The sequence below is a fragment of the Panthera pardus genome, unplaced genomic scaffold (assembly GCF_024362965.1).
Source record: "Panthera pardus isolate Hobbes unplaced genomic scaffold, ASM2436296v1 HiC_scaffold_17, whole genome shotgun sequence".
Classification (NCBI taxonomy): Eukaryota; Metazoa; Chordata; class Mammalia; order Carnivora; family Felidae; genus Panthera; species Panthera pardus.
This window is the reverse complement of record NW_026526732.1, coordinates 147,769,064-147,882,954: the sequence shown is the minus strand read 5'-3', so window position 1 is coordinate 147,882,954 and position 113,891 is coordinate 147,769,064. Positions and strand designations below refer to the sequence as shown.

Here is a 113,891-nt window from a genome sequence, read left to right as displayed (position 1 = left end):
ATTCATCCATTCATTCATTCAGAGAGAAGGAGAGAGAGAGAGTGTGTGCATACAAGTTGGGGAGGGGCAGAGAGAAGGAGACAGAGGATCTGAAGCAGGCTCTGTGCTAACAGCAGAGAGCTGATTCGAGACTTGAACTCACAAACCATGAGATCATGACCTGAACTGAAGTCGGTCGCTCAACTGACTGAGCCACCCAGCCTCCCCTCAAATCCATTTTTACTCAAATAAACGCTTTGAATTTTTAATATGCCTCAGTTTATCTATTACCTGTTTGTGAGTGTCATCTTGAGGAAGTCACTGGACTTTTTTTATAAAACTGAGAAATCTCTTGCTTCACAAAATTGTTATAAGGGACAAATAAAATAAGGGGTTTGTTTTGTTTTTGTTTGTAAATTGTGAAGTGCTATATTAATATAACATATTAATTTCTGATACCCTCACTTATGTCTCAGACAAGTTTACAATAAGTCTACACAAACACCTTTTCTTTTTCAAATTTAAATTTAAATTCTAGTTAGTTAATATTATAGCACAATATTGGACTCAGAAGTAGAATTCAGTAATTCATCGCTTACATACAACACCCAGTGCTCATCATAACAAGTGCCCTCCTTAATACCCATCACCCATTTAGCCCATCAGCCTCCCTCCATCAACCCTCAGTTTGTTATCTATTGTTAAGAGTCGCTTGGGGCACATGGGTGGCTCAATTGTTTGAGCATCCAACCCTTGCTTTTGGCTCAGGTCATGATCCCAGAGTCGTGGGATCCAGCTCCACATCAGGCTCCACACCTGTGGAGCCTATTTGGAATTCTCTCTCTCTCTCTCTCTCTCCTCTGCCCCTCTCCCCCACTCTCTCTCTAAAATAAAAAATTAAAACAAATATTCTCTCTATCCCTCTGCCCCTCTCCCTCACTCACAGCCTCTCTGTCTCACACTAAAAAACAAAACAAAACAAAAAAACAAAAAAACAATCTCTTATGGTTTGCTTCCTCTCTCTTTTTCCCCCTTCCCTATGTTCATCTGTTTTGTTTCTTAAATTCCACATATGAGTGGAATCATATGGTATTTGTCCTTCTCTGACTTATTTTGCTTAACATAATACACTCTAGCTTCATCCGTCATTGCAAATGGCAAGAGTTCATTCTTTTTGATGACTGAGGAATATTCCATCATATATATACCACATCTTCTTTATCCATTCATCAGTTGATGGACATTTGGGCTGTTTCCATAGTTTGGCTATTGTTGGGGGGCCTGGGTGGCTCAGTCAGTTAAGCGTCTTTTTGATTTCAACTCAGGTCATGATCTCACATTCATGAGATCCAGCCTGGAGTTGGGCTCTGTGTTAACAGCTCAGAGCCTGCTTGGGATTCTCTTTCTCCCTCTCTCTCTGTCCCTCCCCCTCATGCTCATGCTCTCTCTCTCACTCTCTCAAAATAAAGAAAGAAAGAAACATTAAAAAAAAACATTGTACACAGTTTTGCTATTGTTGATTATGGTGCTATAAACATCAGGGTACATGTACTGCTTCAAATTTGTATTTTTGTATCATAGGGTAGTTCTATTTTTAACATTTTGAGGAATGAACCTCCATACTGTTTTCTGGAGTGGCTGCACCAGTTTTCATTCCCACCGACAGTGTAAGAGGGTTCCCCTTTCTCCACATCTGCACCAACATCTGTTGTTTCCTGTGTTGTTAATTTTACCCATCGTGATGGGTGTGAGGTGGTATCTCACCATGGTTTTGATTTGTATTTCCCTGATGATGAGGCTATACAAACACCTTTATCTTTCCTTCTACGTGATAGGTTATAGCACCAAGGTCTTGTGTAATATATAAACCCAGCACCTCAATGGATTTTTTTTAAATTTTGAAATAATTTCAAATTTACAGAAAACATTTAAGAATGGTATCAAGAAGGGGCACCTGGGTGGCTCAGTTGGTTAAACATCTGACTCTTAATCTCAGCTCAGGTCTTAATCTCAGATTATGAGTTCTAGCCCCACTTTGGGCTCTGTGCTGGGCATGAAGCCTACTTAAAAAAAAAAAAAAAGAATGGTATCAAAAACTCTGGTATCTTTTTCACCCTAATTCCCCCATTCTACATGTGGATATATGTGCTTATTTCTCTCAACCCCAATATAACTATCTGTTAGGGGTTGCATTTTGACACATAAAATTCATATATTGAAGTCCTAATCCTCAGTGTCTTAAGAATGTGACCTTATTGGGCAAAAGACGTGACTAGACACTTCTCCAAAGAAGACATCCAGATGGCCAGCCGACACATGAAAAAATGCTCAACAACACTCATCGTCAGGGAAATACAAATCAAAACCACACTGAGATACCACCTCACACCTGTCAGAATGGCAAACATTAACAACTCAGGCAACAACAGCTGTTGGCGAGGATGTGGAAAGAGAGGATCTCTTTTGCATTGTTGGTGGGAATGCAAGCTGGTGCAGCCACTCTGGAAAACAGTACAGAGGTTCCTCAAAAAATTAAAAATAGAACTACCTTACGACCCAGCAATTGCACTACTAGGCATTTATCCAAGGGATACAGATATGCTGTTTCAAAGGGGCATATGCACCCCAATGTTTATAGCAGCACTGTCAACAATAGCCAAAGTATGGAAAGAGCCCAAATGTCCATCGATGGATGAATGGATAAAGAAGATGTGGTGTATATATACAATGGAGTATTACTCGGCAATCAAAAAGAATGAAATCTTGCCATTTGCAACTATGTGGATGGAACTGGAGGGTATTATGCTAAGTGAAATCAGTCAGTCAGAGAAATACAAAAATCATATGACTTCACTCATATGAGGACTTTAAGACACAGAACAGATGAACACAAGGGAAGGGAAGGAAAAATAATATAAGAACAGGGAGGGGGATAAAACATAAGAGACTCTTAAATATGGAAAACAAAGAGGTTTACTGGAGGGGTTGTGGGGGGGGAGGGGCTAAATGGGTAAGGGACATTAAGGAATCTACTCCTGAAATCATTGTTGCACTAGATGCTAACTAGCTTGCATGTAAATTAAAAAAATTAAATTTAATAAAAAAAAGAATGTGACCTTATTTGGCAATGAGGTCATTGCAGATGTAATTGGATTAATTAAAATGAGGCCATATTGCAGTAAAGTGTACTCCTAATCCAATATGACTAATGTCATTACAAAAAGGGGAAATTTGGACCCAGATCTGCGTACAATGAGAATACCATGTGTACATGGAGGCAGAGATACAGTTGATGTGTCTACAAGCCAAGGAATGCCAAAGATTGCCAGCAAACCACCAGAATCTAGGGGAGAGGCATGGAATAGACTTTTCTCTCATATCATCATTCAGAAAGAACCAAGCCTGCCAACACTATGACTTTGGACTTCTGCCTTCAGAACTGTGAGACAATAAATTTCTATTGTTTAAGCCACAGTCTGCTAAAACAGTCCTAGCAAACTAATACACTATTCTAAACAACAAATCGACACCACTATTAAAATCACAGATACCTTTCCAATTTCACCAACAATATATCTGCCCTTTTTGATCCAGGATTACATATTGCATTTGGTTGTCACATATCTACAGTCTCCTTTAATCTGGGTAGTTCCTTTGTCTTGCCTTGGCTTTCAGGAATCAGTTTTATTTATTTATTTATTTTTAACGTTTTTTATTTATTTTTGGGACAGAGAGAGACAGAGCATGAATGGGGGAGGGGCAGAGAGAGAGGGAGACACAGAATCGGAAACAGGCTCCAGGCTCCGAGCCATCAGCCCAGAGCCTGACGCGGGGCTCGAACTCACGGACCGCGAGATCGTGACCTGGCTGAAGTCGGACGCTTAACCGACTGCGCCACCCAGGCGCCCCAGGAATCAGTTTTAAAGAGCACAAGCTTTTTACTTTCTGCAAGATGTCCTTCAACCTAAGTGCACGTAAAGGCAAAAGGAAAATGATGTTGTGTCCTTTCAAGTGCATGACATTAGGAAGTGCAGGAGGTGAACCCATATACAGTTCGGCAGGTTTCTCCTCCATAAAGTCAGCACTTGTCCCTTTGTAATTCTTAAGTCTCTGCTACGTCATCAAATCTCCATCTATTTGCCTTAGCATCGATTGATAACCTCCCTTGGAATAACCACCATGATAATGTTTGATTTTAATTAATTGATAATTAATTAATTGATTAATTAATTAACTAATTATTAATTAATCAATAATATTGATTTTTAATTCCACCATTCCTTCTTCAGCTTTTAGTCAACAATCTACTATAAGAGAGAACATTACCTTCTCCCTCATTTATTCATTTATTTATATCATATGGACTCATGGATTTCTTTTACTCAATGAACTGTAATGCATTACTATCATATTTATTGTCTGGACTTGTGGGTTTCTATTTTACTTAATGAATTATAATCAGTTACTATAATTATTATTTTGATGCACAAAGGATCCCAAATTTGGTAAATGAAATATCCTTTCAAGCTGGATCCTGTGTCCTTTTGAGATGTTCTCAACATTATTTGAGAATTTCCTTCCTTTCTTTTTTTGCTTTTTAAACAATTTTTTAATGTTTATTTATTTTTGAGAGAGAGAGAGAGAGACAGAGCATGAGTGGGGGAGGAGCAGAGAGAGAGGGAGAGAGAGAGGGAGAATCTGAAGCAGGCTCCACTCTCCAAGCTGTCAGCACAAATCCTAATGTGGGGCTCAAACCCACAAACCATGAGATCATGACCTGAGCCCAAGTCCGACACTTAACCAACTGAGACACCCAGGCACCCTGAGCACTTCCTTACTTTCTGGTACAAGAGGTGATCCAGGCTGAATTTGTACTTTTCCTGCCTCCGCCCAGGAATCAACTGTTTCTTCTGGCTTCTTCTAACAGGATGGTATTTGGAAACCAAGATCTGGGTTCTAGATATACTCATTACTACAGGGATGCCATTGTTTCTAGCCCCTGACAGCAAACCAAGCTAGGAAATATATGAACATATATATATGTACACACACACACACACACACACACACACACACACTGTTCCAGTTACTGTTGCTGCCTAACATAACTAAAACTTAGTGGTGTAAAACAACCATTTTATTATGCTTATGGAATGATATCAATAATTCAGGAAGGACACAGTAAAGACAGCTTATCTTTGCTCAACAGTGTCTGGATCCTCAGTTGGGAAGATTTGAAGGCTGGAGATGACTTACTGCTAAGGTGGAATCATCTGGAGGCATCTTCTAGCAGTTGATGTTAGCTGTCAGCTAGATCTCTGGAGCCGGTGGCCAGAGCACCTACACATGTCCTCTCCATGTAGCGTGGGCTGCTTCACAGCATGGTAACCTCTGGGTAGTTAAAATTCTTACTTGGTGTTCATGGCTCAAAGGCGAATGTTGCAGTGAAAAGGGCAGAAGGTACATCACCTTTCAGATCTAACCTCAGAAATCATGCAGCATGACTTCATTGCTTTTTATTGGCTACAAGAGAGCCACAAGCCTGTTCAGATTTATAAGGAAGAGATATGGACCTCATAAATCCACCTCTTGATGGAAGAAATGGAGAGAATTCAAGAGAGTGTGGTAGGTGAATAAGAGGAGAGCAAGAACACAGCCAGCGCTTTCCAAGAATGTTGCCCTGAAAGGAAAGAGAAAGATGCAGCATAATGTAGAAGGAAACATGGGATCAAGAGGAAGGATTTTTTTAAAGATTTTATTTATTTTTTAAGTAAACTCTACACCCAACAAGGAGCTCAAACTCATGACCCCAAGATCAAGAGTTGCATGCTCCTCTGACTTAGCCAGCCTGGCACCCTAAGAGGAAGAATATTTTTAATAGTATATTCTGATATTTTGATATGCTTATAGGAATGACTAAGTAGGGAGAGAGGAGACTAGGGAGTAAAGTGGCAACTGTAGGAATGGTATCCTTGAGTGAGTGGGTCTGGGATTCAATGGCCACAAGTAAAAGAGGTGGCCTTAGATAGACTATTACATTTATGGTGTCTGGAGGGAAGACAAAGTCTAAGGGCAAAAGTGTAGATAGGTGGGGAGGTGTAATGGGAGGTGGAGAAAGTTCTCCACCTTTCAGTGAACTAGGAAGTAACACAATCAGAAGGGCACCAGGAGGTTAATTTGAGGAAAGGTGTAGACATTTGCAGGATCCCAGTGCAAGAGTAAAAATGGATGCTTACATATCATAGGTCTAATTTTTTTGAACTCACTAACCAAGCTAATGAACTGTTAAGTATGTTCTTTATTCATACCTTGAGAAATCTACCTTCATAACAAAATAAAAAAATATGTGCAAAGCAACACAACTGGAAGAACATCAAAATGACTATATTTAATCATTTAATCATTATCACATGTATCTAAGTATTCTATTGGTGGATAAGATATGGTTGGATGAGTAATAAAGATATGCATTATTTAAAAATTAATAAAATATTAATTTTATAAATGACTTTTATTTATCTTTATTTTAGCAAAGTTGCTATGTTGTTATAATAAAGATTTTCAAATAATCTGTGTTCTATTGATGGTAATGGGCTAAAGAATTTAAAAGTCAATGCAACTCAGGGCACCTGGGTGGCTCAGTTGGTTAAGCATCTAACTTCGGCTTAGGTCATGATCTCACAGTTTGTGGGTTTGAGCCCTGCATCAGGCTCTGCACTGACAGTGCAGAAGCTGCTTGGGATTCTCTCTCTCCCTCTCTCTCTCTCTCTCTCTCATTTCCCCTACCCGACTTGTTTTCTCTTCTCTCTCTCTGCCTCCCTCTCAAAAATACACAAATAAACTTTTAAAAAAAGTCAAATGCAACTGTACTCAAACTTCACATAATTTGAATATATTTGCATACAGTATTTGCATACAGATGTAAAATGAAGTTAACCTAAAATTAAAATTATACTCATGCTTTCAAATATTATTTGTCTAAGTTTAAATCATCTATTAAAACTAAAGTTTAAAATGCAAGTTATACTAAATATTTTGTTTTATTATTTTTTTAATGTTTATTTTTGAGAGAGAGAGAGACTGAGCATGAGCAGGGGAGGGGCAGAGAGAGGGAGACACAGAATCCAAAGCAGGCTCCAGGCTCTGAGCTGTTAGCATAGAGCCCAATGTGGTGCTCCAACCCACCAACCTTGAGATCATGACCTGAGCCAAAGTCGGATGCTTAACCAACTGAGCCACCCAGACACCCCCTAAATAAATATTTTAAATTATTATAAAAAGGTGGTGCTTTATTTATTTATTTGAGAGAGAGAGAGTGCACAAGCTGGGGAGAGGGGCAGAGGAAGAGAGAGAGAGAGAGAGAGAGAGAGAGAGAGAGAGAGAATGTTAAGCAGGCTCCACACTCAGCACAGAACCCGATGCAGGGCTCGATCCCACAAGCCTGGCATCATGGCCTGAGCTGAAATTAAGGGTCGGATGCTCAGCCAACTGAGCCAACCAGGCACCCCAGAAAGATGGTATTTTAAATTTTAACTTTTTGAGATTATAGTTAAACCTTCTTAAATATTTTTATAAAAATAAAGCTATATGTAATTCAGGTGTTGGCTATTGATTTAGTTGCCAGTATAACTTCATATGTCATGCTTGTTATACATAAATATATTCACAAATCTAAGAGTAATATAAATTGTTTAGGACAGGAAAATGTTCCTCAGCCACCATGGTACAACTGTGGCCCTACCTACCGGGAAATGAGACATCATTATGTAAGAAAGCATTGCTTTCATAACTGACTGGGAGAGAATATTTGACAAATTGATTAATTTGTCTTTTCTATTACCTAATCACTATCACTGCTAAATTGTCCCTGCATTCTAACCAAGGGTCCATTTCTAGAGTCGGCAATGGCACAGCCCATAAATCTTCACAGCATTTGGTTACCATCACCTTTTGTTTCAATGATAGAAGATAAGAGGTATGGAAACACATTTCCTTGGGACCTGATTAGTGTTTGGTTTTGGTTTTGTTTTTTTGGAGAGAGAGAGCACGAGCAGGGTAGAGGGGCAGAAGGAGAGAGAGAGAGAGACAGAGAGAGAGAGAGAGAGAGAGAGAGAATCTCAACCAGGCTCCACACTCTGCACAAAGCCCCACATACAGCTCAATCCCATGACCCTGGAATCAAGATCTGAGCTGAGGGGACCCTGGGTGACTCAGTCAGTTAAGCATCAGACTTCAGCTCAGGTCATGATCTCACAGTTTGTGAGTTCGAGCCCTGCGTCAGGCTCAGTGCTGACAGCTCGGAACCTGGACCCTGCTCTGGATTCTGTGTCTCCCTCTCTGCCCCTCTGCAGCTCGCTGTCTGTCTCTCTCTCACTCTCTCAAAAATAAAAAAAACATTGAAAAAATTTTCTTAAAGATGTGAGCTGAAATCAAGAGCCAGGACTGCTCAACTGACTGAGCCATCCAAGTGCCCCAGGACCTGAATAGTGTAAATTATAAAGAAAGATGTTTAGACTTCTGGTCACGCTGTGTATAGTAGGCAGCCTTCTACAATGGCTCCAGGTGATTTCCACCTCCTGATATTCATGTCTTTGTGCAATCTCCTCCCCTTGAGTGTGGACTACATCTAATGGCTTGCTTGTAAGGGATTGAATATGGCAAAAGTGATGGGATGTTACTTCCTTTTCTTCTTTTTCTTTTTCTTCTTCTTCTTTTTACAATGAACTAACTATGGCCACTTTTATTAATGGTAAATTACTACATATGCCCTTTCCCACCTCCCACCTTCACCCTGCCCAACCCTCCCAAATTAACAAGAAAAAGAGCAAATATTCAGTAGTGTACCGACAGCAGCAGTATTTCTCTTTTCGAAGAGATCATGTGCCAATAGTTTCAAAGGGCCACAATATACTCCAGATTTTGTTGACAAGTATTTCTGGATTGCATGATAAGCCTTTCCACCATTTGTGGGGCCTGAATGGAATATTATCTTCCACCGTATGGCTCTGGCTTCTTAGGATCATGTGGATTCTAAAGTCACCGATCTTATCTAGATCACCCCAGGATCCAACACAGGAAATATCTGCTTCTCACATCTCAAGAAAAATGGAAATAAATCATCCACATGAGCTGCACTGAAGCAAATATCTTTCAACATAATCCGAATGGCCACATCCAGGGAATGAGACTGCATGATCAAATTTCTTTTTTTTTATTTGAAATTTATTTATTTCTTTTAATTCAAATTAGTTAACACACAGTATAGTATTGGTTTCCAGAGTAGAACCCAGTGATTCATCCCCTGTATATAACACCCAGTGCTCATCCCAACAAGTGTCTTCCTTAATGCCCGTCACCCATTTAGCCCGTCCTCCCACCCAACACCCCTCCAGCAACCTTCAGTTTGCTCTCTGTACTTAAGAGTCTCTCATGGTTTGCCATGGTTTATAATTTCTAAAACTTAGGAAAGCTTGGTGGAAGAGATGAGCATCAAGTCCATAATCAGCACCCAGTTTCTGAATTTCGTCCCTCTTGTAAAACTTGTATAAGACTTTCTTTATATCATTCTTGTCCAAAGGGGGGTTTAGCTCAGCCCGACATCACCATCTGTGCCATCTGCGCGCTGGGACCCTCAGGTTTCACGCTGACTGCCACCAACAAGGATGTGGTCTGGGCCGTGGAGCCTCCTGAGGCAGGGGAGGAGGCCCAGACAACAGCAGATAGGTGCCCCAGAGCCCCAGGAAGGGGTTCAATGCGGGCATGAAGGGCAGAGCAGTCCTCTGCCCAGTGGCCAGACAGGAGCCTCGCTGGGAGTAGATCCCATAAGGGGCACACGTGGGGAAGGACATCCAGGCCGCAGGCCTTAAAGGAGGCTGGCTGAAGCAGCCTGGGGCTGGGCCTGAGGTGTCACTTCTAAGATTAATTTCTTAAAAAAAACCATGACTTTCATCTTGCTGACACTCTCCCTGTTGCTGGCTTTGATGAAGCAAGCTGCCATGTTGGGGGGGCTCACATGGCAAGAAACTGCCCTCCTCTGGGCAACAGCCAACACGAAACTGATATCTCAAGTCCAATAACCTTTAAGGAACTAAATCCTGCCAACAACTGTCGGGGTGAGCTTAGAAAGAGATCCTTCCCTAGATGAACCTTTAGACGAGATCATTGGCAACACCTTGATTGCAGCTTTGTGAGAGACCCTGAAACAGAGCTGAAGCTAAGCTTCTCCCAGATTTCTGACCTCCAGAAGCCATGAGTAAATATGTGTGCTGTTTTGGGTCACTAGGTTTTGGGGTAATTTCTTTTTTAAGTTTATTTACTTATTTTGAGAGAGAAAGAGCAGGGTAGGGGGGAGAGAGAGAGAGAGAGAGAGAAAGAGAGAATCCCAAGTAGGCTCGGCACTGTCAGTGTAGAGCCTGATGCAGAGCTCGATCCTGCAACAGTGAGATCATGACTTGAGCCGATATCAAGAGTCCTGTGCTTAACCGACTGAGCCACCCAGGTGTCCTGGGGTAATGTCTCATACAGTAATAGATAACTAATATGCTGTGCCAGAACTAAGTGTCAGATCCTTAATAACAGAGAAACCCATATATTTTTTCCAAACTTATTCCTTTTGTGTTATGACTCGTGGGGACCTCTTGAATGTGGATCTCAAGCCAGAGTCCCTTCTTGCATGGGTAAAAAACAGTAGTAGGATTAGTCTATCAGTCTTCAAATTTTTTTGCTTGCCTGTTTCCTAAAAACATTTTGGAAAACTATGTAACCTCTTCCATATTTTTTACCTTATATCTAATTGTTTTCCCTGTGAATTTATTAAAAAAATTTTTTTTAATGTTTATTTATATTTGAGAGAGACAGACAGAGCACGAGCAGGAAAGGGAAGAGACAGGAGACACAGAATCTGAAGCAGGCTCCAGGCTCTGAGCTGTCAGCACAGAGCCCGATGCAGGGCTTGAACTCACAAGCCGTGAGATCATGACCAGAGCCAAAGTTGAATGCTTAACTGAATGAGCCACCCAAGCGCCCTTCCCTGTGAATTTAAATAACTACAAAGAGTATAAAAATTCTGATGTCTTATAAATGTTGACATTGTAAAACAAAGTTGTTTATATTACTCTTTTAAATGTATAATAGAATTTAAATCCCATCATTATTTGATATTCAACGTCAGCCTTTTAGAAAAAGTACAAATAGGGGGGCACCTGGTTGGCTCAGGCGGTTAAGGGTCACACTCTTTTTTTTTTTTTATGTTTATTCATTCCTGAGAGGGAGAGACAGAGCACAAGCAGGGAAAGGGCGGAAAGAAAGGGAGACACAGAACCTGAAGCAGATTCGAGGCTCTGAGCTGTCAGCACAGAGCCCAACGCAGCGGTTGAACTCAGGGACTGTGAGATCGTGACCTGAGCCAAAGTCGGATGCTTAACTGACTGAGCCACCCAGGCACCCCATTAAGCATCCCACTCTTGATTTGGACCATGATCTCAGCTCAGGTCATGATCTCACTAATGTGAGATGGAGCCCCATGTCAGGCTCCCTGCTGGGTGTGGAGCCTACTTGGGATTCTCTCTCTGTCTCTCTCTCTCTCTCTCTCTCTCTCTCTGTCTCCCTCCCTAACCCTCCCCCCATTTCAAAAAAATTAAAATTAAATTAAATTTAAAAAGATATGAATGGAACACCTGGCTGGCTTAGCAGGTAGAGATGTGGCTCTTGATCTTGGGGTCATGAGTGCAAGCCCCATGTTGGGTATGGAACCTATTTTTATTTTTTATTTAAAAATTTTTTAAGTTTATTTATTTTGAGAGAGAGCACATGAAAGCATGAGCAGGGGAGGGGCAGAGAGAGAGAGGGATAGAGAGAGAATCCCAAGCAGGTCCCGCACTGCCATCGATGAGCCCAACACAGGGCTTGAACTCACGAACCGTGAGATCATGACTTGAGTCGAAATCAAGAGTCAGACACTTAACCGACTGAGCCACCAGAGAGCCCCAGGAGCCTACTTTTTAAAAAATGTTTTTAAAAATGAAAGGAATAAACTCTCTTTCCACAGTTGGATATTTTACATAATTTTTTCTCCTTGAATTCATATTTCATTCCCTTTCACCACAGAATTTTATCTTAATTTAATGGATTTTATATCTGAGAGTCTCTCTATATTTCTCTGCAACAAAAAATTGTTTTTTAAGATTAGTTCCTTTTAGGGGCGCCTGGGTGGCTTAGTCGGTTAAGCGGCCGACTTCGGCTCAGGTCATGATCTCACGGTCTGTGGGTTCGAGCCCCGCGTCAGGCTCTGTGCTGAAAGCTCAGAACCTGGAGCCTGTTTCAGATTCTGTGTCTCCCTCTCTCTGACCCTCCCCCATTCATGCTCTGTCTCTCTCTGTCTCAAAAATAAATAAATGTTAAAAAAAAAAATTTAAAAAAAAAATTAGTTCCTTTTAATTTCTTTTAACCATAATACTGTTAATGTTTCAATTTTTCTTCTGGATTGAACTATTAGCAGTAGCACAAACTGATGAAAAACACATAAGTATATTATAAAACTTGATAATTATTAAATATTAATCTAAAATGTTATCCAAAATGCATCTATTAATGAGTTTTCAATGAGTTCATGTATCACTGAATCACATTGCTGGAATGAGGCAGCACTAATTATCAATTCTTTTTCTATTTTTTTCTTTTGTTATTAGAGTAAGGGCTGAGAGTCCTTATTTACATAAATAAGTAAAAGGGAATGGAAATCCTTTTATTATAGCAATAACACTCACTTCTTTGAACTCCTTCTGAATTATATGCCAAAAATCACATAATGAGCTATCATTAAAAGTATTTTTAATGATATTCCAGCTGACAACTCAATTACATTCTATTTTAATTCTGTTGAAAGCAAAGAATTGGAAACCACCTGAATTGTTAAAGGGTTCATTACTCAATCATTAAAGTCATTTACGTTCAAAAACAAGATTTCAAATACTCCAAATTGTACTTTTGTTTGACAACCCAGATGTTTTCACACTTCCCTACCTTGAGAGAATGGTATAGAGGCAATGATAAAAGAGGAAGAAGAGGGAAAAGAGAATCTGCAGAACAGTTCTCAGGCAAGCCAGTTTTAGGTAAGAGAACATAGGGAATGCAAAAATGGATGCCTTCTTAAGTGGCGTTGCCCTCATACCCCTTGTAAGGTCTTTGTGTACTCCTTGGAGTCCAAATACTCTAGGGTGAAGACCACTGGACTGGGGAAGCACAATATGATTATCAACCAGCACTGAGGTCTATTGGAGGCTTGTGATAAATTCAAAGTGAGATCAGCCAGCAAAGTTGTGTGGTTTTCATTCCCTTTGGAAATGTTCAGCCACATGAGTACAATGGCAGCGTTGGTAGAGTTAGGGCTTTGCCAAAAATGCTGGGAAAAAATAAAGTAGAAAAGGAATTGAGGCCATATCCAAAGGGAACATCAGTATTATTGGTGGAGGCCAGACGGGAAAGTGAGTGCTAAAATTTCTATGTTGTTTTTTTTTTTTTAAACCAAACTCTATACCTTCAACGTGGGGCTGGAGCTCATGATCCCAAGATCAATAATTGCATGCTCTATGGATGGAGCCAGCCAGATGCTCCTAAAATTTTCAGTTCTTAAGGATGGGCTGTCCTAGGATTGTAAAGTGAGAAGAGAATCCAAGACCAAGTTTTGGACAGCTCCAGTATTCAATGTCAAGATAAAGAAGGCAATGGTGACCAAAGACAATCAGAGAGGTGAGAGGGGGATTAAAAATATGTTGGGTCATGTAGGACAAGGGACAAGTGTCCCAATAAAGTAGAAGTCCATTTGCCATCTGCTGTTGGAAACCGAGTACAAGGAGGTCTGGAAAGTCCACTGGGTTTGGTTATATGGAAGGCATTGGGGAATTTAGAGTAAGAGGCAGAAGCCCAGCTGGAGTAGGTTGTGGGAAACGAGTGGGAGATGGGGGATGGAAGCAGTCAACACTAACAACTCTTGCTGGGATGTGAAAAAGAGGACAATGGGGTTTTCTTTCTCTTTGTCTTTTATTTGTTTCTATTATAATATTTATTTGTTGGTTTTTCTCTCCTTTATCTGTGTCCTTTCTCAAAACTGGAATCTAAGCTTTGTGAGGGCAGGAACCAACCCTGTCATGTCCAGTCTGGGCAGTATACAGGATGCTTGGAAATATCTTTTAATGGATTAATGAATGAACCAATGGCAAATAAAAGGTTTAAAAATGTAATCCTTTCCCAAACAAAGGCATATCTTGATCCAAGGACAAATTCTAGCTTCATTTCTTTGACTACAAAGGCAATTTTAAGCTCATTTGGTTAAATCTTGAGAATCGGATGTTCAAGTTTCTCTCTCCTCATGCCCCAAACTTTCCTGAAGGAAAGGAATGAAAAAGACAAAGGCTTATAGGGACAAAGAAGATAGGAGAAGCCAACTTTTTAGAAATCAGAAAGCTGATAAGAGCTGAAAGAGGGGTGATAATTGATTTTGCCAACCTGGGAAAGCAAAACCCTGAGGTAAGAGCAGTAGATCTGGATAACATGAAACAAGCTGATTCCTGAGACAGAACTTCAGGAAGACCCAGGAATTGAGGCCCCAGTTCCCTTTGAAAGCAGACATACAATGGGAAGATGGATTAAAAGTTTTTGATGAAGCAGAGTTAGTTCTCCCCACAGTTCGGAATCAGACAACCCCCCAGGCCAGCACATCATGCTGGGAAAAGATTGGGGAAAGTCAAACTGGACAGATTCTGGTCTTGGGGGCACCAGGCTCTGCTGAGAGCAGAGATGAGGCTCCACACTTCTGAAGTCTGTATCCTAAGCAGTAAACCCTTCAGCTCCCTCTTCCCAGATGCTTCCCAGAAGGTTGGCAACTTTTACCCCACAGGAGTCTGAATCTCTAAGGAAACTGACACCCTCAAGAAAAAAATACCTACAGATATTAACATTTAGGGGTTATTCAAATTTTTTACAAATCTGGGTTCTCTCTCAACTGCCCTATAGTGAAGGCTACTAGTTCCCACCGAGGTAGCAGGGTGGCCTAGTGACTTGGTGGCTCTATCTTAAGTGAGTGTTCAGTTAAGGAACACAGGATATTCGAGGAAGACTCTGAACAAAAACAACAAACCAAAATAAAAAGTAAAAATAACATAAGGGAAACAGACAGAAGAGGAAAACGTCACATAAACTATAATAAACTTACTCATAGATAAGACTGCATATATATGAAAAAAAGAACAGGATGCTATAAAAAAAAAACAACAACCCAGCAAATTGCCATAAGAAGATCAATAGTATGTAAGAAATAACAGTATGTGAGAAAAACTTAAGGCCAATTTTAAGATCCAAATTTTATTTTGTTTTTAACTAGGCTTCACACCCAGCATAGAGCCCACTGTGAGGCTTGAACTCATGACCTTGAGATTAAGACCTGAGCTGAGATCAAGAGTCTGATGCTTAACCAACTGAGCCACCCAGGCACCCCTGGATTTTACTTTTTATGGCAGGAAGAAGCTACTAGCATTTAAAAAGTAACAGTTGTGGGGCACCTGTCTGGATCAGTTGGTAGAGTGCTCAATTCTTGGTCTCAGAGTTGTGAGTTTGAGCCCCATGTGGGGTGTAGAGATTACTTTAAAAATAAAATCTTTAGGGGTACCTGGGTGACTCAGTAGGTTAAGCCACTTTTGAATTTGGCTGAGGTCATGATCTCACGGCTCATGGATTCAAACCCCACATCAAACCTAGGTGGCTCAGTCGGTTAAGCATCCAACTCTTGGTTTTGGCTCAGCTCATGATCTCCATGGTTTGTGGGTTCAAGCCCCGCATCAGGCTCCATGCAGATAGCACAGAGCCTGCATGGGATTCTCTCTCTCCCTCTCTCTTTCTGCCCCTCCCCTGCGCATGCTCTCTCCCTCAAAACAAATAAATTAACTTAAATAAAATAAAATCTTCTAAAAAATTAACTAATTTAAAAATGTTGCCCCATGTTGGGCTCTGTGCTGACAGTGTGAAGCCTGCTTGGGGTTCTCTCGCTCCTTCTCTCTCCTCTCTCTGCCTCTCCCCTGCATGAGCACACTCTCTCTTTCTCAAAATAAATAAATAAATATTAAAAAAAAAATAAGGGGCGCCTGGTTGGCTCAGTTGGTTAAGTGTCTGATTTCGGCTCAGGTCATGATCTCACCGTTTGTGAGTTCAAGCCCCGCATCAGGCTCTGTGCTGACAGCTCAGAGCCTGGAGCCCGCTTCAGATTCTATGTCTTCCTCTCTCTCTGCCCCTCTCCCACTCATACTCTGTGCCTTGCTCTCAAAAATAAATAAAAACATTTAAAAAACATTTTTCGATATATAAAATAACAGTTGTCCTCATTGTATTTAGCTCAAACAACAAACAAACGGTATTTATCCTCTTTTTTTTCCTCTTGAAAATGAGAGTCTCTAAAGAAAAGAATGCATATTTCTCTTGAAAAATGACTGTCCTGTTTGTCCTGGCTATTTTTAGGTATTATACTCATTTGACATTGCAGTTAATTAACAAAAGAATCTTTCCTGTTGGATAGGTATCACGTGTGCAAAATCCCAAAGGAAGAAAGGTGCATCTCCTGTTTTCCCCAGTCCCACGACCACCCAGGTCACCTCCCGGGAACCAAACTGTTATACTGGTTTCTCCTACCTCTTTCCAGATAAGGCAGTCAATTTACTGTGAAGTCAATGATGCTTTGGCATCAGAGATCCTTATTGCTCAGGACCCTTCCCAGGTCCTGAACCCAATTTTGATTTGTACTTTTTGTATTCATTTTCTTTTTTAAGTTTATTTATTTTGAGAGCGAGAGAAATGGAGAGAGAGTACAAGAAGGTGAGGGGCAGAGAGAGAGAGGGAGGGAGAGAATCCCAAGCAGGCCCCATGCTGTTAGCATGGAGCCCGTTATGGGGCTCGAAGCCACAAACCATTAGATCACGATCCGAGCTGAAACCAAGAGTCAGACACTGAACCGAGGCAGCCACCCAGGCGCCCCTATATTCATTTGCTAAAAAGGGCCACCAGAATTGTACAAGTTTCAGGACTTCCCAACCCTGGATCTGCCAGAGATAGTGTCTTCATATACAAACATGTAGTCATACATACCCTTTAAAACATGTAAATGGGGGCCACCTGGATGGCTCAGTTGGCTAAGCGTCCAACTCTGTATGTACCTCAGCTTAGGGTCATGAGTTCAAGCCTGGTGTTGGGCTCCACCAACTTAAAAAAATAAACAAACAAAAAAACACACATAAATGGTAGTATACCACACCCATTCTCTGCCTTGCTTTTTATACTTAATATCTTGATATCAATATTTACAGAGCTTCCTCCTTTTTAACTATTGTGTTGCATTCTATTGTAGGGTTAAATGATACTTTTATTTAACCATTAATTTACTGATGAATAATTGAGTTATTTCCAATATTTTACCAATACGCACAATGCTGCAATGAATATCCTTGCACATAATTCATGGTCAGGGTGCCTCTCCATGCAGATGTCCAGGTGAGTCCTTGTTTTGTAAGAGTGCTCCCTATGATTCTCAAAAATGTCCAGTGGAGTTATATGGTGTTGAAGCAGAATTGCTAACTCAAAAAATGTATAAATATTTAATTCAGATAGATATTGTAAAATTGCTGTCTGGAAGGTTGCACCAGCGTACCCTCCCATCAACACTGTGACAATGCCAATTCCCTTCTCCCACTCCTGCCACCTGAGAATGCTATCAAATCTCTCTCTCTCTCTTTTGCTATCAAACTTTTTTTATCTTTGTCTATCTGGTGGGCAAAATATAGTATGCCATTTGTTATTTTAATTTACATTTCATCAGTATGACTGAAATTGAGCACGCTTCAATTTCAATCAAATGGTTGAAAAACCAGTTGAATTTCCTTTCCAAAAATAGTTTATACGCTCTGCCCATTTTCAATTGTTGTCAGTATTTTTCTTATTGATTTGAAAGAGCTTTTTATATATTGGGAAATGGTGCCTATTCTTTAGAAATAATAGAAAAGCTGGAGGTAACAATATAGAGATGCCTTATTTTAAACCCATGTTCCTCAAACTGGTTTACATACATCCCAGGAAATACTTGTCACCGTGGCAGGAAACAGATAGATCGTGTTTAATAGCATCAATTCCGGAGCCAGGCTACCTGGGTTCACATCCTGGCTCTGCCTCTTGCTAGCTGAATGACTTTGCACAAATCTTTTAAAGCTCTTTGACTCAATTAGCTATCTATAAAACTAGGATAATAATAATCTCTTCCTCATAAGGTGGAGTGAAAGAGCCTATGCCAAGGAAAGATAGTTTAGAAGACCAAAACAAATAATAATACTTGTCCTATTATTTGGCTTTTTAATAACAATCCTAAGGACCCAAACAAGGCTAAAGAAAAGTCACATGGGGTGCCTGGCTGGCTCAGTTGGTAGAACATGTGACTCTTGATTTGGGGGTTGTGACTTCAAGCCCCCGTTGGGGGTAGAGATTACTTAAAAATAAAGTCTTTAAAAAATAAAGAAAAGTCATGCAAATTATGAACCAGAATCCAGCTGGCACAGATAAAACTCCTTGTTTGTTGTTGTTGTTGTTGCTTCAGTTGTTGTTTATTGACACACTGGTAGGCTCTATAGCAACAGGCCTGGAGGCGGCTGCAATAGTAGGGAAAATAAAAGGTGGAGGGTGGAGTGTAGGAACAGAGACTCATGGTGCACAACAAGGTAGGAGTGGGGGAGGCTGAGGAGGGTGGAGAAGCAAATAAGGGTCTGGACCAGTCTCCTTAAACTGGAACCGCTGCCCCGTGCTGCTACTCTTGCTGTCTGCCTCTCAACCCAGTACAGACAACTTCTTTTTAAAAAAAAAAAAAAAAATTTTAGCGTTTTATTTATTTTTTTGAGAGATAGAGACAGAGCATGGGTGGGGAAGGGGCAGAGAGCTAGGGAGACACAGAATCAGAAACAGGCTCCAGGCTCTGAGCTGTCCACACAGAGCCTGATGCGGGGCTCGAACTTGTGAGCTGCGAGATCATGACCTGAGCCGAAGCTGGACGCTTAACTGAGCCACCCGGGCACCCCTACAACTTCTTAACAGACTGTATCAGTTAGTTAATTGCTGTGTATCAAAGTACCCCCAAAGTTTTTGTTTTAAAACAACACCCACTTGGGGCAGCTGGGTGGCTCAGTTGGTCAAGCGTCCAACTTCGGCTCCAGTGGTGACCTTGCAGTTGGTGAGTTCGAGCCCCACGTGCTGTGCTGACAGCTCAGAGCCTGGAGCCTTCTTCAGATTCTGTGTCTCCCTCTCTCTCTGTTCCTTCCCCACTCATACTCTGTCTCTCCCTCTCTCAAAAATAAATAAAGATTAAAAAAAAAAAAAAAGCCCACCCACTTAATTAGCTCACAGTTCTGTGGGTGGGCAGTATGTGTTGGTCTCCTGCATGCAATTCTTTTAATATCAGCAAGGTTCATTCATGTGTTTGTAATCAGATGTTGGTCAGACAGCATTACTTCTGGAGGTTGGCTGTGTGTTTCTAGAGTGACAAGAGGTGCCTGGGTCCCATGTCTTGTCATCTAGAAGCCTAGCTTGAGCTTGTTTGTTACCAGGGTTCCAAGATTGGAGAAAAGTATACAAGGCTTCCTGAGGCCTACGCTCACAGCTGACACAAGATTGATTCCACCTTGTTCTATTGACCAAAGCAAGTCATAAGGCTGATCCAGAGTCAAGGGGTGTGAAAATAAAATTCAAGGTTTGGGATAGAGACTGTAGGTGAGAGACAGCCAGCGACTGGGGGATATACAGAGCCACAAACATCCCCCAAGAGCAAGAGTCGATATGAACATCTGCCTCGGCCAGAGGAAACCAAAACCACTTCTGGTCTGTCTGTGCTGGTTAAGGAATGCATTTTCTCCCCTTACCTCCCTGCATCTGGCTTCGGTGGGAAGGGTGGACACTGAGGGAGCCTAGAAAGGAATGCATGAAGAAGCCAGCCACACCGTGTCTGTTTCCCACCACAGGTTTCCACGTCAAGCCAGTCTTAGCTGGCCCAGAGAAGAAAGTTTAAAATGAAGTTTGGAGGACTTTTTATACCAGAGGCTGAGCAGATATGGTCTGTGGCCTTCCTGAGTATTGTTCCAGGGGGCAGGGGGGTGGAAGAACTAGCCCAGTAAGGCAGATTCCAAAGGGCAGTAGGAGAAGAGGGTAAAGCTATTACCTGATTACAATCTGCAAGTCCACAGACTCAGTGTATTGTTCAAAAGTAAAGTTACAGATTGTAGTAAGTCATATGAGGGAAATAAACAGCGTGAGGGAGGGTTAGAGATATAGAGAGTGTGAAGATATTTAGTTACTTGACAGAGTGCCCAGGAAAGGTCTTCCTAAGGTGACTTCAAACAGGAGAATGAACGAGTCTTAGCCTTCCAGGCAGAGGAAGTGGCTAGTGTATAAAATTCCAAGGCAGGAAAGACTTTGGCATATTCTAGGGTGATAGTTTCTTTCCTTCTTTTTTTTTTAAAAAAACCACAATATATGGGCAAAACAAACAAACAAACACATTTTATCTGCAATCCAGAGCACAGTCACATCTAAAACAAAAGTATCGTGAAACTCTCCTTTTCCCTAAAGCGCTAAAATGGATTCTGATATTTATTTCTTTTTTTTTTTCAACATTTTTTTTTTTTTTAATTTTTGGGACAGAGAGAGACAGAGCATGAACGGGGGAGGGGCAGAGAGAGAGGGAGACACAGAATCGGAAACAGGCTCCAGGCTCCGAGCCATCAGCCCAGAGCCTGACTCGGGGCTCGAACTCACGGACCGCGAGATCGTGACCTGGCTGAAGTCGGACGCTTAACCGACTGCGCCACCCAGGCGCCCCGGATTCTGATATTTAATCAGGTTCATTGAGATGTCATTTACATACAGTGAAATTCACTCTGTTTAGATTCAATGTGTTTTGATAAATGTATACAATCGCTTACATCACCACAGTCAAGTTGTAGAACGTTTCCATCTCCCTCAAAATTCCCTACTGATGCTTTGTGATCAACCCCTCCCCCCAACGTGGAGCTACTGGCAAGCACTGATCTGATTTCTGCCAATACAGATTTTGTTAAATTGTTTTTCTTGATGTGTGTCTAGATGTTTATTGATTTTAACGATCTTTTCTAAAAACCTGCTTTGGGTTTCATTACTTTTTGTTCTCAATTTTTATTGATTTCTGCTCTTTCTCATTTCCTTCCTTGTTCGCTTTGGATTTAATTTGCTTTTTTTTTTTTCCTGGATTTTTAAGGTGGATTAGAGTACCGATTTGAAATTTTTCTTGTTTTCTAGTTTGATGTTTAAATTTCCATGTAAGCACTGCTTTGGTGGTATCCGCAAATTTTGATAATATTGTGTTTTTATTTCTATTCAATTCAAAATATTTTCTGGTTTCCCCTGTGACTTCCTCTTTGACCCATGGGTTATTTAGAAGTACACTGTTTAATTTACAAATATTTGGGAGATTTTCCAAATATCGTTCTGTTATTGGTTTCTAATTTAGTTCAGTTGCGGTGAAAGAACATACTTTTTATAATTTCAATTAGATTAAATTTGGTAAGTCTTGTTTTATGGCCCAGAATGTGATCCATCTTGGTAAAGGCCCCATGCATCCTTGAAAAGAACGTTGTTTTTCTGTCGTTGGGTGGAATGTTCCATAAACGTCAATTAGGTCCAATTTGTTGATGGTGGGTTCAGGTATTTACATCTTTGCTAATTTTCTGTCTGGTTGTCTTATCAATTACTGAGACAGGAATGTTGAAGTCTCCAACTGTAACTGTGGATTTATCTATTTTGTTTTTCACTTCTAGAAGTTTTGCTATATGTGTTTTGAGGCTGTGTTCAATGCATGAAATTTTAGGACTGTTATGAATTGATTCCTTTATTGTTAGGTCCCTCTTTATCCGTGGTAATATTCCTTACTGTGAAGTCTAATTTGTCTGGTATTAATATAGTCCCTCTTCTTTCTTTTGATTAGTGTTTGCATGTATATCTTTTTGCATACTTTTATTTTTAACTCAGATATGGATTTATATTTGATGTGTTTCTTGTAGGGGGCATATAATTCGGATCTTGCTTTTATTTGTGCAACATAGTTCAAAAAGAAAATAGGTAACCAATAGAGTGAGAGAAAATATTCATAATACATACAGGCAACAGAAGACCAATATGAAAATAGATGAAGAATTTCTACAAATCAGTTGGAAAAAGACAGAAATACACAATACAAAACTGAGCAAACAACTTGGAGAGACATTTCATGAAAGCTGATATTCAATGGCCAATAAACTTATGAAAAAGTACTCAACTTCATTAGTTGTCAGAGAAATTCTAATTAAAGCCACAACATGATGCCACGACATATCCCCAGAAGGACTCAAATGAAAAAGATTAATGACAGCAAGTGTTGGCAAGGATGTGGAGCAACTGGGACACTCACACACTATTGATGTAAAGGTAAAATCGGTACAACTACTTTGGAAAATTGTCAGGCGGTATCCAAAAATACCGCCCACAAGAGTGTGTATACAATGTCTACCAAAAACATTTACTAAAATGTTCATAGTAGCACTCCTCGTAGTAGCTCCATATTCGAAACTAGACAGATGCCATTAACAGTAGAATGGATAAATTGTGTTATATTGTCACAAAGGGACAGGGGAGTGAACTACAGGGCCACGCAACAACGCAGATGAATCTCATCGACGTAATGTTGAATGAGAGAAATCAAACACAAAAGGTGACATACTGTATGACTCCATTTATATAAAATACAAAACGGTCAACATGAATCTACACGTTAGAAACGGAAAAGGATTACCCTTGTGGGTAGCGATCGGAAGGGGGTAGATGAAGCCATCCCATGAGGGAATATTCTGGAATCTTCCATGTCTTTCTCTGGAAGGTAGTTACAAGGCTGTGTTCATTTTTGTGAAAAATATCAAGTTGTATGTTTATGATATGTACCCTTTGGGTACGCAAGTTACATGCTTCCATAAAAAGTTTTCAATGAAGATGCTGAAAAACAAAAAGTCGAATAATTTTATGAGACTTTTTACAAAGAACAGGCCACTGATCCCTGCTTTCATCTCCTTTCCTGTTTAGAGTTCCTGTCTTTATTTATGTATATTTTGGTATTAATTTCATAATATTATTATATTTTATCAAAGTCATTCATGCACACAGTTTAAATACTTCAACAGGGCTTGTTATCGAAAATGACACCCACCCCCTACTGGGCCTTATCTGCCCATTTCTCATCCCCGGGTCAGTCCAACATAGTTCATTTTGGTTAAATGGATATTCACTGTTAACCTATTACCACTGCACAAACATTACTTGCTGCATAACCTCTCATTTCCCCTTGACCTAATAATTGCCTTTTTGTGAATTATTTCTACCTTCTTACCATGAATTCAATGTTCAAATATCCCCCAGTGCATATTTCTTCTCAATTTCTTCAAATACGTTAAGGAGTCTATCCTTCTTCTGAATGAAATTCCCTTTTTAAAAAAAAAAATTTAAACATTTACTTATTTATTTTTTGAGACACAGAGACAGAGCACAAGTGGGGGAGGGGCAGAGAGAGAGGGAGACAGAATCAGAAACAGGCTCCAGGCTCTGAGCTGTCAGCACAGAGCCCAACATGGGCTTGAACTCACAAACTGTGAGATCATGACCTGAGTCGAGCCAAAGTTGGACGCTTAACCGACTGAGCCGCCCAGGCACCCCAATCCTCCCATTTTAGAATGACACCCTCGCCATCTGGTGTCCTCCAGTCTAGAAACTCTTTAATTGGTACCTTCTGGGATATAAATGCTCAGACTTCTGCTAGTTTGGGAGGAGAAGTCATATACCTGCTGTCAGAGGAGGGGTATTTGGGGTTCAGCTGCTTCTTAAGTAGACTTCCAGCTAAACGTTCTGTTTTCAGCCCCATACTCACCTCCAGAGGTGATTTGTGTCACTAATTCCTTTTGCAGCTTCTTTGATGTAAATGTGGTTGCTGCTCGGTTTTCCCCAGCTTTCTCTAATCTACTAAATTAGTTACCATTTGCCTTGCAGCTTTCCAATTTCCAACATTTTGTTGCTTCTGTCTCCTTTTCTATTCTCCTCACTGTGTGATTTCGGTCATTAAAAAGAATGCCTTACCAGAATTCCTTCTGTGTCCTTTTATAACCTGCTATTTTATCACAGACAATGTGACATTTTACTTCTAATCAACTGGGAAAACTCCACATTGGTAACTTCTCAGAAAGAGATTGTCACAAAGTTATTTGAGTGACAGGGCATCTTGCCTGGCTGGTGAAGACAGTCTTCCCCTTCAACTTTCTGCCTTTATTGCTTTAGAAGCTTGAGAGCATTGATTGGCTTTTTGCTTTGTATCTACGAGAAAGAGAAAAGGAGGATGTGATGTCTGCTCACCACCACCCTGGGCCCTAGTACAAGTGTGAGTGCCAGTGGTTAATAGATCCAGGCTCATCAGTAGAAGGAGCTGTTTCCTGAGAGATATCGGGGACTCCAGACACAAGTCCTACTGCTGTGGGGCCTATTGTCCCAGTTTGTCACACGTTAATGTGGTAATCTGAGGACTGGCTGATGGCTTCTTCTGTAGGATATCAGTTCCGGTAACAGCAAAGCTTCCTTAAGCAGCTTTGAGAACTATGAGTGTTGAATCAGAATAGGAGAGGAGGAACACGGCAGATACTTCATGAAGGCTACAGCTGATATTTACAAACACATGTAAGGCCTCTTGTGGGCTCATCTAGAAAAAAAACCAAACAAACAAACAGGGAAGAGGGGCGCCTGGGTGGCTCAGTCAGTTAAGCATCTACCTCTTGGTTTCGGCTCAGGTCATGATCTCACAGTTTGTGATTTCAAGCCCCTCCTTGGGCTCCGCCCTGAGAGCTCGGAGACTGCTTGGGATTCTCTCTCCCTCTATCTCTGCCCTCCTGGCTTGCACTCTCTCTCTCTCTCTTTCTCAAAAATTAATAATAAAAATAAATAAACTTTAAAAAAATTAAAACAAAACAAATAGGGAAGAGAACTTTCTGCAGGACTGGCTGATATAGGTTGAGACCTATGGTGGTCTGCTGTATCGGTGACCCCTAATGGATGCCTCGCAGTATTCACAACCTTGTGTAGCCAATAGGCTACAGTGGATGGGACTATGAGCCAGTTCTGAGCCTAAGCCTAAAGAAACCCTGGTAGTTTTCATTTTTGCTCTCCTGGGAACTTTGAGTCTCCAGGTAAGAAGTCTTTCTACCCTGCTGGAGTGACTGTGTGGAAAGGCCACACAGAGAGGGAGAGGACCTGAGATTTCACAACAAAGAACTGAGGAAGCCAGCAACAATGAGAACTGAGGCTTCAGATGTATGACACCAGTTGAGCAATTGCAGTCATCCCCTGGCCACTTGAGCCTTGCCAGCTGAGGCTCAAGACCTGTGAGTGAAGAAGCCCTCGGGGCCATTCCAGCGCCAGCGGGCATCACATGAATCAGAAGCCAGCTACGACCTGCCAGAATTCCTGACCCATGTGTTGTGAGAAACAGTAAAGCGGCGACTGTTTTAAGACATCGAGTTTTGGTGCAGTTTGTTATGCGTCGATAGGTCACCAGACTGAACCAGAAGAACTTCGGGTTCTTGATGTTTGAGGGACTGCCTCTACCCATCAAGATGTCATGACATGGAGACTGTGCTCAAAAAGAGCTAAAGAAAATGGCAAAAAGAGTTAAAGAAAAAGCATATACTGGTCTGGAAGAAAAATATGCATTTTAGAATTTTTTTAAGTTTCTTTATTTTTAGAGTAGGGGGGGAGGGAGGGAGGAGCAGAGAGAGAAGGCGAGTGAGAATCCCAAGCAGGTTCTGCACTGTCAGCACATTGCCCGACATGAGGCTTGAGATCATGACTTGAGCCGAAATCAAGAGTCGGATGCTCAATTGACTGAGCCACCCAGGTGTCCTTGGAATTTTTATAAAATCTCTAAAAAAGATTTGAGCTTAGGCATTTTCTCCTTTACTCACCGTTGGTTTCAAAAACCTAAACTTAAAGACAAGAGTGGGAAATGCCCCCAAACACTACCTTCAGATTGGGTGGCTTTTTACGGATCCCAGTATGAGCTCCCTTTAACCCATGGCAAGGGAGCTGGGGCCTCTTCCACTTGTGATATTTTTTGGCAGTGGCTTAAATCTGATGCCTGTATTTTATTTATTTACTTACTTACTTATATTTTATTTTTTAAGTTTATTTATTCTGAGAGAGAGAGAGAGAGAGCTTGCATATGTGATTGGGGGAAGGGCAGAGAGAGGCGGGCAGAGAGAGAATCCCAAGCAGGCTCACGGGGGGTCAGCGCAGAGCCAGATCTCACAAACCATGAGATCATGACTTGAGACAAAGGCAGATGCTTAATTGACTGAGCCACCCAGGTGCCCTTATTTATTTTTATTTTAGAGAGAGAGAACTCAAGCAGGGAAGAAGGGCAGAGGAAGAGACAGAGAATCTTAAGCAGTCTCTACATTCAGTGTGGAGCCAACTTGGGCCTCGATCCCATGACCCCAGGATCATGACCTGAGCCAAAATCAAGAGTCAGGTGCTCAACTGACTAAGCCACTCAGGCGCCCCGATCTGATGCCTTTGGTTTATTTTTTCTTAATGTTTATTTATTTTTGAGAGAGAGAGAGAGAGAGAGAGAGAGAGAGAGCGCATGAGTGGGGGAGGGGAAGAGAGAGGGAGACACAGAATCCAAAGCAGTCTCCAGGCTCTGAGCTGTCAGCACAGAACCTGACTGGGGCTCGAACTCATGAGTAGTGAGACCACGACCTGAGCTGAAGTCGGACGCTCAACCAAGTGAGCCATCCAGGCACCCCTGATGCCTTTAAAGCCAGGTTGGGGTGCCTGGGTGGCTCAGTCGGTTAAGCGTCTGACTTCAGCTCAGGTCATGATCTCCCAGTTCGTGGGTTTGAGCCCCACGTTGGGTTCTGTGCTGACAACTCAGAACCTGGAGCCTGCTTCGATTCTGTGTCTCCCTCTCCCTCTGTCCCTCGCCTGCTTGGGCTCTGTCTCAAAAATAAATAAATATCAAAAAAAATTTTTAATAAATAAATGAAGCCAACATAAGTTTTTTGGGTTTTTTTTTTCTCATTAAAATTTTGTTTTAATGGGTCTCAAAATTCTGTGACAGATTTTTGGTCAAGTTGTTTCCATTAAAAAGTACTGACTTTAAAAATGAGTAACTTAAAACTGCCACACACACACACACACACACACACACACACACACAAATGGTCCATAAAACCTCCTTTCCTTCTGAAGGTTTTATGATTCATTGTTATCATTAACCAGTCTTTTACTTTAAACTTAAATGGCAAATTGATACAAACAGTTCTGAGACTGTTCTACCACCATAAAGCCAGGTTACATTTTAAAAATAAACTCCTGCAAGAAAGAAAAACATTTTAAAAATAAACTCCTGCAAGAAGGAAAATACTCATCTTTACAGAATCCTCCTCATGTGGTGCTGGTACATTCTCTCAAGAAGTACCTTAATATAAGGAAAGGAGGTGAGATTAGTAACCATAGCAGACAGGGCTTGAATCCCACCTCTTTCATGGTTTAGCTGTGGGGCTTTGGAGAAGTTATTCAACCTCTTTCAGTCTGTGCTCCCTCATCATTGAAAAGCGAGAATGTTAATACCTATCCTGAAGGATTGCCTTGAGAATAAAAGAGGTAATGTATATGAAAGTACATAACATACTGCTGGGCATATGGTTAAGGCTCAAAAATATCTTGGCTTCATTTTGCTGCATTCGTAAGTTATTGGAGCCAGAGTTATGACTCAAGGAGGTCGAAGAAAAGCGAAAGGGCTAGACAGCTCAGTGGTAGTTGGTCAGGACCATCACTGCCCTCTCTTCTCTCCATTGCCATTGACTTAGATCCTAGAGATACTAGACTTTTAAAATAGTAACCTATTACCCTATATTTTCTGTAATCCCCATCCCTATGCTCATCACAGAAAACAAGGGTTCTGGTTTTATCTCAAGAAAGAATGATAATACAACACCGATTACAAATGAGTCAAATTTTTTCTTTGGGGCTTTAAAAGCCAACGACTCATGACATAAGAAAACCTCTTTAAAAGAATAATTGAAGACCTGATTTTTCTCAACATTGTCACGCATATGCACACATACTCACACACATGCATACACACACTGACACGTGTGCATGACCACAAAGGACTAGCCAAAAATTCCCTGGACTTCAGAGTAGGGAGAATTCCAGCTCTAGTTTTGCCATTGACTTAGATCCTTAGAAACTATTAATGTGTTTTTCCCTTTGCACTTAGCAAGGAAATGACCTCCTTCTTATTTGGTTATGGCATCAATCTGTTTGTGAGGAGATTAAGATTGTTTCAGGAGGAATACTAAGAAGAAAAGAGCTAATATGCATTATTGAAATTCAAAATAGTTTTTTTCCAGCAAAACAATAGGCTTGAAAACTGGACTCTGTGAGAGAAATAATTTTCTATATTCACTTAGCTCCCATTTAACAAGATCAAGATACAAAACTAGATTCAAATCTCCACCAAAGTAGGGGTAATTTAGTCTATTGTCTCTGATTTCCCCATCTACTCATGACGATGATGATAACACCTATATCAAAGGATTGTTTCCAGAATGAACTTCTGTCTTCTGAAGTGGGACTTAGGAAGTGGGCCAGGAAGCCAAGGATATGATATCAAAGGAATAAAAGAGAAGCCTGCCCTTTCCTTTCTTGGACATTGAAGAAGATAGCTAGAAGGTGAGAGTGAGATAAGAATCAAAGAGGCTTAACTTGCTTTTGTGGGAATGGCTTCAGAAATATCCAGAAAAGAGAAGAAATCATTGAAGTTGGCACAAACTTGTGCCCAATGTAGATAAATGGACAAATCAGGGTAAACTGTCAGAGAGATAGGGTCTAGTTTGTACTTCTAGTCCTCCAGTGATGAGTATTCAGTTGAGAGCCATGGGCATGCCATGGAGAATGGTATGGCAGGAAGATCCAAACAGGAAACAGAGGCATGTAGTTTGGGTCAGAGCCTGGATGGAGGACATGTCAAAATTCAAGGGGTCCACTGGGCTTTGCAGAGCTATGGGGAGGTTGAAGTCAGACCTAGTCAAGAAAGCCATGTGAGGGGGCACTTGGGTGGCTCAGCCCATTAAGTGTCTGACCCCTGATTTCGGCTCAGGTCATGATCTGGCAGTTCATGAGTTTGAGCCCCACATTGGGCTCTGTGCTGACAGCACAGAGCCTGCTTGGGATTCTCTGTCTCCTCTCTCTTTGCTCCTCCTCCACTCATGCTCTCTCTCTTTCAAAAATAAATAAACTTAAAAAAAAAAAAAGAAAGAAAGACATGTGAGATACTGTAAGTGCTGACTTTAGCCAAAGGCCAGCAGGGGGAGAATGACCAAGTGCATATTGGCCAATAAACCAGAGGAGCCAAAGGACACATTGAGAGCACAAGGACCCCAATTCTCCTCATACACCCATTCCCGACGAGATCACTTAAGCCTCTTCTCTCTCTCCAAGCACTCTCACAGCTACTTGGAAAAAAGCCTGGGAAGAGGCAAGACCTCTGAGAAATCTGAGACTCTGAGCATTTTTACCTAGATAGATTTAAAAATATCTGAACAGCCTGTTTATTCTGTGGTATTGCACTGGAACAACTACAGCTTTTAATGCCACCCAGTGGATGAAGTTTGTAAGAAAGACCACATTGCTTATAGATAAACTATTTCTCCTCACATTCTGAGTTGTAATATAAGATAATTGATCCTATTAAGGAGGTTAGACATTGGTGGGACCCTCAAAATGGACTGCAATAGTCAGTTTTTGTTGTGTAACAAACAACTCCAAGATCTCAATGGCTTATAACAAAAACCACCTATTTTCATGCTTTTGGTGGTAGAAGTTGGCTATGGTTTGACTTATCCAAGTTGGGCTTGACAGGGAGTAGTAGGGCTTCAGACTTCTGGTTATGTTCAGTTATTTAATCTGGGACCCAAGCTGGAGGGGCAGTGCATGTCTGGAATTTGCTCTTCTCTTAACACATCACAGGAGTGTAAGAAGAAAAGTCAAATCACAAAAGCACATTTAAAGTATATGTTTGTATCATGTTCTATGGCATTCTATTGGCCCAAGGAAAGTCACATAGCAAAAGGCATGGAAGTATACTTAAATAAAGGGGAGGCAGAGAATTGGGAATAACAATCGAAACTGCCAGAGGACCACTGTTCCCTGCCCACCCCTCACTCCCAAGCAGTAATATTTCCAAAATGATGTGTGAATTCTAGGAGCAAAGTTTCCCGTGTGCAAAGAGAATCAGTGGAGAATCACAGAGGGCCCAAGGAGCCAGCATACCAAGCATGATGGAGCAGGATGAGGAAAGCCTAGGTCTTGGATGACACAGTTTAAGGTGTTTACCAGCCACGTACCTCCAGACCTTTTTTTAATATGAAATGAGTTAATATCTATACTGTTAGTTGAGTTTTCTGTCAGTTGCAGCTGAGTGTATCCTAACCAAAACTGGTTAGACTCTTATTAACTCTATTTTTCCTTGAGGCCTAGAGAAGTAAATGCTGGAGGTTGGATTTGAACCCAAGCTTTGTCTACAGAGCACATGCTTTTACTTTACTATGATACCTTGCCCTCCAAGTCTTGTGTGAGGCTGAAGTCTCTTAGATACATGTCAGCTGATTCAACGGGTAATGGAGTTAAATGCTTCCATGGTGAAAAAGCAGAAAGTCTGGGCATAGCAGTTAAAAATACCAACATGGCTTTGATCTGGCCCTGTAGCCACACAACTCAGAGAAGAGTCAGGGCCAGGCACCAGAGGATACTCAGATGTAGGGCTAGTCCTGAGGTTTCTCTGAGTTTTATGCAGGAAGAGATGTTAGGTGATGGTGACCTCACTCAACAATTTAATCAACCTACACACTTAAAATAAGCCCCCTCAAGCACCTGCTCCCTTCATCCCCCTCTTCTGCTTTGAAACAATGAAAAGGAAATTTGGCAAATAGCAAGTCTAAGCCATCAGTCTTCAAATCTATTCTATAGATCAAAATTTCTGGGCCACATGGAAATACCTCTCTAGGTAGATACCAGGAACTGACCCAACAATTGTATCCCACACAGTAGGTGTTCATGAAGGTTTACTGAATGAATGAACAAACCACAATATAGGATCAGCCACAATATAGGATCAGGGCCTGATGAACCTCCCTGCAAGCCCAAAGATCTGTTGGCCAGTGTATTTAGAGTTATTGAAGCTCAAAGGTCTACCTGATATTAGTCAAAGTCATGTGAGACAGATCAGCTAGAATACCCATGATATCATGTCTTTCCAGTGAGTAGATTTCTCATACCTCTGTCCAAGGAACTTCTTACTGCTGAGGTACAGATGCAGAATAAACATGATAGTCACTGAGCATGAGTCAGAGGGGTGAGGACGTGTTAGGCAAGTTTCCCTAGGGCCCCACAGAAGCCATTGAAACATGCCTGTCTTGACAGGATTTGGTAATTCTGAAAGTATAATTTAATTTCTCAGGCCTGGATACAATTTTGTCACACAGTACAAGATAGATAGATCAGTTATCAGATATATATATACGTATATATATATGTGCGTGTGTGTGTGTGTGTGTGTGAATATATATATATATATATCAGATATCTGATCTATCTATATCTATATATATATCAGTTTAAATTATATATATATATATACACATATATATATATCAGTGTAAATTATATATATAATATATATAACTTATATATATAATATATATATATATAACTTATAAGTTTTATATATATTATATATATATAATTTAAACTGATATTTTGAGGGACTCCTCCTCCTATTAAGAGAAGTCTAGCCCTGTCCAAGCCCCAGCTTCTTGTCTGTGAGAGTACCTCCAGGGTCTTCCCCATAACCCTACATAGCACTTGGCTCTCAGGTGGCACAATGAATGCCCAGGATTCTAACAGAACTCCAGTGATAATGCGGTCCCTGGTGCTGACACATCTCTGTCCCCATCACTTTTTTTATACTGGGCTTCTGCACAGAGGGACCAGGGTGGGGCATCCACCTCCTTCCATAGGCCTCTGCTTCCATAGCTGGTGCCGTGGTGTTTCTTAGTTCTTTTACTTGTTCTGAAGCAGAAGGCCTTCGCAGGGAGCTCAAATTTGCCCATATCCAAGAATAACTTGATTCAAGTCCCATTTTGAGGCTATTTCTTTTACTCATTCACTTAATCACTCAACAAATATTGATGGTCAACTTTGTGCCATCAGTGTGCGAAGCACAGGGTCCCTGCCTTCAAGCAGCTTGTGGCCCAGCTGAAAATATTAACATTTAGTGAAACATTACAATGAAATGTGAAGTGAGTTATGATAGAACAAATAAAATGTGCTATGAGGGATATGGAACAGGGACAGCTAATCTCATGTGACGCAGTAAAGAGCTTCCTGAGGATATGAAGTTCACGGTGAAAACTGAAGGATGAATAGAAATTAGCCCAGTAAAAGAGTGAGGAGACTTAAAATTTTTTTTAATGTTTATTTATTTTGAGAGAGAGAGTGTGTGTGTGAGAGTGGGGGAGGGGCAGAGAGAAAGAAGGATTGACAGAGAGAGAGAGAGAGAGAGAGAGAATGAATCTCAAGCAGGCTCCACACTCAGCGTGGAGCCTGACTCGGGGCTTGATCCCACGACTGTGAGCTCATGACCTGAAGTGAAATCAAGAGTCTGACGGTTAATTAACTGAGCCAACCAGGCGCCCTGGGCCTTAAAAATATTTTTTTTTAATTAGGGCGCCTAGCTAGCTCAGCGGGTAGAGCATGTGACTCTTGATCTCTGACTAACGAGTTCAAGCCCCACCTTGGGCATAGAGATTATTAAAAAAGAAAAAAAAATTAAAGAGTGTGGGGCCAAGGGGCTCACTGTTTTGTACAAATTATTTGAAGGTAGAAAAAACACTCCATGAGATTATTACTTGGATACAGGGTTATAACCGACATTAAAACAAAAACAGCATACACTTTCCCAGGGAAGAGAAAAAAGAGAGTACATTTTCAAATTATTTTATAATGCTCAATATAACTTTGTTAACATTAGACAAAGACAGTATAAGATAGGAAAACTATAGGCTAATCTCACTAACATAGTTGGGAAAATCCTAAACAAGATTTTTGTAAATCTAGCCCAGCTGTGTGTGTGTGTGTGTGTGTGTGTGTGTGTGTAAATCTAACCCAGCTGTGTGTGTACTGCTAACCTGACAATTAAAAAGGGGGGAAACCCCATAAATATTATTGTATTATTTATAGGGATTTTATTGTCTACATAGAAAACCCAACACACTATTAGAATTGATAGGAAACCTTAGAAATGTTACTGGATATGAGATTAATAAGCAAAAAAACTGGTTTTCTTTATACAAGTGGCAGATTAGTAAGAAAATATAATTTTATAAAAGCCCTTTACAATACAATAAAGATTTGAAAGTAACTAGGGATAAATCAAACAAAAATGTTCAAGAAATTTCTGAGAAAAATTATATCATTTTATTGAAATGTGCTAAAGCAGACCTAAATAAACAGAAAGTCATACCATGTTTTTGGATGAGAAGACTTAATATTACAATAGTGTCAACTTTCCCCAAAGTAATCTGTAAATCTAATGCAATTCTAATAAAAATCCCTAGTAATAGTTTTTCTGGATGTCACAAGCTGATTCCAAAATTTATATGGATGAACAAAGAGCCAAGAACAACTAGATATCACAAGATATGTGCCTTACCATATATCAAGAATTATGGCGGGGCGCCTGGGTGGCGTAGTTCGTTAAGCATGGGATTCTTGATTTCAGCTCAGGTCACGATCTCTGGTTGTGAGATCAAGTCCCGCATCAGGCTCTGTGCTGATGGCACAGAGCCTGGTTGGGATTCTCTCTCCCTCCCTTTCTCTGTACCTCTTCAGCTCTCTCTCTCTCAAACTAAATTAATAAATTTTAAAAATAAATAAATAATAAATAAACACTAAAAAAGAATTATGGCAATTATTTAGTAATTAAAATAGTTGGGTACTGATACAGGGATAAACTCATAGGGCAATGGAGCAGAAAAGAAAGCTTAACAATAATTATGCATATGTATGGACATCTAATACTGACATAGGTAAGTTGTCCTTGTTCTGGGATGGGATTGAGTATTCGATAAAATGCACTGAGACAATTGGTTTTCCATATAAAAAAATAAAATAAAGGGGCACCTAGGTGGCTCAGTCAGTTAAGCATCTGACTTCAGCTCAGGTCATGATCTCACGGTTCATGAGTTCAAGTCCCGCATCGGGTGAGCATGAACCCCACTTTGAGTGAACCCTGCTTCTCTCTCTTTCTCTCTCTCTCTCTCTCTGCCCCTCACTCACTTATGCACTCTTTCTTAAAATAAAATAAAATAAAATAAAATAAAATAAAATAAAATAAAACTAGATTTCTATCTCATTTCATACAGAGAAAGGAGGCCCAACTGGATTAAAGTCCTAAATGCATAAAGCAAAAATTTTAAACTTTCAGAGAAAAATGTAGGGCAGTAGAATATTGGGATAAGATGGAATTTCTGCATAAGATACTTGAAAAGCACAAGTCCAAAGGGAAAAAATTGATAAATTTGTCTATGTTAAAATTTAAAACTTCTGGGGCGCCTGGCTGGCTCAGTTGAAAGAGCATGTGACTCCTGATCTTGGGGTTGTTAGTTCAAGCCCCACGTTGGGTGTAGAGATCACTTAAAAATAAATCTTTAAAAAAAAAGAAATAAAAGTCATTATACGTGGAGTTTTGAAAAACAAATTAACAACAAAACATTGGTTACCTCTGAGAAGGGTTTACAGAGTAGCCAAGCAATAGGATAATGAGGGAGACTTTTTATTGGTTACTTTTTTTTAAAAAGTGAAATTCAAATAGCATACAGTTAATCATTTTCAAGTGTACAGTTTAGTGGTATTTAGTATATTCACAATGTTAATGTAACCACTACCTTTCTCTAATTTCAAAGATTTTTCATCACCCCATAAACACGCTTCCTGTCCATTAAGTAATCACATTCCCCTTGACTTCATCACCCTGTAACCTCTACTCTGTTTTTTGTTTTAAGTTTATTTATTTATTTTGAGAGAGAGAGAGAAAGAGAGAGAGAGCACGCACATGCACACACGAGTAAGGGAGAGGCAGAGAGAGCTGTCAGCACATAGCCCTACACAGTGCTTTTGGATCTTGCAAACCCTGAGATTGTGACCTGAGCCAAAATCAAGAGCCAGACATTCGACTGACTGAGACAGCCAGAGGGCACCCCTCCACCACCTTTTGTAAGTTTATTTTGCATTCTGTCTCTATGGATTTGCCTATATATATATATCGTATAAAAAGGAATCACACAATTTGACCTTTTGTATCTGGTTTCTTAGACTTAGCATAATTCAGCGTTCATCAAAGTAGCATGTATCTGTACTACATTCCTTTTTTTATGGCTGAATACTTACTATTCCATTCTATGTATGTATCATAACGTGCTTATCCATTCATCAGTTGATGGACACTTGGGCTGTTTCCACCTTTTTGGCTATTAGAAAAATCGCTGCTATAAACATTCTTGTACAGCTTTCTGTGTGTACATATGCTTTTATTTCTTGGGTAAAATTGCTGGCTCATATCAAGAATAAACAAAGCTGGGCGCTACTTAAAGTGGTAAGGACAGATTTTAGTCAGTAAGATACTACTGCAGTAGAGAAAAGAGTCCCACATGCATGAAACTCAACTTTGATTCGTACAGAGGTAACTGGGCATTTTAAAGGGAGAATGAGGGAATAGGGAGGGGGGTGAGGGGCAACTTTGTAGAGTCAGGGAAGTGAAAAATTACAAAAAGCAGGAAGTGGGGGAGTTGGTCCCTGTGAAATCCATTTGGGTTTATTAACTGGTGCTTATCCAGGTTAGGCTTCTACCCCCCCAAAGAGGCTGAGAGACAGGGGCCCTACCTTCAGGCATCGGCTGGAACAAACAGTAAATTCTTCTGCAGCCTTAAGTTTTCTCAGGCAGGTGCTTTAAGGGGGTCAAGGGTCATTGTAAGGATGTGGTCTTGAGCTGTTAGAAACGATGTTAGCATTTGTTTAAGTCTTTATAGGTCTAGATTGAAAGGGTTTAGAGACACCTGGCTAGAGTTTGGTCAAGGAGAGAATCTTTTTTAGTCATATGGTAATTCTATATTTAACTTTTTGAAGAACCCTGGTTATCTTTGTGTGCCTTTTGAAATACATGTGAATATATTTCTATTCCAAAAATTAATAATAAAAGGTGCATTAATGTAGACGTCATATATAGGCATATAACCAAGAAGAATTACTATCTAGAATTTATAGAGAGCTTCCACAAATCAATATGAAAAAGACAATAAACCCCACAGGAAAAGTGAAGACAGGACAAAAGACAATTCCTCAAAGAAGAAGAAACAAAAACTGCCAATGAAAATAACAAGATAACACTTCACATCCATCAGATTGGCAAAGATAAGTCTGGTAATATCAAATGTGAGACTATGGGGCAATAAGGACCCTCTTACATTGGGTCAGAGAGTAAACTGGAAAAACCAATGTGGAGACCATTTGGCAATTTCTAGTGGAGGTGATAACACAATATCATTTATACACTTTTAAAAAAATGTTTATTTACTTTTGAGAGAGAGAGACAGAGCTCGAGCAGAGGAGGGGCAGAGAGAGAGACACACAGAATCCAAAGCAGGCTGCAGGCTCTGAGCCATCAGCACAGAGCTCGAACTCACAAACCATGAGATCATGAACTGAGCTGCAGTTGGACACTTAGTGGACTGAGCCACCAGGTGCCCCTCCACTTATAGACTTACACCCAAATTCTCCCACATTTGCACAAGAAGTTATACAGAAGTATGTTTATTGCAGCATTATTTTATATAGCAATAAGGTGGAAATTATTTTTTGTAATAAATGTCTGATAGGTCTACATGGTTTATGCCATTTTTTTAAAGTTTATTTATTTTTGAGAGAGAGAGAGAGAGAGCGCGCGCGCATGAGTGGGGGAGGGGCAGAGAGAGGGAGACACAGAATCCGGAGCAGGCTCCAGGCTCTGAGCTGTCAGCACAGAGCCCAATGCAGGGCTCAAACTCACGGATCGTGAGATCGTGACCTGAGCCAAAGTCGAACGCTCAACTGACTGAGCCACTCAGGCGCCCCAATAAGGTGGAAATAACTTTAATATCCATAAGCGAAACAATGATACATGGTCTGTGATATATTTGTAAAATTGAATATTATACTGCTGTGCTGTTCAATATGGTAGCCACAAGCCACATGGGACTCTTTACATTTAAATTTAAAAATTATAGGGGCGCCTGGGTGGCTCAGTCGGTTGGGCAACCGACTTCGGCTCAGGTCGTGATCTCGCGGTCTGTGAGTTTGAGCCCCACATCGGGCTCTGTGCTGACAGCTCAGAGCCTGGAGCCTGTTTCAGATTCTGTGTCTCCCTCTCTCTCTGACCTTCCCCCATTCATGCTGTGTCTCTCTCTGTCTCTAAAATGAGTAAACATTAAAAAAAAATTAAAAAAAATAATAAAGTTTTAAATTTAAAAATTATAAATTTAAATTGATTCAAATGAATTCTATGTTTTAAATTTCAAAGTTTGAATTCAGTTCCTCAATCACATTAGCTGCATTCGGATGCTTCAAGTGCTCAGTAGTGGTACCATATTGGACAGTGCAGATATAGAACATTTCCATCATTGCAGAAAGTTCTACTGGACAGCACTGTTATGGAACAGATAAAATGAGTCATCTGGGTCGACATGTTTCAAAATATATAAATCTCAAAAATATAAGGTTGATAGGAAAAAGCAGGCAAGCTGCACCGGGACACCTAGAGTGTCCCATTTAAATGTCCTCCCATTTAATACACACTCCCACTTAAATAGTTTGGAAATTAAAAACATTCATTGCCTTCAGAGATGGGAAGTGTGTGGTGAGGGATGAAGTGGTTGGTAGACTTTTAACATACATCCTTTGCCTCTCTTAAATTTTGAATCATGCAATTATATCATCTATTCAAATATAGCAAAATAAATTCTGGCCCCAACCAGTTCAAGAAAAATGCTCAAGGCACGTACAGCCTGTTTGGACTTTGGCAAAACCATATTTATGGGTTTCTTGTTGAAACCTATCCACCAGATTATCTTAAAAAAGAAACTTGTGTTTCCTTTCTGTGATATTTTACAATTGCCACAGAATGCAAAAAAAAAAAATATTTGCACTGAAACGTCTCCAGCAAGACCTTGCTCAATCCTCTGTTATGTTTCACGTGAAAATGAAAACCTGTGATCAAAAAAGTTTTGAAATCACTTGTACATAAAATGTGATGTGAAGATGAAACTAAACTGTAATGTGTTAGCAACTAAGTAAATGCAGTTTGAACACGTTAAAATGCTGTATGTTCTCACAGACCCATAAAAATACAGTAATGGTACAAAATAATTTGCGGGCCTGGCAATCATCACATTCAGGCTAGAGGTTACCTCTGAGGAGAGAGGAGGGCTGTCTGGAAGGAGTACACAGGGGCATCAACTGAGTCTGTAGTATTTTACTTATAAAAAAAAAAACAAAAACAACAGGACAAATAGTTAGTGTTGAATAAGGGGGTGGTGATTCCGTGAGGTTCACTATGGCTGTGCTATGTGGTTTTCTACTTATTTCTTGGTTTTTTTTTTAAATTTTTTTTCAATGTTCATTTATTTTTTGAGAGAGAGAGAGACAGACAGAGTGTGAGCAGGGGAGGGGCAGAGAGAGAGGGACACACGGAATCCGAAGCAGGTTCCAGGTTCTGAGCTATCAGCACAAAGCCTGACGCAGGGCTCGAACTCACAAACTGTGAGATCATGACCTGAGCTAAAGTCAGACGCTCAACCGACTAAGCCACCCAGGCGTCCCCTCCCCCCGCCTTTTTAAACACTATAAACGCTTTATTAATCGCAAACCACCCTTGTGGGCCAAGTGGTCCTCCCAGACATCCAGGACCCAGCCACAAGTTCAGCGCAGCCTCTCGCTCAGACAGGGTGAGCACTTGGCCCTCGCGCCCAAGGCCTCTCACCTTGTGGAGGGTGGAACTGCTCCTGCGATCCGTGACCTCCACGCGCACCTGCGTGCACTGTCCCCGGGAGCCGGTGCCACCCAGCACGTTGCCGAGCCTGGCCAGCTCGATAGGCTGAGCGGGGCTGGCCTCCGGGGTGGCGGCGCGGCGGCTGTCAGACGGAGAGCTCCTCATTTTGAAAGAGGAAGGAAGGGAAGGGAGAAAAAAATCATTTTAAGCTTTAAATGGGAAGGCCCGGATGTGAGGGAGCACATTGCACTTCTGAGAAATTAAAAAACGCTTTGTAGCCGGATTTGCCCTGGAGACGTCTGGCCACGCGGGCATGGGCAGCACACTGGACCATTTAAGCCGTGGTGGCAGAAAAACATAGGGAAGGGCTTCTTTATAAAGCAAATATAAGATCAGATATGAATTTTTCTTTGAAGAAGGGAAGCCTCTTTTTAATTAGCCAAGGGCTCACTAGATTTGGAAAACATCAAAAAGCTAAATACAATTCTCAAGGTGAATGCATTTTACATTGCACTTACTGCTCTCAAGATTCCGGCATCCAAAGGGAAGAAAATGCGTACCATTGTACATGCTGTGCTGAGTATATCACATCTGTGATCTCTTAATTTTTGTCATTGCCTCTCTTATCTGCTGGTCTATCTGTACTCCTCACTGGGGTGAGTACTTCAAAAAAGGCAGGGACCATGTCTGTCCTGTTCACTGCTGTGTGCCCAGCGTCCCACACAGGGCCCCTGGCTCCATGCTGTAAAAAAGTATTCTCTTGGGGCGCCTGGGTGGCTCAGTCGGTTAAGCGGCAGACTTCGGCTCAGGTCATGATCTCACAGTCCCTGAGTTCGAGCCCCGCGTCGGGCTCTGTGCTGACAGCTCAGAGCCTGGAGCCTGTTTCACATTCTGTGTCTCCCTCTCTGACCCTCCCCCATTCATGCTCTGTCTCTCTCTGTCTCAAATAAATAAACGTTAAAAAATTTTTTTAAAAAAGTATTCTCTTTTTGTTTTGTTTTGTTTTAGTTGTTGAGTCAACATCTTTCTTCTTGGTCATTTGTTTTAAACTTATTAAATAAACCAAAAGAACTGTTCAGTGTGTTATACAAACACGTGTACAGGCATGTATGACTGAAATCAACCATCTAACAATAAAAAATGTCAATGTTCGGAGCCCATCAATGCTTGGGGATTCTGGGCCGTTTTCCCATATGGAAAACAGGCTTAGCATCTCCATCTCCAACAGACGCATGTTGTCTCCTGTGATAAGTAAGGAGTGAAATGGTCCTTCCAAGTTCATAGCGCATGTTTGCTGCAAGTGCTGGCTGCAATTTTCTGGTCCTTAGCTCCAACCCTGGCTAAGCTAACACAGTGTCTCCTTGGTGGCTGCTGATTCTTCTCATATTCTTTGATTCTGAACAATCTCCGGAAGTTGCTGGGCTGCTTGATTTTCATTCATACACCAAGGAGGTTTGTAAGTCTTCCTTCGATTAGATGTTCCAAAGACTACTCCTTTATTTCAATATCTAGTAAGCACGACGCATGTGTGCCATTTTGTCTGTTCTTCACTTTGTCAAAAAAGCTTTCCAGTGTCCAAGTGCCTGTCCGGGAAACGATAGAACCTGGCTCTCCCAATTTATACAACTGTAAACCTAACTACAAAACAGCAGCCTAAGCATCTATTATGAGAGCATTTTGAATAACTTGATGAGAGATTCCCAGTTTTGTTGCTCTCAGAATGAGATCACTGTGTGTTGTAGCCCCAAATGGATCATCAACCACAGGGAATCGCTGATCTCAGCATCCTTCAAAATATTATCTGCTTCTTGTTCCACTTCTTCTCTATAAGCAAGAATCAATTTTCTTCCATAAAACTCTTCCAGGGCCTTTCTTCCCTACTGTCAGGACTCAGGCATAGGCTTCCAGATACACTCAGCTGCAGCGTCTTACAACTTCCAGGCCCTTGGGTGTTGATGATTCTTGGCATCTCCCAGGCCCAAGCTAATCAGTTAACACATTTCAAAATCCAGGGGGAGGGAGACCACTAACTGTTGCCTTTCCAAAGAAGCAGTTACTGATGGGAGCGCTTCTTACACTGAATTTGTATTCTAGATAAAAAATGAAGCAAAATGTTATTAAGGGTAGTAGCACCTTTTTTTTTTTTTTCTTTTATGACTAATTTTTTCTGAGGAGCACTGACCAAAGAAAAGAAGATGATTCCTTAGATCTAAAGGGTGTATCTTCCCTGGATCGTTGACATTGCTTTTCAGTGTGATAATGGACCTTACTCAGGGAGTGGCTGTCTCTTGGGAGGCTTACCCCTGCAGATGGAGGGTGAGTGATGCCTCTTTGGCAATGGGGACTGGAGACTGGAGAGGGAGGTCTTCGTATCTCCAGGGAGGGATTGTATGCATTCACTCCCTTTTTATTGACCAACTTGCATTTCCCATCAAAGAAATGACAGTAAAATATAGAAAGCCACATTTCTTTCATCTAACCCAACCTCTGGCCTACTTAAGTGACCAGTTATTTCCCAGTCTGGATATGAAAATTTCCTTTATGAGAAACTCTCTAGAACGTTCATTGAATACGGTTTATAGTAGTGGAATTCTGTGATCCGGACACATGGTTAAAAAGAACATTCCCGTAGCAGTGTGAGGTGAAACCTGGATGATGCCTGGCCTCTGAAGATTCCCTCATGCCCAATGTCCCGTGGGCATTCTCATCCCCAATCTCATTTCCCCTCCTCTTCCAAACCTGTGCTGTTAGCTGTGTTTGGATAGTCTGGGAGAGTAGGGAGAAAGATGAGATGGCCAGAGAGAATCCAGCCATCTGTTTGTAGTTAATGTCAGGAGCTCTCTTATCTTTTTGAGAACTGGAAAGTCACCGGAGAAATAGTTACCACGTGGACTAAAAATCTCTATTAGTTTTTGGGTAGAAAAATGCAAACAGGAATTTTCCAATGTTCCCCATCCAATCTTTGTGTCCACAGAAACATCTCAACATTTCAGTGGATCCTTGGGGGGCCTGGGGGGCAGATTTAATTCTCAGTCTCAGGGAAATCTTTTTAAAAGAATTTTTCATACCTAGGTATTATAGCCATGTTACATGACATTTGAAAATGTAGTGAAAAGTTTTGCATTTTGATTATTTTTCCTCACTCTTTTTCTTATGCATCCTCTTTTTTCCAAAACGCAATTTTGAATGTAGTGTATATACAAGTCCCCCCAGGGGAGGCAGACTTCTTCACTCACCTTAAATCATAAATGCTCTCCTTTGTGGAGGATCCAGATGAAGTGATGTGTTTCTGAAAGCAAATGTGCTATAATACCTTTTTTTTTTTTACTTGAATAACTAACAAGGAGGGATACTCTAGATTTGGAATCTAACTTGGCAAGATAATATGCAGATTTGATTAATTGTAACAAAATCAGCAAGGTCTCAAACAGGAGGCTATCAATATAAGGTGAATGTACAAATGTAATTTCACATAACAAATATAGTTTCAACATGAAGTAAACGAACACAATTTGCTATAACAAATAGTCTTGACAAATGCAATTTCCTTTCATAAAAAGCCTATCATCAAAGCCTTCAATTGTAGGTTATAATTTCTGGAGTTAGAAATAGCCTATCCCAGAGGCTGCCTGATTTTATCCCACTTTTTAAAATGAAACGGAAAAGTAAATAAATAAATAATAAAATGAGGGGTGCCTGGGTGGCTTAGTTGGTTGAGTGTCAGACTCTTGATTTCAGCTCAGGTCATGATCTCACGGTTCATGAATCAAGCCCCACATCGGGCTCTGGCTGACAGTGCGGAGCCTGCTTGGGATTCTCTCTCTCTCTCTCTCTCTCTCTCTCTCTCTCTCTGCCCCTCTCCTCTCTCAAAAATACATAAACTTTAAAAAATAAATTAAAAACATAAAATAAAATGGTAGTTACACTTTAACTAGAAACAGAGCATGCCAAAAATAATTTTGGAAAAGCTTCTTCCCCTTGGCCAAATGTTGGCCCATTGTACTTGATAGTACTTGATACATACTGTCTGTACCTATATCTGTACCTGTACCCATACTTGTACCTGTACCTATAACCTGTACCTAAGCTGCACTGAAAGACTTCATGTCAATGAAATTCTTTTCTTGCAACACTTCCCGTAAGATATCACTGTCACTTGTAACAGTGACAAGTGATCTGAACCAAGGTTGAAGGTCTTTTAAAATGTATCATTTATTTTTTTAATTTTTTTAATTTTATTTTTTATTTTCTAAAATTTACGTCCAAATTAGTTAGCATCTAGTGCAACAATGATTTCAGGAGTAGATTCCTTAGTGCCCCTGACCCATTTAGCCCATCCCCCCTCCCACAACCCCTCTCGTAACCCTCAGTTTGTTCTCCATATTTATGAGTCTCTTCTGTTTTGTCCCCCTCCCTGTTTTTTATATTATTTTATTTCCCTTCCCTTATGTTCATCTGTTTTGTCTCTTAAAGTCCTCATATGAGTGAAGTCATATGATTTTTGTCTTTCTTTGACTAATTTCACTTAGCATAATACCCTCCAGTTCCATTCACGCAGTTGCAAATGGCAAGATTTCATTCTTTTTCATTCCTGAGTCATACTCCATTGTGTGTGTGTGTGTGTGTGTGTGTGTGTGTGTGTATCACATTTTATTTATCCATTCATCCATCGATGGATATTTGGGCTCTTTCCATACTTTGCCTATTGTTGAAAGTGCTGCTATCAACATGGGGGTGCATGTGTCCCTTCAAAACAGCCCACCTCTATCCTGTGGATAAATGCCTAGTAGTAAAATTGCAGGGTCGTAGGGTAGTTCTATTTTTAGTTTTTTTGAGGAACCTCCATACTGTTTTCCGGAGTGGCTGCACCAGCTTGCATTCCCAAAAATGTATCATTTGTTTTTATGCCACACTTGTTACTGTAGAGTCTCCAGAATCACTACTCGCAGTGGCTGCATGATGTTCCACATGTTCTCAAATGCTTTTCTTCCTTAGAGTTCATCTCATTTTACAGTTGTACACTGAATGGTATGGCTGTGTGTTTAAGGTGAGTCTCTTCAATTGACTCTAAGTTCCCTGAGGGCAGGGCTAGGTGAGTTAGGGCTCAGGATTGAATCACCAGCAGCAGCACACATAGAAGGCACACTGTCCCTGATAAGTATACTATATGTATGTGTGTGTGTGTGTGTGTGTGTGTGTGTGTGTGTATACATACATACACACACACATATATATGTATATATGTGTTATTATCAATATTTGTAAATTAAATTTGCATCATAGTTTTGTCATCTTCTGTTTAGTAATTATCCACTAGTGGAAACTTTGGTTGTTTACAGCACTTTACTTTTGTAAATTTTTGTGCGCATTTTTTATTATTTCCTTAAACCAAATTCTTAAATTGGAATATTACTTTAAGAGGTGTCAGTACTGGGGCACCTGGTGGCTCGGTCGGTTAAGCGTCCAACTTCGGCTCAGGTCATGATCTCACGGTTTGTGGGTTCGAGCCCCGCATCGGACTCTGTGCTTACAGCTCGGAGCCTGGAGCCTGCTTCGGATTCTGTGTCTCCCCCACTCCTCAAAAATAAATAAACATTAAGAAAAACAAAAAGAGATGTTGGCACTTTCAAGTTTCCTAAACTTCTAGAAAAGAAGTACCAATAATGTATGGGAGTACCAATCTGACAGGGAGGCATATTTCGTTTTTCTCATTTTCTTTTCATCTTATTGTGTAATGCATTCGTGCGGTACAAAATGTGAAAGTACGCCCCGTGCCCTGGCACACCTTGAATTGCCCGGTCTTCATGCCATCTTGGGCTTCACTTCCTACACAGCCTCGACAATATTAGTGGTTTTTCTCCTGCTCCAAATACTTCTTTCCCTGGGGAACAAAAGGCTGATAGTGCACCTCAGACCTAATGGTAGTTATGTTCTTCTCCCGTGGGCTACTCAAATCTTGGTGCCTGAAGAAACACCCATGACTGTCACTTGTGGATTTGGGGCAAGTGGCCTGGAATAGGGCTCCTCTTCTGCTGTGTTCCCGGAAGGTGAGCTTGTGGAGGCCCCTGGAGAGCTTCTCTGCACCCTTTCCCCTAGAGGCTGTAGACGAGGATCTGGGAGTCACCGCAGTGCCGGGACACTGTGGGAAAAACTGGAGCCCTCCTTCTCCAGAATAGACCACAGGCCTACTCCTTGCCATGACTTACTCTGTGGTGATGAGTGGGTCTCTACCTCACAGGACCGGTATCTATCTATGCCTTGGTTGTGTTACCAAATAAAACCCTGGGATAAAGGGAGAATAACTTTAGGGGAAATCAATCACCTCTGGCTGGGTCCTCTCAGACCCACAAAGCTCGACCCATCCTTTGGGACCTCAGCTCCTGGCCTGTAACCACAACTCCACTCCTTCGAGATGGAAGCTACTTTTTCTGCGTGCTTATTTTATCTCGCTGCTCACACAGCTGAGATGAGAGCTTCCCCTGGAAATCTTTCTCCAACTCCTCACTTCTGAGAAAGGTGATCCAACAGCACTTGTCTTCCTTCTACCATATGCTAATATTTTGTTGTCTGTCTCCCCTTTACTCCCCAACTTGTAGCTCTGATAGGAAAGAGACTGTGTGTGTCTCCTTCTTCAAAGCCTAGCAGAGTATACATGGTATGAGTGGGCACTTCAAAAATGTTGAATGAATTGTACTTGAAAGCCGAATGGCCTATTAAAGCTTTTCATAATAGTTTGGAGAAATAAAATTCACCTTTTAAAATGTACAAATCAGGGGTGCCTAGGTGGCTCAGCCAATTAAGCGTCCGACTTAGGCTCAGTTCATGATCTCACAGTTTGTGAGTTCCAGCCCCGCGTCGGGCTCTGTGCTGACAGCTCAGAGCCTGGAACCTGCTTCAGATTCTGTGTCTCCCTCTCTCTCTGCCCCTCCTCCACTTGCACTATGTTTGTCTGTCTGTCTCTCTCTAAAAAAATGAATAAACATTAACAAAATTAAAACGTACAAACCAGTGGTTTTTAGTATAGTCACAGAACTGCTGGATTGTCACCCTACTCTGAGACCAAGGGGGCTGAGGACCAAAGCAGTGACAACAAATTTTGTGGGAGAGGGTAACAGAGGCAGAATACGTGCAAGGGTGAGGGGCTAAGTAACACACCTTCCAGGAAGGCGAACACAAGAATTTGCTGGGGTAGGATGGGGGGTGTGTGAAGGGTTGACATCTTTTAGACATAATCAAGGTTAACTTTACAGCCCACCTTGCCATCTGTGGAGAGATCTGCAAAGGGTGAGACAAGCCAGAAAGGGAAGCAGGGGGAGAAAGGGATGAGGGATTCAGGAATGTGATTTGCAAGGTAAGAAAAACTCCTCAGCTTGCAGGAGGAAATCTCTGGGGAGGAGTAAAGGCCCACCAAGGGCTGTCCCACTCAGTCTGCTCCTGAGATGGGCAGATGGGTGAGACTGTACCAGGACTGGGCATAGAGGACTCTTATCATCCCCCTTGGCCCCACACTGAGGTCATGGAGAGAACGGACATCTTTACAATATCAGGTCGTTCTTCTAAGTGCACAGTATCTCTCTCCATTAATTTCGATTTTCTTTAATATCTTTCAGTAAAGCCTTATCATTTTATCTACAAAGGGCCTGTACACCTATTGTTAAATTTATTCTCAAGTACTTTATATTTCGGTTGCTATTGCAAATCATATATTTTTATTAAAATTTTTATTGCAACCTATACACTGAATCTATAAACTATAGAAAGCTTATGAAAAAAATTGAAGAAGACACAAAAAAAATGGAAAAAGATTCTATGATCCTTGGATAGAACAAATATTGTTAAAATGTCAATACTCCCCAAAGCAATCTACATATTCAATGCAATCCCTACTAAAATAACACCAGCATTCTTCACAGAGCTAGAACAAACAATACTAAAATTTGTATGGAATCAGGAAAGACCCTGAATAGCCAAAGCAATCTTGAAAAAGAAGACCAAAGCAGGAGGCATCACAATCCCGGACTTCAAGCTGTATTACAAACCTGTAATCATCAAGGCAGTATGGTATTGGCACAAGAACAGACACTCAGATCAATGGAACAGAATAGAGAACCCAGAAAATGGACCCGCAAATATATGGCCAACTAATCTTTGACAAAGCAGGAAAGAATATCCAATGGAATAAAGACAGTCTCTTCAGCAAGTGGTGCTGGGAAAACTAGACAGCGACATGCAGAAAAATGAACCTGGACCACTTTCTTTTTTTAATTTTTTTAAATGTTTATTTATTTTTGAGAGAAAGAGACAGAACGTGAGGGGGAGAGGGACAGAGAGAGGGAGACACAGAATTGGAAGCAGGCTCCAGGCTCTCAGCTGTCAGAACAGAACCCGATGTGGGGCTCGAACTCACAGACAGCGAGATCATGACCTGAGCTGAAGTCGGACACTCAACTGACTGACCCACCCAGGCACCCCAATGTTTATTTATTTTTGACAGAGAGAGACAAACAGAGCATGAGTCAAGGAGGGGCAGAGAGAGAGGGAGACACAGAATCTGAAGTAGGTTCCAGGCTCTGAGCTGTCCGCACAGAGCTTGACGGGGGCTTGAACTCACAGACAGCAAGATCATGACCTGAGCTGAAGTCAGACACTCAACAGACTGAGCCACCCAGACGCCCCAAACCTGGACCACTTTCTTACACCATACACAAAAATAAACTCAAAATGGATGAAAGACCTAAATGTAAGATAGGAAGGCATCAAAATCCTTGAGGAGAAAGCAGGCAAAAACCTCTTTGACTTGGGCCACAGCAACTTCTTACTCAACATGTCTCCAGAGGCAAGGGAAACAATAGCAAAAATGAACTATTGGGACCTCATCAACATAAAAAGCTTCTGCACAGCGAAGGAAACAATCAGCAAAACTAAAAGGCAACCGACAGAATGGGAGAAGATACTTGCAAAGAAATATCAGATAAAGGGTTAGTATCCCAAATCTATAAAGAACTTATCAACACCCAAAAAATAATTCTGTGAAGAAATGGGCAAAAGACATGAATAGACACTTCTCCAAAGAAGACATCCAGATGGCCAACTGACACATGAAAAAATGCTCAACATCGCTCATCATCAAGGAAATACAAATCAAAACCACAATGACATACCACCTCACACCTGTCAGAATGGCGAACATTAACAACTCAGGCAACAACAGATGTTGGCAAGGATGCAGAGAAAGAGGATCTCTTTTGCATTGTTGGTGGGAATGCAAACTGGTGCAGCTACTCTGGAAAACAGTTTGGAGGTTCCTCAAAAAACTAAAAATAGAACTACCCTATGACCCAGCAATTGCACTACTAGGCATTTCTCCAAGGGATATAGGTATGCTGTTTCGAAGGGGCACACGCTTCCCAATGTTTATCTCAGCACTATCAACAATAGCCCATGTATGGAGAGAGCCCAAATGTCCATCGAGGGATAAATGGATAAAGAAGATGTGGTATATCTATACAATGGAGTATTACTTGACAATCAAAAAGAATGAAATCTTGCCATTTGCAGCTATATGGATGGAACTAGAAGGTATTATGCTAAGTGAAAGTAGTCAGTCAGAGAAAGACAAATATATGATTTCATTCATATGAGGATTTTAAGACACAGATTAACACAAGGGAAGGGAAGCAAAAATAATGTAAAAACAGGGAGGGGGACAAAATATAAGAGACTCTTAAATATGGAGAACAAACAGAGGGTTTCTGGAGGGGTTGTGGGAGGGGGGATGGGCTAAATGGGTAAGGGACATTAAGGAATCTACTCCTGAAATCATTGTTGCACTAGATGCTAACTAACTTGCATGTAAATTAAAAAACAACAACAACAACAATTACTCATAAAAACTTTTGAGACAAAAAAATAAAATTTTTATTGCAACCAAACATAAAGTGAATAGGGGCACCTGGGTGGCTTGGTTGGTTAAGCGTCCGACTTTGGCTCAGGTCTCACGGTCCGTGAGTTCGAGCCCCGTGTCGGGCTCTGTGCTGACAGCTCAGAGCCTGGAGCCCGTTTCAGATTCTGTGTCTCCCTCTCTCTCTGCCCCTCCCCTGTTCATGCTCTGTCTCTCTCTGTCTCAAAAATAAACGTTAAAAAAAGTTTTTTTAAGAAACAAACATAAAGTGAATAAATAAAGTGTACAGCTTGACTTATATATGTATGTGTTCATGTAACCAAATGGCATATTTTTATTGAAAAAATATTTTTCTGTGCAATATCTAAGTAATTTCTGAAAGTCACTAGAGAAATGGGCATTGTGAGTAAAGTGTTGTTTTGAATGTAATTTTTTTTAAGTTTATTCATTTATTTTGAAGGGGGTGCAGAGAGAAAGGGAGAGAGAGAATCCTAGGCGGAGATTTGACGTGTGGGCTCAACCTCAGGAACAGTGAGATCATGACTTGAGCTGGATGAAAAAGGAGGCTGATGCCTAACTAACTGAGCCACCCTGGTGTTTCTCACCTTAGCAGAAATGCTTTCAACATTGCATCATTACTGTGATGTGTGCTGTAGGGTTTTTGAAGATATCCTTCATCAGGTTATGGGGTGTTCTTTTGTATCAATAGATGCTGAATGTTTTGAGTAGTTTTTATGCATCAATTGACACGAATAAACTGCTTCCCCTTTAAAGTATGCGTCCATATTTCTCCTAGTCTAACATTAATTTTTGAGAAATGCCTTTTGCTGTATGTTTCTTCTCAATTCTCCTTCTTTACCCATCCATTACATGTTGGTGTCCTTGGGGCCCCTGGGTGGCTCAGTCAGTTGAGTGGCTGACTTTGGCTCAGGTCATGATCCTCTGTCCCCTTCTCTCTCTGGCCCTCCCCCACTTGTGCACTCTCTCTCAAAAATAAACATTAAAAAAATAAAAAGTCTTGGTCTCCTTGTTTCCTCCATCACCCCTCTCTCTTTTCAAGCTCCTGCTTTTTGTAGGTTTCCTAGGCTGTTAAAGATTGGGGGATGACAACAGGGTTTTCAGACATTTTGTCTCCTCACAGTCTGCTCTCTCCACAAGCAGGTTGAATTCAAGTTAAAACAGTGCCTTAGAAGATAGGTGGCTTATGTTCCAGTTCTCTTGATTCCCCAAAATGCACCAAGACAGATTTCCCTGTGCCTTTCAGTCTCATCAAATTTCCTGTCCTGCCTATCTCCAGGTTCGTTGGGAACTCAGATGAATACACGCTGTAGAATCACTCTGCAAATTACTCACAGGTAAGGTTTGGTTGTTCTCGACACAAAGGTTGTTAGAGGTAGTGTGAGGTAACGGATAGCTTGGACTTTGAAGCTAAAGGAATCCAGATCCACTCCTAATCAGCAGTATGACCTTGAACTTGTTACTTAACCTTCCTAAGCCTCGTCTCCTTTGTCCAGCTTGCAGATAAGAGATGCAAAAACGGTTGACACATAGTAAGAGCTCAATGAATTTAGCGATTAAGAGACAATGCACGTGCAGACAGCCTGAAAAGCATAAAATACTCCATAATGTAAGCAGTATGCCCTCTGTGGGTTCGAGGCTCCTAAGCCAGCTCCAGTATTAGCGCCCAGGTACCGAGGAGGTAGGGTGAAGAGGGGGACTGCAGAGAAAACTACTCTGAACCTCGAATCCCCACCGTCGGGCTCCCATGGAGCGCCAAGTTGCACCCACGGTCCCTAAGCTTGGTGAAAAATGACAAAAATGACTGGGGAAGGGGCAGATGCAGCCACCCTCACATTCGCGGGAGGGATCCAGCTCCCACTCGAAAACGCCGCGCAACCAACCGCAATCACAACTATCCAGTAGGGGTTAACTAGTGCGCTCCCTGCTGCAGTCGCTAGGGGGAGCTCGTCTCGTCCCTCGCCCTAAACGGGTCCTCGTTTGCGCACGCGTGATTCCTTCCCTCCAGCGGTTTGCCCCCACACCAGCTACGTTCGAGCGGCGCGTTCCAGGCATTTTCCGACTTAAAGCCCTCCGGCTACGGGCCGACCGGAAGCCCAGAGGAACTACTGCTAGAGGAGGGGTGGGTAAGAGAGGTGGAAGTGGAGCCGGAAGCGTGACTAACCAGGCGGCCTCCCCAGGCCTGCGAAGCAGGAAGGACAAGGTGCCGGCTTGGCGGGGTGTGGCCTCGGGAGGCGGAGGGCGCTGCGATTGGCCCTCGGCTGTGGCGACGGCGACGATTGGCCCCTGAGTGCGGAGGGAGGTGAGAAGGGTAGCGGCGGTTGGAATTCAAAAGTGGCGGGTGTGGCGCTAGGCTGGTAATCGCTGGATTCCGGAGCGCGCGTCCCTTGTGTCGCGAGCTGGCGAGAGAACGTGGGTCCCAGGAGTCCCGGCGCCCTGTCCTCTTCTATTGTGGTCCCCTGGCACGTGCGGCACGGTGCTGGACATGGAGCCGCAGGTGAGTAAGAGCCGCCTTGGATCTCCTGCCCCCGATGCTGACGAGCCCTTGGCTCCCGGCCGGCCTTGGTCCTGCCGGCTTGGAAGGCGAAGGTCCGCGCGTCCCCACGCATTGGAAAGGGGTGAGGGAGGGAGAAGGCAGGGAGCAGCCCCAGAAAGTCTGAGTGTACGTCTGCCTGCCCTCCTCCAATTTCAGGGAGTCTCAAAACACCTTTCCTCGCTTTCGTGTCTCCAGGATTTCCCGTTTCGAATTCTCAGGATTGTCTGACTGGTACCCACTTCTCCATTCGTACCGACGATTGCAGTCCGTGATTGAGAAGGCAGAGTCCTGAGATTCCGTTTACCTCTGGGGAAATGGTGCCTGAGGCCAAATCCCTGCTGGTGTTCTTTCCTGACCTCTCCTGGTTGCCTTCGCTTCGGAGTGTAGAAAGGGGATAGAGGGAATGGGGTAATCTGAACTGAAGGACTCATTCTCTTTCCTTCCCCAGATTTTACAGCGATCTCTGCCCCCTGAGGCTGGTTGACTTAGTTTCTTCTCTTATCAGTGCCACTGCACCCCACAACCATCTGCAGCCTCCCCTGTCCAGTGGAGAAAGATGTGTGACAGCCAGAGTGTACTGACTTTTGGTGCCAGAAAAAGGCTCCTCCCTGGATGCTCTGTTTGTTAGTATTTCACATTCAGATTTTTCCAGAGTCAAGTTTCAACCTGAAGAGATACTCTTTGTGTCCTGACAACTAAAGAGCAGAGCAGTATGATGTGACAGCGAAAAATAGTAGAAGCCTTCTCATATGTATGCGTAGAATATTTACTGAGCACCTATTATGTACCATGCCCAGTTGTAGATACTTGGGATGCAGCAATAAACAAGACAAATCCCTGTCATCTCTATAGATGTTGTTCTATGGAAAGCTGTTATTTTATGGGGAGACAGGAAATATGTCATAAGTTATATAACTCTCTTAGAAAGTGATAAGTGCTGGGGGCACCTGGATGACTCAGTCAGTTAAGCATCCAGACTCTTGATTTTGGCTCAGGTCATGATCTCATGGTTTGTGGGATCAAGCCCCATGTGGGGCTTGGGGTTTTCTCTCTCTCTCTTTCTGCCCCTCTCCCCGACTTTTGCACGTGCACGCTCTCTCTCAAAGATAAACTTTTAAAAAAGTGTTAAATTCAATGGAGAAAAGGAAAAATCTGAGCAGATTAAGAGGGAGGAGGGGAGGCCAACTGTCAGGATGGAGTATTAAATAGAATGGTCTTGGTAAGCTCCATTATTAAGAAGGTGAGCCTTGAATAAAGGCTTTGAAGGAAGTGAGGGACAAAGGCTAGTGGATATTGAAGGAAGAGCAATCCAGGCCGAGGAAATCTACTAGAGCCAAGTCCTAAAGAACTGTAAAACAAAGCTAAAATGGAGTGAGCGAGGGGGCAAGTTGTTGGAAGGGAAGTCAGATAATGGAGAGTGGGATTGTTGACCCCACTGCTTCTTGTAGGAACCATTGTGAGGGCTTTGACTTTTACTCTGAGAGAGATGGGAAATCATTGGATGATTTTAAGCAGAGATAAGATCTGTGTTACATTTTAAGCGGGTCACTGGCTGCCACATTGAGCGTAGAGGTAGGGGGTCAGGATAGAAACAAGGAGAACTGTGAGGAATACAGCAGCTTTTCTCAACTTCTGTACTACTGACATTTTTACTGTGGGGGGCTGTCCTGTACATCGTCTGATGTTCTCAGTGTTCCTGGCCTCTACCTACTAGATGTTGGTAGCAGCTCCCACCTAATCAATGACAAATTGTCTCCAGACGTTGCCAAATGTCCTGTCGGGAGTAAAATCACCCCCAGTTGATAACCAGTGGCAAGTGATAACCTGAGAGATAATGGTGACATGGATCAGGGTAGTAGCAGTGGAAAGAGTAACACATGGTCAGATTCTGTCATCCTTTGCTGGCATTAGATATGGAATGTAATAAAATGGGAGGCCTTGGGGTTTTTTGGCTTGAACAACTGGAAGATGTAATTATATTGACTAAGATGGACAAAGCTGTAAGAGGAGTGAGTTTGAAGGGGGTTTGGATGTTAGGAGGTGAGTTTGGATGTAAGTTTGGCATATTTATTAGACTTCAAGTGGACACATTGAGGAGACAGTTGCATAGAAGTTCAGGAGCAAGGTCTGGGCTGGAGATATAAATCTAGGAGTGGTCAGTATATGGATGGTATTTAAAGCCGTGAGAGTGGACTGGAATGTGGATAGAGAATAGAAAGACCACCATTAAAGTTTGTAGAGATGAGGAGAACCTTCCATGAGAGATGGGGAACCCAAGAGAGGATGGTCTCCTGGAAGCTAAATGAAGGAAGTGTATTAAGGAAGAGGGAGTGAGTAGTTGTATCAAATGCTGCTGATGGGTCAAGGAAAGGGAAGATGCAGAGTTGACTTAGCAACATGAGGAGAGTGACCTTGTGACCTTGAGGAGAATGGTTCTGGTGAAATGGGGAGAGTGAAGGCCTGATTGGGATGGGTTTAGGAGAGAATCTGGACATAGTGAATGCTACGTAGATAGCACTTTTGAGTTTTGCTGCAAAGGGCAACAAAGAAAATACTAGCAGGGAAAGTAGAGTCAAGAAACTCTTTACAACAATAGCATGTGTTGTAGCAGGTAGGAATGATCCAGTGGAGTGAAAAGCCGATGGTGTAGAGGAGAAAAGGAAGGATTGGTAGGGCTCTTACTTAGTAGATGAGGAGAGTAGGATCTGATGTGCACGTTGAGGGGAAACATTTCTCTTATGCTTCTCATTGTGGAAAGTTGGGAGTCATTGTGCCTGGCTTTATATTATAGACGGAAGAAAAATAAACACTAAACTCTTTAGAGTTTTCCTTAATAAATAAACCTTTGAATACATTTTTCAGAGCCCACACAAATTCCGGGGAGTTAGGTCTTTAGTAGATCCATTGTGGCAGTGTAGAGAGAACAAAGGGCATTGGTTATAACAAAATTCAGTGTGTAGCCTTGGAATACTTAAAGAAAACTTTGGTTTTAACACTACATTTGGGGGCATCTGGGTGGCTCCGTTGGTTGGGCATCCGACTCTTGATTTTGGCTCAGGTCATGATCTCACAATGGGTGGGATTGAGCCCTGCATCAGGCTCTGCGCTGACTGTGCAGAGCCTGCTTGGAATTCTCTCTCTCCCTCTCTCTCTCTCTGCCCCTCCCTGTTCTTGTGCACACTCTCTGAGAAAAATAAACTTAAAAAAAAAGATAAAAAAAATACATTTGATTAATCTAAATTGATTAAAAAACATTCTTTGTATACGTACATTTCTGTAGGCAACAGAACAAAAAATGACACCTCCTTTTTTTGGGGTGGGGGCTTTTTATTTGTATAGAAGCCAATGGTTTGGATATATCAGTTTATTTAAGTATTCCCCTGCTGGTAGACATCAAATTTCATTCCTTTAAAAATGTATTGAGGTGCACCTGGCTGGCTCTGTGAACATCCTTGAATATATCACATTCTCCGTGATGTTTCTTACAACTTTATGTGAATCTGCAGTGATTTTTTTTTTAATGTTTATTTGTTTTGAGAGAGGGACAGAGTGCAAGTGGGGAGGGCAGAGAGAGAGGGAGAGAGAGAATCCCAAGCAGGCTTCGTGCTGTCAGCGCAGAGCCCTATGTGGGGCTCAGTCTCATGAACGCCGAGATCAGGACCTGAGTAGAAATCAAGAGTTGGATGTTCAACCACCTGAGCCACCATCTGCAATGATTTTTAAATGAAAAGCTTAATTAAAAGACAAAAGAAAACCAGCCCTTCCTCTTGTTCTCTTGGTTGTTGGAACCATGACAGGCATCTTGGTGTCCCGGTTTCCCCCATCTCCCTCACTGCCAAGCCAGCTCCTAGTTAGGTCAATACTTGGTTTCCAGTAAGCCAGCCCCTCCTTTTCATTCCCACTGAGAACAGAAAGACCACCATTCAAGTTTGGAGAAATGAGGAGAACCTTCCATGAGAGAGGGGGAACCCAAGAGAGGGTGGCCTCTCTCAGATGCATTTCTTTTTAGCCCTTAATCTCCTAAAACAGCGCTTCTCGACTGACTTCTATGAAAATTAAGCTCTTGCCCCAGTGCATTCTTTACATCTAATGATTAACTTCTCTCTGTTGCATCCGGAATACTGAGAGATGTGTATTTCCTTGGGAGAGTTAAGAAAGTGGATTGTTTTTTTAGAGCTTAATTATCTTGTACTCCAGTTTGGAAAGGCTGCCCTAGAAAGTAAGCTCTGGGAGGGCAGGGATTTTGTCCATTACTCTTACCCCAGCTTCTAAAACAACGTCTGGTACAGAGCAGTCTTGCAAAAAATCTGAGTGCCACAAATCCTTGTTGAATGAAGGACGAAAGGAGTGATGCATTCTCTCTGCCTGTCATAGCCCTCATCTTCTGCTTCCATTCATTCTTCACATTGCTTCACTTGCTTTTCTGGTACAAATCTAGTCATATTAGTTTCCCAATTAAAAATCATCAGGGTCCCTCTTGCCTTCAGTAAACACTTGTCGTCCTTATCATGGCATGCCAACTGCCATAATCCTTGCCTTCACCTCCCCACTTTCTGTGCACACTCCATATGTCAGCTGAACACAATAACCTGACATTCCTTGTGTGCACCCCCTTCCTTGCTTTCTGCCTAGGATGCTCGTCCTTGGCCCAAGCCATCAGGCCAACTCATCCTCAAGGTTTTTGCCTAAAAAGAGTTTTTAGAAGTGTTCTCTGACACTCTCCCCATCTGAACTATATGCCCATCCCCTCCCCTGGGCACTTTTTATGATAGCACTCAGTAAAGTTTTAATGCTCTCTTTAAATGTTTCTCTTCACCATTTTCTATGAGCATTTTGAGGGCAGGGACCACATCTGGTGGTTTGGTTACTCCCAAACCCAGATCATTTCCTGGCACATAACAGGCACTAGGTAAATATCGAGTGAATGAAGTAAGCTGAAAGACAGAGAAGACGCCTTGGAAGTAAAAGTTAACTCTTCTGGGGTGGCTGGGTGGCTCTGTCGGTTAGGTGTCCGACTTTGGCTCAGGTCATGATCTCACGGTTTGTGGGTTCAAGCCCCGCGTGGACCCTGTGCTGACAGCTCAGAGCCTGGAGCCTGATTCAGATTCTGTATCTCCCTCTCTCTCTGCTCCTTCCCCCACTCACGCTCAGTCTCTTGCTCTCAAAAATGAAATGAAATGAGATGAGATGAAATGAAATGAAATGATAAAATAAAATAATAGTAAATAAAAGTTAACTCTCATGAAGATCAGAAGTTGTTCTGTATACGTGGCGTTCTCCTGATCGTGGGGTAGGAGTAGGGTTTGCATAGGAAGGACCTGTGTTTAGCACAGAAATGTTCTGTGTCCTCAGAAACCCTTTAGTCCTGGGCAAACCAGAATGGTTGGTCACCCTAGACAGGAGTAGCCATGGAGTGGACATAATCCCCAGACACTGAATTGAGATGCTTTGGAGAGGCACTCTCTTTCTTTCCCACCGTCCCCACCTTTTACCTGACTCTGGTGGTCTCCAAACTGGGTCATGCGACTTCTGAGTCTTCTCCATGCAAGTCAACCTCATTATTTTTTATAAATAGGCTCTTTTGTATATTTTTCACATGCCCAATCAGAAGCTGTATCTGGTTCTCCACATATGCAAGGCTAAAGATGAAACTCTTCCCTAGGCCTGGCATCACAGCCCTAGCAGTTAAAAACATGGCCTCCGGAACCAGACTGTGTAGATTCTAACCCTGGCTCTGCCCTTCACTGGCTGATGACCTTAGACAAGCTATTTTCCCTCTCAGTGCCTTCCTTCTCTCATCTGCAAAATGAGGCTAATAATAGCACTTCTCAGTGGGCTGCTGTAAGGATTAAGAAGCTGATACAGATGAAGTATTTAAAACAATTTCTAAAATGTTACCTGCTCCTCCCATCTAGTCTTCAGCCTTATCTTTCTTCCACTCTCTCCCTTATGATTCTCCATTCTAGCTCAAAGAGCCCGGTGGTCTCCCAGCCGTATCATGTGCATGTTTGAGGTTTTGCCCTCTGAAAACAATGTCCATTTCTTTCTGCTTATTTAAGTAACTACCCTTAAAGTTAGCTGAAGTTTAGCGTCGTCTGTCCAGCTTTTCCCTTAGAGATTTCTCCCACTTTTGCATTATGTCCCACTTCTCTCTTTGCCTTTTGGCTGGCACATAATCTGTGGGCCCCAGTTTGTGCCCAAGAGGTACTCAGTGCTTGTTGGTGGTTAAGAGTTTGGGTGGGGGGGCCAAGAAGGGGAGTTCTTGGGACATTTGGGCTCCAGGGAGTTGTCTAAAGCTTCTCTCTTTTCCCAACAGAGGTCCCCCTTGTTGGAAGTGAGGGGGAACATACAGCTAAAAAGACCCCCGGTCAAGGCTCCTTCTCGGCTGCCTCTTCCGGGAACCAGGTTTAAGAGGGGGCCTGACCAGATGGAGGATGCCTTGGAGCCTGAGAAGGTAAGCTGGGTTTGGAAAGCTTTACATGTACATGTACGTGTATGTGTGTGTGAGAGAGAGGGACAGAGAGTGTGCGTGTCTAACTCAATCAGGGAGAGTAAATGGACCCCATTCTTGTCTTTCTCCAGAAAAGGACACGAGGCCTGGACACAGTGACCAAAATTGCCACATCCCGCCCCAGAGCACCAGCCCTCACCACAGTGGCACAGACACAAGGCCAGACCACAGGTGGGCTCTAGGGGTGAACAGAAACCAAGGGAATGGAAGTCCAGTGCTCTTCAGATTTCTTTCAATTTTAGCATATTTTGAATAGGTAATATGTTTCACTTGTTTCAAAATTCCAAAGTCATTATACAGTGAAAAGTCTCCCTCCTACCTCTGTCCCCCAGCCACCAGGTCCCTTCCCCAGGAGCAACTGTATGTCCTTCCAGGGGTGTTCTATCATGGACATGTCTCCAATATTTTTTACATAAATGGTAGCATACTTGACATGTGGTTCTGCCCCGTGTTCTTTTTTTGCTTATCTTGGTCCAACTTTTTCTTGGGGTATTGTGTGATTCCTGGTCCTGGGAAGGATACCTTTAGAAGCTGGCCACACTTCAGGGAAGAGGGAAGCTGTCTTATTTCTAATCCTCAGAAAACGCAACTCCTCTGCCCCTGGCCCAGCCAGAGTTCACACCATCCTGAGACTGGTTGTTCTTTTTCCTCTCCCCCATCTCCTGACAGCTCCAAAAGTTCCCAAGAAGACGGGACCCCGATGTTCCACAGCTGTTGCCACAGGTAGTAGTGCTTCAGAGCTGGGGCTGAGAAGAGATTTGGGGTGTGTGTAAAGGGAGGGTGTGTAAAGGACCCCCGTGCTGATTCCGTATGTTAACTCCCCAATTCTCTAGTGCTGAAGAATCAGAAACCAGGCCCTGCTGCTCCTGCCCAGAAGCCTGGAGGTAGGTGACAAACATAACCACTAGGTGAGGGGCTGGGACAGGGAAGAGAGGAGATGATGAGTACCCCAAAACATCCATCTGGTCTCCTCCCTGTCTGGAGGGAAAAGAGATATAGCAGGATGTGTGGAGGCCTTAAAGCCTAGGAGGGAGGAGAGGCAGAAAGCCAAGGCCTCCCTGACCCTGCCCTTTCTGTGCCATGTTAGCGGCTGCTCCCGTGCTGGGAGGGAGGAAACCCACCAAACGTCCGGCCTGGGACTTAAAGGGTCAGTTATGTGACCTAAATGCAGAGCTGAAATGCTGTCGTGAGAGGACTCAGACATTGGACCAGGAGAACCAACAGCTACAGGACCAGCTCCGGGAGGCCCAACAACAGGCCAAGTCCCTGGGGGCAGAATGCAGGACACTGGAAGGGGAGTTGGCCAGGGTGCAGGCCCAGGCCGAGCAGGGCCAACAGGAATTGGGGAACCTAAGGGCCCGTGTCCTGGAGCTAGAAGAGCAGCTGGGCACACAGCAGGGCTTGGTGCAAGAGCTCCAGAAAGAACAGTTGGGGTTGCAGGAGGAGCGAAGGGGACTGGCCGCCCGGCTGGAGGAGCAGGAGGTAAGGACCACCTTCTCACCAAATGCTAACCCTTCTTTCTGGGTTACCCTGAAGTCTCTTTGGGCTTAGGGTCCCTGCCTGCCTTTCTTTGGCAGTACACGTCTGTCCTCTAACCTCCACCCCAGCCCACCCCTGACTGTGTCTTATTTCTGCCCTGCTTCTCCCTGTCCTTCTTGCTTTCATAGCTCCCACCTGGATCTGTGTCTCCCTTCATCCTCTGTCTCCCCCTCTGTCTTTCTCTCTTTCTTTCCTGATCAAAAGTCTCCATGTCAGGGGTGCCTGGGTGGCTCAGTCGGTTAGGCATCTGACTCTTGATCTCGGCTCAGGTCTTGATCTCTGGGTCGTGAGTTCAAGCCCTGCGTTGGGCTGTGCTGGGCATGAAGCCTACTTAAAATAATAATAATAATCGTGGGGTGCCTGGGTGGCTGAGTCGGTTAAGTGTCCGACTTTTGGTTTCAGCTCAGGTCATGATCTCACAGTTTTGGGAGTTCAAGCCCCGACAGCAGGCTCTCTGTCACACTCTGCCTGCTTGGGATTCTCCCTCTCTCCCTCTCTCTCTGCCCCTTCCCCAACTCTGCTGTCCCTGTCTCTCTCAAAAATAAATAAACTTAAAAAAATTTTTTTTTTAAAAAGTCAGGGTGCTTGGGTAGCCCAGTCAGTTGAGTGCCCAACTTCAGCTCAGGACATGATCTCACAGTTCGTGAGTTCGAGCCCTGCATCAGGCTTTCTGCTGTCAGTGCAGAGCCTGCTTCAGATCCTTTGTCCCTCTCTCTCTGCTTCTCTCTCTTCCTCTCTCTCAAAAATAAACATTTAAAAAAGTTTCTTTTTATGTTTATTTTTGAGACACACACACACACACACACACACACACACACACACACACACACACAGTGTGAGTTGGGGAGGGGCAGAGAGAGAGGGAGACACAGAACCCAAAGCAGGCTTCAGGCTCTGAGAGGTCAGCACAGAGCCTGACACGGGGCTCAACCCCACGGACCGCGAGATCACGACTTGAGACAAAGTTGGACGCTTAACTGACTGAGCCAGCCAGGTGTCCCCAAAATAAATAAACATTTAAAACCAAATCTCCAGGGCACCTGGGTGGCTCAGTCAGTTAAGCGTCCGACTTTGGCTCAGGTCATAATCTCACGGTTCGTGAGTTCAAGCCCCGCATTGGGTTCTGTGCTGACAGCTCAGAGCCTGGAGCCTGCTTCAAGTTCTGTTTCTCCCTCTCTCTGCCCCTCCCTCTCTCACACTCTGCCTGTCTCTCTCTCTCAAACATAAATAAACATTAAAAAAAATTTTTTTTAATAAAAAAATAAAACCAAATCTCCATGGCATTCTCTCTTCCTCTTCTCATGTCCATTTGACTCCTTGGTGAGCACCAACTAGATTGAATTCCTTGCGGTTTCTCCGATGCCTCAATCTTCTCTTCAGGCCATTTTGCATATATACTTCCCTCGCTGCAGAATGTTCTTTCTGTTCTCCGTCTTTTCCTGGGTTTACTCCTGTATTTTTGGGTGTCAGCTTAGATGTCATTGTCCTTATGCCCCTTCTGGCTCTTCCCACAGCACTCCCTATTCTATTACCATGATTCCTATTTTCTTCCCTCTTTCTTTACCAGACTGAAGTCCTTGGGAACAGGGACCACCCTACCTCCATCCCCCACCTCATCATGACTTGTCCTTATTCCTCGTTGTGTCTCACCCTCTGTGTCCGTTCCGTTCTGGACAGAGGAGGCTACAGGCGTCAGAAGCAGCTCTGTCAGGCAGCCAAGCAGAGGTGGCGTCTCTGCGCCAGGAGGCTACAACCCAGGCGGCCTTACTAGTGGAGCAAGGAGAACGTCTCCATGGGCTAGAGATGGAGCGCCGGCGATTACACAACCAGCTACAGGAACTCAAAGGCAATATCCGTGTGTTCTGCCGGGTCCGCCCTGTCCTTCCAGGGGAGCCCACCCCACCCCCTGGTTTCCTCCTGTTTCCCTCTGGCCCTGGTGGGCCCTCTGATCCTCCAACCCGCCTCAGCCTCTCCCGATCTGACGAGCGTCGTGGGACCCTGAGTGGGGCGCCAGCCCCCCCCACCCGCCATGACTTCTCCTTTGACCGGGTCTTCCCACCAGGGAGTGGACAGGACGAAGTGTTTGAGGAGATTGCCATGCTTGTCCAGTCAGCCCTGGATGGCTACCCAGTATGCATCTTTGCCTACGGCCAGACAGGCAGTGGCAAGACCTTCACGATGGAGGGTGGGCCTGGGGGAGACCCCCAGGTGGAGGGGCTGATCCCTCGGGCCCTGCGGCATCTCTTCTCCGTGGCCCAGGAGCTGGGCAGCCAGGGCTGGACCTACAGCTTTGTGGCAAGCTATGTAGAGATCTATAATGAGACTGTCCGAGACCTGCTGGCCACCGGGACCCGGAAGGGCCAGGGCGGTGAGTGTGAGATTCGCCGGGCAGGGCCAGGAAGCGAGGAGCTTACCGTCACCAATGCCCGATATGTTCCTGTCTCCTGTGAGAAAGAGGTAAGGACTGATGGGTCCTGGGACTGGAAAACGGGGAGGAATGGATCGGGTGGCATCAGATGCAGGTCGATGCAGAAGGGAGCAGGAGAAAGTCGAAGGCTGAGGGGAGGGTACGTTGTGCGGGTGGGGTCGCCACATCAGCATTGGCTGGCGGGCTGGAAGGTAGATCTGTCCGTCGTACAGAACTAGGGAGTGGAGTGACGCGTGTGCCAGGGTGTTCTCCGGCCCCGGCCCACTGCATCTCAGGCCTCAGCTCCTACTACTCCTCTTGCCCAGTTCACTCTGGCCATGCTGGCCTCCTGGCTGTTCTTTAGCCTGCTAGTCACGTTCTTGTAGCAGGGCCTTTGCCTGAATGTTCCTCTCCCAGAGTGGTTTGCTCCCTCGCTGCCTTAGGAGTTTAAAGTACTGAAGCTGTTCCTGGCCGTTGTGTCTAAAATTGCAACTCTCACCCTACTTTCACATACTCCTTATTCTGTTTTATTTTGCTCCTTAGTATCTCAGCTATTCTGTGTGTTTTATTTATTTTGTTTCTTCACTGGCTGGAAAGGAAGCTTCAAGAGGGCAGGTGCTGACTCTTGTTCATTGCTACTGATATAGCTATGCGTTGACTCCCTGCCTGCTTTTGCCCCTTGCTGTTCCCCATCCCCAGGTGGAGGCCCTGCTCCATCTGGCCCACCAGAACCGGGCTGTGGCCCGCACAGCCCAGAATGAGCGATCATCACGCAGTCACAGTGTGTTCCAGCTGCAGATCTCTGGGGAGCACGCTGGGCGAGGCCTGCAATGTGGGGCCCCCCTCAGCCTTGTGGACCTGGCTGGGAGTGAGCGGCTAGACCCTGGCTTAACCCTTGGCCCTGGGGAGCGGGAACGCCTTCGGGAAACCCAAGCCATTAACAGCAGCTTGTCTACCCTGGGGCTGGTCATCATGGCCTTGAGCAACAAGGTGGGCATGGGGATGTTGGCAGATGGGACCTGGGATGGTTTGGGGCTGGTCATGCTGAACCCTGTCCTATCCTAATCACCTATCCCCCTCAACCCTCAAGGAGTCCCATGTGCCTTACCGGAACAGCAAGCTCACCTACCTGTTGCAGAACTCTCTGGGTGGCAGCGCTAAGATGTGAGTGAAAGGGACAGACGGATAGAAGAGGTTGGGTGGAGGGGTGCCTGGCTGGATCAGTCAGAGGAGCATGTGACTCTTGATCTTGGCGTCGTGAGTTTGAGCCCCATGTTGGGTGTAGAGATTACCTAAATAAATAAGATTTAGAAAGGAGGGGGCATTGGGTAGAGACTGTGATGCTGGGGTCAGGGGTAGGAAAATGGAAACCTGGTCCAGGCTCTACTCAGCCACTGATGCTGGGGTTTGGCCCCCTCTCTTCTCTCCACAGGCTCATGTTTGTGAACATTTCCCCCCTGGAAGAGAACGTGTCCGAGTCCCTCAACTCCCTACGCTTTGCCTCCAAGGTGCAGTTACCACCAAGCCCAGGCCCTGTCAGGACCCCTGGGTGGTTGTAGGCTTCTCCATTCTGACCCTTCAGTCCTTTAGGCCAAGGGCACATTCATCTGGAAAGGATTTGCATTTGTCAGGCATCCAGGGCACTACCTCTCTAGATTCATTTTTAACTATTGGCTTTTGGGTTCTTTAATTTTTAAAAATAGGTAGTTAAAAGGTCAAAACTATATAAAAGCTATATACAACAAATGAAGTTTTACCACCACCCCTTTCTCCCTACCTGCCCTATCATTTTTCTCATTTATCATTTTACTTATCCTTTCAATGTTTCTTTTTGCAAATATAGGCAATATGAATGTGCTTATTCTTTTTTATATAAAAGATCTCTCTCATATACATATGTGTGTATATATATATGTATCTATATGTGTGTGTGTGTGTGTATATATATGTATATAGTTCTGTACTTTGTTTTGCTTATCAAGACAGCCCCAAGATTAGTCCCCACTAGTACACAGAGATCATTCCATTATTTTTATGTCTGCCTAGGACTCCGTTGTGTGGCTACACCAAAGTTTATCCACCAGTTCCCTCTACTGGACACTTGGATTGTTTCCACTTTATTTCTATTACAAACAAGGCCATGTTGACTAACCTTGTACATATGTCATCTTGTATTTATTTAGTTATACCTGACCATCTTTTTTTTTTTTTTTTTTAATGTTTATTTTTGAGAGAGAGAGAGAGAGAGAGAGAGAGAGAACATGAGCAGGGGAGGGGCAGAGAGAGAGGGAGACATAGAATCTGAAGCAGGCTCCAGGCTCTGCGCTGTCAGCACAGAGCCTGATGCGGGGTTCAAACCCACAAACAGTGAGATCATGACTAGAGCCGAAGTCAAACGCTTAACTGACTGAGCCACCAGGTGCTCCTGACTATCTTTTTTTTTTTTTTTAATGTTTATTTATTTATTTTGAGAGAGAAAGCATGAACAGGGGAGAGGCAAAGAGAGAGGGAGAGAAAGAATCCCAAGCAAGCTCCTCACTATTACGCAGAGCCCGACCCCAGGCTTGAACCAATGAACTGTGAGATCATGACCTGAGCTGAAATCAAGAGTCAGACACCTAACTGACTGAGCCACCTAGGCACCCCAGTTATATCTATCTAGGGAGAGATTCCTGGAAATGGGATTTTCTGGACCAAAATAGACATTTTTTTCAGACCATTCCAAATAGTGTGAATTCAGGCCCCAAAACACACTTAAACATTAGGTGGAAGGAGGGCCGTGCCATGAATTCTCTAGGAGATTTATGCTCCCTGCACTAGAGTTAAGTCAGAAGGTCTCCATACTGTTGGTCTCTGGAGGGTAGTTTTTTCTCTGGCTATTCCCTTCCTGAGGGTTCTGGCTTTATTCAGGATCTCTGGTCAGGCGTGCCCTTCTGCTCTACTCGGGCTTACCCCAGTGGACATTGGTTGCTCCCATGGGAGTAGTCAGGTCCTTTGGCACCTTGCCCTGGTCTTCTGCTTTGATCAGGATTTCCTTTGCTGTCTTGCAAGTTTAATTAAAGTTCTGTCAACATCATTAACAGCCAAAGCATAAACTCTTTACTATCCTCTAATACCCAATTTACATTGTTAAATTTCACCTGATTGTCTCAAATGTCTTTTATATATTAGGTTTATTCTAATTGGGATCAAAGCAAGGACCACTCATTTCTTTTTGTTGGATTGTCTCTTAAATTTATTTTAATCTGTAAGAATCTCACGACCTTTTGTGATACTTATTTGTTGAAGAAATAGGGTCATTTGTCTGGTAGAATATACCAAATCTGGATTTTGGCTGGTTGCTTCCTTCTTCCATAATTTTTGTTATCTAGTAGATTTAGGGGCTTTGATTAAATTTGAATCAGTCTCACATTTCCTGACAAGAAAACTTAAATGGTGCAATACACTTTTTGTTGAGGCAGGAGGCACCTAAATATCTAATTGTTCTACTTTTAACGAATTAAAAACCAATCATTGGATTTGGGTGTTATCAACTTGATCTATCCATTTGAAAATACCCTGTTGACCTAGTGATTTCACCTAGTGATTTTATCAATGTTCATACCTAGATCTTCTATTTCATTAGGGAGTTTAATTTTCCCATTCTACACGTAGTAGTCACATTTCTTCTAGAAAGTACTTTCCTTTACCATGTATTATTTGGTTACTCTGAAATTCTGCACATATAGGAAATGAAGGATACATGCTAGATTCTTTATCAATTTCTAGTATTAGAAGTTGATATCTTGGCAACTTCCAAAGGTAACCAAGTGAGTTTTTGTGGGGGGTGGGGGAGTATCATTTTACAGATGCTTTTGTATTGATATCTATCCTTTGTAGTCATTATTCTTTCTGATGCTCAAATTGCTCCATCTTTGCCCAGTGGGAGCTCCTTTAAGTTGGCTCCTGTGCCCTTTAGACAGGACCCAAGTAGTCTTTATTCTAGATTCACTTTGTACAAATCCTGCCCTAGACTTGGGATCATTTTTCTGAGGGGCCTTGATTCCTAAATGAGTGTTGTTCATGTTTTATCTAGCTTATTAGGGCTTGGGGTCTCTGGGCCACGAAATTGCTGGAAATGGACACTCCATCTCTCTCTGCTCCTGTGTGTGGCTTCCATCCTTCTCAAGCCTTTTCACCTACTCTTTGACTTTGTGTGGTCAATGGGCATAGAACTAACCATAACTGAGGCCTGTACCTGCCTTCAGAGCCCTTGGTTTCAGTGTTTTCTGAGGGCAGCCCTAATATTGGGAGTGGGAGGTGATCTTGGAGAAAAATTGTACTTTTGGCTACTCTGAAAACGTTTTAATCTTGTCTAAACCCCCTGTCCGCAGGTGAACCAGTGTGTTATTGGTACGGCCCAGGCTAACAGGAAATGAAGACTGATCGAGATCCTGTGTGTGTGTTTAGGGATGGGGATGGGGCAGCTGAGGGATGCTTTATTGGGGGGTGGGGGGAAGGGGTGCCGTATGACCTGGGTCTATCAAATAAAGAACAGTTTTTTTTGTTTTGTTTTTTTTGTCTTTTAATAAAGGTTTTATTAGCGATTGCCCAAATCTGTAGAAATGGGAACTGTCCACTCTGCCAAGTATTTGTGCTCTGCAGGGCAAGGGCTTCAGCTTTTCTCCCCGTTAGGCCATCCCCTGCAGTCTAGGTGGCTTGAGGCTCCCATACCCTCCCGGGTTGTCCGCATCTAGGAGATGTGCCCACTAGCCAACCACCTTCATTAGTTTGCCGCCGGCCACCCCAGCCCCACGCGGGAAGTCTCTGGTGGATAAGGGAAGGTGGGAACCCGAGCCCAGAGGCGGGGCTGGCGCGCCCTCCCACAAACTGCTGGCTCTCCCCTCCCGCCCTTTCCCTGCCTTAGCGTTCGAACCGCCAGGGCCGGCCCGCCCGCTGCCCATTGGCTGGCTCTTGGCGGCGTCACTGCCTCGCTACTAGCTCTCCTGGTCTGAGCACCCGCCCTAGAAGCGCTGGGCGGGACGCACGCCCGCTGACTAGCTCGCGCCAACCGGTAACGGCCGCCGCCCCATAGAGGAGGGGTCCAATCCTCCCAGGTGCCGCGCGCGGGAGGGGTCACGCGTGCGCAGAAGCGCGGCGGCGTTGGGGGGGGGAATTTGCCACGGGGAGGGCGGGGCCGGGGGCAAAGGCGGGAGGAGGGCGGGGCACTCGAGGGAGGAGGGCGTGGCGGGGGCGACGGGAAGGGTGAATGGAGGGCGGGGTCGTGAACTGGGGCCGGGAGGCGGGACTTGGAGTGACCATGGAGGTTGGGGGGGCAGTTAACGGATGTGGCTGGGGCGGGGGCCACTCTGGAGGCCGGCTGCCGGGAGGGGGGGATTCCCTCCTGCCCCGAAGGCGGGTCTCCCTCCGAGGAAGGGGCTGTGGGGATTCCCTCTCCCTCCTGGTCTTGACTTTCCACCCGCCCCAGCTGTGGAGAGGGCACAGCTCGCTTGGCGGCCTCCAGGCCCGTTGGAGGTGAGGGAGGTGGGGTGAGGTGGTGCCCGCCCCCCCCACCGGCTCCTCCTTCCCCCCAGTCCTCCCCTCCCACCACCCTCCCCCCGAGCCGGTTTGTCCCTCCCCTCCCCTCCCCTCCTTTCCCCCGCCGCCTCCTCCTGCCGCTGCCGCTGCTTTGGCTGCTGCGTCATACGCCCCAGAGCTGCCGGGACGGAGGGGCTGGGCCTGGGGACCCCCCGGCCCTTGCCTGCCCGCCCTCCGACGCCCAGACGTGTCCTCCCCGCGCGGGGGGTTCGCCTCGGTCTCCCACGTCTGCCTCTGCCCGGCTCCCGGCGGCCCCAGCTGTCACTGGTAAGGAGGCGGCGGGAGGCGCCCGTGGGGGGGCAGGGAGCCGGGGGTCGGCGCGCAGGGCGCGGGCGGGAGAGCCTCGCCGCCTAGGCATCGGTTCGGGCTGGGCCGACTCAAGTCCCCTCTCGGACTCGCCGTCATGGGGAGTAGAGACCGGGACTGGGACACGCCCCCCTCCCGGGGCACTCAGGGAAGTTATCTAACCCGGGGGCAAGGAGCCCCGTATTTGAGGGTGACCTGACATAACCTGGCATCAGGTTGATTGTTCTGAATGAGACACGCGGGCCCAGGGAGGCAGCCGTTCCTATTCTGGAAAACATCTCCAGAAAAGGTCCCAAAACACATCTCTGGGTAGCAGAGCACCCCAATTATGATACCTCTAACAGGAGAAGGTGATAGTAGAAACTGAATGGTAACCTTTGCTTCTTCAATCATCGTGTCTCCTAAAATCTCAAGGCCAGGATATAGTATCCCAGGGGAGCTCTGGAAGCTGGGAAGCTAGAGAACTAGGTTGGGAGGTGGGGGTAGTTAGGGAGAGGAGAGCCAGGCACCAGAGTTGGAGGAGCTGGAGTCAAGAAGCTTGGGAGGGGGGCTGTGTGGTTTCCTATCCAGGTGCTTCAGATTTGGAGTCTGGGGGCACAGCAGCTTGAGTCCTTGAGGCAAAGAAAACTGGGGACAGTTTCTCAACATTCATAACCTTCTCCTATCCCACTTCTGGCTAGGCCCCCCCCAGGATGCAATGGCACAGCCCCCCCGGCTGAGCCGCTCTGGTGCCCCCCCACTTTGGGACCCAGCCTCCCCTGCGCCCACTTCAGGCCCTAGGCCTCGACTTTGGGAGGGTCAAGATGTTCTGGCTAGATGGACGGATGGGCTGCTATACTTGGGGACCATCAAGAAGGTAAGACCTTTGATTTCTGACCTAGCGCCTTTCCCCCATTCCCCTTATGTAGTTCTGATTCCTGTTTCCTCTCCTGTGCTCATCCATTCCAGGTGGACAGTGCTCGGGAGGTGTGTCTGGTCCAGTTTGAGGACGATTCCCAGTTTCTGGTTCTATGGAAAGACATTAGCCCCGGTGAGACCCTGGGGACCTAAGTGTGTGCATGCCATGGAAAATAGAAACTTGGCTTGGGGGATGGAAAGGGGCTTGAGGACAGGCCCTGCAACACTGTGTTTCCTCACAGCTGCCCTCCCTGGGGAGGAACTCCTCTGCTGTGTCTGTCGCTCTGAGACTGTGGTCCCTGGGAACCGGCTGGTCAGCTGTGAGAAGTGTCGCCACGGTGAGAGGGCGGGACACCTGAATGGTCTAGCTTGCCTCTGAACCTTCCCTCCACCATGGTCCTTATGCCATTGTCCTGGCTGAGTCCCCAAGCCACTGCTCTGGGCAGTGTCCTCAACCCTGTAACCTCATTCCCTTCCAGCACAGGGAGAAACAGCCATGGAGGGGGGAGGCGTGAGCTTTGTAGACAGTGGGTGCTTCAAATACACCCTTGTCTAATCATAAGATTTGGGGCAAATCCCCAAACCTCTAGGAGCCTGGTTCCCTCATCTGTAAAATAAGAGTAATTCACTCACCGCAGCAGGATCGTGGCGAAAAATGAAATGAGGTGGCTGAGACTCTTTGTATCCCAGTATCTAGCCCACCCAGGTATGCAATGCCATAAGTGGTTGGTCTACCCTCAATATTATCATTATTCAGCTTATCACCAGGACTGCCACGTTCCCAGAGCTCCAGCTCCTGGAGAGGGAGAGGGCCCATCCTGGGTCTGCCGCCAGTGTGTCTTCGCCATTGCCACCAAGGTAAAGGCGCTTTCCTGTGGGAACCCCCTACCCACAGCTTCTCCCCACCACCCCTCTGAGGTGGCCTGTCCACTCCCTCTCTGCAGAGGGGGGGTGCACTGAAGAAGGGCCCTTATGCCCGGGCCATGCTGGGCATGAAGCTGTCACTGCCATATGGACTGAAGGGGCTCGACTGGGACGCTGGACACCTGAGCAACCGGCAGCAGAGCTACTGTTACTGTGGTGGTCCTGGGGAGTGAGTAATGAGGGGGGGAGGTAAGGAATGAGTGATAGAGTAGTGGGGAGGCGGACTTCAGGGAATGAAGGAGAAAGAACAGAGTGACGCGAGTGCCGAAGAGGGCAGGGGGAGGTGGTGAGTAGGGTCCGGGGCAGTGGAGGTGGGGGTAGTGTCTGGAGGTCACTAGGCCTGTGCTTCCTCCCGCAGGTGGAACCTGAAAATGCTGCAGTGCCGGAGCTGCCTGCAGTGGTTCCATGAAGCCTGCACCCAGTGTCTGAGCAAGCCCCTCCTCTATGGGGACAGGTGAGACTGGGGCATCCGGGAGCCACGGGGAGCCCTCTCACTCTGCTCCACCCTCTTGGCGCCCTGCCATGCTGTCTCAGATCTGTCCTCTTCCCAAGCTCTGAAGCTTCCCTTCCCTGCGTGCCCCATCCTTGCTCGTGAGTCCTCTATAGCGTGGTAGGTATTGTTTTCTTGTATAAGGTGTGTTCTCTCCTTCTCGCCCACTTCCAGGTTCTATGAGTTTGAATGCTGTGTGTGTCGGGGAGGCCCTGAGAAGGTCAGGAGGCTACAGCTTCGCTGGTGAGCTGGTTTGGGGACCAGTGTAACTTCTCTCAGCACCCCCAGGATTTCATCCTGCACACCCCAACCTCCCAGCTCGGGATTCTCTAGGCTCTTTTAATGCTTCCACAACCTTGACAACCCAATATTTCTTCAGGGTGGATGTGGCCCATCTTGTCCTCTATCACCTCAGCGTTTGCTGTAAGAAAAAATACTTTGATTTTGACCGTGAGATCCTCCCGTTCACCTCTGAGAATTGGGACAGTTTGCTCCTCGGGGAGGTAAGGGGTAGTGAGGCTTCGGCGGTGAGGGTGGAACAAGGAAGTATAAAGAAGGGGGGAAGGGAAGCACCACTGCTCCCCTGACCCCATTTTCCCTCCCCTCCCCCAGCTCTCAGATACCCCCAAGGGAGAACGTTCTTCCAAACTCCTCTCTGCTCTCAACAGCCACAAGGACCGGTGAGTTGGATGGAGACAGGCTCAGAATGAGATGCAGATATGGATATGGTAATCCTGGGAGGGAAGGGGTTGCCACCCCCCTGGAAGATCATCTCTGAAAAGTGACAGCATAAGAAGGGCTCTTTTTTTACTGCACTGACCCTATATCATTTGTCTCCTCACCCCAGTTTCATTTCAGGGAGGGAGATTAAGAAGAGGAAATGTTTGTTTGGTCTTCATGCTCGGATCCCTCCCCCTGTAGAGCCCCTTACTGGAGATGGAGCCCCCACCAGGTCACTGGTCCAGGGAGGATGGGGAAATTCTCAGGGTATCTGTAGGGGGTGGTATATGTATGGAGATGGGGAGGTCTTTGGGGTGTCCGGGAGGGGGCTGGGGGGATAAGGAGGCCTCTTACAGCTTCCCTTCAGGGCAGGGCCCTGGGGGAGGGGTCTCACGTCCCCTGGGGAAGCGCCGGAGGCCGGAGCCAGAGCCCCTGAGGAGGAGGCAGAAGGGGAAAATGGAGGAGCTGGGGCCACCCTCAGCAGTGCGCAATCAGCCCGAGCCCCAGGAGCAAAGGGAGCGGGCTCGTCTGCAGAGGGCACTGCAGGTACAGGGGCAGGGGGAACCCCACGGAGCAAACGGTGGTGTGGGAAGGAATCAAGGATTATCTCTCAGTCCTTTGCTCCTTCTTCTAGGCCTCAGTGTCTCCACCAACCCCCAGCCCTAACCAGAGTTACCAGGGCAGCAGCGGCTACAACTTCCGGCCCACAGACGCCCGCTGCCTGCCCAGGTCAGTGCTCCTTCACCCTCTAACCAGATATGCACCCTTGGAGTCTCTTCTCCAGTTATCTACATCCTCTGAACTTTCTTACCCAGAATTATTTCTCCCCCTTGGCTCCCCCCTTCTTGTCTTAGAGAGACTCCTAGAACCAATGTCTGATCCCTAGTATTCTGGGGATGGGGATTCCTTGGGGCTAATGTTTGCGCTCTGCCCTTCTCAGTGGGAGAGGGTCCTATTCCCCTGCTTCAGGTCCTGACTTTCCCCCTCCCCAACCCCAGCAGTCCCATCCGGATGTTCGCTTCCTTCCACCCCTCTGCCAGCACCGCAGGGACCTCTGGGGATGGTGAACCCCCAGACAGGTGAGATTCTACCCCTTTGCCTGTGCCACCCCTCTTCACCTCTATGTTCCTAAGTTCCTCAGTCTCTAACTTGATTGCTTCGTTCCTCTGATCCACATGTGAGCTCCATTTTCAGTCAGTCCTTATCTGCATCTGGACTCACAATTGCCTTCTCTCCCTAGGTCACCCCTGGAACTTCACATTGGTTTCCCCACAGACATCCCTAAAAGTGCCCCCCACTCGATGACTGCCTCATCTTCCTCAGTCCCAGCCCCCTCCCCAGGTCTTCCTAGACGCTCAGCACCCGCTTCTCCCCTGTGCCGTAGTTTGTCTCCTGGGACTGGGGGAGGAGTCCGAGGTGGGGTTGGCTACCTGTCCCGAGGGGACCCTGTCCGGGTCCTTGCTCGGAGAGTACGGCCTGATGGTTCTGTGCAGTACCTGGTTGAGTGGGGAGGTGGGGGCATCTTCTGAACAGCCTGCCTCTGCCCACCTCCCCATTCACACACACCGGCACTTTCATACCCTGACCTCTGACCTCACCTACAGCTGGGATGTACCTGGGGAGGTAGGGGGTAGTTCTCTCTACTGCCCAGGCTGGAATCCAGGTGGGGGGATTGGGGGAGAGGCTGTCTCTTCTCTGCTCCCTTCGTGATTCCTGACCCTTCCCCCATCCCTCTTCCCATTTCCTTTGATGTTATTTTGTTACAGCTTTTTAAATATTTTTTAAAATTATTTAACCCCTGGGGACTGAGACTGAGGGCAGGGGGGTGGGGGATGATAAAGGATCCCAGACTCTGTATGATTGAAATAAAGGTAAATAAACAAATCTAGCAGCCCTGGGTCATTCTGGAAGATGAGAACACAGGAAACAGAAGCACTTCTAATCTTCCCAAATTCACATATGTGACAAGAAAAGAGGCAAAAGGCAGAAAGAACCACAGACAGGATTTATTAGGGGCCCAGTTATCACTGCAAGTCAAAGGGCATTGAAATATACAAGGGGAACATGGCAGGAACCGGGCTCATCATGGTAGGACTGTGCTGGAGTCCGCAACTGACTCTGTAACCTGGCGCACCCAATGCAAATACGGGGAGTTCCCCTGCTCTACAGGCAATGCGATCACCTCGGCCACTTCGTAAGGGTGCACAGAACTGAAAAAATGGTGGGGGCGGGGGGGAGGAATCACTCAAAGATTTACCTAAAGGAGCCCACTCCCTCGGACTGCCCAGCAAGTCCCACCCCACGCCCTCACCCCTACCCACGTCAGAGTTCTCACCGAACATAATCTGTCAAAGCTGGAACCAAGGAACTTCGGGTTTTAATCATCTAAGAAGCAAAGACAAGCATGATTGAATCAGGGATGGGGTTGATTTCAGGATCTCATGACGGATTGGAGTCAAAAGGGTTTCAAAAGGGTTTCGCTGGATGGGGAAACATTTCTCACCATCAGCACTTCATTGTCCTCTTCAAGCTCTCCTTTCCATTCATAGCTGAAAAGGTCAGGGAGAGAGTGTTAAGGGAGCAAAGACTGCCCTCAAGGAAAGGCCCAGTCAGCCCCTAGAGTCAGGTTAACCCCCCCCCCCCCCCCCACTAAAGCCTGTGACTCACATGGATGTAATCTGAGGGATGAGGTTAACGCAGGCTGCCAAGCGCTTCTCCACCACAGCCCTGAAGGTGAAGAGAAAGCCCCATTCAGAATGCCCCATGACCCGGATTTTTGCACTGGCAGCCAAAGGACAGGGTTCCAAAGCGGGAGATCAGGCAGGAAGCTGCAGGAGTGCACTTCTCTGCCACCTCCAACTCTCTCTCCTCACGATCCTCCTTCCTGGCTCCACGCTAAGGTTCCCACCTGGCGATCTCCTTGGCGACCCTCTCGTTGGGGCAGGTGACAAAGGCTGCAGAGACTGTGCCGGGAACATAGCCTGAGCTCAAGGCCGGCGAGGGCTGGGACGGGGGGCTTCCGGAAGCCATGGTCAGCAGAGCTCGGGGTAGCAAGAGAAGGCGAGAGGCCACAGGCAGCAGCGCCGGCATCCAAAGAAGCGACAGGAGCAGAGTGGCCTGAGAGCACGAAATGAATTCGGTGTCACTCCACAACTACCCGAGGAAACTGCATCTCGGGAACCCTTCGCTTGGATAGACAAGCTCTGCCCTTCCCCTCTTCTGCACCCCGAAGGAAAAGGTCCCTGGGAGAGAAACTTGAGCAATTAAGGCACACTCGGTTTCCACTCCCTCCTCAGAAGCCAACCTCTAGGATTTGGGGAGCGGGTGGTGGTCGAGGCTGCGAGGACCGGAAGGGGCGGGGCCGGTCACTCACCCCTGCGCCGAACAGGATTGCGGAAGACCGCCCCCAACTCATGCAGCCTATTGCTGGTAGAGGAGGGTTGAATGTCAAAAATCACACGTAACTCCCAGAAACGACCCCAAACCCAGGAAGAGCGGCCTCTTCTTACCTGGGCAGCAGTCACGTGATAAGAAAAAGCACACCACGCGACCACAGCGGAAGCCGGACCGAACATCCAGAGCCAGCCAATCCTGGCCCTCACGTGGCCCAGTTTGCCCCTCCTCCTGAAGGAGGAGGAGCGAAAGGGAATTGGGCCAATCGACAGCCGGATCTGCAGACGTGCGCGGAAATGGCACTCTCGTTTCCGTGTAAACCGGAAAACAGCCAATTGCAGGCTGAGGGGAGCCGCAGCGTCGTTCCACTGTCACGTGAGGGGGCCTGTCTCCCTCAGGCGGCTGTATCTCAATGAGCGACGCGAAGAGGCCAATCGCTGGCCAGCCCCGCACGCCACGTGACGAGAGTGCTGGCGCTAGGAAAGGGGGGCTGGAGACCCCGCCAATTCGATGCGTCAGGTTGTGGAGTGTGGAGTCATCTTTAAACGCCAGAATGTGCCCAGTTACAGCCGTTAGACTGTTCCCGAGGCCTTAAGGAGTGGGAGGGTCTGAGAAGCTCGAATCTCAGGGGGTAAAGAGAGCGCCCCCTGCCTCTTTGGTTAGGACTGACATATGCCTAGGTTGGGTAATGAACAGGGATAATCTGAGAAGCCAGCTATCCCTGGGCAGGGGAAAGTGATTAGGCAGGGATGTGCATGGCAAGACGATGGCTAGGTGGGGCAAGATGCTTTTTTAAAAGGACAGAGTGAAACCCTGTGAATGGGATACAGGGTGATGAAAATGGGGCTGAGGGCAATTCAGCCTTCTTAACTGAAACCCTACAGCTGGAGACAGACTAGTGAATGGGGTGGGGGTGGGGAAGAGAGGAGGGCAGCAGGTTGGGGATATGGAGGACACCAAGACGTAGTGATGGTCCTTTTGTCCCTCACCCCTCTTCTATTTAACTCTTCAGGACTTATAACACCTCTGAGTCTTGGGTCTCCTTCCCTTAACCCATCCCCCAGGAGCCTGGACCTGTCCTACATAACTTCCCTGGGGCCCAAGCACATCCAGTGACCCAAAAATGGAGAGAGGGGCCAATGAGAGGAGAGAGAGGTGGGAGGAGGCAGCAGAGAAAAGGCTCTTGCCACTCCCCCTACCCAGTATTTCTCCTCCTTTCAAGATCTGGGGTCTCTGGGTCTGCTGGGTGGGTGTCACTGGGCGTTTATCAGAGTTCTGTCCTACCTGCGTCTCTGGGGATGACGTCTCCCTGAGATCTGTCTTTGGATTTGGAGTTTGTTTCTGAGCTGGATCTCTGTAGGGCCTTTCAGTATTTGCAGTGGGATCTTTCTTGGGACCGAGATTCCTTTTTGTTTTGGGAATTTCTGTGTCTCTGGGACTGAGATCACTCTCTCTCCAAGGTCTTTCAAACTCTTTATGAGTTTGGGGTCTCTGCATTCTACATCTCTGAGCTACCTGAGTGTCTCTTTCTCCTCTTCTTCTCTCTTTTCCCTTCTGCCCATCCTCAACCCTCAGGTCTGGAGTTTCTTGGTCTCCTGAATTATCAGTCTCTGAGTCTACAGTTTCTTTTCTCTGAGATTTAAGTCTGGGGTCTGGTATCTTTGGATCTGAGTTCTCTAAGACCTAATTCGAGGTCTGGATTTTTTCTGAATCTGGATCTCATCTTTTTCTTTGACTCTAGGTCTCTGATCTTGGTTCCTGAAATCACCATATGATTCTGGAGTCTTAAGATTTCTGTGGCTGTGCAGAACCTTTTTGAAGCTGGACATTGATATTTTGATCTCTGACCCTTCTCTCAATGGGGAGGGGGGTCCAGGATCTGTTTTGTGCCCTGAGATTGGGGTATCTTTTCCTCTAGATTTTGGGTTTAAAATTAACCCCCCCCCCCCCCGGAGGGTGGCAAGGTATACTTCTCTGTGGGTCTGGGGTCTGTCAGTCTCAGGATCTGAGGTATGCATCTTTAGAACTGCACTCCGTCTACTATGTTTTTGAGGCAGGGGTCTCTCTCTCTGGTTCTCACTGGGTAGGGGTGGGGGCTGCAGAGTCTCTCTCTCCTCCTCCTCCTGCTCTCTCCTCTCTCGCTCACTCCCCCGCCCCCCCTCTCTCTCTCTCTCTCTCTCTCTCTCCCTCCCGGCTGCCGCTGCTGCCGTTGGCTCCTATTCTCCTCCTCCTCCTCCTCTCTCCTCCTCTCCGCTCCTCTCTGCTCCTCTCTCCTCCTCTCTCCTCCTCCTCCTCCTCCACCTCCTCCTCCTTCTCCCCCTCTCTCTCCCCCTCTTTCTCTCTTCTCTTTCTCCCCCGTCCCCCCGCCCCCTCCCCCCCAGGCCTGATGAGCAGGTCTCGCGCCTCCATCCATCGGGGGAGCATCCCCGCGATGTCCTATGCCCCCTTCAGAGGTACGGTGGTGAGGGGAGGGGGAGGGCCAGTTGGGGGGGGGGCAAGAGGGGGAGGGGCAGGGGCGGGGGGGGGGGTGTGCAGAGCCGGGGCCAGGGAGGGGAGCAGCTGAAATGGAGGGAGAGAGAGGAGGACCGGGAAGGCAGGGATGGGAGCAATGGGGAAGGAGGATTGGGAGGCCAGAAGATAGGGGTAGATAGGGGCCGGAGGGGCCAGGAAACAGGCTTTGAATGGGGCTGAAGGGAAAATGATGAAGGGGAAAAGAGATTGCCAGAAAGGGTGGGAATATAGAAGGCTAGGGTTGGGGGGAGACCTGCAGAAATAATTTGGAGGTGGGAGCTGAGAGATGAGGAAGATATTAAGGAAATAGAAGGACAGAGTCTTAGGAAAGGGGCCGGAAGGGGGAAATGAAAACACAGGGATGGAAAGAGAGGCCAAGAAGATGGGGGGGTAGTGTATGGTGGAGGGGCCAGAGAATGGTAGGGGGTTGAAAAAGAGAGGAGGATGGAGGGAGAGAAGAAGGGGCCAGATGGAGAGAGAGGGAGGCAGTGGGGGGTGGGGGAATGAAGGGTCCAGATGGAGGGAAGAGAGGAGAGAGGGAATGGGCTGGGGGAGGAGAGACCAGGGCAGGGGGAGGGCCAAATTATGTGTGTGTTTATTGGGGGGGGGGGAGGGGGCAATAGAAGTAAGATTGAGCGATGGGAGTAGAGGGCAGGTTAGGACCCTGCCCCAGACTCTGACCATCACTAAGGCCTTTGACCAGAGAAATGTACCCCCTGGGGTCCTTTCCGCCCCCTTCACTTCACCACTTTTACCCCCCTCCCCCACCTCCAATCCTTATTTCCATTCCCCCTCCCTCCTCTAGTGTCCATCACCTATATCTTTCCCCCCATACGGTGTCCGTTCCTTATATGAGTCCCCATTCTGTTCTTCCCCTATCTCAGTCCCTTCTCTGGCCCATTCCCTCTCCCCTCCCTTCTATCTGGTAGCTCCCTTATATCTCTGCCACCTCTCTACCTCTCCTTCATGACCCCATTGTCTTAGTACCCCTGTTAGGTGCACCTCATTTCCTCTGCCCCATGTCTGACTGGGCTCTTCTGGTATATTCCCTTGTCTCTAGGGGTTGACTCTCATTTCTGCCTCCTTTTCACTTAGCTCCATCCCTGTGATTTGTCCCCCAGTCCATCCTCTATCCCTACCCCATTCCCCATCTTGTCACTGCAAGTCTGTGCCTACCTACTTTCCCCTAATACCTTACTTCGCTCTTACCACTCGTTCCTCTTTTCTTGTCTCTTCTACTTCCTGGGGCGTTGGAGATTTGGGGTGCAAAGATGTAGGTTTTGATGGTTGGAACAGGGCCTACGAGACATCCCCATCTAAGCCCTGTGGGATTTCTTATCCTAGTAAAATTTTTTTCCCTTTTCTCAGCTGTGTTGGTCTGTCTCTTGCATCTGCCTCCCAGAATCATCCTTACTTAAGTCCAGACAATATGTGTGTGTGGGGTGTGTGTTTCCAGAGTCGCTCCTAAGCTACGTTCCCTGCAACCTTCCCTGCTCCCAGGGGGAAAGTGTCCCCTAAACTCTAGCCTGCCTTCCTGTGGCTACAGCCAGAACCAGCCCCTCCCAGAATGTTTATATGTATCAACAGACTTCTCTTCTGGGAGCCCTCAGAGTCTGAGTGTGGTGGGCATGTTGCCTGCAGTGTGTGCAGTCTCAGAGCCTAGGGACTGGTGATATCTGTATCTAAGAGGGTATTGGAGAGAATCTCTGAGGTGGCATGGAGATAGTGAAAGTCTGGAAGTACTGGGGTTTCTAAATATATGTATTCTAGGGGTTCATCTCTGACTCTGATGTGAAGGTTACGTCCATTTGAAGAACATGCATATCGACAGAAAGGGGCTAGATTTTTCAAAACTTTCCTGCTCAGGGGTATTCAGTTAGATTTTATTTTATTTTAAAGTAGGCTCCACTCCCAACATGGGGATGGAACTCATGACCCTGAGATCAAGAGTCACATTCTCTACTGACTGAGCCAGCCAGGCGCCCCGGGGTACTCATTTAGGAGGGAGCTTAAAGAACAGTTCTTTTCTTGCAATATATCCACGATTAGTTATCCTGTAAAGGTGACAGGATTTGATTTTTTTTTCTTCCTCTAAATTGTTTCACGCTGTGATACCTTAAACCTATTTTCTATCACTTTGATGTCACCAATTTGATTCTTACTTCCATAGGGCCTGTTCCCTGTGTCCCTGTGATGGTGTGTAGCATTGGGATTTAAAGGAGAGACAGTTTGCAGGGATGGGGGAATGGAAAGAACAGCTAAACTGGGTAAGATGCCCCCTGGGGGCATCTCCGAGCATGGGCAATGCTTGGTCTAGTGTTCTTTTTCAGAAGTTTGTCCCCATCCTCAGCTTGCACTTTGGAGGCCCCCTCTCTGTCACAGGCCCAGACCTTCCATCCTTCCTTCCCCTCTTTCTTCCTCAAGCTCCTCACTGTGCCTTGGAGAGGTTCCTAACCTGTGGAGTTGGCTTCCGTCCTGTCCGTGGAGACTAGGTGAAGAGAAGGGGCAGTACTGAATCTTTAATCTCTGGGCATGGAGTGGGAGAAGAGATCAATTCAGTCTCTGTTCATTCAAACAAAGGCATGTCTCCTACCTCCTCACTCTCCAGCCCCTCCATAGCCAGATGTTGACAAGACCTATCCTCCCCCTACCACCAGAAGAACCAGAACTTTCCCCAGAGGTTGAGCGGGGTTGGGCTAGAGGAGGAGGGAGCTGAGAATAGAGGAGAGACAGGAGGAGAGGCCCTCTCCTGTCTCTGATTCTGTGAACAGGTAAGCTCCCTCACTTCCTCTCTTTTCCAGATGCTTAGCTATCAGAATTTCATGACCCAAATGTTCCTACCCACCCCACCCCCATCCTTCTTTCCCACAGCCGTGCAGCCCTCCTCTCACTGTCTTACAGATGGGTGAGCCACCTTCCCTCCAAGTCCTCATCTTCTGGATGCCCTCCCTCTTCCCAGTCACCCACCACCACCATCTCTGTGTGCCTTCCTTCTGCCAGTTTTGCTGTTCCTTCCATCTTTTTATATATATATTTTGATGTGGATGGAAAGCACGGTCACTTTCTCTACTTCTAAACTTGTACCCTCTCTGTCATGATATGCTTCCCCTCCCTGAAACCCCCCCCCCCGAATTTCTTAACTCAAGTCTATGGAGCCCCCTGTGATGTGATTTCCCCTCCCCTCTTTCCCCCCAGATATACAGGCTTATCTTCTGTTCCTTTAAAGTTACTATGTGCTTACCCTCTATCTGTGATCTCAAGGCGGGTGGGGTGTCATTCTCCCACTTTGTGGACTCTCTCTCTTGCCATTTTGGGCCTCTGTCTCCTAAACGCATAGAGCGTCCCTTACTGTTTCTGTGTGTCTCTGTCCCCCAGATGTACGGGGACCCCCTATGCACCGAACCCAATACGTTCATTCCCCATATGATCGTCCTGGTTGGAACCCACGGTTCTGCATCATCTCGGGGAACCAGCTTCTCATGCTGGATGAGGACGAGGTGAGCGGAGTGGGAAGGTTGGGAAAAGACCTCTGGGTAGCATGGGAGAATGTGGAGAGAATAAGAAGGAGAATCCTCATTAGCGAAGGGATGACAGGCACAGAGAAAGCAAAAAAGAGAGAAACATTTGCAAGTGGCCTGGGGAGGGTGGCCACTGAGATTTGGATTGGGATGTGCAAAAGTACAGGCCTTCTCTCCCCTTGGCCAGGGGATCTTTCAGGGCCATATGCAGGGTTGGGAAGGAGATGTGGTTCTAAAGATTTGGGGGTGGCTCCTGTTGTCACCCTGACCATATTGTGGGATAGGTTAGGATGGGAAAGGGAAACTGAAGGGTTTGGAGAAGGGGTGGCAAAATGGGTATTGCTTTGGAGGGATCACCTCCAAAGTGATCCTTGAGAACCCTCTCCTCTTCTCCCCACTCCTACCTCAGCAAGACCCATCATTCACCACTCCCAGTCCTGCCCTAATCATGTTGGGAGAGGGAATTGAGGGAAACTGGGCGGTGGGGGGTGGGGGTGCTGGGAGGTACTGGGAGAGATGACAGAAGTCATTGGATGTTGGTGTGGATGGCGGTGAAGATTGGGAAGGTGCCTGCAGTCAGGGTTTAGAAAGACTGGGAGGGCTTTCACCAGAGACATCAATCAGGAAAAGAATATAAGGGAGGGGAAGCCAGGGGGAGGAGGGGAACTAGAAGTAGAGGACATTTTCTAAAGGAGTAGGAATAGGAGAGGGGCAGGGACTAGTCAAAGTGTGGGAGGCGGGGGCCACGCAGGGCCATTAGAGGCAGGGGAGTATGGGTTCCCACCAGTCACTGAAGCAGCAGTGGGGGACCCATCAGAGAAAACGGGATGCAGATATGGATGCCCAGAGGTGTGATCCAGGGAGTGGCGGTGATCTGGGAGAGCAGCTTTAGACAGTGATAGGTAGCCTCCGAAACCAGATTAGTGGTGAGAGATGTGCTCCCAGTGCTGTTGGGGAGGGTGTGGTGAGGCAGGGCTAGAATTGGAGTTGGGGTTAATCAGGGTTCTGAGGGACCTGAGGGGCAAGTGAGAGTGTGGAAAGATGGCCAGCTAGAACTTCCAGGTCACAGGGGATATGATGACTTTAAAGGACAAGGTGGTTAGGGAGTCCAAGTTTTAGGCATTGGGGGGCATTTGAGTGATTCACTAGTGGTCGCGGGTCTTGACCAAAGGTTGTGGTCTGCAGGATGAATTGGGGAAACAGGAACCAATGAGAGTGGGGACTGTTGGGAGGATGAAGAGGGAGAGCAATGGACGGGGTAATGGTAGAATGGTAGAGATGAGCCCAGGTGGTGGGGGGAACCGGTGGCCAGCAAGCTGAGGGGCACTACAAGTGGCCAGAGTCTGGAGTAGGGAGGGTGGGGGATGGGATGGGTAGGTAAGCAGCGTTTAGGGCCACAGGGGCTGAAGTGGATGGGTTGTGGACCTGGGGCTAGGGACTAGCGAGGCGGGGTGGTTCTTGTAGGGTAGAGGAGATTGGAGGATTGGAGCTGGGGATGAGGCTCAGGGAGTGGGAATGGCTCAAGAGAAGAGGGAAGTGAGAGAGGTTGAGTGGGGGGGCGAGGGAAGGAGATGAAGGGTGTGGGGAGGTGACCAGGCCCTTTGGGGGGTGTGGGGAGGTTGGGTCCCAGTCTGGCCGAAAGCCCGGCCGTGGGAGGGAGACAAGCTGTAGATCCTGATTATAAATGCAGCTTCTGCTACCCCCGTGACAGGCACGGAGGGAGGGAAGGTGGTGAGGGAGGTGGGAGGTTGGGAGGAAAGCGGGGAGAATGGAGGAATTGAAGGTCAAGGGGAAAGGGGAATTAGGAGAGTAGCAGACTCCTGCGGAGTTGCGGGAAGAACTGAGTCGGGTTTGGGAGAATTTCCTGGAGGGTGTTTCAAAAGAAATGGAGGGAGGGAAGAGGAGGATGGGACGGGATGGGAACGAGAGAGAGAGACACTTGGAGAGAGAGGGGAAAGAGCAATCGACTCATCCCGAGACACTTCAAGAGTGTGCGGGAGCAGGGGCTGAAGGTGGGCAGGCCCGATGGAGAGGGAAGTTCATTCTTCCTCGGCGGTGGGGGCGGGGGGCAAGAAGAGGGACGGCTTGGGCCAGTGAGGTCTGACACACCCCCGCATCCCCTAGATACACCCCCTTCTGATCCGGGACCGGAGGAGCGAGTCCAGTCGCAACAAACTGCTGAGACGCACGGTCTCCGTGCCGGTGGAGGGGCGGCCCCACGGCGAGCATGGTACGGCGGCCGAGCAGGCTCTCGTGCCCCGGACAGTCGCGGGGAGAGGGCTGAAGGTGGACCGGGCTGCCGGGGAGGTGGGAGTCCGGGAAATGAGGGAGCTGTCCGGGGGTGGGGGGGAGGAGGAGGAGGAGGAGGAGGAGGAGGAGGAGGAGGAGGAGGAGGAGGAGGAGGAGGAGGAGGAGGAGGAGGAGGAGACGACGACAAAGTCTCTCATCCTGCGAGTGGGAGCCTGGAAGGCGAAGGCGCCCTCCTCTGGGATCTGGAGCGGGACTGGGGCTGTGGGTGAGAGGCCCCAGTGGTCTTTGCTCTGTTTCGCTCCCTTTTTCCTCTCCAGCAGCGAAGTTTGCCTGTTTTCCTGATGCTTGTAAAAATAGTCTCCTTAGATCTTTAGCTTCCTGTCCGAGCGTTCCGGCCCCTGCCCCTCCCAGCCCTTGGTCTGAGATCGTGGAGAGAATGACCTAGTTCCTGCCCTTCCCCCAGACCTCTGCCCCACCCCCACGGTCCTGATTCCTCTCCCAGACCTTCGGGCCTGTGGGCCCTTCCTCTTTTCTCCCCCCCCCCCCTTTTCTCTTCTCTTCAACTGCTGCTATTTTCTGCAGTTCTGTCGCCCGCTTTCTCTTTCCTCCCTGATTTCTCATTATTTTCTGCACCCCTCTTGATTCCTCTGTCGCTCCCCTCTGCTCCCAGTGGAACTTCATCAGACCCCCATCATCTTTCTGTCTGTCTGTAGAGCTATCTGCTCAGTCTGTCTCTCCAACTCTCTCCCTCTCTCCATCTGTCTCTTCCCCTCCCTCCCTCTTTCTGCCCCCCCTCCACCCCCCTCTTTAGTCATTTAAAAAAAGATTTTTGTCTTCCTGAGAAGTTCGCTTAAAAGGTTTCCATGGGAACAGTGAGGGTAGATGAAGGCAGAGAACAGAGATCTGCAGCCAAGGTGCAGAGAGACGTCCTCAGCCCCCAGAAACCCCCATTTCACTGCCCCCTATCACTGCATTCCCCTTCCAGGACCTAGGGATCCAGTTCCTCCATCCCCTCCAAACCCCCTGGTGACCCCTTTCTTCCACCAGCAACTCCTCCCCTCAGGGATCCAGACTCCCAGTTTCTCTTGCTCAAAGAGATTGAGTGGCCTGTCTCCATCCTTTGGCATCCTTTTAGCCCTCTTCTGATAGGCCCAGGTCTCACTGCCCTTGGGGGCCAGCTTTGGGGCCCTGGGTGGGTGGGTGGTCAGGGATGTGTGTCATTGTCATGGAAACCTATGACCATGGGGGTGTGTGGATAGCACATTTTTGTGAGGCAAAGCCAGGTGGTGGTGGTGGTGGTGGTGGTGGTGGTGGTGGTGGTGGTGGTGTGTACAGAGAATATGTGTGATGTCTGTCACATCTGTGTGTGTGTGTGTGTGTGTGTGTGTGTGTGTGTGTGTGTGAGTCATGTCCATGTCTGGGAAAGATTTGTGTGTGCACATGTGCATACCTGTGTGTCTAGGCCAGAATGGTCACATGCTCATGGAGCATGTTTATCATATGTCTCGTGTTTGATAATCTCTGCCCACATAATCCCCATCTTTCTCCTTATCCTGAGTCCTCAGGGTCTGGGGTCTCTGGTGTGGGTCTCCTGTGTGTTTTGGGTGGGGGCACCGTGTGTGTTTGGAGTTGGGGATGGTATGTGGAAGTTGTTGTGTTGGGGGTTTCAGTAGGGGTTGGAAGAGGGTCCTGGAGTATATATAGTTGGGGGGAGGGTTTAGTGAAAGAGTTGCTAGCTGGTGAATGAACGTTTGGGGTTTTCAGGGGGACATGGAATGTGTAAAGGACATGGAGGATATGCAGGGGACATAAGGATCTTTAGGGGGGCTTGGGGGCCTGGGTCCGCGAAGGGGTGTGCTGAGGCTGTGGACGCTGGAGCCCAGGAGAGGTCGCCGGACCTTTGAGGGGCATTGGAATCCAGGGCTCCTCCTCTGCTGGGTGGAGCCGCCGCCCCTCGTTCCCTCCGCGATTTTGGTGGGGGGTCCTGCTCGGAAGGGGATGGTGGGAGGCCCGGTTGGTTTTGGGGGTCCCCTCGCCCCCCTCCCCCGTCTCTCTCGCGCTGTCTCCGGGCGACGGGGCTCGTGACAGAGGCGGCCACGGCAGCAGCGGTCGCCTAGCAACGGCGGCGGGGCCCGGGCAACGGCGGCAGCGGCGGGAGCGGCGGCGGAGGGAGCCGTTCCCGCGGCCGTCACCGCGCGGCCGTCCCGGCCGTCCCGGGCCCCGCCGCCGCCGCCCCCAACGCGCCGGGCGGCGCGAGCCGGGCCGCGCCGCCCCCTCTCCCGCCGCACCCCGCCCCTCCCCCGCGCAGGGGCGGGGCCCCTCCCCCACCGGGGACACCCCCGACCCCCCCCAGGGGGCGGTGCGAGGTAAGGGCGGGGCCGGGCGGACGAGGAGCGCGCGTGGGGGCGGGGGCGCGCGTGTGCGTGGGCGCGGGAGGGGGTGGGGAAGCCGCGGCGGCGGCGGCGGCGGCAGCTGCTCCCTCCGCATGTTCTCGCTGCATCTTCCGAGTGGGGGGAGTTATGGTAACTGGAGGGGGGCAGCGGAGGTGGGGGGTCGGGGACCGGCCTCGGGGGGGCCAGGGTCGCGAGCACGCGGGGGAGGCCGGTGCGGGGTGATCTCGGAGCCCCTTGGTGGACACGGCAGCCCGCGTGTCCGTGTATGTGTTCGTGTCCATGCTCGTGTCCCCTGTGTGTCGATGCCATGTGTACCCGGGGCCCAGTTCCTCATGCACACATGTGCAGCCAGCCGTGTGCAAGCTTGTCCTGTCTCATCGTGCCTCTGTCTGGTTCCTGCCTAGGAGACTGCTGGGCCGGCCACTGGTCATACTGGTACATGTCACTTCCGACCCTGAACATGCATGTCTCTCTCTGGCTGGGGCTCACCTCCAGTCAGTCTCCTGTGTGTAGGGATGTGTGGCTGCATGAGCAGGATTTTCCCTGTCCCTGGTGGCAGGTGTGTGTCTTTGCATGTGTTCCATCATTGGCCTGGGTATCTGTGTCAATCCCAGCACGGGTGTCCAGGGTGTGTCTGGATGTGGGTGGTGTGCAAGTGGGGGAAGGGAGTGAGGGTGTGTGAGTGGGCTTCTTGGCATCCTACTATGTACGAAACACCTTTGAGCTAGGCAGGTGTGAGCCCCTGGTGTGTCTGGGAGTGGGGATTGAAAAGCTGAAAAAGAAAGGAGTGGGGAGAAAGTGGAAAAGTGGGGAGAAGGGAGGTGAAGAGGAATGAGAGAGGCTTGGCTAAGAGGGAAAGAATGGCTGGAGAAAGGGAATGTGGGAGATATTTGAGCCAGATTGAGGAGAAAAGAGGATAAGAAAGCTTAAGATGGGGAACTGGATGGAGGGAGAAGGGGTCTGGGAGCTGGGGAGGAGGGGCAGGAGGAGGAAAGAGGCCTTTTGGTAAAGCTATCTCTTGAGAGAAGAAAGGGGCAAGATGAGAGAGAGGACACCGGTTCATGTAGGTTGTATAGGATCAGGCTTGGTTGGATGAGAGATGGCCACTCAGGCATAGAGGCTGGCTCACAGTGAGGCCTGTCACTGCAGGTGCTGTCATTAGAGCTTCCTGTCCCCTGCACAGTTTTGCCCCCCATTTCGCTGCTCTGTCCAGCTCTGTTCCTCATCCTGCTCTGGCAACCTTTCTCCTTGGCTCCCCTCAAGAGTTGCCAGCTGGGTAGGACAAGGAAGAAAGGCCAAAGGGAAGGTTAGGGATGTGGGACATTGGAGGGCAGGGAGAGATTCTGTGGGTGATGGCAAGATTAGAGAGATTGGAGAGGCGGGAGTCCAAGCCCTCGCTGTGTATGTGTGAGAGTGCAATTGTGTGTGTACACAGGGTGTGTACATGTGTGGGGGTGTGTGCACAATGCCTGTGTTACGGGTGTGTGTAGGTGGCTGTTATGTGTGTGCATGCGTGTATACATCGTGCAGGGATAGGACCTGGAGACCCAGGATCGCAGTGTACACTTACCAGGTTTGCTCTGTGTGTGTACACGGGTATGTGCTGTGTTTCCTGTACATGTCATTGCATGCAGCATTAATAACAGAATGTCCTGTGTTTCTGTCACTTTGTTTCATTTTCCTTTGTGGTTTTCTTTCTTGCGGTAGTGAAAGTCTTTGTAAGCGTATGCGTACGTGGTTTACCCGTACCTGTGACTTATGTGTGAGTTCATAGATCTCAGCTCCTGATAATATGCATGAGGTGATATTACTTCCAAGAACCAAGAGAACCAATTAGCAAATTTGTTCTCTGCCTGTCAATTCTTTAGTTCCAAAGCAAAATTTTAGTGGATTTCAAGTTAGTCTTTGCGCCTTATTAAAGGAGCCTGCATATGAAAGTAGTGGCTGAGTTTGGTTCCTTGGAATGGAAGTGAGGCAGCCATACCTGAGAAATGCAGAGACTAGGAAAAAGATACCCTTAGATGCATTGTTGAGTGTGCCCTCAGAAGGATAAATAATGCGTTTGCTCCTTGTTTTTGTTTATTGTGAGAGCAATCACTGATGCCTGTGTTGGAGTCAGGGAAGGGCTGGGGGAGAAGAAGGGGTTGTCCTGAGACAGAGTGGATGTGGTCATACTTCCCATGTGAATGAAGGATGTTTTTGCTTTTGGGGTACCAGGATACCTTGCTGTGGTTGGGATCATGGTATACTCAAGCATGTATCTTAGAGGTTAAACTGACTTCCGTGTGTGTGTGTGTGTGTGTGTGTGTGTGTGTGTGTGTTAGGGTTAAATGTCTAATTCTGTAATGTGCTGCCCACATGATTCCCAAGGGACTGGGGCCACAGGTCCACACCAGCAGCTCTCATGTGGGTGTCTGGGTCCAAATGTGTACTCCCCTGTTGCAGTGTTCACATATGTCTAAGCATGTATCCCGTGGGGTATGTGGGTCCCAAGGTCTCAGAACGTGGATCTGTGGCACCCCTGTGCTCACAGTTGTGTGTATGTCTCATAAGCACCTAGATCCCTATTTTTTGTATTGTGGTTATATACACGTACCCACACAGCTCAGTGTATGTTTCTGTGCTCTACACACATGTTCCCAAGGGTCTGACAAGGGTTCCTGTGTCATGGTGTCCGCATTTTTGTGGGCAGACCTTCTAACACCTGGGCTTTGGAGGCAAAGGGAAACTGAAGACTGATTCTAGGGTAGATTGCTGGTGATTTGCAATTCTGGAAGCAGACAGTGAAATGTAGCTGTGGCCCTCCCTTGTTCTGGAACCTAGAGGGTTAACAGGCAGCTCTTCCGGTCCCCCCCCCTCCAGCCTGTAGCTTCTTGTTGCCGTGGAGATGATAGCCCCGCCCCTGATGCAGCACCTGCCCCCCCATTGGCTGCAGTGGTGACTGTGGGGCTGAGGGGGGAGCCCAGGCCTGGGCAGCCATTCTGGAGCTGGAGCCGGAGCTTGGCATCCCCCCACTTTCATTCTCCTCTAGCCCCTTGGCCCCTCTAAATTCCCTGGCAGCAGAGCCCCAGCTTCCCTCCTCTGAGCTGCCACCCCTCTAGACTCGTGGCAGTCTGAGCTTCATCCGCATTCTCTTCCCCTCCTCCTCTTCTCCCTACCCTCACTTGGGAGTCCCCTGAACCTCCACTGCTCATCCTCCCCACTCCCTGCCCACTCCCCTGCATTCTTCTCTTTTCCTCTTCCCCACCCCCCTTCCCTCCTGAGTCCCTGCCACTGCAGTGCACGTGGAACCTGCCCTTCTCCCCTCCCCCTCCCATCTGCCCCTTCCTTGAATTTTCTGTTCCCAGGCTTCTTCCCCTGCCACTCCTCACAGGTCGCTTCTAAGACTTCCCCCTCCAGACCAGGGAGGGGGTCATGGGAGGCAGCCCTGGCTGTCCAGACAGACAGGGGTTCCAGGAGAGGGGGGCAGGTGGAAGATGTGCCCAGCTGAGGGGAGAGGAAAGCCTGCCTATGGGCAATGACCTTTAACCCAACTGCCCCCCCCAGCTAGCCCCTTCCTGGGGGGGTGGGCACCAAGGACCTAGCTTCTGTGGATCTTTGGTGTCCTTTTATCACTGGGGTTTTACTGACCCTCTCAGCCATGCCCTTCTGCTGACTGCCAGTCCCAGTCATGGGCCTAAGGCCTCCCACCCCATCCCCCTCGGGGGGCTCCGGCTCGGGTTCTTTACCCCCTCCTTCCCGCCGTCAGCCTCTCAGCCGCCGCTGCTCTTCCTGCTGCTTTCCGGGGGGTAGGTGAGGCTGGAGCTGAGGGGCAGAGGGAGGTGGGTGAATGGGCTGGGGCCAGAGTTGGAAACCTGGGCTAACAGCAACCCCTCCCCAACTTCCCTTCTGGCTCTTTATCCCCCTCCAGAATACCACTTGGGTCGCTCGAGGAGGAAGAGCGTCCCAGGGGGGAAGCAGTACAGCATGGAGGCCGCCCCCGCTGCGCCCTTCCGGCCCTCGGTGAGTGAAGGCACCAGCCAGATGTGGCTCAGCTGGGTCCCCTCCTCTCTAGCCCCAGCTGGAGCCCCAGGATTCTGAGAAAGGGGGCAGGAGGGAGAGAGAGAGAAAGCGCGCGCACACTCACTCATGCGCGCGCCTCTCCCCACCTCTTTGGTTTCCCCCTCCTTGGCTCTGTCCCCCTGCTTCTCAGACCAGCCCTCCCACCTTCTCCAAGCTGGTGTGTGTGTGTGTGTGTGTGTGTGTGTGTGTGTGTGTGTGTGTATGCTTGCACCCGTTGGGAGCAAGGGAAGAAAAATTGGTAGCAGGGCTCCCATCTCCATTTCCTCATCTCTAGAGACTTCCCTTCCCCCCCCATCCCACTTTCATCCAGGGACTCTACCAGCTGAGGGGTGAGTAGGTAGAACTGACCCTGCCCCAATCCACCCCTCTCCCCATTTACCCCCCACCCCAGCAAGGCTTCCTGAGCCGGAGGCTAAAAAGCTCCATCAAACGCACGAAGTCACAACCCAAACTTGACCGGACCAGCAGCTTTCGCCAGATCCTGCCTCGCTTCCGAAGTGCTGACCATGACCGGTACAGGGGCTGGAGTGGGCGGGATGAGCTGGATGCAGCATAGGGGACTCTTGGGTGAGATTGGAGGGAAGGAGGCTATCTAGGTGCAGAGAATGAAGGCCGTGGATTGGTGGATTGGTTGAGGGATGTTATGGGACAAGGGACAGAATGGAGAAGAGGAAGCAGGAGAGAGGCACGGTGCAGGGAGAGGACAAGCTGAGAGGCAGGAAGAGAATGAAGGTGAGGCCAAGGAGGGACTCTCCTGGTCACCAGAAGGATGGGCTCCATCCCCGGATTGAAGGAGCTGTACAGGACAGAGGAGTAATGGAGCCTGGGAGCCTGGGAAACACTGAAGGAATCCAGGGAAGGGGTGGTGGGTTGGTAGGAGAGGGAGCAGTGTGATCTAGGAGAAGGGTGTGAGGGAATGGCAGCAGTTGGAGTGGGGCTGGGGCTGGCAGATACTGATGGATGAGGGAAGGGCAGCAGAAAGCCTGACAGAAAGGGGAGGCTGACACAGGTATGCAGGCTGACAGAACTGGGAGGGGAAGCTGTAGGGTTAATCGTGGAATGAAGTATGAGGCAGAAATCCCTCTGAGAAGTCCAGGGGGCACTGTCTCTGAGACTGGGGTTGCAGGAGATCTGATATTTGCTTCTGTTGTCTGCCTCTTGGGGTCCCTCTTTGGGTTTCCCCCTCACCCAGTCTCTCCCCAGGGAGAACCCTGTCCTCCCTTTCCCCCCGTGTCTGGCCGCCCCCAGGATTGGGCAGGTAGGGAGGTTGGGATAGGTGAGTCACACCTTCCCCTACCCCCCTCCTATGTCACCAGAGCTGGATTTGGGCCTGGCGGGGGGGTGAGGGCATGGTATTCCTGGCCGCGGGGGCGGGGGGGCCGGGGGAGCGTCGCGCTGACGGCAAAGGAGCCCAAGATGACGGGGCTGCTATAAATAGCCTCATGGAGGCTCCCACACCCGAGCTCTCCCTCCCGCTTTCCCGCTGCTCTCCACTCTTCCTCCCCTAGCCATCTCCCAGCCATTCACTATCCCATCCCTCTGTGTTGTGTGCTACGTCCTCCATTCCCTCAGTCCCCTTTACCTTCTGCTCCCTGGTGTGGTCCCTGCTTGTCCCCCACCTCTGTTCCCACGCCCGTCTTCCCAGCTGCTCCTCATCTTCTTCCATCCTCGGTCTTTCCGCACGTGGCTTGGCCTCCCCCTTCTCCCTCCTGCCCTACCTCCTCCTCTTCCCCAGGCCCCATTTTCAATCTCTTCCTTCTCACTTCTCTGCCCACAGCTTTCTCCTATTGCTTGTGATTTCCCCTCCCTCCTTCCTCTGATTCTGCTAAAACTTGTCCTCTGCTTTCATTCATTCATTCTTTGAATCATTACATGTTTTTTAGGTACTAGCTGTGTGCCAGGCCCAAATAAGCATTTTCTTTGTATTTCTGGTTCTTTACTCCTACTTTTTCCCCTGATATTGAGGCTCTGATTTGGGGGCTGGGGGTGGTCACCTAAAAGTACCCCACACCCACCTGTTCTCTTTGTTTTTGTTTTTGTTTTCCTTTCTGCCATGGTCCATTTCTGGGTTGAGGTATTTCCAGGTGTCCCCAGTCCTCACAACCCCTTAGGTGTGAATTGGGGGGTAGGAGTTTCTTAAAGGGTCCTGGCTTCTCTCATTTTCCTCATGTCTTTCTGTCTGTGTCTGTGTGGGAAGGGGGCTCGGGGGACTCTTTCCCCAGGTCCCTACCCTAGAGCTAGCCCCTGGGTGTGTAAGAAGAGTGGGGCCCTGACCCTGTCATCGGACCCTTCCCTGCCAGGGCCCGGCTGATGCAGAGCTTCAAGGAGTCACACTCGCACGAGTCTTTGCTGAGCCCTAGCAGTGCGGCCGAGGCCTTGGAGCTCAACTTGGATGAAGATTCCATTATCAAGCCAGTACATAGCTCCATCCTGGGCCAGGAGTTCTGTTTTGAGGTACTGGTTCTCGCGGACTGAGGAGGGCAGGAGTGATGGAGGGTGAGGGCACGGAGGCCTGACAAAGGTAGCACAGGTGGGGATGGTAAGGAAACAGAAACCTCCGGGGTTGAAAGAAAGGAGGGCAGGCCAGGGAGGAAGACACAGTGATGGAGTCTCCAGTCTTAGGAGTCACCTCCCCTCTGGAGCCCCATCTCAACCCCCACCCCTCTCTAGGTAACAACGTCTTCAGGGACAAAATGTTTTGCCTGTCGTTCTGCCGCCGAGAGGGACAAATGGATCGAGAACCTACAACGGGCAGTAAAACCAAACAAGGTATCGGGAGTAAAGGAGACCCAGACAGCATGGGCAAGGCAAAGGTCAAGCCACGGGGGAAGCCGGGGGCCTAGGGGGCAAGATGAGCTCTAAAGGAAAGGGAGGCTTGGAGAGGAGGAGATCTGGGTGAGCAGGAGGTGACCCCCACTTGTTTCTGAGTCCCCCCATGTCTTTTTACCATTCCTCCTACCTTGTGATGTTTCTTTGCCGTAGAAGTCACAGACTTACAAAGCCGATTCGTCTTCCCTGGGGGCAGCAATGCCCCACCAACACCCTGGCAGTGGTCGCCTAGCCCCTGCCTGCAGCGTTCCTGCACAGCTACAGTTGTCAGCTAGCCAAGTCTCTAGACCTCAGTTCCCTCTCCGTAGAGCTGGTGGGAATGGGGTTTAGATGGGGATTCGATGACCTCTAAAGTCCCCTCTGGCTCAGAAATTCTACAGTCTGTGTTCTTCCCAAGGCTTCTCTTTCCCAGGAGACATGCTCCCAGTTCCCTCAGCTATTCTCGAATCCCAGTTTCCAGTGAGCCCACAGTCCTGGTGACCCTCCTCCAGGGGGCCCTTGTTTTTCATTGTCCTTAATTAGACCCTACTTGCTGGATACAGTCTAACGCGTGCAGAGTCCGAACGCCATGCTTTCTTCTTACTGTGACTGTGACATCCCCTGGGCTTCACTATGACCTTGTGGTCCATTGTATCCTCAAGGCCCTTTCATGCTACATGTAGCCTCCCCCATCCTGTATTTATGCAGCTCACTTTTTTTGTTTTTGCAATCAACTTCTGATTGTCTTTGGAGGACTCCCCAGTTCTTCCCTTCAAATTCCACCTTATTTTTGGTTTATTATTCTAGCTTTTGAAAATTTTCCCAATGCTGATTCTGTTGTCTGGTGTATGGCTACCATCTGCATTCGTTTTCTAGGGCTGCCGTAACTAATTACCACCAATTAGGTCACTTAAAACAAAAGAAGTTCATTCCTTAACAGTTTGGGAGACTAAAAGTCTAAAATCAAGGTGTTGGCAGAACTTTGTTTCCTCTGAAGCTCTAAGGGAGAATCTTTCCCTGCCTCTTTTGTTTTTGCTTTTGTTTTCTTTTTTTCTTTCTTGCCTTTTAGCTCCTGGGGTTGCCAACAATCTTTGGCATTCCTTGACTTACAGCCGCACCTGTCCAATTTCTGCCTCCGTGTGTCTCTGGTCTCTAAATCTCTCTCCATACAGATATGAGGCATTGGATTTAGAGCCCGCTCTAATCTAGCATGAACACATCTTAATATGAGTGTACCTCATATTAAGGTGGACCCTTTTAAGGGACCCATATTAAGGTGAACCCATATTAAGTGGACCCTTTTCCCAGTTAAGGTCACGTTCATAGGTTTCAAGTGGACATGAATTTTGGAAGGAGGATACTAGTCAACCCAGTACACGTACTCTCAGCCTTCCGATTGCTATCTCAGAGACTGTCTCTCACTTTCTCACTGTCTCTCCCCTTTTGGTGTCTCTGTCTCTCTCTCCCTTCCCCTTTATCCGCCATGCCCACCCCACCCCACCAGGACAACAGCCGACGGGTGGACAATGTGTTGAAGCTGTGGATCATAGAGGCTCGGGAGCTCCCCCCCAAGAAGCGGTACTACTGCGAGCTCTGCCTGGATGATATGCTGTATGCCCGCACCACCTCCAAGCCCCGGTCGGCCTCGGGGGACACCGTCTTCTGGGGCGAGCACTTTGAGTTTAACAATCTACCGGCTGTCCGCGCCCTGCGGCTACATCTGTACCGTGACTCAGACAAAAAGCGCAAGAAGGACAAGGCGGGCTACGTTGGCCTGGTGACTGTGCCCGTGGCCACCCTAGCTGGGCGCCACTTCACAGAGCAGTGGTACCCCGTGACCCTGCCGACAGGCAGTGGGGGCTCTGGGGGCATGGGGGGTTCAGGAGGGGGCGGGGGCTCAGGGAGCGGCTCAGGGGGCAAGGGCAAAGGAGGCTGCCCAGCTGTGCGGCTGAAAGCACGCTACCAGACGATGAGTATCCTGCCCATGGAGCTGTATAAGGAGTTTGCAGAGTACGTCACCAACCACTACCGGATGCTGTGTGCCGTATTGGAGCCCGCCCTGAACGTCAAGGGCAAGGAGGAGGTTGCCAGTGCACTGGTTCACATTCTGCAGAGTACGGGCAAGGCCAAGGTGAGTGCTGTGCCCCCAGGAATAGGTAACCTGGGAGTGGGCACTTGCTTGGGAGAGGGGGATAGTAAGGATAGGGCACTAATGTCTTCAGAATGAGCTTGGGTTGTATGGAGGCTGACCCTTGGATTTTCCCGGGCCTCAGGACTTCCTTTCAGACATGGCCATGTCCGAGGTAGACCGGTTCATGGAACGGGAGCACCTCATATTCCGCGAGAACACGCTCGCCACTAAAGCCATAGAAGAGTACATGAGACTGATTGGTCAGAAATACCTCAAGGATGCCATCGGTACGACCTAGTCTCAGGTCTTCTTCCCAAACCTGCCACACGTGCCTCGCAACCCTAAACCTGGCTACCCCAGACCCCAAGTCACCCTTCCTCAGCTTGAATGCTTCCAAGCCTCGAGTCCCCGGACTCCAGCCTCCAACCATGGGATTCCGAGATTCCCCAACCCAGGCAGCCCCCATCCCTGCCCTTGGCAAGTATGACCACCCTCTGTTGTGCCCCCACCCCAGGGGAATTCATCCGTGCTCTGTATGAGTCGGAGGAGAACTGCGAAGTGGACCCTATCAAGTGCACGGCGTCCAGCCTGGCAGAGCACCAGGCCAACCTGCGGATGTGCTGTGAGTTGGCCCTGTGCAAGGTGGTCAACTCCCACTGGTGAGACTGGGAACGCTGGGTGGGGGCCGGGGCTGGGGTCGTGTGTTCATCTGTTCATCCATCTGTCCATCCGCAAAGAGGACTGAATACTGGTTATGGGCGAAGCGGCGTGCTTGGGGCTGTAAGGCAGGCAGACAGAAGATTGAGGCCTGGCCCCTGCCCTTAGAGGGACAGGTTAGATACACAGAAAGCTACGGAACAGTTGTACTGTGTGTTAAGTGCCAAGGAAGGTTCCCTCCCCCCAGGCAACATAAGGCCAGAGAAAGTGGAGGTTTGATTGAGATAAGCTGGGAAGGCTTCGTGAAGGAGGTACCCCCGCCCCTCTACTCCCCCCCCCCCCCACCTCGCCCGGGGCTGGGCTTTGAAGACCGGGTTAGGTTCTGATGTGTGGATTTGATGGGCAAAGAAGACATTCTGGGAGAATGCCATGGGAGGGGCACATGCATGAAGGTGAGGGCCCGGGAGCTTTCGGAGGCCAGCAGTTAGGCCAGGTTTAATGGAGCACATGGCTCCTAATGGAGAGTGGAAGGAGAAGAGGTCTGGACATGGGAGTTGGAGTTAGAATCTGGAAGTCCTCAGCTGCCAGGCTAAGAGTTTGAGTTCATTGGTAGGTCACGGATGCCATTAGTGGTGCTAGTGCCAAGAAGTATCATGATTGAGAAGATTAATCCTTAAGTGGCATGGGGTGCAGGGAGTGAGTGGGGTAGGGAGAGCGGAGTCCAGGCTAGTTGGAGGTGATTGTCAGTGGATCGGGACGGTGGCAGGAAAGGGAAAGAGGGGCCGCTGTGAAGGACTCACTGAGGAAAGGATCAGCCGGAGCCTTCAGCTGATTGCAAAGAAGGGAGCTTGTCTGTGGGGAGTCAAGGATGACTCAAGAGGCCACGGGGCTGGTGTTTGAGACCTGTGGTCTCATTGACAGAACTGGGGAAGTCAGGAGGAGGAGCCAGTTGGAGGTGTGGGGGCGATGGTGAGCTCTGCTTTACACTACACAAGGTGGGGGGGGGGGTTAAGGTGTCAGTGGGACACTGAAGTGGGACGGGGAGGTGGGGAGTGAGCTGAGCCATTGCGGGCAATGGGGGTCACGCAGGGGCACCTCCATCCCCATTTCCCTGGAATCCAGAAGAGTTGGGGGGTCCGAGCTCCCTGTACCTCAAGTGACCCTCCATCTCTCTCCCATCTCTGTCTCTCCCTGGTGTCTGTTTTTCTTCTACTCCTCTCCTTGTCTCTCTCATACACCCTCCGTCTCTCTCCCGCATGTCTCTCTCCCCTCACCTTCTCTCCCCCTCCATTTCTCTTTCCCTGATCTGTCTGTTCCCTCTGCCATAGCCCTCTTCTTCCAGCAGCCTCCCGTCTTCCTCCTGCAGCCCCTCCCTCCCTGTCTCTCCCCCACTCTGTTTCCACACCCTCACCTCCTACCACCCCCCTCAGCATGTTCCCTGGAAGCTGAGGGTCTCTGGGGCTCAGTCCCGGTCTCTCTCTTTCTTTCTCTTTCTCTCTGTCTCCCCACCCCTTCCCCTCAGCGTGTTCCCGAGGGAGCTGAAGGAGGTGTTTGCATCTTGGCGGCTGCGCTGCGCAGAGCGGGGCCGGGAGGACATCGCTGACAGGCTGATCAGCGCCTCGCTCTTCTTGCGCTTCCTCTGCCCAGCCATTATGTCGCCCAGTCTCTTTGGGCTCATGCAGGAGTACCCAGATGAGCAGACCTCACGAACCCTAACCCTCATTGCCAAGGTCATCCAGAACCTGGCCAACTTTTCCAAGTGAGAGAAGCCTCAGGCAGGGGTAGGGTGGGGCTGGGGGTGGGTACGAAGGGCCTCCCGAGTCCCCAGAGACCCTGAGACGGGTGGGTGTGAGGCCTTCTGTGTGTGTGTGACCCCTGCCTTCTGGATGCCTTGGCCAGGTTTACCTCAAAGGAGGACTTTCTGGGATTCATGAATGAGTTTCTGGAGCTGGAGTGGGGTTCCATGCAGCAGTTCCTGTATGAGATCTCCAACCTGGACACGCTGACCAACAGCAGTAGCTTTGAGGGTTACATCGACTTGGGCCGAGAGCTCTCCACACTGCATGCCCTGCTCTGGGAGGTGCTGCCCCAGCTCAGTAAGGTCAGCAGATGCCCCTCTGCCACATCCCCAGATGTCTCCAGAGGCTCCTGTGGCCTGAGAGACCACCCCCTGCACAGATTTTTCTCTCCTTACTGTCCCCAGATGTGTCTCTAGCACCCCCCGCCTGCCCCCCTCCCCCCCCCCCCCCCCCCCAGCTCAGACACCTTCCATCTGCACCCTCTGAGGTCCTCTTAGAGCTGGGCACTTAGCCCCCAGGTAACAGCCTCACCCTTCCAGGAAGCCCTTCTGAAGCTGGGCCCACTGCCCCGGCTCCTCAATGACATCAGCACAGCTCTGAGGAACCCCAACATCCAAAGGCAGCCAAGCCGTCAGAGTGAGCGGCCCCGGCCTCAGCCTGTGGTGCTGCGAGGCCCATCGGCCGAGATGCAGGGCTACATGATGCGGGACCTCAACAGGTGAGCACCTGGGACCCCCACACCGGTGCCCTAGGAGCCCCTACTTTTCTGTTCCGGACACACTCCACTGGGCCCCTGTGCATCTCTCTAGGGCTTAAAAGGAAAAAGAGGCAGGCTCTCACAGAAAATGGTAAGGAGACAGGTATAGTCCATGGTTAGGCTGAGAGCCCCTTTAAGGCCAGAGTGAGCAGGAATCTCAGAGCCCCAGGAAGAGTGTGGAGGCTCCTCCAGCTCCAGCTTGCTGGAAGCCTGGGGGGGGGGGGGGTCCTGCCACAAGCTCTGATTTGCCTTGTCCCTCTGCCTGCCCATGCCTGTCCCAGAGCTGAGGTTCAGCCACACAAGTTAGATCAGCCATGTCGTGTCAAAACGTTCAGTTGTCTCTGCGCTGGTTGGTAAATAAGCACTTCCCCAGCCCCCTGCCAGAAGCCTGCAGACCTCAGCCACGATCCAGCCCCAGAGAAGTAACATGTGGACCCTAGCAGGGCCTCCCGAGCCCTGGCATCCACTCTGATGTGGCGGCCTCGGCTGCTATTCATTCTGATGACTGCCCTGCTTATTCCTCCGCCCCGGTCTCCCTCCATGATGCCATACCCATTCCACCATTCCCGCCTCTCCTTCCATGCGTCCACGCCTTCTGCCCACTTCTCTCCTTCTCTCTGTCTGTGCTTGCCCCTCTTCCCATCTCTCTCCAGCTCCATCGACCTTCAGTCCTTCATGGCTCGAGGCCTCAACAGGTGAGGGGCTCTCCCCTCCCCCACCCTCCTCTCCTCTCCTGTCTGCTCCCCGCTCCCACTCCAGTGGCCTTCACCTTCCTCCTCCCCTCTTCTCCTCCATGCACCCTCATCTCCTCCATATCTGCTGGGACCTGCCCCTCATCCCCCATCTTGGTGCCCCCATCTCCCCTCCTCTAGGCCTCACTTCCTCCCTGGAAAGGAAGGGCCTTTTCCTTTCCTTTTTCCCATGTATCCCCTCCCTACCTGCCCTCTGCAGAGCTGCCACCTCCAGCTCTCCTCCCTTCCCTGTGGGTCCCACTTCTCACCCCCAGGCCTGTGCCAGACCACAGCAGGCTCAGTTGCCGGTGGTGTTGGCCTTACCTCCTGCTTGTACGCCCCTTTCCCTTCCCGCAGCTCTATGGACATGGCTCGCCTCCCTTCCCCAACCAAGGAGAAGCCACCCCCACCGCCCCCTGGTGGGGGGAAAGACCTGTTCTATGTAAGCCGTCCACCACTGGCCCGTTCCTCGCCGGCATACTGCACGAGCAGCTCGGACATCACAGAGCCAGAGCAGAAGATGCTGAGTGTCAACAAGAGTGTCTCCATGCTGGATTTGCAGGGCGACGGGCCCGGCGGCCGTCTCAACAGCAGCAGTGTGTCCAACCTGGCGGCCGTTGGGGACCTGCTGCACTCGAGCCAGGCTTCCCTGACAGCGGCCTTAGGGCTGCGGCCTGCGCCCGCTGGACGCCTCTCCCAGGGGAGCGGCTCGTCCATTACAGCAGCTGGCATGCGCCTCAGCCAGATGGGTGTCACCACGGACGGTGTCCCTGCCCAGCAACTGCGTATCCCCCTCTCCTTTCAGAACCCTCTCTTCCACATGGCTGCTGATGGGCCAGGCCCCCCAGGGGGCCACGGAGGGGGTGGTGGCCATGCCCCTCCCTCCTCCCATCACCACCATCACCACCATCACCACCACCGAGGTGGAGAGCCCCCCGGGGACACCTTTGCCCCATTCCATGGCTATAGCAAGAGCGAGGACCTCTCCTCAGGGGTCCCCAAGCCCCCCGCCGCTTCCATCCTTCACAGCCACAGCTACAGTGATGAGTTTGGACCCTCTGGCACCGACTTCACCCGTCGGCAGCTCTCACTCCAGGACAACCTGCAGCACATGCTGTCCCCTCCCCAGATCACTATTGGTCCCCAGAGGCCCGCCCCCTCAGGGCCCGGAGGTGGGAGCGGTGGTGGGGGCAGTGGTGGGGGTGGCGGGGGCCAGCCGCCTCCATTGCAGAGGGGCAAGTCTCAGCAGTTGACGGTCAGCGCTGCCCAGAAACCCCGGCCATCCAGTGGGAATCTGTTGCAGTCACCGGAGCCGAGTTACGGCCCTGCCCGTCCGCGGCAACAAAGCCTCAGCAAAGAGGGCAGCATTGGGGGCAGCGGGGGGCAGCGGTGGCGGAGGGGGTGGGGGGCTCAAGCCCTCCATCACCAAGCAGGTACGTGAGGGTGGGAGGAAGGCCAAGTGGGTGAGGGCCAGGGAGGGAAGAAGGAAATGGGGTGGGGAAGTGGGGGCAGAATAGAGTCTGTGGTCTGAAGGTACAATTTTCTCACCCCTTTTCATTCATTAAACAAGTGTATGTAGAGTCCCTGCTATGCGCTACATCCTGTTCTAGGCACTGTGGATTCAAGGAGATCAACACTAGAGCAGGGGAACAAGGTTGGGACGGTCATCTCCTTTGGCAGCGCTGTCTCCTTCTAAATGCACCCTGCCTTCTCCCACCTTTCCTTTCTATTCACCCCCACCTTGCCCCATCCCAGCATTCTCAGGCGCCATCCACGCTGAATCCTACAATGCCAGCCTCCGAGCGAACGGTAGCCTGGGTCTCCAACATGCCTCACCTGTCAGCTGACATTGAGAGTGCCCACATCGAGCGAGAAGAGTACAAGCTCAAGGAGTACTCTAAGTCGATGGATGAGAGCCGGCTGGACAGGGTACGCCGGGCCCCTCACCTTCCCGTTACCCACAGGGGAAGCCTCTAGATGCCTCCCAGGGACGCACCCAGGGTCAAGTAATTACGGTAGAAAGAAGAGACAAAGACCTGATCCCCTTCCTTGAGAAGCCTTCAGTGTATCAGGGGAGGCTGTCGACAGTCAGTCTATCGGAAGGCCAACTTCCAGCTTTATTTTGTGGCGTGTCATAGACTGTCTGGGGAGAAAGATTCTATATTAAGGTTTATTTCTGTGTTCTTCCCCAGGGGGAACATAAGCCCTGGCTCTTGTGACTACTCGGGAAAGGGGAAGTGGCTTTGCCAGCAGTGTGAGCTGATAAATTGGGCAGGGGGCACAGCAGTTACAGTTATACTACAAATGATGTCCAGCTTACCCAGTCATTGTCCTGTAGGCGTAGGGTGACAGAGGGTCGGTGTTGGAAAGTGGTATGACTTGGCCTGTGTGTGGAAAAACCATCTGGGCTCTCAGCTTGGTGATGCCCAGAGCAAAAGACAGCAAGAGCTCAGGGGCACACACAGATGATTTAGCAGAAAGTTCCTTGGGGAAGCTGTTGCTCCAAGGGCTCTGAAGAAGAGGGTAGCTGTAAGATTAGGTTATTGTAAAGAATGTCTGACTCCAACCTGGGTGGAGCAGAGAGAGGTTTCTTGGGGCATGTGGTCTTTGAGCATAAGAAAATGTCGAGACTGATCTAGGTGGACTCGGTGTAGCAAGTTCCATGAGAGAGTTAAGCTCTGATGCATCAAGGTAGCCAACTTAGGTAATATATAACATCTCTGCTTTGCATCTAGAATGGGGTTGGTTATGTATGTATTCTCTCTGGAGAATGAGAAAATACTCTCCCAAATCATTTTTTCTGTTCTATGGCTTGGGTGAGATATTTTTGTTGATGAAGGCTCTAGACTAGTACCGTCCAGTAGAACTTTCTGCAGTAATGGGAAGTGTCCTGTGATTTGCACCGTCCAGCGTGGTAGCCACTGGCCACACGTGGCTGATGCAACCAAGGAAGTGAATTTTTAATTTTTTTAAAATTTTAAATAGCCACATGTGGCGAATGGCTACTGTATCAGATAGCACAGCTCTAGGCTCTAGAGTCTACAGGGCAGATAAAAATGACTCTTCTGTGCCCTTCCAGCCCCAGAATTCCAGGATCATTATCAACAGAGAGGCATTCCTAGATTCTCATCCTCGACTTGTTTGAAGCCCAGACCCCTGACCCCACATCGCCTCTTCTTATCTGATGTCTTTTCTTCCTGGGTCTCCCTAATGTGCCCTGGTTGGGTTGAAGAGTCACCTTAATGTTTAATTTCTGTGCACAGTCCTTCAAGGTGTGTCCGTGAGTCTGTGTGGGTCCTCACGTGTCCAGATTTACATGTGATGGTGGGTCTGTGCTTCTCGGTGTGGGAGCATATGACCTTGGTCCATTTTAAAGGAGCCTTGGCTCCATGGAAGGGCCTTCTCAGAAGCTACTATGTCTGGTATGATGAGCAGGCAGGGAAGGGTCTGGAGAAGCCAGCTGGGATGTCCCTCACCATGCAGTGGCTGCTTGGTAGGCAAGGACGGAGACTGGGTGGTGGGGTCAGGGTGAGGCACCCCTCACAGTGCGGGGTCGTGTGCCCGGCGGGCAGGTGAAGGAGTATGAGGAGGAGATCCACTCACTGAAGGAGCGGCTGCACATGTCCAACCGGAAGCTAGAAGAGTATGAGCGGAGGCTGCTGTCCCAGGAAGAGCAGACCAGCAAAATCTTGATGCAGTATCAGGCCAGACTGGAGCAGAGCGAGAAGAGGCTAAGGCAGCAGCAGGTGGAGAAGGATTCGCAGATCAAGAGCATCATTGGCAGGTGAGGGGCGGCCTGGGGAGGGGTAGCAAGGGAGAACCTGAGGCTGAAGAGAGCCAGTGAGCTCCCCCTTTTAGCCTCAAGCCCCAAACTCAGGGTCCCATGAGGAAAGCCCACCACCCCACTCCCAGAGATTGCCACCCATTCACCGGTCACCCGATGGGGAGAAACCTCTTGCTTAGTGCACAAGTGTTCCTCTCCCAAACCCTGATCTCTCTCCTGAGAGACTGACCTTTGAAGCCCTTGGAAAATGTGCTTGTTACTGTCCATTACTCTGTGTCTGGCCCCAGCCTAGGCTGCAGCCTCCCACTGGTTATTCTCAACCTAGCCTGTGATGTTCTCCCCAAAGTGAGGCAGAGAGCCCCAGCCAGAGCAGCCCCTGGCTATCCCCATCCTCGGTAAACCCTTTCTCTCCAGCCTTGAAAAGGTGCTCTGTTGGAAAGCGAATGACCCTCCTTTGAGTGGAGTGTGTGCACACTTGCACTGCTCTGCCAAGCCCTGGCCTCCAAAGAAGGTATCCTGGCAAGGTGGTTAGCTGTCCTGGGACCCTACGCCCCACTCAAATCAGGGCCAATCCCACTTTGGTTCACTCTGAATGTATTTTTGAGTAAGATTGATTAGAAGGAGAAAGGCCTGACTTGAAACTTGTTTTCAAACCCTTCTCTAATTGATATCCTTGGCGAGAAATCACCTTGAGAGCCTTCATCAAAGGCAGGGAGATGCGGGGAATGATGATTGTCAACACCGCTCTTGGGCTAGGGGTGTCCCAGGGGCTGTACTGGAGATGGCCTGGGTTCGGGGACATGGAATGGGAAATGCAGAAGCTCAGCTACAGAGGGGCAGTGGGAGGGCACCATCCTGAGTGGGAGGACGGAGTGCCGGGGGTGTCCACGTGGCGGAGGTCTTCGAGGCCCAGAAAGCTGTCCTTAGCACGGGAGAGTCCTTGAGAGGAAGGTTACTGCAGGGTGTCTTTTGGGTCATAACGACGGAAGGATTCGAGGGCAGAGGAGAAGGACTCCCAGGCTTTTCCAGAGAGCTGCAGGGGTTCCCCAGGATCAGGAGTTCCACCGGCAGGCTCCAAGCCCGTGCCCGCCACTAACCCCACTGAAGCCCGTCCCTTCAGGCTGATGCTGGTGGAGGAGGAGCTGCGCCGGGACCACCCCGCCATGCCTGAGCCGCTGCCCGAACCCAAGAAGAGGCTGCTCGACGCTCAGGTGGAAATTACAATGTCATTTATCTTCTCCGTGTCCCATCCCCATCCATCCCACTGTCCTTCGTGCACTCACTGCACCAGCCACCCGGCCCCATCACCATCTGTCTCCCACTGTCCTCTGTTTGTGCTCCCCGGTGACCCCATCTTCATCCCATCGTCTGTGCCTTTGTCACTCCTGGCAGTGTCAGCCCCACCCCTGTGCCTTCCTACCCTGTCTCTCCCGCTCCTCTCTGGGTCTCGGAATCTCCACCAGAACCTCAGTCTCTCTGCCCCCAGACCCCACCCCACCCAGTTCCTGGCACCCCTGCCCTGTCTGTGCCTGCACCTGTTCACGTCGGGAGTTCAGCTTCCTCTGAGCTCATCTTGGGCCAGAAGCGCTAGAGGCTGCAGTTGACTAGACTAGAGCACAGGGCAGGGTGAGTTCCAGTTCCCAGGCTCTGAATGGTCCCCATCACCTCTGTTCTCTTGGCTCCCCAATTTTCCTGTCTCCTGGGCAACTCCCTAATAGCTTCCTCTTCTGACTCTTCAGCTCTTGAAGGCCCCTCTCACCTTGAAAGCTCTCCTTCCCTCAGTATGAAAATCCCTCCCTCTGGTCCTCACACCTGTCTAGCCCTCCAGCTCCCTGCCGCCCTCCCTCTCTCCTCAGCCAGCTTGTAGGACCTCTCTCCTGCACCCTTACCCCTTGCTCACCCCAGTTCTGCTCACTTTCCCACCCATGCTCCTCCTTCCTCTGCTCTGACCGCCAGGCTTCCCCACCACCACCGCCAAGGCTCCTGACCCCGTGACCCCACTCTCTCCCCCTGCAGCTCCTCATCAGGTAATTCTCCTGGTTCCGCTTTGACCACGGGCGGAGGACACAGGGGGAGGTGACTCCGGACCACTGCAGGTTGGTCGTGAAGCCCGCTCCCCTCCAACTCTCTGGAGCCTCTCCCCACCCTCACTGCTGCCCTCCACACCCGAGAACCTCCACAGACCCTACCCTCCTGACACCTCCTGCACAGACCCGGCTCCCAAGGCACTGCCCAAAGAGAGCACTCCCTGCTGCTCCCAGAAATGCTCAGTGACACCCCGCCAACACCAAGCATTTTGCCCTGGACAGGCCTGGCACATCCCCAGATCTCTCCTACAAAACCCACCGCCCAACCTCCTCTCGGTCCTCTCCCTCTGCCTCTCCGGTGTATGTCTGTCACCCCCCATTTCACCAGAGCGTCCTTGGGAGTTGGGATTTTGGGGGTGGGCTTTGTTAAGGGGTGGTGGTGATGATGGGTTGGGGGACCCTGGCTAGAGGGGCTGTGCTGACTGCAGCAGGTAGGTGGGGGTTTCCCCTTCCTTCCCTAACCTCCGTTCTCCATCCCTCCTTCTACCCCTCACCGTTTCTCTTCCTCCTCCCTTATATCTGAGTAGAAGAGATCTGTAGCTCCTGTTGGGCCCCAATGGGTGAGAGTTAGGAATGGGCAACTGACTCAGGAAGACTTTTGGGGGGGCTGAAAAGAATGCTGTTCAGGATGTCAGGGTACTAGGCAGGGTGAGTGGAACAAGGAGAAACAAAAAAGGAGCCCTGACAGATGTTAGGATGCAGACGGGCCCATGTGGCGTGGGAGTTGGAAGTGGGGTGAGCCGTCTTCCTAGATAAGATCATGGGCTCAGTAGCCATGTGGATTTCCCGGCAGAGATGCCGGGAACAGCATGTTAAACAACCTATCCGTCCTTATCGGAGCTCACCCCCCATCTCCCGCCACCCAGTGGCCTTGCCGGACACATGGTCCTACCTAAAACTCAGTAAATGGGAACCTGTCAGCCACTGATACCATTTCTGGGGTGCTTTCTTTTCTGCGGGATTGACCTGCAGTGGGCAGTGGCTCCTCACACTGTAATTTTAACTCTCTGCCTGCCCAACCTCTCCGTCAAAGTAGTTAGTGATCTGCAAACAGATGCTACGAGTCACCAGGGGACCTCACCACTTACAGGACTCCTGCCGCGAATTCTTTTGTAAAATGAATAATGGCGCCCTAATTTATCTACTTTCTAAATTTGGGTCCATGGGGGTGTAGGGGGCATGCCTGTGTTCTGTTGCCAGCAGACAGGCAGAGGGAAGGGAATCTGAGGTTCCCTTCCCTGCTCTCCTGCCACACTCAGGATCCCCTACCATACGTAATTTCCTCTCTTGCTGACTTGGGGAAAGTGTGCAAGATGCTCAGCAAGCTAAGAGGGGAGCTTTGCTTAAGGCTGAGGGTTTGGTGACCTTCTGAGAGGTGAGGTCTTTGATTTGAAAAGGAGAGCCAATCTGGGAGCCTCTACTGGGAATGTTTTGTATCCTATAGAGATACAATTACGCAGAACCAGGCTGCTAGGCCTAAATGCCCTGTGGCCCAGGAAATAATTTGGATGCGTTTTTTTTTTTTTTTAAACATTTTTTTTAAGTGTATTTATTTATTTTGAGAGAGAGAGAGAGAGAGAGAGAGCGCACATGCATAATGAGCAGGATGGAGGGGCAGAGAGAGAGGAAAAGAGAATCCCAAGCAGGCTCTGCACTGTCAGCGCAGAGTCTGACATGGGTCTCAGTCTCACAGACTGTGAGATCATGATCTGAGCCGAGATCAAGAGGCAAATGCTTAACCAGCTGAGAGCCACCCAGGCACCCCTGGACACTTTCTAAATCACTCTTAGTTAGGTATTGGTCCCTCTGCAATTTAGCCATTGACTTAAAAACTAATTCTGTGCCTGTATTTTAAAAAGCCAAATGAGCAACCAGAAGTATAGAACAGGTGGCTTTCTTCTCTCCTAGCAGAGGAACAGCAGCCAGAGCTGAGGGCAGGAGCCAGAAGCCAGGAGCTGGTCCAGGAGCAGGAGGAGGTGATAGAATAGGACCAGGGGTGGGAGGAGGGTCTGATACCCCTCACTCTCTAACTGGGATCCCAGGCAGAGGGATTGAAAGGATCCTGGGGGCGGAAAGGAATGAAGCAGTTCTGCTTCCTGGGGATGCGGAGATTGTGGCATGCTGTGCCTCTGCAGAAGCTCCCAGTCATTTCTGCCCTTAGCACGAGAGAGAGGCAGCCCTCCCACGATGTTTTTACCATCCCACATGACTTCCCTGAATCCCCCCCCCCCCCACCCCAGCCCAGTACAGTTAAACCTCTCTAATTTGGAGTGTTATATTGGGAAGATGGCCACTCTGAATAAGTGACAAAACTGAGTAACAGTGTCTAACATTTAATGAAATGCATGTCTTCAAAATACGTACAGTAAGTAGAACTCGGTGAACAAGGCTTTTCCACTCCAGGCCCTCAGGGAGCATGCGTTAATGAATAGATAGGATTCAGAAGTCTGTTTGCTCGTACCCTCCTACAGACACGTTTCCACTATTAATGTGCTTAGCACGCCCTTTCTTCATAGATAAAGGAAAACTCAAGCCCAGTTTTTGTTCATATTATGAAAAAATTCCAAATCCATGGGGGTCTGGATTAATGAGGTTTTGCTGTACTGCCTCCCCTTGTTCCCTCAATACAAAGTTCCTACCTCGGATTGGGGGTGGGCTGGGAGGGGGTTCCAAGAGGAGGAGGGAGGCTGGGTAGGGGGAAGATGCAAGGGTTTAGGTTGGGGGTGAGGTAGGAACTTGTTTCTTTTGACTGGTTTCCCGGTATGACTCCCTGGGTTGGAAGGCCCATTAGGAGTCTGGGGTGAGATTCCCTTCTCCCTGATCCCAGAAGATGTAACTTCTACTGCAGGTGAGAAACACAATAGGAGGACGGGGGTGGGGGGTTGTCTTGGGGGAAGGTGGGAGGACATGATTTATGGAATGGGCTGGCTATGGGGGAGGCTACGGTTAAGGGGGCTGACACCCAGGCCCCCGCGAAGCGTCTCAATAAGTCCGCGCTCTCCTCTTTGGTGTCTTGCAGGAGAGGCAGCTTCCCCCCTTGGGTCCAACAAACCCGCGTGTGACGCTGGCCCCACCTTGGAACGGCCTGGCCCCCCCAGCACCGCCCCCCCCACCCCGGCTGCAGATCACCGAGAACGGCGAGTTCCGAAACACCGCAGACCACTAGCCCACCCAGCATCACAGACCTTCTTCTCCTTCCCCATGCACCCCACCCTGGAACAGCACCCACCACCAGGACTGGATATCGCCGAGGGACAGCGGGATTGCCTCCCCGAATGCCTCCTTGGGGGGCATCAATCCCCCACCCCCACCGCACCATTTCCAGGGGGGAGAGTGGGGACCCTTAGCTGTCCCCTTTTCCTTCCTGTTGGGGTGCTGCCCCCTGTGACCCCCAGGGACCCTTGCCCCAGGACACCACCTACCCCACACAGACCCCTTCACTCCGGGGTGCTATCCCCATCCTCTGCCTCATCGTTCCCCTGAGCACTGGGGGACAGACCCTCGCCCCCACCCTGGGGGTGTGGCACCTCCAAACTTTCAACTTCAGGGTGATTTTTTAGCAGTAACCAGAGCTGACAATCTAACTCCCCTCCACCGCCCCATTTTGGCCTCCCCTGTCCCCCTTGTTATGGGGAGGGGACCCCAGGTGAGGGGGCCCTATTACCCCTTGATTTCTCAGGAGCGTCTGGGGGGGCTCAGCACGCACAAACTCCTTCTCCTCCTACTACTCTTAAATTTACTCCCTCCCCACCCAGAACCCAGATGGGGTGGAGGGGCCACCGGGGCAGGGAGGGGGCGGCAAGGGGGGAATGGGAGTCATCTCCCCTTCCTCCCACACCTGATCTGCTCTTGGCTGGTCCCAGAGCGGGGTGAGGGGGCTTATGCCCCCCCCTCCCCCAGTGTGTTGGGTGGGGTGGAATTGAGGTTAGGGTGAGGGGTTAGGGTCTAGGAGGGTGTGTATGTTAGGGAGGACAGACTAGTTGATCTGCCCTACCCTGACACACACAGCCCCCCTTGTCCCTCCCCCTCTCTCTTCTTGGTCTCTACTCCCAGGGGGAGGGGGGAACTTACTCTAGGAAAAGCCATGTCTCTCTCCCCCAGGGTGGGGGGACCTGTGTTGGAGGAGGGGTGTTGGGGGCCCCCTTCCATGACTCTGTCCCCCCCCCGGGGGAGGTAGGACAGGGCTGGGCTTCCCTCTCATCCTCCCCCCTCCCCAATCTCCCTCCACCTCCCTCCCTCCCGCCAGCTCCACAATTTTTCGGTGTTTCTCTGTACATAGCTCTCTGGCGGGATAGGGGAGGTAGGATGGATGGGGTTTAGGGTGGGTAGGTCATGGGAGGGGAGAAGCCCCTCCTTGGCACCCCCTCTTCCCTGACTGCTGTCCCCTACCCAGCCTTGCCCCCTCATCCCTTCTTGCGTTTGGTATTGAGACTCTTTCCAGACTTCACCCTTCTTTCTTTTGTATGGACAGTTCCCCTTCAGTCCCATCCCCCTACACACATACACCCAGCCGGGGCCAAATTTATACTTATATAAAAGTTGTAAATATGTGAAATTTTATCCCTGTGCCCTCTCCTTGCTTTCCCAACCTCAGACCCTACCCCTGGATCCTCTTTCCTCTTCTCTTTGGCTGTTGTAATTATCTGGGGTTTGTACTGTACATATCGGGGGTGTGTGTGTGTGGGCTGGGGGCAACCCCTCTGTACAGAGCTTCCTGGCCCCCTCCCCCCCCACGCGTCCCTCCCCCTCCACCACCCTAAGGGTAGGGAGATGCTCTTCCTACTTGTTTTATTTTGTTTTCTCGTTCTCCCTCCCCACCCTGTCCCACCCCACTCCCAGCCTCTCTGTCCTTCACCACTATCCCTTTTTCTCCACTCCCAGCCCCATTTCCTTTTTTTCTGGAGTGTGTGGTGAAACAGAAAAATCATGTTTAATAAACGGAGATTGTTCTTTTATCGCTGTACTGATTTTCCTAAGCTGGGACTTCCAGACAGACCAGCAAGTGACGGGATCTGCTTTTTCATAGGAAGGTGACCTGCTGGAAGAAACTATATCTCTGCGTGATGCCACCGTATTCCCCAGAATCTCTCTCCCACCCAGCGATGAGACTACTGTGTTTTTGAGCAGGGGGTTTGCACTGGCCAAGCTTACCCAATCTAGGTCTCTCCTCCGCACTGCTCCACTTAACCCGAAGGAGTAAAGAGGCCAAGGAACAGGAACAGTATCTGATAAATTCCAAGTTATGTTACACACACACACGTTTAGTGATCACCTAGAAATAAGGTTTATTTAATTGCTGGTTAAAATGCTACCGTATGGAATGGAGGAAAGAACTTGGTGCCTCAGCAAATGTGAGTTCCAATCCCAGACCCGTCACTTGGCAGCCTCGGTTTCCCCCAAGAAAACTGAGGATCGCGACATCTATCTTCCAGGGCTGGGGGAGGATACAAGGAGATGTGTGGACAGTACGTGGCCCGCACAGTAGGTACCGAATTAAACTCGCCTTCTCAGCACCTACCGGGGGACGGGCGCTACATTTAATCACCCTACGACTTTTGAGTCTCCCCACCTCCTTCCGAGCTATGCTCTCCGGAGGTCTGGCTTGCGGTCCTCCCCCCATAGAGGCCACCCCATCCGCAGCCGCGTAGGGGCCAGCGACCTCCTGCTAGCCCCGCCTTCTCGCCCGCGCAACCAATCAACACGAGGCTTTTAGGCCACTGCCCTCCGATTGGCTGAGGCCCTGACACCGCCCACCACCCGGCGTTGGCGTCCGGCGGGAAGGCGGTGGCTTCCGGCCTGGGACGGCGAGGTGGCCGCAAAGGCGCTCTGGTCCATAGCCGCGTGTGTACCGGCGGGGGCGTGGCGGCGGGAAGGGCCTCTCGGCCGTCACTCAAGGTCTCCCGGTGGCCGCGGCTTCCCGGGAGCCGGGCTCTCAGGGCACCGTGAGAAGGAGCGGAGCGGAGGGCAGGAGCCGTCGGGGGCCGGCGAGGTCAGGCGCGTGGCTGGAAGGACCTCCTCATCCTCCTTCACAGGCCCTGGAAGTTAAACCCCGGTTGGTCTTTTGCTGTGGTTGTTTAGTTCTTATTTCCTTGGTGGGGGAGTGCGCGGGATTGATCTGCGGAAATCGCCACTGACTGCAAAGTTTCCACATGTTGGGTTGGGGAGGCGAGTGCTGTGTGAGGAGACGTGGTTCCCCTTACCCAGAGCTTCTGTGACCCCCATCTCTTTCCTCCACAGCCTTCGTCCCGCGTGGGCTCCGCCCCCAGCCCCTCATCTCCCGTTTTCGATCCTCTGGGATCTCTTTCTGAGGAGGCCATATGGATACCTCGACGCCTTTGCCTCCCGTCCCCCCCTCCCCGATCTGCAACCCAGCCCCGCGGACGATCCAGATCGAGTTCCCGCAGCATAGCTCCCTGCTGCTGGAAGCCCTGAACCGCCACAGGCTAGAGGGCAAGTTCTGTGATGTGTCCCTCTTGGTGCAGGGCCGGGAACTTAGGGCTCACAAAGCAGTGTTGGCTGCTGCCTCTCCTTACTTCCATGACAAACTTCTTCTGGGGGATGCGCCACGTCTCACTCTGCCCAGCGTCATTGAAGCCGATGCCTTCGAGGGGCTGCTCCAGCTCATTTATTCCGGGCGCCTCCGTCTGCCACTGGATGCTCTCCCTGCCCACCTCCTCGTGGCCAGTGGCCTCCAGATGTGGCAAGTAGTAGATCAGTGCTCAGAGATTCTTAGAGAACTAGAAAACTCAGGTGGTGGAATTTCAGCCCGGGGGGCGACCTCTTACCACACACTTCCTTCCACCACATCCTCTCCAGGAGGCTGGTGCATTCGCTCTTCCCCTTTCCAGACCCCAGTGCAGTCTTCCACTTCTACCGAGAGCCCCGTTTTAGGGGAGGGGAGCGAACTGGGCGATGTGTTACAGATTCAAGTTGAGGAAGAGGAGGAGGAGGAGGAGGAAGAAGAGGAAGAGGAGGAGGAGGACCAGGCGTCAACAGCACCCTCCCAGACTCCTCAGCCCCCGAGAGTATCAGGGAGCTTTCCCTGCCCTCATGGATCTCACTCACTGCCCGTATCCACTACGCCCCGCAGGGTTCCAGAGGGCGAGAGTGCACCCCTCGAGCCTCCTGCCCCTCATACTGCACTGCCCCCCAAAGTCTTCTACATTAAGCAGGAGCCCTCTGAGCCTAAAGAAGAGATATCAACAGGTGGAACTCAATCTGGAGGAGCAAAGGAGGAGACCAAAGTGTTTCCTGGAGGGGACGCTGAAGGGAATGGAGAGCTAGGGTTCTTGCTGCCCTCGGGAGCAGGGGCGACATATGGAGGAGGAGGAGGAGGTCCATCCTGGAAACCAGTGGATCTTCATGGGAATGAAATCCTCTCAGGGGGTGGGGGACCTGGGGGGGCAGGACAGGCTGTGCATGGGCCTGTGAAGTTAGGAGGTACACCCCCCGCAGATGGAAAACGCTTCGGTTGCTTGTGTGGGAAGCGGTTTGCAGTGAAGCCAAAGCGTGACCGTCACATCATGCTGACCTTCAGCCTTCGGCCCTTTGGCTGTGGCGTCTGCAATAAGCGCTTCAAGCTGAAGCACCATCTGACGGAGCACATGAAGACCCACGCTGGAGCCCTGCATGCCTGCCCCCATTGCGGCCGTCGGTTCCGAGTCCATGCCTGTTTCCTTCGCCATCGGGACCTGTGCAAGGGCCAGGGCTGGGCCACTGCTCACTGGACTTACAACTGACTGCTGAGGCCATGCGCTAATTTCTAGTGCAGGAGAGCCACTGCTGCTGATGGACACTTTCCCCTCACCACCATTGCACCCCACTCTCGGATCTTGAAATCATGCCAAGAGAATAGATATATCCTGGACATCTTGTTCTTAAGTGTGGGCGTCGACCTGTCAGATTTGGGAATTCAGTTTTCTCATCTCGAGGTTTGCTAACCACCCCATCAGAAGGTGGTGTATAGGGCATACATAATTTGATCACTTGCCCATAATAGACCTTTTATACAGTAAACCAGATTTCAGATTAAGAGTTTGCTGAGAAAAGAGAGCAAAAAGACGTGACGATTAAATGTTGCATTTAGTCTCCACGAGGAGTTAAAGGAGCTGGTCTCCACGTAGGGATGTTTGATTCTAAGGTCTAGTGATTCCAAAACTAATAAGCTCTGTGTTTTCGCCCTTGTCATTGCTGAAATGATTTAGGTAGAGTTCTTTTTATGTGCTTTCTTTTGTTAGATCTTTCCAGAAGCTCCTCAGATCATAACTTGCTCTCTCACCTTCCCAACACTTCTGTTTTTAATGTGGTAGTTGAGCACTTTAACAAACTTGAGCATTCCAGGTGTCATTCCTAGAACCCTCTTTTTAACAGAGGGTATTCCCTCAACAGTCTGTGCCTCTTGTTTACCTGTGTCCACCACTGATCACCCATATATTGATCACAGTGATTGGAATGTGACCAGTGAACTCAGGAGGTGGCCACCGACCTAAAATGCTCTCAGGGTAGCACCACTGTTTTGAACAAGTGTCTGTTGTCAGAGGCTGAGACAGCGCATACAGAAGGCTGGAGAGTAACTGCACAGTAGGACCACACACTCTTCCTTTCAATCCCACTCACACGATAGTCCCTTGAGAGAGAGAAGAGAGAAGAGTAGATATTGGAATGGGGAGATTTTCACAGTTACTTAATTTCTTCAAATAAACTTTGCCCTGAAATGTAAGCTGACAATGGACTGGATTGAGTAATTTATTGGGAGAGACAGCATGAAAACAGAGTTGCAAAAACTTGAATGTGTTCCTTATGCAGCAGGGCTATGTTGATGGGGGAAGAATGGGATGGTTTCACACTGGTGCAGAGATCATTGTCCCGGACCTCAGTGGGCCAGGTTCTAGGCCTTGACCTGCCACTGAATGATCTCTAGTAAGTTCCCTTATCTTTCAGAGTATGAACTGGTCATTTTTGGTTTTTGTAAGGTGATATATATCTCCTAACTGGTTCCCTGTCTTCTTACTTTTGAAGGTGTTGGTTCACATGATCTTTACCTGTACTCTCCCCTGACTTTTTGTATCATCGATAACATTTGGTTGTTTGGTTTATTCTACATTTAGTGCATAGCACTGTGCTAGACCCTGATACCCTGACCTCCAAAAGTTCACAGCTACCACCAAAGCTAGACAAATAATGACAATGTAGTATGACACGTCCATCAAAGGGGGCAGTGCAGGCTACTGTAGTGGCATAAAGGAAGCTGAGAGAAGACCTCTTGTAGATGAGCAGAGGTTTCACAAAGATCACTCTGTACCAGAGTATAGTGACGGTGTGGGTGGCTGCAATGATGTTGAAATGGTGAAAGTGAATTGAAGTTAGAACAGTAGGGCCAGGGTTGATAGCTTTCCCCAAGGCATGTTCCTTAAAATCTTACTGGGTATGGCACCCAGAAGAGGCTGAAAAATGTGACTTTATGGCTGAGAAGGTGAATTCGAGCTGTGATCTGTCAGCCCCTCCAAAGAGCCACGCCATGGTACCATCCCCATGGTAAGGACTGTGAATACATTGGGAAGGGGGTCAGGGAGAGGGCTACCAATCTTGGATCAATTACAATCCCACCCACCTGCCATTCTTTTGGCACACATTCTGTAGGTGACTACAGACATACCTCAGCGATATCACACGTTCGGTTCCAGACCACTGCAACGGAGCAAGTCAGATGAAATTTTTGGCTTCTCAGTGCATATAACAGTTATGTTTTTATGGTAACCTGTTAAGTGTGCAGTAGCATTAGGTCTAAAAAAATGTACATACCTTTAAAAAAATACTTTATTGCTAAAAAATGCTAATGATCATCTGAGCTTTCAATAAGTGGTAATTGCTGATTACAGACCACCATAACGAATATATTAATAATGAAAAAGTTAAATATTGCAAGATTTACCAAAATGTGATGCAGAGACCC

The 113,891-nt window shown here is 48.1% G+C and overlaps 5 protein-coding genes, 1 long non-coding RNA gene and 1 pseudogene across 14 annotated transcripts; 4 read left to right on the top strand and 3 right to left on the bottom strand.

Moving 5' to 3' along the window:
• Nucleotides 1–22,772: 22,772 nt before the first annotated feature.
• LOC128777747 (uncharacterized) lies at nucleotides 22,773–51,428 on the bottom strand. Of its 2 annotated transcripts, XR_008423100.1 has the most exons (4): nucleotides 51,316–51,428; nucleotides 39,224–39,392; nucleotides 23,441–23,534; nucleotides 22,773–23,049 (listed from the first exon to the last, which is right to left on the bottom strand). It is a non-coding gene; the product is annotated as an uncharacterized LOC128777747 (long non-coding RNA). The 2 variants fall into 2 exon arrangements; XR_008423099.1 differs by lacking the exons at nucleotides 22,773–23,049; nucleotides 23,441–23,534 and adding an exon at nucleotides 24,323–24,414.
• On the bottom strand, nucleotides 40,169–41,232 carry LOC109271441 (diphthine methyl ester synthase-like; annotated as a pseudogene).
• KIFC1 (kinesin family member C1) lies at nucleotides 51,343–66,625 on the top strand. 2 transcript variants are annotated; one of them, XM_019456770.2, is made up of 11 exons: nucleotides 51,343–51,453; nucleotides 58,004–58,141; nucleotides 58,270–58,369; nucleotides 58,868–58,921; nucleotides 59,032–59,082; nucleotides 59,286–59,680; nucleotides 61,415–62,194; nucleotides 62,844–63,134; nucleotides 63,235–63,308; nucleotides 63,577–63,652; nucleotides 66,518–66,625. In XM_019456770.2, exons 2-11 carry the CDS (start codon nucleotides 58,115–58,117, stop codon nucleotides 66,560–66,562), a joined length of 1,893 nt encoding a protein of 630 aa, XP_019312315.1. In that variant the 5' UTR covers nucleotides 51,343–51,453; nucleotides 58,004–58,114; the 3' UTR covers nucleotides 66,563–66,625. The 2 variants fall into 2 exon arrangements, with proteins under 2 accessions (XP_019312315.1, XP_019312314.1); XM_019456769.2 differs by lacking the exon at nucleotides 51,343–51,453 and adding an exon at nucleotides 51,538–51,648.
• Nucleotides 66,626–67,452: 827 nt separating this feature from the next.
• PHF1 (PHD finger protein 1) lies at nucleotides 67,453–72,942 on the top strand. 5 transcript variants are annotated; one of them, XM_019456773.2, is made up of 15 exons: nucleotides 67,457–67,988; nucleotides 68,708–68,883; nucleotides 68,976–69,057; nucleotides 69,167–69,262; nucleotides 69,682–69,782; nucleotides 69,869–70,017; nucleotides 70,207–70,302; nucleotides 70,513–70,581; nucleotides 70,718–70,841; nucleotides 70,951–71,018; nucleotides 71,186–71,290; nucleotides 71,415–71,604; nucleotides 71,693–71,787; nucleotides 72,060–72,137; nucleotides 72,299–72,942. In XM_019456773.2, the coding sequence occupies exons 2-15, from the start codon at nucleotides 68,725–68,727 to the stop codon at nucleotides 72,585–72,587; spliced, it is 1,701 nt and encodes a 566-aa protein (XP_019312318.1). In that variant the 5' UTR covers nucleotides 67,457–67,988; nucleotides 68,708–68,724; the 3' UTR covers nucleotides 72,588–72,942. The 5 variants fall into 5 exon arrangements, with proteins under 5 accessions (XP_019312321.1, XP_019312319.1, XP_019312320.1 ...); XM_019456772.2 differs by having other exon boundaries at nucleotides 67,459–67,988; nucleotides 72,057–72,137; XM_019456776.2 differs by lacking the exon at nucleotides 71,415–71,604 and having other exon boundaries at nucleotides 67,453–67,988; nucleotides 72,299–72,485.
• Nucleotides 72,943–73,048: 106 nt separating this feature from the next.
• Nucleotides 73,049–74,682, bottom strand: CUTA (cutA divalent cation tolerance homolog). Of its 3 annotated transcripts, none has more exons than XM_019456778.2 (6): nucleotides 74,568–74,682; nucleotides 73,967–74,175; nucleotides 73,726–73,785; nucleotides 73,562–73,607; nucleotides 73,394–73,443; nucleotides 73,049–73,268 (listed from the first exon to the last, which is right to left on the bottom strand). In XM_019456778.2, the coding sequence occupies exons 1-6, from the start codon at nucleotides 74,631–74,633 to the stop codon at nucleotides 73,142–73,144; spliced, it is 558 nt and encodes a 185-aa protein (XP_019312323.1). In that variant the 5' UTR covers nucleotides 74,634–74,682; the 3' UTR covers nucleotides 73,049–73,141. The 3 variants fall into 3 exon arrangements, with proteins under 3 accessions (XP_019312323.1, XP_019312322.1, XP_019312324.1); XM_019456777.2 differs by lacking the exon at nucleotides 74,568–74,682 and adding an exon at nucleotides 74,363–74,561; XM_019456779.2 differs by lacking the exon at nucleotides 74,568–74,682 and adding an exon at nucleotides 74,432–74,560.
• Nucleotides 74,683–76,769: 2,087 nt separating this feature from the next.
• SYNGAP1 (synaptic Ras GTPase activating protein 1) lies at nucleotides 76,770–108,894 on the top strand. The gene is given in 20 exon segments (XM_053905138.1): nucleotides 76,770–76,904; nucleotides 80,338–80,459; nucleotides 82,605–82,710; nucleotides 89,034–89,125; nucleotides 89,577–89,698; nucleotides 91,486–91,639; nucleotides 91,856–91,954; nucleotides 93,498–94,124; nucleotides 94,267–94,411; nucleotides 94,639–94,783; nucleotides 96,304–96,540; nucleotides 96,681–96,882; nucleotides 97,120–97,298; nucleotides 97,991–98,032; nucleotides 98,426–99,446; nucleotides 99,448–99,501; nucleotides 99,824–99,997; nucleotides 101,641–101,852; nucleotides 102,973–103,063; nucleotides 106,959–108,894. Coding segments are annotated over 20 exon segments (4,038 nt in total). The 5' UTR covers nucleotides 76,770–76,837; the 3' UTR covers nucleotides 107,106–108,894.
• Nucleotides 108,895–109,709: 815 nt separating this feature from the next.
• ZBTB9 (zinc finger and BTB domain containing 9) lies at nucleotides 109,710–112,658 on the top strand. The gene is made up of 2 exons (XM_019456780.2): nucleotides 109,710–109,991; nucleotides 110,177–112,658. The coding sequence occupies exon 2, from the start codon at nucleotides 110,257–110,259 to the stop codon at nucleotides 111,676–111,678; it is 1,422 nt and encodes a 473-aa protein (XP_019312325.1). The 5' UTR covers nucleotides 109,710–109,991; nucleotides 110,177–110,256; the 3' UTR covers nucleotides 111,679–112,658.
• The last annotated feature ends 1,233 nt before the right edge of the window (nucleotides 112,659–113,891 follow it).

Excerpts from the sequence above, each read along its gene's own strand:
- PHF1 (XM_019456772.2), top strand. The coding sequence starts at position 68,725 with ATGGCACAGCCCCCCCGGCTGAGCCGCTCTGGTGCCCCCCCACTTTGG. Across the intron at positions 69,263-69,681 it reads CTGTGAGAAGTGTCGCCACG|CTTATCACCAGGACTGCCAC; the intron begins GTGAGAGGGCGG and ends ATCATTATTCAG. Across the intron at positions 70,582-70,717 it reads AGGAGGCTACAGCTTCGCTG|GGTGGATGTGGCCCATCTTG; the intron begins GTGAGCTGGTTT and ends ATATTTCTTCAG.
- CUTA (XM_019456777.2), bottom strand. The coding sequence starts at position 74,473 with ATGAGTTGGGGGCGGTCTTCCGCAATCCTGTTCGGCGCAGGGGTGAGT. Across the intron at positions 74,176-74,362 it reads CCGCTCCCCAAATCCTAGAG|GCCACTCTGCTCCTGTCGCT; the intron begins GTTGGCTTCTGA and ends TCGTGCTCTCAG. Across the intron at positions 73,786-73,966 it reads GTCGCCAAGGAGATCGCCAG|GGCTGTGGTGGAGAAGCGCT; the intron begins GTGGGAACCTTA and ends CTTCACCTTCAG.
- KIFC1 (XM_019456769.2), top strand. Across the intron at positions 59,083-59,285 it reads TCCTGCCCAGAAGCCTGGAG|CGGCTGCTCCCGTGCTGGGA; the intron begins GTAGGTGACAAA and ends GTGCCATGTTAG. Across the intron at positions 62,195-62,843 it reads CTGTCTCCTGTGAGAAAGAG|GTGGAGGCCCTGCTCCATCT; the intron begins GTAAGGACTGAT and ends CCCCATCCCCAG.
- ZBTB9 (XM_019456780.2), top strand. The coding sequence starts at position 110,257 with ATGGATACCTCGACGCCTTTGCCTCCCGTCCCCCCCTCCCCGATCTGC.